The 121,896-nt window shown below is 39.1% G+C and overlaps 3 protein-coding genes across 7 annotated transcripts; all 3 read left to right on the top strand.

Annotated features, from left to right (window-relative positions):
- The first annotated feature begins 281 nt into the window (after positions 1 to 281).
- On the top strand, positions 282 to 19,503 carry MYSM1 (Myb like, SWIRM and MPN domains 1). 4 transcript variants are annotated; one of them, XM_067301315.1, is made up of 20 exons: positions 282 to 356; positions 1,902 to 1,977; positions 2,233 to 2,303; positions 3,814 to 3,891; positions 4,028 to 4,054; positions 4,579 to 4,657; positions 5,443 to 5,541; positions 6,254 to 7,020; positions 8,265 to 8,395; positions 9,608 to 9,711; positions 10,671 to 10,748; positions 12,371 to 12,459; positions 12,787 to 12,841; positions 12,930 to 12,980; positions 13,688 to 13,762; positions 14,041 to 14,229; positions 14,559 to 14,691; positions 16,628 to 16,733; positions 16,866 to 16,923; positions 17,974 to 19,503. In XM_067301315.1, the coding sequence occupies exons 1-20, from the start codon at positions 283 to 285 to the stop codon at positions 18,136 to 18,138; spliced, it is 2,505 nt and encodes an 834-aa protein (XP_067157416.1). In that variant the 5' UTR covers position 282; the 3' UTR covers positions 18,139 to 19,503. The 4 variants fall into 4 exon arrangements, with proteins under 4 accessions (XP_067157416.1, XP_067157415.1, XP_067157414.1 ...); XM_067301314.1 differs by having other exon boundaries at positions 2,233 to 2,363; positions 16,869 to 16,923; XM_067301313.1 differs by having other exon boundaries at positions 2,233 to 2,363.
- Positions 19,504 to 24,748: 5,245 nt separating this feature from the next.
- TACSTD2 (tumor associated calcium signal transducer 2) lies at positions 24,749 to 29,164 on the top strand. The gene has a single exon (XM_067301312.1). The coding sequence runs from the start codon at positions 25,216 to 25,218 to the stop codon at positions 26,149 to 26,151; it is 936 nt and encodes a 311-aa protein (XP_067157413.1). The 5' UTR covers positions 24,749 to 25,215; the 3' UTR covers positions 26,152 to 29,164.
- A 3,715-nt stretch (positions 29,165 to 32,879) lies between these two features.
- OMA1 (OMA1 zinc metallopeptidase) lies at positions 32,880 to 53,305 on the top strand. 2 transcript variants are annotated; one of them, XM_067301311.1, is made up of 9 exons: positions 32,880 to 33,003; positions 33,928 to 34,456; positions 35,819 to 36,047; positions 37,245 to 37,418; positions 37,518 to 37,625; positions 39,336 to 39,464; positions 42,707 to 42,781; positions 44,091 to 44,240; positions 50,846 to 51,676. In XM_067301311.1, exons 2-9 carry the CDS (start codon positions 33,936 to 33,938, stop codon positions 50,864 to 50,866), a joined length of 1,407 nt encoding a protein of 468 aa, XP_067157412.1. In that variant the 5' UTR covers positions 32,880 to 33,003; positions 33,928 to 33,935; the 3' UTR covers positions 50,867 to 51,676. The 2 variants fall into 2 exon arrangements, with proteins under 2 accessions (XP_067157412.1, XP_067157411.1); XM_067301310.1 differs by lacking the exon at positions 50,846 to 51,676 and adding an exon at positions 51,687 to 53,305 and having other exon boundaries at positions 32,882 to 33,003.
- The last annotated feature ends 68,591 nt before the right edge of the window (positions 53,306 to 121,896 follow it).

The following is a 121,896-nucleotide window of genomic DNA, read 5'->3' as shown; positions in this document are numbered from 1 at the left end:
CCCTCGCGCTGCCGGCTCCCCCTCAGCCCCCCGCTGCCCGAGATCCACCTCGTTTCCCCGCCGTTTTCCCCTGGAAACCGCCCGCCACCCCCGCTTGCCCTCGGCTGCCCCCTCCCCGCTCCTGCGCGCCCCGCCTACCCCAGCGCCATGTCTCCGCCTCCGCCCCGCGTCTCCTCAGGGCGCAGCGTCGGCCAGGCCGGCTGCGCATGCGCCGCGCCCCGCGCATGCCCAGCCGCGCGGGCGCCGCCGCCACTTCTCGCGAGAGCTGGTGGGAGCGGCGTCATGGCGGCCGCGGAGGAGCCGGAGGTGGACATCGAGGGGGACCCGGCGGCCGCGCCCGGCGAGGCGGCGCCCGGGTGAGTGAGGGCCGCTCCTCGCCGCGCGACCGGGTCCGCCCTGAGGGGAGCACGGCGGAGGGGGGGACGTCGCTGCGGCCGGGCCCCTCCGGGAGGAGCAGGCGGCGGGGCCGAAGCCTGGCGAGGGGAGAGAGCGGTTCCTCGGGGCCGGGGGAGGGGGAACGGGACAGGACTGAGGTCTGCGGAATCGTTGAGGTGAGGTGGGCTGGGGCCCGGCTTGGTCAGACTTCGAGGAGACTCTTATGGACACTCTCCCCCCTCTCCCCCCCCCCCAAAAAAAAAAAAAAGAAGTAGTGCCGTGTCCCCTAACAGCAAACATCCAGACCATAAAACCAACAGAAGCTGTGGTAGCAGACAGTCCCAGGCAGCTTCACAAAAAATGATTTGACAGATTCATGGATAGTAGATCCCTCAGGAGGTACTGAAGCGAATGGGTAGCAATGCGCTGATGTCCTTAATCTAGCGATTACGGATGCTGGGAGAAGGGGGGGGGAACGGAGTGGGGAAAATAGTCCGACTTGCATGTTCTCCTGCAGTAGCACATCCCCTTGCTGCTCCTGGAGACGAAACACTGAGCAAGGTGCACTATTGATCACACCCATTTTTTAATATGCTCCAAAAGAAGCAGGAATTCTTATTGATTTCTTGTTGTAGACAGGGATTTAATACTTACCTGTAAAGAGACATTTGAACTGGTGGGACAAAGCAGTTCAAAATAGTAGTTAAATTATTTTTAGTAGCATTGCAAGAGATGTAGCGCTAACTACTCTTTAGAAAAGGCTGAATGTTCTAGAAGCAAAGATCTTGAAAACAGGTAATTATGTGAAGTACTAAAGAGTTTTTATGCTGCATTAAGAGAGAGGAAAGTTGATCAATGACATTAATCAGTGCTGGATTTCTAAAAGTAATAAGTAGTTATTTACTGAAAAGATATCAAGCATAATCTGGATGAAGTCAGTAAGAACATTAATAATCCCATGTGAAGCCCTGTGTAAGTATCAGCCTTCATCTGGAGGTAACGGTCCTTTCTCTGTAAGGGGGTCTTCTGATCTTACAGAGGGGAAAATGCAGAGATGTTAAGTGGAGGTAGTACAAGTCATTGGCAGTTTTAAGATTAAAACTGTAGCGCTCTAATTATCCATGAAATTCTTGCATCTTTCATTTGTTCATGTTTTACAATGTCTTTACAATGAGATGGTTTCCTCCACTCTCGCCTCCTGCTTTCATTCTTCCTGAATGAGGATTTTTACCATTCAGGGTTTTACTGGTATCTGATACAGTCTGCAGTGAGATAAGTGAGGTGTTGCTACCAAGAGTCCTAATAAAGATCACTTACTGGTGGTATTTTATGCTGTGTCTCATGGAATATTATGAAAGAGTAACATTACATAATAATCTGCAATATACTACTTTAATTTTTAGAGTCTGTCATTGCTTCTGTTAACAGTAACGTTATTTAACTCCATATTTATTTTAATTCTGACAAAGCATCCAGTTTCTTTTAATATGTTTGTATTGTTTTGAACATTGGAATCTTTTCTTTAGAGATTATGAAAACTCAGCTTCAAGCTTGCTGCAGGATCACTACCTTGATTCATCTTGGAGAAATGATAACAATCTTGTAAGTAATTTTTAAATGAATGGTTCTTCTAGAAAGATGCTCATAATCTCTGCTCTCTCCCTTCTCTTCCCTCCACACGCATGCTCTTTTAGATTATTAATTGTGCTTTTCTACAGACGACTCAGGCTGTTATTGCCTTTGCTTTAAAATAAGTATCTATTGCTTACTTTTAGGAGCTATTATACATTAATTCTTGATGCTCATATAAAATCATGGCAGAAGTGAAATATTGAAAAATATTTGTATTGTTTGCAGCCATGGACATTGGACAGCAGCATTAGTGAAGAAAACAGGGCTGTTATCGAGAAAATGTTGCTAGAAGAAGAGTATCCTTTTGTTGGTTTGCTCGTATTAAGACAACGGACACCTTTCTGTTTAAAAAGGAAGTAGGTAACTCTTGTACTTGTGAATGTGACTGAAGCTTTGGTGTCTTGTAGGTAGTTTGCAGATGTCAGGGAGAACACCTGAATTAAATCATCTAGCTAACTGCAGCTTCCTCTGACCCTGATAAGTCTTTATCTTCTTTGTGGTGCATTGGCAGCAACCAGGTGTAGTCACAGATACATAATTTAGGCAGGGGAAGCCAAATCTTCTTAGGCAGTCAATGGAGAGAGAAAGAGACATTGAGAGGTGGAGGAATTCTGAGGGGAAGGGGCAGGTTAAACTACTGAGTTTTGATGCCTGATGTAGGCAGCATGAGTGCTCCTTTGTACTTTTTCTCCATCTTGGTTGTCTAATCTGAATTAATCATACAGAAGTTGTGAGGTTTGCTTAAAGGTTTTAAAGTGCATGTCAGTCTTCAAACAATAAAGTTAATTTAAAATCTTAGAATATTTTATATCGAGAACGTTTTATTCTATATTGTATTGTGTGATACTATTGCAACTACATTTACAAATATTACTATTTCAATTACTACAACTATTATTAGGAATAAAGATCAAGCTCTTCTCTTTATCTTTTTTTTCTTGCACTTAAATTTCACAGTATCTCTCTCTCTGGACAAAAACAGTTCTAAACTGTTCTAAAATTCATGGATGATTTTTAAGATTATTTCTGGGGAATGAAGAAGGCAAAGCTTGACGTGTTGTAGCTGGAACTGGCACCAAAAATAGCAATATTCATCCCCGCTCTAGCTGCTGCTTCTGTGCCACCTCCAGCACTGATGCTGATGCAGCCATTTGCGTAGCTCCATAGCGAACCTGATCAAAGAGCTGATCTGGCTAAAAATAACTAGGTTTTTTTGCTGCACTGTGCTTCAGCTGGACTAGTTTACTGCCTGATTCAGTCTGGCTATATACGTACTTCCGCCAGCACACAGGATGAGATGAGCAGAAGGGAAGAGGAAAGGAAGGAGCAGCTTTTTTTCAGCAGTGTTGATTTAAGTAGTCTTACCTTTAGTAGCATTGCTGACATAAATTAACCTCAGCAGACTAGTTAGGTGATGGTATTACTGATCATAGACTAATTTTATTTTTCTGTTCTTTTTGCAAGTGAGAGTAGTAATACATAGAGAAACAAGAAAATGAAGCAATTGTAGTTTTCCTAGTAGAATGAATTATTGAGGGTTAAATTGAAAAATGAGTAATGTAACAATATGATGAAAATTACTTTGGTATAGTTTCTAAGTCAAAAAAGAAAAATGCTGTTGTGGAGACAGAATAACTAGCTTGCTGAAAGTAAAGTGAGCATGTGGGTTCAGAAGTCAAATATCACTTTGGGTTAAACTAGCAGCAGTGTGTGAAATAGTGTCTATCTCAGTTAATTTACGTGATTATTAGAATTCTCACCTGTACAAATATTTTTGATGCTTCAAGAACTTAATAAAGATTTCAGATATTATCTATCTAATAAGGCACTTTCTGAAAAAATATGGCTCAATCAAAAGGAAGCGGAAAAAAGATCTGTGAGAAGGTAAGATCTATTCTGTAAAAAATGAACAATGAGATTAGAGGAAATGAAAAGTCCTTCCAAAATAAGGTTGGTTGCTTTGATATACAACAGCATCATGATTATTAATTTTTATTTTCATTTTGTTTTATATTTGCAGTCCACGTAAGAAAACTGGAAAAGTCATGTACGTACACTTTAATAATTGAGTTGCGTTTTTAAGTGCGGTTTCTGATTTATGTTAACTTACAGGAGACTTAGAAAAAAGTAGGTTATAGTTCTCTAGTTCTTTTGTTTGGTTGTACAAAATAACGTAAAGGACCTTTCAACATGAAAAAAACATTGTTTTGCTTGATAAGTAGCCTGTAGTAAACTAATTTCATTTTTGTAGCATGGTTGTCCACATCAAAAAAATTGCTAATTATAGTTGGCTTTCTTGCCTGAACTTTTATGTTTCCTTGCTCATTCTATGAATTTCTGCGTGATTAGTTACTAATAAATGTTGTGTTGCCTCGAATCTACCTTTGCGATGGAGAAACTGGCATGATTCTAGGTATTCTATTTATCAGCCATATTCATGTTTAAGACAGTATCCCAAGTTTTGCAGAAGATGGGTAGTAGTCATCATCCTAGATGTCACCTTTGGTTTCTGTGATCTGAGAAAATAGAGTTTTTAAGAAACTGCTAACTTCTGTTTCCTTCTCTTCCCAGGGCGTGTTCGCCTACAAAATCAGCTAGCTACTCATTGAAGTGGACATCACAAGAAAAAGAACTGTTTGAACAAGGACTGGTAAGTTTATTTAAGTGTATAATATTCTGAATATAAATCATTAGTTCATTTTAAATAAAAAGATAATCATTTGTAAAAATAAGCATACTACATATAGCTGCTTCTGTTTTTTGTACCTGTAATGCATTAAAAATATTTGCCATCTACAAAGAGTGTAATGATAAATCAGATTTATGCAGATGAATCCCCCAAAATGGCTTCATTTGTGTGCCAGATCCTGTTTGTGGGACTCATTACAATTTGAGACCACAAAATATATCAGGCTTCCAGTTTTATGAATTCTCATGGTACAATCATAATGCTGTAGTTAAAAATGTCAACTGTAGAGCCTGCTTAAAGCAGGCTATTAAAGTGAAATCCTTTACTGTCGTAAATTCTTTGGAGACTTTATACTTGGCACTGTACAACCATATAATAATAGGGCTTCAGGCTTTTTTGGGCACATGAAGTATGTGCTGCCTGTCCTGCCCACTATATGAGATATATGCTGCCCAGTCCTGCAAACAATTGATTTCACTGGGATTCCTTGGAGTAGTGAGCAGCCCAGTTCACAGCATGTCTGAATCAGTTAAAGAGCCTCTATTTAAGAACAATAACAATAACTCTTACTGTCTGATGTAATTTCTTTCTTGGTAGAATATGACTAGCAAGATTCTTTACCATGGGTTTAGCAGTATTATTTTTTGTTTGTAATGACTAATGAGTATGTAAACACTTTTCTCAGATAAAATGCAATGCCTAGAATGTCAGAGTTTAGATAACTTAAATGTGTTCTGTTACACTAGGTGAAATTTGGGCGCCGGTGGACAAAAATTGCCAAGTTGATTGGAAGTCGAACTGTTCTACAAGTAAAGAGCTATGCGAGGCAATACTTTAAGAACAAGGTAAACACAGCATCTTTCCAGTTAGCAAAAAGGCTGCTTGACAAGTATGCTGTTGTACCTGTAGTTTGTAGACACGTCTTTACCAGGGTACTGTCATTGAACTACCTACACTCTTTATTCTCATATTCAGAAAAGAAGTGAAATATGCTTATCTGCAGATTTAGGTATGAAATCAGACCCGATTTAAAATTCCTAGAATGATTTCGGTATTTTTATTCCTGGGATAAATAAATAATGTGTATAGTATAACTGGATTCTCTTATACCATGGGTTATCAGGCTGAAAATACTTGTCTTCTGCTGTAGAGACATTTCAGCTGTGCAGTATAGTTCCATTTTTGGCCCTGTTTGAAACTGCTAGGGATTTTAAAAAGAAATTACTACTGTCTGTTTCTTATTAATAATAAAGAGCAAATTTTTGTTGAACTGAAATACATGGCATTTTACACTTGCGCTAAAAGTATACCTATAATGCTGTGTAAAAGTCCATTGCAATTTTAGTGTTTTGTGAAGTAAAATAAACATGAGGAAGAAACACTTGAGAATGGTTCTCTTGATTTTTTTGAGAAGATATTATACATTACCTTTTGTCAGCCTGTCGGATACCTCCTCTCATGTCTGTTGTTTACGTAAAATAGTTCTGACTATTTGGAGGGTAGGTGTGGGGGGTTATTTTGCTTTTCCCTTCTAAAATTATGTTATACTTTCCTAAGGCAAAAAATGATGATTCTGAAAAAGAAGAGCAAAGTCGATGTGGTAGCAGCAGTCTTTCCGTTGAAGATGGAATTAGGGTAGAAGCATGGTCACCTGGAAACTTGAGAGGCCGTGCAGACCCCAATCTGAATGCAGTGAAAATTGAAAAATTGTCAGATGATGAAGAAGTAGACATAACTGATGACGTGGATGAACTACTTTCTCCTACGTTCCTGCAGGAAGCTGGAAAATCTGACTTACCTGTTCTTTCCCAAAGTCCAGTTCAAGAAATGAGAGGAAGGGAATGTGTTTTTTCATCTGTTGGACACAGTTCTACAATTTCTTTACCTAAAGAAGTTCCTCAACATACTGTGCAAGACACCGTGGAAGCATTAGTATTTCCAGATGTTGCAGCAACATGTTCTCAGCACATGAACGGTGATAGATCTATGAATGTAGATTATCAGCAATATAATAATTTTATTGAGAAAGCTGAACAAAGCAGAATAGTAACATCTCATGCTACTAGGCAGGTAACTAATCAGGAGCTCAAGGAGGAACAGAGGGACTTGGCTGAAAATGGATTGCTTTTCCCTTCTCCCTGCCAAGCAGATGAAGAGCATCAAGAAGAGGCAGAAGATCTTAAGCCACCTGATCAAGAAGTGGAGATTGATAGAAGTATCATTCTGGATGAAGAAAAGCAAGCTATTCCTGAATTTTTTGAAGGACGCCAGGCCAAAACACCAGAGCGTTACCTGAAAATCAGAAATTATATTTTGGATCAGTGGTAAGATGCATTAATTTCACTTACATAAGTGATTAAGATGATTTGTGCACTGCTTTGTTGTAGCTAAAACACTATGTAGTACCAACAGCTTGCCTACAAAAACAGTAAAAGTAATTTTATGGTAACATTCTGAAGATTGCAGATGAACAGCACAGACTAGGAATGTTTTTCTTCTCTTCCCAGTTTTCTTTATGCATTTTGGAAGCCAAGCAATTAAAATACCTTGAAGCATTATAGATATGAATGTGCTATGTCAGAACAAACTGCTACCATTTTGCTAGGGATGTTTTCTTCCAATTTTTTGTCATCCAAAATGTATAAGAATGAATGTATGGCTTTAATAAATAGTTCATCAAAATATCTGGTATTAAGTCCATAGTGATGTCTGTAATACTGTTATGTGTGTCCATTTTTGTCTGTGAAAGAGTGCCTTTACAGAGAGGCAGCTAGAAAGTATAGTCTATACTAGAAAATACAACGTTGACCAAAAAATACTTCAAATTGATTTTTGATTTGGAACAGTGCTTGTACATTCTAATATTTTCTATTCTACCTGCTAGGAATCAGTTTAAGGAACCTTAATGATCTGTGGTCGCAGCCTAAATATCTACACAGTTTGTTCTGGTATAGTTTGTTTTGTGTGCTTGTTGGGTGGTTGGGGGGGCAGTATGAGAGGGAGGGAGAGAGAAGAATTACTGCATTTAACTCATTCAGTTGTCTTGTGCAGCTTATACTAGTTGTAGGGAAACTAAAATCCCGTAGCAGGGAAGAAATGTTGAACTGAAACAATTCGGTATCAGCTTAAAAGCATGTAATAAGTGTATAGAAAATGAAAAAAGGCTCATTTATTATACCAGTGATGCCTATGGTTGCATAAGAATGCCTGCATTAAATTAATTTAAATAGCTTATCAGAGTTTAGCAAAATCATAGTACTCTTGAGTAATTCATTGCTTCCTGCCACCAGTCATTTTCAGGAAATTGTTTTAATGCACTGAATATATCTGTTTCACTCTGCATAAATGTGAATATATGTGCAGAACCCCATAATAAATTGTACATGTTTTGTGAAATTTATATTTTTGCTATGATTGCTCTGTATAGTGGTTCATATTCTGTGCATCGGGGGAAAAAAACACTTCAATGGCTCATCTTTACCTTAGCTTAAGTCGCACAATTTCCCCCACCCTTACTTTCTCCCCTGGTTTGTGTTACTGTTTGAAAATGTGCTATGCTTTATTTTAGGGAGAGATGTAAACCCAAATACCTGAATAAGACTTCAGTACGTCCAGGCCTTAAGAACTGCGGTGACGTTAACTGTATTGGACGGATACACACGTACTTGGAATTAATAGGAGCAATTAACTTTGGCTGTGGTAAGAACAATATTTTAATTGGAATCAATTCAGAACTCTAAATTCTAAAGAGTACATGCTGAGAACATCTATTATTGGTTGTCAGCTTTTTTGTTAAAATGAATAATTTTACCTGAAGGATAAACATGAGGGTTGGTAGTTGTCTTTTTAAAAAAAAAAAAGTCTTAAGTTCACTTCTCAGTGTAGCGTGAATGACTGCACTTAATCAGAACTAAACCTCTGTTTGGATAATCTTCTAACTTTTCTGTTCTTTTACTCCTGATCGCTTAAATAGTAATTGTTATTTCATTTAAGCGCTTTAGAAGAGAATCTCTGTGTGTTTGCATTATATTTAGTACAGTCACGTCCCCAACCTGTATGGCTTTAGCCATTTTGATACTAATGATGAAGGACTTCTTAATGTTAGTGTACTGCTCGCACAGGAGAATTCACATTAATCCTTACTAAGAAGGACCTTCTGAGCAGATTGGATCTATTATGGCATTTGGGAATCTAGAGGAGTTTGTAACCTGCTTATAGGATTATGGGCTTCTAATTTAATAAAAAAGACTTTTAAAAAAATTTTTCCCCCTATATTTGTGTGACCCTAGACACCAAGTGCTGTTCTTCATTATGCGGTGTTCTGCGTGTCCTGGGTTTTTGTTTGTTTTCCTGATACCTGCTGTATCTGAAATTCTGGTTCCCTTAGAGAAGCCAGAATTAAAGTTATTGTCTCTTTTCCCTGTTTTCCCAGACTCAATTTTAAGCATTTATGAAATAAAACAATATCTGCTTCCTCAGGCTCTTTTTCTTACAAGATTCAAATGTTAAACTTAGGTGATATGTTAAAATATATACCTATAAGTTAGTATCATTATCATTCATTTTAGAATCTCTGTAATGGATTGATTTTGGTCCAGCGCTGAGTGATAGTCGCCTTGGAAAGGAGAAATGTCCCGCAGTACTTATTATCTGAAATAGAGACTTTTAAAAATGAATTAACAAGAAAGAAGGAAGTTTTTCCATTTTAAAAATGCTATGGTGATGAGAGGACAATATAGTCAGTCAGTGGTATAACCATCAAGAGGTGCCTTTTAATGGGGAGGGTGGAGGGATTTAGAGGTTCTTTATGGCATTTTTCTTTACTGTTTATTTTTGTCATTCTTGGCTCTGTACCAGAAATAAGTGGCTTCATACTTAAGTACCCGTGTACATCTTCTCTGTGTCCCACAGAACAGGCTGTCTATAACAGACCGCAGCCGGCTGATAAAGCGCGGTCCAGGGAAGGCAAAGACACGGTGGAAGCCTACCAGCTTGCTCAGCGTTTGCAGTCAATGGTACGTTTAGGGGCAAAAAACATTCACCGCGGAGATGGTCTTTTCAGTTTTCTGCTGTCAAGCCAGGACATCTGAAGAATTTTTTTGTCATTCAGTTTGCCGTTTCCTCAGAATGCTTTGTAATTCAAGTGTCAGCCTAAGTGCTGGTTTTGCTATCTGACAGGTGCATCTGTCCTAATTTGTGTTACCTTGCGTGGTTGATTTATATTCAGGTGCTCAGCTAAGATAGTGTTTCAGTCTTTATTTGGAGCCCCAACCCCTTCCTCCCACCTCTTCATAATTTATTAGCCTGATTTAGCCAGAAAACAGTGGAGTGCATTGGCAGTATGTCATTAAGTTGCTTGCATTTTAATCATTAAATATACTGGATATCTGATGTAGCTTAGAGCTTTATGCGCACAATTAAGCCCGGTAGTAGGTCATTTATTACTACATAAATTACCAAGGCTTGCCTGATTAATTTTTATATTTACATTTAATGTAGGTTTTTTAGATACTTCATAAAATTAGTTAATGAAAGAAAACTAAATTAATCGTACTGTGAAGAAAGAATTTTACATATAAAAATTTTACTTATAAAGAACTGTAGCATACACTAGATGTAAACATACTAGTTTATAGATTTCTATGTTGTCTACACTGTAATTCACAGCTGGTTAATAGCGCACTGTTGCTGTCAATGTTGATGATCCATGGAGCATCATCCGGGATTTATGTTTTATAGCCTTAAAAAAAAAAAAAAAAAAAAATTGTAATTTTACTGGTGATATTTTGTGACAGATTGTGAACTACTTAATTCTACAGAACTCCAGGGATGTTTCCTTTTCGGAAATACATCATAGTTAGTAATATCCACGTGAAAGTAACCTTTTGGATGTTTTTCTTATGGCTGATTAAATTAAGTGAATTTAGTGTTTCAGGAGTATGATCCTTGACTCATGTTTATTTGCTTGTTGCAGCGTACAAGAAGACGACGAGTGCGAGACCCTTGGGGAAACTGGTGTGATGCTAAGGATTTGGAAGGACAGACATTTGAGGTACCCTTCTGTTTTTTAAACTCTGCTTACAGAACTAATTCTTGCTAATTGCTAGCAGGTGGTGTTGCATCAAGTATTTTAGGAAAATGGTTGTATAATAGGTGCTTAACCTCTCTTTGTGGAAGCAATAATTTGAAAATAATGTAGCATCTGTTACATCGTTATGCTCCTGACAAAGAAAAAACTGTACTTTGTCTTTACAAAGGTGTTCATGTCATGAGCACATATGGCCCTACACTGTTTTATGTCTGTAAAGCTCTTTGTGTTGTCGTATAGAAGATTTTATGACTCTTTGTTTTCAGTTACAGAAAACTTGTTTTCATTTCATGTTAGATAAAGCCTTTATATGGGGTGGGGATGGTTTAATGCAACATTAAGGTTAAAATATCAAGCCATGAAGGGTCAGGAAAAAATGCAATGAATTCCCCCACTGATTTCTTTTAGTTGTACCTTTAAAATTGGCCTTAGCATTTGTGCCTTTAGCACAAAATTCAGTTTTATTTAATTCAGATTTATCATGAATCTGGCAGAAAGATTGGTTCATCTTTCTTTTTTGAAAAGAAAAAAAAATTACCTGTTTCTTTTTTAGTGGATATCTGAAAGTCAAATTAGATGACTTTCTACCGTTGTTATAATAAAACAAAACATATGATTCAATTGTGTCATTTAACCTGTTCCTTTTACTCTAGATCTGTAGCTTTAAAACAGAGCACCCTTTATAGGTACATACATATGTATGATTAATAAAAAAAGTGCCAAACTTGTGACTCAGGTGTTCTTTAGTGCAAAAGGAATTGGCCTAGTATTCAGATTGAGTCTTGAGTATGATCTTTTCATCAGTTTACTTTAGCCTTACTAAAGCTAACATTAGGAAATAGGAGAATAAGACTTAAATTTTTTTTCAGTCCTGTAAGGTTCCTTTATGCTTGTAATGCAGATGGTTCCTAATGTAGTTTATTAAGCTCTTGTAAGAATTCTTACAAGTTTAAATATTTTATAGAAGACCTGACAACAAAATATTCACATGAGCATGCCCATTCCTACAATTTCAAATTAAAGACAAAGCAAAGAACTATAAACATCTTATTTCTCCTATGTGGAAAATTCACTTATATTTACAACCCTCAGTAGTAATTATCTGTGACAATTAGATTCCTGACTTTATAGTGATAGACCTAATTTCTGAATACGTGTTGTTAATGCTTCTGGTATTCTCCGCGGAATAACTACTTGTGGATTCAAAAAAGTCTGAGAATATTAATTCCCAAAGAGATGTTATGAAAAATTCTGGCCACAAATGATAATGGAAGATTTTCTCCTTTCTTAGTTATAACACTTGCATTTATGCATGGTTTGAGATATGGGCTGTGATTTTTATTGAATGTGGTTGACTTGGGGAAATGTAAGAATTCTGTCATCAGTCTTCTTGCAGACTGGATCTCTGATTGTTGTTATTTTCATACTGCTTGATTCTGCTCTGGCTATTTCCCTGTATCGTGAATAGTTCAGTAACAAAAAATTGATAACGTATCGAGAGGATGTTGATGTCAGGAAGTTATTCTGGGCAAGACTTGGAATTGCTATTGAAAGTGCACTTGAGACGATTTTTTCTTTTCCTTTAGCACCTGTCTGCTGAAGAATTAGCAAGAAGAAGAGAGGAAGAGAAACTTAAACCTGCAAAATCTTCTAAAGTTTCAAGACAAATAAAAAGGTACTTGATGTACATCATGTTCAAAAATAGATCTTTTGGAAATAAAACAGTTTGCATAGGGTTGGACTGGAACACTGCAAAACCTTAATGTATTACGTCTGGTCATAAGTTGTGTGTAGGCATTTCAAATGCTTCCTATTGAAGTTCATGAGTGTGGGTAGCAATGTTCCTGTATTTGGTGGAAGTTATCCTATTGTGGGATGAGAAGATCCAGTAAAGAAAAGATAAGGTTTTTCCTCCGATGTCAAGGAGGCAGTGGGAATCTTGAAACTTGAAAAGTTTTCTAACTGTCCTACATCTTTAGAGAAATTTTCTTTCATTTTATAGTTCCTTTGATCCCTTTCAGCTGATACCATGCTGTTTATTCACTGAAGAAAAACAGGTATGTACCTATGAGTGAATAATCAAGAACAATTATTTATTTGCTTATACTACTTCTCTTATATTAATTATTTTGTTTATCATTTCAGGAACCTTTTCAGGTTAAAGTGTCTTCAGAAGCACTTCTAATAATGGATTTGGTGAGTATTAAGTTTTATCTTTTTAAAAAGTTATGATATATATGTGCTTTTTTATGTGCAATGTTAGAAACTGAGAAATACAGTGTTTAAGTTGACTTCTTTCCATTCAGACCTAGAATCTATTATTAAATAAAACCCAAATAGCTTAAAATGCTTTTTTACATTGTGTTAGTTTTTCTAGGTGGTACATGGTTGTATACTGACAAGAGTGATAGTGTGTATTACCCTCAAGGTCATAGTTTAATGTAATTACTTGAAACTACACTCTAATATGCATTGTCATTTTGAAATCTTCAGGGTTCATTTCCTGCTAGTCCAGAAATTGATTTTGTGTTTACAAAACATTTTTTTAATATAGAACAGGTTGTACCAAAATGTTCAGTTGTTTCACAGCATTTCACAGGCTTCAGTTTCTGAAGCTAATATTATTTTGTATATAGAAGTGTTACACAAATGCACTATACATACATATGTGTGGGAACACACACACACACACACGCACACATGCAGAAAGTAATATTTTATGTTCATTTTAAATCGAAACATAAGGTACTTCAGAATCTTAATCTGTCCTAAGTTTTCCTTCTAAATGTCATTGAGAAGTAACTGAAATGGAATTGTGAAGCCAATGTATTTTATCATCTGCAAATCAAAATTAGGAGAAATCGTTCAATTTGATCTTTAACAATTGTTTAATATAATTTCAGCACTCTCATGTGTCTATGGCAGAAGTAATAGGGTTGCTAGGTGGAAGGTACTCTGAAGATGATAGAATTGTTGAAGTAAGTGTTTATCTTTTTACATTTTCTCTAAAACTTCTTATATAAAATTTGAATAGATGTAAATGTTATTTCCTAAGGAGCAACTACTTCAAGTATATTAAAGCTGAAATTAATTACTGTAATCTTGAAATTTTAGAATTATGCTTACCTTCAAGTTTTGGGCCCTCAGTTCTTTCATGAGGAAGATCTGGTATATGAATCATAAATAAAATTCATTTAAAGAATTTTAACAGATAAATGCAAGAAGCCTCAGTCAATCTGGAGACTTTTTTTAACAGGTTTGTGCAGCAGAACCATGCAATAGTCTCAGTACAGGACTGCAGTGTGAGATGGATCCGGTATCTCAAACGCAGGCCTCAGAAACATTGGCTGCCAGAGGATATAGTGTTATCGGATGGTATCATTCCCACCCAGCCTTTGATCCCAACCCCTCAATAAGAGATATTGACACTCAAGCTAAATATCAGGTACTTACTTGTCTGTACATTTAAAAACAATAACTCCAAAGCCAAAAAGTCTTGCTAGTGTTTACACTGTTAATGCACATTATTGCATTAATATATATTAAAATCAGTTTGCTCATAAATTGATTTGTAGCTCTACAGAGCACAGTAATACTAATTTAGTGGTAGCTGAGCAATGATAAACAATAACTCGCTCAAATGTGAATAAGTTTCCCACATTTTGAGTGTTTTATGACATACCTATTCGTTTTTTTATTTTCAAAATGCTGTTGTGGAAAAAAAAATGCATTCATAAAATATCAAGGTTTTTCTTGTGTTTTTGTTGTTTTTAGAGTTATTTCTCCAGGGGTGGTGCCATGTTCATTGGAATGATTATAAGTCCTTATAACCGAAATAATCCTCTTCCGTATTCTCAGATTACTTGTCTAGTAATCAGTGATGAGATCAGTTCCGATGGTTCTTACCGTAAGTACCAATCTTTGATTCATTGTTTTCATTCTTCTTTTCCTTTTGGGCGTTAAGGAGAAAAATGTTGCCTGCACTTGAACTGTGATTTGAGAAATAGGAGTGTGTGTGTGGAGGACTTGGTATACAAAACCAGGAATTTCACTTGAGCAGTAATCCTGCAAGTGGCCCGTGCTGTCATGGCAAGAATATACAAGTATAGATACAGGATTATTCTTCTGAGTTAGCACAGTGACATGATAGTTTTCCCCACAATCTGTGAAGTGGATAAAGGGGTTGAGGGAAGGGTCATCATTACTGCTTACATACAAAATACATCGAATAACCGAGAAACTGTTTCACATTATTACTTAAACTTTGCTGCTTTCTGAACAGAGACTCTGACAGAGGAGAGAGAAGTGTAATAGCAAAGACTTGGCCACTGTAGTAGCTCGGAGGTGGATGAAAGAATAGCAGCCAGAAATCCTTATTTGAGTAACTTAGCATTCAAATGGCCAAAGGATCAAACTTACCAGCTGTCCAGGAAAATGCAGATATGAAAGATGAATTATCAAGCATGTCTTAGAAATGCAGGCATGAATCCCAACCTAAGAGAATAAATTGTTGATATAAAATGTCACTAACATTTCATGAAAACAGAGTGTTGTTTTTTCTTTTATTGAATATCTTAAGAACACATCATACAAAATGTATGGGTTTTTAAGCATTAATGAAGTGTTCTGCTCATTGCCTGACATTAATTTGAGACAAATTCACAGGATAACAATATATGGTTATGTTCTCTGGCTCTTTTCTCTCCTCCCCCCTCCTCCCATATAAATCCTGCTATTCCTGTCCTTCTCCTGAAATCAATTTTTTCCAAAATGGTATCTCCACTAGGAATAACCAAAGATCTCTTTTATGGATTATTTACCAGTGGGTCACTTTTCAAGTCTGTGTGGATTGTTCATAGATCAGTTTTTAAAAAATAATTACTGCCTATATTTGTCAAAGTTTTTCATAAACCTTCTTGTGAGGGTTTATGAAGGTGGTGGTTAATTCTGCAGTGTCTGTGAAGTTAATTTATACTGTGGCAGTAGAGTTCTGCGCAAATGAACAAAAATTAATGTTTCATATGAAACAAATTTCTGTAGATGAATTTTCTTATTCTTCAAAACCCATTCTACACCGGTTAAACATTTTTTTTCGCAACTGAGATGTGTTCAACTAGCAGATTGTATTTACTGCTTTCTTTTCATTTACTTTAAGATTTAGTTTGAAAGCGTGTGATTCATCTCATTACATACGTATGATCTCGGAAAGGCTCTTTAATGACTTAGGGAAATGTACCACCCTTTTCTGTCCCGGCTGTTCAGTAACTGATTTGTGCTCTACCAGTAGCTTCTGGCATTCCCTTAGACCACTTCTGTGGTCTTTTTTTGTTTGTTTTTTCCTCACATACTCTCAATAAACCAGCTGAATTTCGTCCGTTAGCAACGTGATTCTTCTGAAGTTTAAAACACTAATCAGCTGCTTTGCCAGCTAGTTCACACATGAAAAAAGAAACATTTTTTTTTTCTTCTCAATAACTAGCCACATAGATCTTAGAGACTGGAAAAGGTGTAAGTGGTACAGAATTATAAAAACTCAATTAGCTTTGCCATTTTTCTGTTATGTTGCAGATTTTTTTTGTGTGCGTCTCCATGGTAGGAGTTATTCTGGGGGGAGAAAGAAGAGGTTTGCTCCCTACTGCTACCATCATTAAGTTTGGAGTCCAAAATACCTCATGCTTTTGCTTTTACCTGCTTAATATTGGCAATTAACAGGTCTGCAAGTTCCTGTAGTTAGTCAGTAATAAATTGTGAACAGTTACCAAGAAGGAGGGGATTGTACCACAATTAAGAAGGAATGTCAGATGTAATAGAAACACTGAATAATCATGTTCAACTGATTACAGGCCTGCCCTACAAGTTTGAAGTACAGCAGATGTTGGAAGAACCTCAGTGGGAATTAATATTTGAAAAAACAAGATGGATAATTGAAAAATACAGATTCTCTCATAGGTGTGTGTCTGCTTGTAATATGCTTACTTTAAGATAGCCAGTTTAGAAGCTTTGCATACTTATTATCAACTTTTCAATGAAGACTTATGTCTGCTTTCATCAATGCTGTTTTTCTTATTTTACTTTCAACAGTAGTGTCCCCATGGATAAAATTTTTCATCGGGATTCTGACTTGACTTGTTTGCAGAAAGTAAGTCTCTCTTAATTTTAGCTTTTTAAACTTTAAATATTTTCTTAAAATATTAGTCTGATATATCAGGAATCACCAGAATTTATAGCTTTACAAATCACAGATACAGACTAACCACCATAAATGACTTTTATGATGTGGCTTATTTACTTATGAACACAGTGAAAATAAGGATGGTTCACTTGAGAGAGTTGGGGACAACAGTTAAGGGCAGATACTAAGTTTTAACCTGAGTTTGGAGAAGAAAGAATAGGAAACTAATAGTGTGTCTTCTCAGCATGTTGTCTGCTTTTAACATCAGGGAGAACTGCATGCATGTTGAAAGAAGATTTAGACTTCCTAATCTTTGTTCTATCAATAAAGTAGTGCTGTGCCATGTCTGTCATGCATAAGTGAGAATTTTAGCTTTCTAGTCTGTGTAGTCTTTGCTATGAAGTTCTCAATAACTAAAGCTGTAACGTTAATTGCACAAACAAGACAGAAAATCTGCTCAAAGCGAAAGACTTAAACAGAAAAGACATACACAATAGTTATCCACATCTAATTTTTTCCTCCCAATGTGACTTTGCTGATAAACAGCCTAAATCTTATACTGAGGTGGTAGAATACTCTTTTGAATTTAGCTGTTGTGTAATTCGTTTTAAGGAACTTAATCTATAGAATAACATGCTTCCTCTGTAGAAGTGACTAATCCTGTGCTACGTAGCCAATTATTGAGCACTAACAGTTGGCAAAGAAAGATCAGCAAGGGTTGTCCCTCTTTGTACGACTGGTTATGATGCGTTGCCGCTATATTTGTACGTGACTTTTTACCAAAAGGATAACGCCAAAAAAAAAGGCTCAAACAGCCCACAGTAGAAAGACTTCCAATGTATTTCTGTTTGACTGTTTCTTTCCAAACTTTAAATTGTTCAGTTGAACATTTTCTATAAGATTAATTTAAAAAATTCCCTTTTAAGTATTTACTAGCTGGAAGGACAAAGAACGACCTTAGGAAAAAATGAGTGTGTGTGTGTTTTTGTTTTTTAATTTTCCTTTTCTTTTAACTAGCTTTTGGAATGCATGAGGAAGACTTTGGGCAAGGTAACAAACTGCTTCATTGCTGAAGAGTTCTTGACACAAATAGAAAACTTGTTCCTTTCCACCTACCAAAGTGAGAGAAAGAGTAATGCTGAAGAAAATGAGAATGAATGTTCGAATGAATTGCCAGTGTGATGGCTTTAACAACAATAACAAAAAGACTATGAAATTTTGAATTGTTTCATATTTCCTCCCCTCTCCTCCCATTATGTCAACTCTTTCAGAATTATTGTCCTTGTTAAAAATAACAGTTACAGCATCTAGTGTATTTGTATTGTTATGGTCTGAAGATGTGTTTAAAAAATTCCTCATGTGTCTTCTGACTACATGAGAAACTTTAACATTCTGTAAAAATGGGAGTATCAGAGTTAAGGTCTTGACTGACCAACAGTTTACCATTTGGGAAGAAGGACAAACTGTAAAGAACACAGTTTCCATCCTGAATGAGAGTTTGTCCTCCCTCAAGTCCTTCAGTTTGGGAATTTTCTCCTATTTTCTATCTACGGGTACACATCTGACTAGATCAATACCAGATATATGTACATAAGAAGAATTAATATGTTCTTTAATGCTTTAGGGATTATAAGTTTGAATGAATTCACTAAAGAGAAACTTACCACTTTACTGAAATGCGGGTTTTGTATTTCATTGGTTTTAAACTTTCCTGATACCTAATTTGAAATTTTCTTCTTTGGTTTAATACATTTGTTTTTGCTGATTTGCTTTTCTTTGATCCCTGTGGATAAGTACCTTTTGGGCATGTTCTTAGCCATCTTTCTACATACTTGGGGGAAAGGCTGGTGGTCTTTCATGACTTCTCATTTCTAGTTGTCCTTGTTTCCAGTGGAAATGATAACTCCTGTTTATTACAGGTTGTATTGTTTCTGATCTTCCATTCTACAGGGAGATACCTTGTTCTGTCACGTCATTGTGATTTGTAGCTTCTAATTGCCACTGTTTCCTGTGGAAACAAGAGCTCTTGATTTGATGTCATATGGCAGACTAAGTGCCATTTTGCAGCAAGCAGAAAAGTATTTGTCTAAAAAAGTTTGGAGTATATGCTGTTATATTCAGACCTTCTCTCTACAATGTGCAATTTAACAAGAGAATATATTATTTTGTATCAGTTCTTCAGTTATAATTTCATACAAGTATGTATTCAGATAAATTAGTCGTAAACAGGATTGACCCTGATTGAGATTTTCTTGATTGCAACTTGCAAATATCTCATGAGCTATATCACTGTGAATTTTTATAGAAAAATATGCTTTAAATTTTGCTTTATAAATCATGATAAAACTTGACTTGCATACACTTATTATATACACAATTATCTTCAGCAAAGTATTTCAAATAGGTCTTAACATATATTTGAAAACAAGAAGCAAGCAAGAACTTGAGTTTATACCTAGAGTGGTGACAGTTGACTTGATTGTTATTTAAAATATATATGTATATGTACCTGGTTCTATGTAACATAAATGGAATTTTAAGATTTTACATGTCTACATTTTTAACTTCATCTCTTCATTTGTGTAGAGATAAACAGAGTTTGAGAAGCTTTAATATTGTAAAGTTGCATCCTAATGAGGGAGCTTCTTGCAGGAAGTTGGAATTACTTTTTTTTATCATGCTTTCATAAATTGTTAGTCATCTCTTATTTCTAGGCGGAAGGTGCAGAACCTGATCATATAAAGATGTGAGCACTTCATACATGGCGATTCTCCTAATACAAATCGAGAGCTATGGATTTAGTACTAGGAAATGGTTTCTGTTCTCTTTCCTGTCCATATCTGCTGGTATATAGCTTTAGACTCCACTACTATGTATAATTTACAAACTTGGTGCACCAGTGTATATATAAGGCATGTTGACTTAGTCTGCATATATTCTAAAATGTCATCTCTGGAATTTCCTGACTTAAAAATATTGCATGGCTTTCTGTGTTTCTAGTTTAGACTACCCTCTTGCTGACAAAGCTTTCCTTCCCTAGTTAGTTTTGGAGTGTCCTGCAGTGTAAGTTATTCTGTTGTGGTTTTGCATAGATTATAGAAAAAAATCACACAGTATAAATATATGTACTAAAAGTTGTAATTAGTTCTGATTTGTAGAAAGAGAAATTTGAACCTCAAATGTAACAGCAATATGAAGTAGATAAAATGTTTTTTGTCCAGATATGTTATATTTCCAGCCATTTAAGAATGGATGTCAGTATCACCAAAGTAGTGGTAATAATGTGCTGGCTGCTTATGTTAATAATTAAAGTGAGTGAAAGTAATCCAGTTGTATTAATTGGATTTAACACAGTCATGTTAGGTAAGAGAAGTTTTGAGTAAAACGTGCTTTTGAAGCAATTAATGTCTCTTGAGAAGAGGCCATTGTGCGGTGTTGAGCCTTTGATATGCACTTGAAGACTCCAAATTTCCCAAGAGTGATCCTTGTATTTAAGGCTACCTGTTAACAAAATTTCTAAGCGGAGGTAGGTTTTATTAGCGGTGGGGGTGAGGGGAATCTAACTGCTACCATAATCCAGTATTATCGTAGGATATTTTATGTGAATCAGGAGGAAATACAACAATTGTGTTGCTGACTAATAATTTTGTTGGCAGGAGCCATGGTAAGAAAATAACTAGTCTGCTTTTCCTAGTTTATTTTGACTGTATTGTTAAAGAGTTGGGAAGTGGCATATTTTTAAGAAGATAAGTCTGTTTTACTAATACTGCCAATTCTGCTACTGAACATGTATAAGGCATTAAATCTCTTCATGAGAAGCTGATTTTTCTTTTCAGCCAGACATTCTTTTTAAGCTAGCTCCATTTTAATATAACCATTAAAGAGTAATATGCTATTTCTTGATGTAAGAAGACCCATTATGCCTAGCTAAGTTCCTCAGGAGAGAGGAAAAAAGGTGAGTAGCAAGTGGTAGGGTATAACTAAAACTGAAAGAGTCAGCAGTTGAAAAGAAAATGCCTAAGATATGTTACTTTTGGCAAATATCTTTTATCAGCAGTGCTTTTCCACAGGGATTTATGCCTTGTGCTTATGGGTGTTTTGTCCATTTATTTATTTTTATTTTTTAATGAGTAACTTTCCTAGGAGGATAGTTTTGTTGCAAAAAAAAGTTAACACTGTTGCCATGGATATTAACTCACTTTTCTCATTTTGCGCACTTTTTTGATATTCCGTACTGATAGTATCCAAGAGACTTTTAATGAAGACTGTTTGCTCAATAACTCAACAGCTGTCTTCCATATTTGTAATAGTTTCTCATCTCTTGAACCTAAGAGCTGATATTACATTATTCCAACTTAAGTTTAGTTGAATCATTTTTATTACTATTAATACCACTAGAGGGGGCTTTGTTATAACTGATATTGAAAAGTAAAACTTAATATAGAAAATATGACTGTGGTTTTGAACTAAGACTTAAAACTGTTCTAACCAGTGCATATAAACTTCTAGCTAATGATTAATTTTTATGGGCAAGCTGCGCACCTTGGTGTAGATCTGTCTTTTTTCATTTGTTCTCCCAAACCCGCTGCTTTAGTCCCCTTCAGAAAATTATCCAGCGATACCTCTTGGCAGCAATGCTGGAACGTTAGATCTGTTCTCTACGCTGTTTTCACAGAGATAATTCTGGCTGTAGGTAGGATCGCTAAAGTAAGTAATATGGTGTGCGTGTTCTCATGTATAATTCCAGTGAAGTCTGAAAGTAGTCATCAAATTATCTTTCGGACAACTTTCTTTATTACCCAAATTTGATTCAAGTATGTTGTTTCTAGATCTCCTTCTGCCAGTGGCAGAAGCCAGGTTAACCTATTCCTGCTGTGCTAACAGAAAATTCGGTCCCCTAGGAGCCGCTGAGCATTATGCCGCGCAGCGGAAAGGGAGACGCCGCAGAGGTAGCAAGCAGGCAGCACCGAGGTTAGCGCGCACCACACAAGGCTACGTGTGGCGTAGCAGGGCACCCCGAGCCCAAAAGGGAAGGAGACCCGCCGCGCTGCTGCGGCTGACCCTGCGGAGGCAGCACGGGAAGTAAGGACGTGCGTGGGGCCCTTCGTCTAGCCCCGCACATCCAGCACCTGGGAAGGAGCTGGCTGCTAACATCCCAGGGAACACGGTAGTCGTATCTGATACTGAACAACATATTTAATGGCCTAGATAAAAGCATTCTGGTTGTTTAATTGGAAATGTCTTGCTGTTTTACATAGACCTAGTGCCCTGTTTTTATGAGAGTTAGAATTATGCAGAGAAATTGTTTCCATGGAAGCAGAGATCAGCAAAGAAATAATGCACTCCACATTTCCTGCAAGATTCCTTTAACAGCCTGCTGTTCTAAATAATTAACTCTTGGAATGCCATTAAAATTTAATGTGGATTAAAGGAAATAATACTTTATTTTTTTAGTGTCTTAGAGGCATCTTTTATGTAAGTGTTTTTTTTGCCTTTAAAATAAGTGTGTTCCCCTCCTTATTTACAGAGGTAAAATCTACCAGTACAAAAAAGTAATTGTAAAAGTGCACTTTTATTTTGGCAAGTTATGCAACTCTGTCAGGGAATAATTTTAATAACTTAAAGAATTCTAATAACTTAAAATTATTCCATCTTTCTGCTTTTCTTGCCACTATTTTGCATTTCTTGCTTGGTGATGTTATGTTCTAAAACTGTTGGACTTCTGGCCACCTTTGAGGGAAGAGGCAGCGAATGCAGTTTATAATTAAAGTTAACAGCAGTGAGATCCTTCCAACAGCAGGGAAAACGGACCGTCTTTTTTCATTACCTGGGGTTATTCTCTCATATATTACTTTTTGACAAGCCACTTAATTTTTCCGTACTTCACTATAGCTGTCTGTAAAATGTGGAGACTCTCTACTGATGATATGAGGCTGAGGCCAAGTCTGAATCTTTGTAAACATGATACAGGCAAAATACTATTTACAAAAAAAAAAATCCTATTACTGTCCATTCATATGGTGCTTTCTAGGTACAAGAGCAGCTCAGCTCTCGTGTATAAACTGCCGTAGCTCCATTAAAGTTGGTTGTGAGCTATAACGATTTATAGCTGTTGAGGATCTGTTCTCCAGTAAAACCTTTTGGAGAGAAGAAAAACAATCTACTTTCTCTACCCATAAAGTTCATAATACGAAATAAAGACAAGATATGAGCATGTAGTTGATAATAGATTTTGACTCTGAAGGAGGGATGTGCAATTAAAAAAGTATTGCTTGTATTAAAGAGAGGTAATGAGTGACTTAAAAAATAATTATGGGAAAAGAACTAAGACATACTAAACTATTATTGAAGAATCCTGAATTTGAAACTTCTAACAGTACTTGTAACAATTTTAGCTGTAGATCTCCATTATTTTCTAAAATAGGTTACCTATGATTATTTTTATCTGAAGGAAGGATAAAATGCAGAGGTACAGTAATGTGCTCCAAGTCCTAAAAGGAGCCAGGAATAAATTAAGGAACTTGCTTCATCTTCATGGCCCCAAGTAGGGTGTCTTTCTGTGGCTTGTTTAGAAGTAAGAATAGGTCCAGCTGCAAAGCTGCGCTCCAGATTATGCCCTTTTCTAATGGTAGAGGGTATTTACATCCAGAGTTTTAATTTAAATATATGCTATGTCGTAAGTACTCAGTGGCAGCCAGTTTAACTCCCTACTGTTTACATAGACACAAGTCATAATTTACAAGTAGGTAATCTAAAGCAGGGTGGGCCCTCGGAAGGAAACCAGCACAGATCGAAGGAACTGAATGCAAGAAGGCAGTTTGTAAGCTGCGTGGATGGGAGAATGGCATATCAGTGTCTGTGGTCATTATTGGTCCCCAAACAATGATTTATAAAGTGCCTGACAGTGTTTGGCAGATCAGATGTTGTACTTGCTTAATGCAAACCAAAAAATATCTTTCAGTTGCTGTCAAAACATGCAAATGATGATTCATGGCTTGTAGATCATTAGGACGCTTGGGAGCTACTGGGATGCACTGTGAAAGGCATTACTCAACTTTCAGATTGAAAGATTTCTTCAGAAACTGCTAACAATTCTGTAGGGGTAATACAAGCATGAATATTGTTATTCATAATACTATCTTGGGATGAGTATGTGTCAAAGGAAAGGCAGAGAGACGAGCTTTCCATGTTGGAAGATGAGCATGCGCTCCTGTGCTCTGTAAGTAGGAGAGTAGTCAGCAAACTGAGGAGCAGTCACTCCACCCGTGACCTGAATTGGCAGCTACTGCAGCTTTTGGTTAGAGCATACATTAAAAAAAGATTTTGTTTTATAAATACATACATATGAAAGTAGTCAGGAGATGGTCTGTAATCAGTAAGAAACCAGACAGTGGAATGATACAGGAGGTGTGTGATGGAAGATGCAGGAAAAATCACGAAGGAGGTGGAGGAGTGGGAATGTCTCAGCTAAGGAGTGAGATTCAGCCCAGAGAAATGGGCATAGGCTTAACCACTCTATGGAGCAATCTTTCTAGAGACTGTTAGCCTGTCCTGCTACAACTCCTTGAGGAAGCTTAGTAACATCAATTCGTTCATGTCTGGCAGACTCCTTTCTCATCTCCATGTAGATATTAGAGTCAGAGTAACTGAACAATGTCTACCAGTCCCTTAGCACAAAAGTGCTACTGCATACTGACAGTACAGATTCCTTCATCCCGCTCTGGCTCACCGTGTTCTGACCCCACAACTGGAAGGACAGAGAGGCTTCTGGGAGAGGTTGGTACTCTCAGCTCTATCTCTGCTTGCTTTTTGCTTCCTCTCGTGATCTGTTCTCTAATGTATGCCTATGTGCAAATGCACGTTCCTTACAGATACGTTTATGTGCATACACCATAAGTCTAAAGAATGAAAATGGATAAGTGATGGTTTGTGCTGTAAGCTGTAGGGGAAGTCCACAGTAGGAACTATGCTTCACGTTGGGCTTGTCTCTTGCCTGTTGTTTCCTCATTAAGTAGGAGGGAAGACAGGCATCTGGGGAATCGGTGCCGCTCCCTGAAAAGTGATGAAGGTGCAGCTTCTCTGGGATTTGTGGATTATGAAGGGCCAGTTGTTTTGGAAGGAGAACCCGTCTGTCAGGTTTGATTTGAATTTTGAAAAAGGGAGCAGCACACCAACATGTAGAAACCAGTAGACTCTGTGGGTTTAAGCTTCAGATAGTGCCTGCTATCGCTTCGGACTTCTGCGCTTTCTACCTGTAATATGGAATTGCAGTTTGGAGTTTTGCTGATTTTGGTTTTGGTGGTAGCTTCATCAGGGCAGGAGAGTTGTACCTGTGCGACCAATAAGTGGACGGTATGCACACAGGATGTATCTGGGATCTGCAACTGCACGCTGGTGGGTTCAAATCACAGGGTAAATTGTTCAACGCTGACTTCAAAATGCTTGCTGATGAAGGCAGAAATGATCCCCCGCAAGGGCAAGCGCTTCCATGGACCTCGCAATGGGTTTGTAGATAACGATGGCATTTACAATCCGGACTGTGAGGACAGTGGTATCTTCAAAGCCAGGCAGTGCAATCAAACTGATACTTGCTGGTGCGTCAACACTGCCGGAATAAGAAGAACTGAAAAGGGGGACAAAAGCCTAAAGTGCAGTGAACTGGTTAGAACAAGCTGGATCTACATTGAACTGAAACACAAAAAAAAGTCCAGTGTCTTTGAAGATCTCGAAGTAGCAAATGCCCTGAAACATCTGTTTCAGAACCGATACAAACTGCATCCAAAGTACGTTGCAGACGTGAAGTATGATTCCCCTTTTATCCAAATCCGCTTAAGTCAAAATGACTTTGAGAAATCTGACAATGATGTAGATATAGCTGATGTAGCTTATTACTTTGAAAAGGATATAAAAGACAACTCCCTATTTCATTCTAACAATACCTTAAATGTCTCTGTTAATGGAGCAGCTCTGGATATTGAAAAAATACTGATTTACTATGTTGATGAAAAGCCACCAGAGTTTTCTGCGAGCCGTATGATTGCTGGCGTTAGTGCTGTGGTGACAGTGGTGACATTGACTATTGTCTTTGGGGTTAGCGCACTGGTTATCCTGAGGTGGCGGCGGACAAGAAAATACAAAAAAGTCGAGATTAAAGAAATGGGTGAAATGAGAAGACCAACTTTACAATTGCCTTAATGCAACTTTAACAAAAACAGCAGAAGTAAAAATTGCAAACTGATTCAGTGTGTGTGGGTGGGTTTGGAGAGCGTCTTCCCTTTTACTAGGGAATTGCTGGTGATTTCTAGAATTTCTAGTTACTGTTTTGAATGACTTTAGTTTAAGAATGACTAACTTTTAGGTATAAATTCATTTAGAAGTCGGTTATCAATCTTTTAAAGAAATGAGTCCCAGTTCAGAGGTTAAGAAGATTGTTATAACTGTCTATTTAGCATAATTTAGAATAGTTTCGCTGATACTGTGGGCCTGGTTGAGCTTGCTTAAAAACTTTGAGAGTCCTTTGGTATATCTAGCTACTGAAACTCGAATACTTGCTGTGTGACCCAAATAAGCTAAGGCAGGTTTTCTGTATTTAAAGAAGTTTTTGAAGAAACAGGTGTTTTCTAAAGTTACTGGAACTTTTTTCATAAACAATTAATTTCATAAATATTGCTAAATAAGTGAAATTGTGATAAGGTCCTTACTTTACAACATCAGAGGCTTTTATACGGTCATTTGTTAGGAAACATTAACACAGTTACTTCCAGGTGCACAGATGCCAAGTTTCTGACTTTGTATTCAGACAGCACAGTGAGCTATTCCCATTTGTGCTTTTCAACAAGGGTCTGACGCTTGTCGTCGGCAAAGATCCCGTGATATCGATGCAAGTGTAAGAAAGTTAACCTTGGTGTTCTGCCCAAATTCAAACCTGGGTGATTGTTTTCTGTCTAACTAAATTCCCCTTGCAACTTTAATGGTAGGAGATATTTTTCAGGGTTTAACAGCTTCACAGGAATGCTACACAACGCTCCAGGACCAGCTGAAAAGAGCTTTATTCTATCAGAGCTGCAGGGGGAATTTACAAGAACGTAGTAATTGAAGTTGGAATTTGGCCAAGACACTAGAACTGGACAACTTCGCTACCTGCTCATCTACTGAGTTCTTTGTTTCGTAGGTCATATACACCAAGAAGGACATTTTAGAACGAAAGTAGTGATAGTTATTAAAAAATTAAATATTGGCAGTTGTGTTCTCCACACTGTATATGGATGTCTGAAGTCTCATCAGCCTAATCTGGTTTTCATTCAAAAATCCAGTGGTTACATTCAAGACCACTACACACAGGCAGTCCAGAAGGGTCAGCTCTTTAGTTCTCTTAATTGGTCTCAATGGCACTAGTTTGTAATCCTAATAAAAATCCAGTAATGTGCAACTTCTAGAGTAAACTACTTATTACTGTAGTGTACAAAAAAATGCTCCCCTTCCTCCCACCCTCCCCATCCAAATACTTGTGTAGGTTAATGAATAGGATGCTGGGAAGAGAATGAAAAAGCTCAGATTCTGTTTGTACCTTTGTTTATAACAGAAAATGAAGAGACTTATTCTTTAGTATTTGTGGCTAGAACACAAGCATCTCTATTTAACCTAATTGTTGTTCACTTGCTTGCTGGAAAAACTTGAACTTTGGATATATGGAATGGGGCAGATGTATCACATTTCACAAAAATTAGATTTTATGCAATGACATCAGTGATAATATATTCAAAAAGTTTTGGAGCAGGGCCTGTAATTTACTGCATATCTTATGGCACCAAGTTCAAGCTGGTAGTTTTTTAGTCAAGTATGTACATTAGTACTGATAAAAGATGAGGTGGAAATCAAGTATCTAGGCTGAGTTCTCCCAAGTCATAGGGAAGTTCAGAACTTAGCCGAATTCCACGCACAGTTTTGCAAATAGCCTTCTTTTATAAAATGGTTTGAACTGAAAATCTGGAGCTGGGTACCTCTCAGGCTTGGAGAAATATGGGATCAGTATGAAAATTTTGTTTAACCCCTTTTGTTCTTGAATTAACATATGTGGAACTAATAAAAGCTGTCTGTTTGATATGTTAGTGGTGTCCTTCCCTCAGAGAAGATACAATCTGGATGATGCTTCCATTCCTTCCCTGTCATGGGATCTGTCCAGAGGACTGTCCTGTTTATCACTCACTCACATCTGGTGGTACACATCTCAGAAGGCGCCAAGAGAGCTATAATTGGTTAAACAATAGAGGCCAAATTCTGCTGTTCATTTTACTCATGTCTACTGCAACTGGGCAATTAGTTTAATTAGAATGCAAATTTCTAGAAAATAAGAGACAGGATTTACTAGTGTAGGCTGGAAAACATAAGACATGCAGTCTTTTCTGGGGGAGATACTGTGACTTTTAACAGTGTTCTAACCACTTCAGTTTTCTTATTTGTCTCATGAAAATACTTTGTTTTCCTAAGATGAAAGAGAAGATTTTATATTAAAACAGAATATAAACACATTAAGCAGAAAGCAGTATAAACATATTGGCAAAATTCTCATTAGGTGAGGCAAAAGAGACTAAATTGTTTTAAAAACACAAATCTTAACAGATAGGTGACAGTGTGTGAGTGTCTCTTTTGGGCTCCTGCTTTTCTTTTTAGAAACTGAGATTGAGAGGAGACCATAGTTATGGTGCTATTCATACTTTAAATAATCATGAAAGGACTGCCCCATGAAAAAGATGTGTTTTGGTCAGTTATTTCCTTGTTAGGCATCAAGAACTGGTAGACTGTGCGTGCTGCTATGGGGCTGGAAAAGCACTAGGGACGTTTAATGGCAGTAATAAGGTACATGCCTGCAGTTAATCAAAAGAAAAGGAAGATTAATTGCAGTACACAGGACAGAGAACATCTCTTTGGATTATGTCATTTACTTGAATAAAGCTATGTAAAACTATTATAAGATTTGGACTTTAATAAAATAAACATACTCTCCTATTGCTCCTGCTAAGTACTCATTTCTCTCCTGCTGTTTCAGTCATCATCTCTTGGGCTATACATTAATATCTCTTTCACATATGGCAGATCAAGTATTTCACTGTAGCGAACCATGATGTTCAGCTTGTTTGACATTCTGTCCACCACTGATGTTCTTACTCGAAATAATTTCTAAGGATAAAATGAACTCCTTGTCAGTTTTAAATTTTGCAAAATAAACATGTTTTTTGTTATTCATTCTAATTTCAAAAGTCTAACTCTTAAATTTCTGTTCGTCCTTTTGTTGATTATGTCATCCTCTTTTAATGTCATTTTTGTTTATTGGATTTAACTGGATAGGCTGTAAGCTCCTTGAAGTGGGATCTGTGGGCACAGCCAACACAGTGATAGCAATGGTGGTTTTGTGCTCTAGATGGCATGGGCTGACAGCTTTCGAGCAGTGTCCTGAGCAACGTTGACTAACATCAATCACACATTTATTTCTAAGTAAACCCAAAAGAAGCTAGTGTATTCAGTGCATTGTTTTGTTTTGGAAAGCTTTTATAAAACATTGTGTGTGTATTTTTGTATATATGCATATATACTTATGTATCTCTAAGTAGATGCAGGAATAAACACAAGAGCAATAGGAATGAGGAGCTCTGAGCTACTACCTATATATATTATATAACAGATATAAGGTATGCTCATTTTAATGAAGGCAGAGCTGTCTGGGACCTAACCTATATTCTGCAATTCCAACTAGTGAAGGGCTGCTTTAGTTACAGAGCCCAAAATAACTGCTGGCAGAGAAGGAGACCTTGGTTCTGTGCTATGGCTCTGAAGAGGCTAGCGGTGCCCTTTCCATACAGTGCTACAACCACTTTTGTGCAGCGGCATAAAGAAGCCTTTAGCCTTGTCTCCTATCTCACTTTGAATTTCTAGTTAAAAAAAAAACAACCAGAAAGCATTTTTCGAACTACTCAAGATCTGAGGACAGTGCCAGGAGCAATGCCAATGCTACAACAAGGAAATGAGAGATAAGGACTCATGGAGGGATTAAAATCCTCTTAAACTCTGTTCCGTCTGTTCCCCTGGTGAAATCCAGGCCTGTTTATATATGCAAGCTTCTGTTCTCATACATGTCTGCATTAGTTTACAAATGACTGGGGGGTAGGGTGCACGTGCATGCATGCATTCCTGCATCTATACTTAAAGATGCACACAGCACTTTGTTTATGTTGGAGCAGGCAAGCCCTACCAATTCTGCGGCCTTGGGCGAGCCCTAGGGGAAGCTTTATGGCAGCAGATCCTACTCCGTACCGAGCCAGCCTGAAGGCTGCTCTAGCTCTCATCAGTAGTAATGTAGCCCAAGCCCACTGCCGTCCTGGATGACAAAGACAATCCTTTTCTTGTCCCATTCCCCCTCACTGCACTGCGGGGACACAGTAGTGTGTAGGACACAGCACTATTTTCCACATTCTATTCCACAGGTCTATTGGGTTCTCCTTTTTCTTTCCCATCTTCATATGTTCTTTTCTGTTGTTGGAAATGTTAGCTTTGTAATTCTCTCAGTTTTTTCAGTCTCTCCAGATAAATTTTGTATTTTAGATGCCCCAATTTTGCCACTGAACAAGTTCCTCTGTTAATTGTGCTAAGAATTATTGTATAGTGGAGAGCAAAAGCATTGAGAAACTCATATCTAGTCAATCAAGGGTTTTTGATCCAAGGTGGTTTCCTCCACACTGACCTGTAGCAGGGATTTGGGGATGGGTAATGATAAGCCGCTCCTGTAAGTTCCATCCTACCACGTACACAGTTCATAAGTATGCATAATATGCATTTCATCTTAAAAAAAAATGACTGTGAAAATGGTTCATGATCTTAATAACCTTTACAGATCAATGAACAACAGTGAAATTCAGTGTCATCAGAAAACCTATACACCACTTATGATCTCTAAGTAGGTCTTACATAGTCTTAAGGCATGAGAATTTGCCTTCTGGTCGTCTTCAGAAATGCGAACTGCACTGTCTTTTTTGAAGAGACAAAGCTGGTGATCAAAATCTCAGTCTGCACAAGGAGTAAATCTTACCTACTTCTCTAAAGCTCTATGATTTCCTCAGAAAAAAAGGTGCTATGTAGATATATTCATTAAACTTCAACAGTAGCCATGGTATAAAATGGCTAGTTTGAATGTTTTTTTGAACTAGCTGTCTATGTATAGAAAAATACCACTTTATAACTATCCAGTGATCAACTATTTACCAGATTTTCACATAGAAAGACATTTAGAGTTGGTATCTGACAGAGATATCCTATAATTATCTGTGCTGTATTTGCTGCTTGTCTGCTTTTAAATTTTAATTATGAGCAATGCCGCTTTTGGAGATTTTAGAAGTGCAGAACGTAGAATACAAATTTTTAGCCCCATCTTGTATTCCTTGCACACTCAAAACATCCACTGAGTTTAATAGGAATTTAGGTGAGGAATGCAGAAATAGCTCCTATACCCTCTATGCAGACAGAGTTCAATAACACAATTGGAGAAACAAATAATAGCAGAAAGAAATATGCAAAGAAATAAACCCATTTTCAGCTTTGAGATTTGAAGGAAAATGGAGACTCAGTGAGGTGGAAGAATGAAATTTGTTCCACAGATGGTAGAAAGCTTTCATGCTCTGCTTAGGAATGGAGAATGCTAGATGAAGAGGACAAGAAAAGCAGGCAAATACAAAGGCTAAGAAATAAGGACGTAAGCATCAGGAGACAGTCATAAATGAGAGTTTGCATCCCAGTTCTTTATTTTTTGACAGCTGAGATGCACACAGGCCTTAGGTTAGACAGACTGCCTTTTGGCTGCTGCAGCTCAGCTGTTTTCATGACTGAAGCTCACAGTCACCAAAATTAATGCCACGCTAATTGACTGACAGCTTTTACCCTTCACATCCCTTATGTTAAAAGAGGCAGGGCAGGTCTTAAAAGGGAATTGCGACAACTGAAAAGAGAGTTTTTACCTATCACTACATAAGGTTTCTTCTTGGCCTGGACTCCGAAGTCCAGTCACTATGCATCTCCCAGGCTGCTGTCCCCAGTGGAAAGGACTGTGCCAGCAAAGAGGCTTGATGCCGATAGTAGAAAGGGATGGAATAAAGAGGAGTTCAGCGAACAGGGAGCAGTGCTGGACTGGGCTCACACAGTCTGTATGTGACCGCAAAGGGCAAAGGCCTGCGTTTCCTCACCTTTCCCAGCAAGGGGACCTTTGTTTACAGCAAAGGCCTGTGGCTTGTCTGAAGCGTGGGCTGCCCCGTCATTACCACCCGCACCTTCCAGCCGCACCTCTTCATCAAGTAACCTGTCAGTTCCTTTGTTCAATTCAGCATCTAGGTAGATGCGTGACTGTTAGGCCAGAGGGGCTGGCCAGAAGTTACACACTGGATTAGCAGCTGGCCATCATCTGGGGCCTGGGAAAAGCCAGCCATCCCCTCCCCACCCACCGCTCCCGGTGGCAGCGGCTCCCATGCAGTAGCGGCAAGCGCCTTGACGCCAGGCCACAGCGGCAACCCAGCGCGAGGGACGGAGCAGGGGCGGCTGAGAAGACAGAGAGCAGAAGGGGCCTGAAGGACAGGCTGCTGTACGGCCCTAGGGCTTCGTAACTGGGCCAGCACCAAGGATGCAGGAGTCGCCTGAAGCGCAGGCGCCCGCCTGGCCGCAGCCTCACGACAGCACGGCGGGCAGGGCAGGGGGAACGGCGGCGCCTCAGCAGCCCCTGAGGAGACACCGCGCGCGCGGATCCCGCGAAATGGCGGGTGCTGCCGCCTCGCGCCCCTCCCGCCTCGCCGCGGCCGTTGGGGAAGCCCCGCCCCGTCCCGCCCGCGCGCCGGGGCTCGAGGCCGCGGGGCGGAGCCTCCGCAACGGTCGCGGCGAGGCGGCGCGAGGCCGCCACCGCCTCAGAGCGGGGGGAGGGGGGCAGCGCCGGCCCCGTCCCGCCTCCGCGCTCCCGCCCTCCGCCTCCGCCTCGGCCCCGCACCGACGGCGGCTCCGCCTCCGCCTCCCGGGGCGGTGAGTAGGGGAGCCCGCGGAGGAGGTGTTCAACCGAGCCGGTCCCTAGGCCTCCCCTCCCCCCTCTGGCGCCTCAGTGCGACACGTCTCCTCTCCCCCCCCCTCCGCGCTCGCGCCTCCTCACGTCTAGCCCTATCGCGATAATCGCGCCCAGAGGTGGGGGTGGGGGGCTGCTGAGCGCGGCCTGCCTGGGCGCGGAGGGCCGAGGTCAGCCGCTCCGCGTCAGACCGTTTTTAGAGAGGGGCGAAAGGCAGAGCGGGGTGGAGCTGCCGCTGCGGTTCCTCTTCCTGAGGGGAGCAGCGCCGCCCGGCCGGCGGGGACCGGGGAGCGGGGCTGGGGGGGCGGCGCTGGAGCTAACGGTGAAAACGGCCGCCGGGGCCTGGGCGGGAGGGTGTTTCCGCGCTGGGTGAGTAAGAGGGCACCGGCCGCGAGGCGCGGGGTTTCGCCGGGCCGAGTCGTTTCTGTCGTAGGCCGGACACGGCACATGCGCACCGTGCGCTCCAGAGCAGAGGAAAGGTGTTAGCAAAATGCTAAATAACGTCTCCCTGCTCGTGCGTGTGTGTGAGTAACACCTGTGGCAAGGAGCTGAGCACGGAAAGGTGATGCTGTGTATAAGCCTTTTCCATAAGGGGCACCTGTTAGCATTCTAATATCTTGGTGATTAAAGAGGAAGAAAAGAGGGGAAAAAAAGATACTTTACTTTGTTCTCAGTTATAAAATGTAAAATATTTGCCTTTTTTTGCACTTTTAAACAGATTCCTATCTTAAATCTGCAACAGGATGCAGTTGCAACTGTGACTTTTTTGTACACCCCAACTGTTGGTAAACAGATACGTGGTATCTGTTCAGATGAAATGATGTTTCAGGGTTTCCTGTTTGGGTGCTTTTCCTTATTATGTCTATGCTATTTCTGTTTTGTTTCAGGGTAACCCATGAAAGGGGGTATGAGTATCGTCTGTGGTCTAAAGTTTCCCGGCAGGAACTGTATTTTCTTTCATTTGACTTCTTTGACCAAACAGGGGAAATGCAGTAGTTTCTATAGATCTTATGCAAGACATTGCCGAATTCAAGTCAGCCGTATACTAGATACATGTCAGAGGCTAGATTTGAGTAGAAATACTAGGAACTGCTTTTTGTCTGGAAGCCCTAACTACTATGGAAACTCAACTGGTAAAGGACAGAGGTGTCTTTTGAATGTTGTAAATACAGAAGTATGCAAGAATGCCCACCACAGTTCTGCAAGATCTTGCTTCCTGTCTTCTCAGCCACTGGTGGAGAAGATCACTTCCCTCCAAATCAGTTCCCTTGTGCAACTCCCAAATCGTTTTTCTGCTTGGAACATTCAAATCATCAGGTTTTTTCACATATCACCATCATTTCAGGCTGCTCCAGTTCCTCTTTTCTGGATTATCATTAAACCAGCTCAGAAATTACTTGCTATCATTCTTGGCAGGTAAAATACTACCTTCCCCTCTGACAGTAAGACCTCATTGTGCATAGGTTCACTGTTGTTCGTAGAAAATGATATGCGCACATGAAGTGTTTTCATTTGAGTATTTGTGTAAATCTTTGCAGGACTGGAGGCTCAACTTGTACATTTGATTTTATTCCAGTTTTAGGAACCAGTCTTTACCCACCTCCAGCTAAAATTGCTATGAGCTTATGGGAACTACCTTTGGTAGCTTTGTGTTAGAAAAATGTTTTCTTTATCCTTGAAGAAGACATTAAGAATCAGGCTTGAAAATTAACTTGGAATTTCAGAAATGCTGAGCACTCAACAGCAAAGCAGTATCCTGTGGGGTACCAGCCAGCCATAGCTGCACAAACAAAATATCCATTTGGTGTTGCTGCTTCCCAAGACTCTGTATGCGCTGCACGCTTTTGTGCTCCACAGCCTTCCGTGTATTCTAGATATATCAGGGCTGAGGTGGCTGTTCTGGGTTGGATAACCCTGTTCTCTTCTAACTCCTTGGTATGTGGACAGTGCTTTGGAAGTGGGGGAATGTGCTGCCCAGGACACTTGCTGTCTTTTGAATTCCAGGTGGTCCCTTGCCACCTGATGCTGGGAAGCAGGGGAAGTTTGATTCTTGGGTGTTTTTTTTTTTTTTTTGTTTTTTTGGTGAATAATCTGAGTTTTGGGCAGCAATGCCTTGAGTCTGTTGCAAGCATAGGTGCTCTGGCACTGCAAGGCTGGTTTAATTAGAGACTAAATTCGTGTTTGTCATCTTGTGTGTGCTCTGTGTGTTACAAAACTAGAATTCCAAGTGTTATCTGATAGTCAAATTGAGTGGTTTTGGAGTTCAAAAGAGCTCTGCATGGAAGCAGATAAAACTATAAGCCAAAAACCCAATCTTCCCTAATCTTGTACCAGTTGTAATGGCAACATCTTTAAAGCAAAACTTTTCAGATTTAAACTGAACTGCTGTCCTGAAAATTTAGAATTTAGAGTAATTTAGAAAAATGTTTTGCTAAAAGTGATTTGTTTTCCAAGAGAATGGAAAAAGAATGGAAATGACAGTTTGCTCAACAGTGTTAAGAAAGTTGTTTCCATTATCAGAGGTGTTAGATTTATCTTTTGTTCTTCTCATTCTCACTTACACATGGTAAAGGGCGATAGAGCAAGATACTAAGGGGTTTTGCTTCTCCTGCTTCCTGTGTGAGGGAGGAAAGGGAATGGAGTAGGGGGGGCAAGTAGAGTGTAACCTTTCACATGCTCTCACGTGAGGTGAGGATGTAATAGGGAGTAGAGCAAAGACAGACAATAACAACCCCCTTTTTAACTACAGCCTAGATTGACAATGTTTGTGTCTTACAGGAGCATAAGAAACTGGTGGAAGGCACTTCCTCCTAACAAACGGGAACTCTTCAAGGAAAGTGCAAGGAAAAATAAATGGAAGATACTTCTGAGTGTCAGTAGCTTAGGAGTTTTATTTATTGTGTTTTATTTTACTCACTTGGAAGAGACACCCATCACAGGGCGTGCTCGACTGTTGGTGTTTGGAAAAGAACATTTTAGGGAATTGTCACAGATGGAGTATGATATGGTAAGATTTTAAAGTAAATTCAAAATGCTCTAAAACTGTTACTGCTTTTTTAGTGATGATGTAGTCCAGTTACTGAAATGGCCAAACAAACCTAGTGGTGTCCTTAATAAGTCTTGAACTTGAAAGTAAAGGCTTCAGCTCTTTTCTCTGGCATACTTCCTGGCAATCAGATTCTCTTTTATCCCTCAACAGAAATGAGAATTTTACAGTACTTTGCTGCACTTCACACTCAAAACCTCCCAGAACACCCCCATTACTTACCTAAATTCTTTCTCAGAGTTCAAGAACACATGATGGTTAAAGAACACATTACATGAATGAAGCAAGTACTTCTAACACAGTTATTGCAATATAACAATCATGTAGAAGCAGTAAAAGCATAGCTAATAGGTACATGCTCAGACCTGTCTCATTTTCTTTGCTGGTTTGAGCACTTTGGCTCTTGTTTAAGGTCCTCTGTTTTCAGTTGTCATCTTGTAAGGTAATACTCTCCACCATTCAGAATGCCTTCTGTTCTACCCCTTTTTTTCTTTTGATCAGCTAATCTCTGTTTAGTTGCTTTCTTCTTTGATTTCTATAACTTTCTCTAAGTTCTGTAGCTTTCTGTTCTAATGTCAATGAGACTTGATAATCCAGCCATACACAGACATCACTGTATTACTGTATTACAGAGAATGTGAGATAAGTAAACAGAGCGGAAGAAGTATAAGGATATAGATGAATTGTCTTTTATATAATCTTTTCCAGATTATACATTACAAAATAAATGTACAGATATAGAAAAACTAAATTTAAATAGGATTTCAGAAGGAGTATATAGAAAGGTTCCCCAAATTGGTGCCCTGCCTAACTATGCATTAAGAATGCCTCAGAGGTAGGAGGATGTAGGGCCAAGTTTACAGGTCTTATTCTTGATCTGTGCTCAGTTTATTTCCTTTTAAGGTTTATTCCTTAACTTGTGTGTTTGAAAGTCTGAACTGTAGTATATTGGCTTTGGCTGTATGGATGAAGAACAGATGAAAACTGTATTATCACATGTGTCAAATAAAAGTATTTACTATCAATTTAGATCTTTACTAAGTTGTATGTAGTCACTAAATGAGTTTACCAGTTAGTCATTTACTCTATATTTATTCTGCCTGGTGATGAATTGAATTTTTGTTTCATCAAACATTCATCAATAAATTTTTGTTTCAGTGGATGGAGGAATTCAAAAATAAAATGTTACCTGCAACAGACGCACGCTATCAGGTTGTGGAAAGAGTTGTTGGTCACTTATCTGAAAGCAATAAGGACATCCCACAGGTCTCTGAGCAGAAGTGGGTTATCCATGTGGTTGAAGAACCAGGTGTAAATGCTTTTGTGCTTCCGGTAAGTTAAACACCAACACAAAAATTATTAGCAATATTAAAACAACATTTTATTTCTATATCTTTTATGTAAAATTGCACTTTTTCTTTTTGTTTACAGAATGGACAAGTATTTGTTTTCACAGGACTGCTAAATGCAGTTTCTGATATTCACCAGTTGTCTTTCATTTTGGGACATGAAATAGCTCATGCTGTGCTGGAACACGCAGTAAGTATTTATTTAAAGAAAGCTTTCTAAAATTCTTAAATTACTTCTAATTACTTCTTCTAATTAAGATTTTTCCTATCGCTGCCAAGCAGAGTTTCAGTGTGACTCTTCCTCATTAATGAAATACTGAGTTTGAAATGAGTGTTCTCATGCGGTATATCCTTAGAACTTTATGTAGTTCTTGATAACTGCTGGAAATCCTACAGCAGTGTTAGCACAATGTCTGTCAGTATTTTTTTTTCATAACTCTGCAGATGGATTATGGCTTACTATTAACAATCATTTAGAACTTGGTCTGGAGATGTCCCTCCTTCTATAGTGCAGATGTAAGGAACTGGAGGCGCTCAGCAACCCAGTTTGTTACTCCTAGATTTGTTAATACCCACAGAAGTGGATATACCTTAACATATTTTTTTAAAATACATGATATTTTTATTAGTGTAGCACACAGTTTTAGAATTATGAACTCCAGAATGCCTGGAACTTGATTCTGCTTTTGCAAATGATTGCTTTCACAAACTTAATTTTTCCATACTCTGACATGAATGCATTGAAATAGGGATTTCTTTGTCATTTGCACAGAATCAGTGCAATCATTTGGTTGTGCTTTGTAGGTGCACCTAAAAAAAAAAAGAGGATGGTACAGAAATCTGCCTTACACTGTTCTAGATTGGGATGATTTGCTAAAAAGTACTTCTTTGTCTGCCTCTGAAATAATTTCTGTCTGTCCATGTAGTTTAAAGAATTGTAGTCTTTACATACTCATTAGTTTCAGAAAAACCTAATGAGGAGCTTTTAAAAGTAAAGATCCTCATAAATTTGCAAAAGTAATCTGGAAATGGATAAATACATTTTAAAAGCGCATTGACAAACCAAGAGAATTGCTTACTGGAACTTGTATGCCTTTGGATGAGCAACAGTATTCACATTGTAATTCCTTGGGCTCAGTTAAGCCAGCTAAGACTTGTTAAACTTTTTACAAAACTTTTCTAATAATAAAAAGAACTTACTTTGTATGGAACCTATATCACCCAACTGGCATAGAGAGAAGTATTGTATGATTTGGCTAACCAGTTTTGTGGTGCACCTTGTCAATGCTCATATCAGTTTGTCACGTGTCAAATAGAAGTCCAAAAACCAGAAGAACTTTAATTCCTTTCTTCAGGATCTCTTAGATTCTGAAACTAAAACAACACAACAGAAAATAAAAAATGAATATGGTAGGTGGGACTGCATATTGTCCCCTTATTTTATTGGGATTCTTGTCTAAAAGTTGTCTATCTCCTCTCAGGTTAATGTAAAGAACAGTCTTCTAGATCTTTTGCGTAGACTAGTGTCTACCTGTTCCATATACATTTACATATACATGAACTATTTCATGGCATTTTTGCTGGAGAATTCTACCTGTATGTTGCTATCGTCTTATCCCAGGCTTTGAATCTCTCAATTTTGGAGACAGACAGGATATGTTTGCTCAAGTTGTATTTACATAGTTGATGTGGATTATAGACTGAAAGTATCCTGTATCCAACTGTTTTTGTTTGTTTTGTTTTGGCGTGAGCAGAGGAGCTTGTGTTAGCCCTGTATGTCTGGCTGCATACTTGCACTGAAAAAAAAGGGCGATTTTATAGTATTTCCAAATTATATTATATTATTAAAAAAAAAAAAAAACTTAGTAAGGAATGAAAACTGGACCATTTCTGTTTTCAGGCAGAGAAGGCCAGTCTGGTTCACTTCTTGGATTTCCTATCACTCATCTTTCTCACTATGATTTGGGCCATCTGTCCTCGTGATAGTTTGGCGGTTGTTGGCCAGTGGATTCAGAGCAAGTTGCAGGAGGTAAGACTGACTATAGAATAGTTCATACAACTTACTTGAATACATCGACTTGCATAATTGTTATATGCTGACATTCATTGCTAATGTGTTTAAGTATTTCATATGGTCATTCCTTAGTTGCATGGAAAAACATTCATTTATATTCTTTGGGAGATAGTACCAGTAACTAATCTGTTTCAGCAAAAAGATGAGAGAGAGATTACAAGCCGGCATAGCTGGGTTTATTTCTGAAGGGAGTATGTTTTTATAAATATACTTCTGCTTTAGTTGATATGTGTTGTCTTTTATCCTTTTGAAGAACTTTGGATCTTCTTAAATAATGATTGGGTTTTGGACTGGACAGGTCCTTCATATTTGCTTCCAAGTTAAGTTTGATGATTGTCTTTTTAAAATGTAGTTTACTTTCTAAAGCTCTAGATGTTGAAGTGCCAAGTTTCCGTCTTGAATAGCTGTTAAATTGTTTCTAAACAAACTAAAATATATGGAATGAGTATCTTTTAAATGCATTGTTAGTGGTAATAAAACATTTCCAAGATAAGAAAGTTGAGAATCTAAATGTTCTTTTAAAGTAGAAACCACACTATAATAAAACTTACTGAAATATAATCCTTTCACATAGCATAAATTCCAATAAAGTAAAATTTAGAGTTCTTATAGTGCCATCTTTCTTCTGCTGCCTAATTTACTGTCTGATTCTGGACAGTTATTGATCTATTTCTTACAATTTTTTTTTCTTTTTAAGAAAATTTGCTTACATTGTAAAACTTGTCTGCATTGTAATAAAAAACCTCCTTAGTTTCTTTGACTTCTTTTGCTGCTTTTCCTAGTATTTCCTCCTGGTTCTTCAAAACATAAAATTAAACATAACCAATCTGTTTGGCAGTTCTTATCCTAATGGGTAGATGTGTGGATTCTGAACATAAATTACCTCTAAAGAGCTTGGATGTTTGTACAAGTAGCTAAAAAAACAATACATTAATGAATGCTAGCTGGTATTTTGAAGAGCTGAATTAGGAAAAAAGCCAAGTGAGTCAATTCTGAGACTGCTCGTAATTTAGACAACAAGTTTTAGCTCCCTGTCAACATCTTTACTTCAAAACTTTTTTCCTTTTATAGTTTAACTGCAGCTGATATTTTAGCAAGTGGTGTCATAGTTTGGAATTGTGCTTTAGACTGCAAATGGAATCTGGATTTAAGCTCATAGTCCTACTGTGCTATAGAAAAGATCTTCTGTGATCTATTGTACGGTAATGTCCCATTTAAAAATTCTTATCAGGCTCACCTTCAATAAAATTAAATGTATCCGCATGTAATACAGAATAAAGTGATAAGAAATATTGGCAAAGCTTCATCCCATATTCTAAAGGTGCTGAATAGAGAGTTTTGTTTCTGTTGCTTACCCATGAATGCAACATATAATTGCTTCTGCCATTCAACATCTGCCTATCATGCTTACGTGAAAATGTTTCTTTCTGCACGCTTTCTCAGGACATTTTCTTTTCTTCCCTATTTTTCTTTTCTAATGTTCTGGCATCTCAGTTTGTCCTTATTATCCATGGTAGTGTCTTGCACCACTCTTTGGATTATTTAAGCCACGTTGCAGAACTCACTTCTGTTTCAGTCTCTGTTCTTCTTCTATGTCCTCAGAGACTACTTTTTTTCTTAATGACTATTGTTGATTTGTAGCTATTCACTGTAAGTAACTTCCAGTGACTCTTGTTAGGTCTTTTGGTATGTTAGCTTCAGTCCTGCTTTTCTCTCCAAAACTAGTGGGTTTGTCTTTGCCTTAGGAAATTTTTAAGTTCTCTTACGGTGTCTCATGGTAGTGGATGGTGTTTAGTCATATAATTCTGAACTGAAACACACTGACTTTGCTTTTATAGCAAAAGTTCTTTTGTAGGGAAACTAAATCACATGAGCCTAGGAACTTTCTTGGAATAGCCCAACATGTGACCCTGAGGTTTACTTACATCCCCCACACTAGTGTGTACAAATACAGTACTTCATATTCCCTCTGTCTTCCAGGTAATGCCATCAGATTTGTATTTCACGGGGAAACTGATTCCTGATTGTCAGCTTACCTGGAACTTCCTTTTCTTTAACATACACATGGTTCTGGCCAGTGACTTGAAAAATTAAATCTTTCTTTCTTATTGCATCTAATTTCTGACAGGAATTTTAGAGTTTCAAGATCTAATTTCTAACTCCCCCCCCCTCCCCCCGAATGCATAAGAAGGACATGTTTCTCTACCCAGATAAAGAGCTGGTAAAAGCGTTTTCTCTACACTTAACTTGCACGCTCTGACTCATCAGTTGGTATTTCCTAATCATGCCCAGACCAGAATGTTGTGACATATTCCTTATAATCTCTGCAGGAGTTTACACACTAGAACAAGCTGTTTTAACAAGTCCTAATTAGCCTTTACTGTAACCTGATGTACTAGGGCAGGGCTGTCCGAAACTATGTGAATTATATGTGCCAGAAAATCCTGGGTTATATAAATAAATATTTATTTGACAAAACTGCCTATGTCCTTTAGTGCCTATTAATACAGTATCATCCCCCAGAAAAAAAGAGGTAGAAGTTGGTCAGATTAATATCTTCTGATTAGATTTCTCAAGGACAATTTACAACTTCTGTTAGGAGTATAATCATGAAAGAGGAGTCGTTTCTGCATGGAAGTGTTTATGGTTATGTTTGATACTGGGGGCTATTTACCATGCATATGTAGGTCACATGAGGTTAAAAGACAGTTGTCATAAAAGTTTAAGGGAGCCATTGGATTTTTTTGCATATAGTTGCTACAATTAAAATTTTAAACAATGCCAGTTAGAGTGAAGTGAAAAATTTCCATTTTGTGCATAATCAACTTGTTTCTTCTAACTGTGAATCTTGCACGCAACCCTGATCAGTAATATGTCTTTGCTTTTAATGTTTTAAATCAACTAATTTAAAGTTGGCATTGTCCCTTTGAGTGCTGCAAAACGCCATGAAACTTGTTGATGGTAAAGGCTGTAAAAATATGTATAATTTTAATTATTTTCCACTGAATACAGAATCAATGAATGGCATAAAATGGAATTAAAGATTGGATTAAGAAAAATTAGGACTGACCAATTGCAATGTTAATATGATAGATAAATGCTTCTTCTTATGAGAAGATTAGAAAAATAACTGCAATGCTGCTTGCTTTGTATGTGTTCAAAGACAAGAAATATTGCTTTGTTGTGCTTCTTTCCAGTTTATTTTTGATAGACCATACAGCAGGACATTGGAAGCTGAAGCTGATAAAGTGGGACTTCAGTTTGCAGCAAAGGTAACTACAGATGGTTTGCTCTACTAGGAACTTACCATTTTTTCAGTTTCCATTAAAATTTGAGCGAGTTTCACACTTCATACAGAGGATCATTCATTTCAGGATCCCCTAAATCTTTAAGAAATGCAGGTTTATGAAGTAGCAGGAAAATAGAACAGTTTATAGGGGAAGACAAAGGCGTTCTGGCTAAACTGTATGTAATAAAATTAAAATTTGTAAGATGGAGCATTATTAACTGCAAAGGATACTTTCTACATGGCTTATTACTATTAGAAGAAAAAGCTACATATTTATAAAGAAGAGAAAGCCAAATAGTGAGCTTTCATAAAAAAAAACCATTAAATTTTATGCAATGATATAAAATGTACTTTAATTTTGTGTCTTTTGCCTAATTTCTATCTATTACAAGCACTTTGGAGGAATGCTTTAATATATTTTGGTGCACTTAAAGTATTCTGATCTATAATGTCTACTTGCATAACAGTACAGTTACATTTAAGAACTTTTCTGTATTGTGATTATATTTTCTGTGGTTGCTGATAATTACAAAGCATATAGCTACTTCTCTGATATTTTAATCTAAATACAGCCATGAAAATAATATGGCTTTGCTAAAGTAAGTGTAAAATTTGGTCAGAAACTACTCAGAACTTTTTTCACCTCTTTTTGTCCATGTGGATTTTAACTAAATTAAACAAAATAAAACAAATCTGCCAGCTCTAGCTAAGTGCAGTAGAGCTAGAAAAATGTTAGAGAGTTAGATAACTATGAGAGCAGCACCCTCTAGTGTTAATATTTCATAAGGAAGATTTCCTTTTATTAATAGGATTATTAATATTTCTTCAAGGCAGACTTTTTTTTTTTTTTTTAATGAATTTGATTCTGGGACTGAAACTGCGCTTGCTGTTTAAAATCATCTAGGGGAATAATACAATCCATGGGAAAACATAATTGCTCTTTAGCGATATTGCTCTTAATAATTCCTCTTTTGGTAATAAACGGTATTTCTAGCATAAATGCCAGAAATTGTGAGCCTGATCCTTTTTCCTCCTATTTCGTGTATAAAATTTTTAAGATCAGTGGAACTACACAGGTTTTAGAAGGAATAGATCCAGTGTCTCTGTGAAGGAGTTTTTACTTTATTATAGCATTTTAGAATAGCCTTTTTCTGTCTGATATAAGGGGGACCATCTGAAGAGGTTTTGCAGATCTACAATATAAGATGTCTGCTGTAATTCAATGTGCATTAGAATGTGTATTCTAGTACCTTAAAAACACAATGGCGTATACGTTTCCTCTCTGCTTGCAGGCTTGTGTGGATGTGAGAGCAAGCAGTGTATTTTGGCAACAGATGGAATTAGCAGAAACTATTCAAGGGCAGCCCAAGCTACCAGAGTGGCTCTCCACACACCCTTCTCATGAAAATAGAGCTGAACACTTAGACCGGCTTATCCCAGAGGTGAGCAGAATTGAGAGAAGCGTGGCTTTTTCTCCGAGAAAGGTTGCCAGAACTAGTTTGATGTTTGTTCACAAGCTACTTTTTTAGCATCATGCTTATCTTTATTTGTCATTACAGAAATTTTCTGTTATAAAACTCAACCTTCTTAAAGCTTTTATTAAATGAGGAAAAATTAAGACAGCATAGGTAAAATGTAATTATATTCTAGGATATTTTTCTGATTTCTGATTGAAGTGTAATACTTCTGCTTTTTAATATTTTTCTGATATAGATATGATAGTGACACAAGTCTCATCCATCCTTTTTCCATTTTGGAAGCTGGAATTTAAGCTGGGTCCTTAAACAGTCTTGTCTTCTCTTGCTTTGGTAGCTAGCCCTAGGCTATCAAGTAGAGAATGCTCCATCAATTCCTGTCTCTCTCATTGATGCAGGATTGAATATACCTTGAATAACAGTGCCTCAGAAGAATGTCAAATCCCCAGTAGAAGGTTTCTTAATAGCCCTAGTTATGATAGGTCTCTCTAGATTTTGCAGCCTCTTTTTTCCTCACATTTCTCTAACTCTTCCATCGCATTAGGGAGTAAATTTTACCCCACTCTAAGGAAAAGGAGCTAATTCATGCAATTGCCCATCAATCTGCAGTCTGTTCTTTCTTTCAGATTTCCTCTCAGAGGAATGCCAAGTGGATAACTGCTTGGGGATTCTCTTAATTTGCTGTGTTACTTGCTGGTAGCATAAGCAAAAATTCTGTTGTTAGCCAAATGTTAGTTTTGTAGTTGAAAACCGTGCCAAGCTTAGTACTCTTAATTTGTTTACTATTTTTTTTAAATAAAAAAAAAAAAAAACAGAACTGTTTAAAGATAGGGATTGTTAGACTTAACAACAGCAAAGCCTTGTTTTTAAATAGGCTGAACTGTATTTTGAAATTTCCTTCTTTCTTGAAACCGACTGGCAATTTCCTTTTTGAGGTGTTTTACTGTTTTCAGAGGAGAAAGAGAGATGATTTTCATGAATCCTTTGAGAGTTAATGCAGTAAATATTCTAAATGATGGCATGAGTCAAAATAGAGATTAGGGGTAGGAGGTCGGAGACTGGTTAGGCTGAATATATTAAATTAATTTGCACATACTGTACTTTGCAGAAATGACTTTCTGATATTTAAATAGATTGTGAGAATATTTTGATGCATTTTATAACATGTATATTAGAGCAGCAGAGTTGGAAAATGATGGTTCTTGTGGAGCCTCAATTATAGTTACATTGACTGTAAAGGGTTCAGGATCCTTTATTTTTATACAATTATTGACTGGCTTATAAAGTAGCAATGAAATGAATTCCAGGACTGAGCAAATAAGTTATGCATTGGTGTGTACCTGGCAATCATATTATTTCTGTCTTATCTCTTGTAGTTTGCCAGGTGGAACAATCTTTCTTTTTTGCATTACTGCTCTAACTTGCAGGAGGGGCAGAGGCTGGGAAACTTTCTTCCAAAGAACAACTGAGGAGGACTAGGGATATTTTTGTTTGCTTTTTACCTTAAACATTTTTTTGGAGAAGGATGGGAAAGCAGGGGCTGCAGGCTTTGTGTTGAACAGAAGTTCACTAGGTGAGTGAGGTTGATACAGTAGAAGTAGATAAAAATGAAAGGGGGTACGGAGAAGTGTTGTTGGAGACTTCTTGCCTAAAAATTTGACTCTCCTTCCTCTGACAGCTGGCTTCTTGAAGCTAAATCTCAGGCATGTGAAGAGAATCCATGGTCTTTGTTGTCATTTACTATCAGCAGCTTTTTGTTTTTCATTGACATACTTGCATTCTTTTAGAGCAGTGTATTTACCATGTGTTAATATCCATTAGATATTCAGAGCTCAGAGGGAGAAGCCAAATTTCTAAAAGGGCTGTTAATAATATCTCTATATAAAGAAACTGTACTTCTTAGTCTCAGTATTGGATCCTTCATGGGCAAGAAGCAAGGACTTAAATCCTAAAGGAATTCTGCTTTTCTTTACCTTTGTATTTGGTTTTGAATATTACTTCAGTTGAAGTGGTCTTTCCCCAACAAATAAGAATGAAATAAAATGGTTTGTGTTAAAGATATTGATACAAATGTAGTGTTTCATATACTGGTAGTGTTGAAGCTGAAATAGTTTTCAGGGCAAGGCAATATCTATTATTAGACCAGGTACCATACCTGGGGGAAACAGGGACAAGTTTTTGGGCTTCTCAGGCCCTTCAGATATTTCTCTACAAATTTCTGAGCAAGTTCACAATAAACTGTGATCTTATAAAACAAAGACTTTTCTTCAGGTGATGAAGTTGCATGTCTCAATGATGTGATTTAATAGTCTCAGGAAATGTAAATTAAAACGGGAATATCAAAGAGATTCTCTTTTCATATAGTTAAAAGCCAGGGAGAAAATCAAGTGAGTTTTAAAGATCTTAAATTCTGCTTTCTGAATAGGAAACAGGCCGTTGCAAGCTATGGCCAAACCAAGGAACTAGTAAATACATAATTATAAGCAGTTACTAAGTGACATTGTCCTGGAAAGGCTATGAAGAAAATTAAAAAGATTTACCATATTTTTGAAGAACTCCTCAGACTGGGAGAGGTTTGGATTGTAAACTAGGGAAATGGAGAAACTGAAGTCTACTAAAATTCCTACATGGAAGATGGTGAGATACTTAAAGAAGCCCTGTGCATGCATACAATTTTTTAAATACTTTCAGGAAAAGAAATCATAAAATAGTTCTGTACTAGTGGAATGATGCTTACCATTGTTCTGGAGAGAAAAATCATGGAAGTGCATTGTCAGAAAGAAGCTGAAGGATCTTCTGGTTCATCTCTGAACCTTTTATTTTAATGTTCTTTGACTGCCTACAGTTTGTCTACCTTTTTCTTAGTATGCTGTCCAAATAAAGCACTGTACATCAGTTGAAGCTTCAACTATGCTGAATAAAGCAGGAGACTATCTCCTGTGCCTTCTCGGTGATACAAAGATTCTTCTTGACGTGATATTTGCTTTTTGTGGCATCATGTAGTTGACTCAGATTCTGTTTTTGATTCACTGTAACTCTGTTTCCCAAATTTTCTTGGGAAATGCCACATTGTGTTGATTTCAGAAGTCTTATGAAGTTGGGATATGTCACCTCTACTGCTTCTCTTTTGCTTGCTAGGCCAATCAACTTGTCAAAAAAAAGAAAAAGTAAATTAATTCGCTTTGTCAAGATTTGTTCTTGTCAAATCCATATTGACTATCACTTTTATTTTCATTTGGGTAGTTATTGTTTATTTCTCAATCTGATGTCATTTCAGATATTGAAGGTAGTTTTATTTCTCTTTCTTTTCAAAGAGGAGATGGTATATTTGCTGTTTACTTTGAGACCTGCAGGTAATCACTACTGATTAGAAGGTTACTTCAGATAATTCTATAAGCACTTTCAGATTATATTGCTCAAGCCCTATCAATATGAAAACTTATTAAATAGGAAAATAAGAATTAAAAGTTCTGACCTGTGTTTGTATCCTGTTCATAGAGTTGTTATTTTGTCACAGCTTTCCTTACCTGTGCCAACTGAAGCAGTGGAAGATTTGGAGTATTAGCATTATATATCATTCTATTTTCTTCTCCATCAGTAGACCTATCCATTCTTTTATCATCTTTTTACTGCTATTTTACTTATAGAACCTGTTGCCTTCTATATCCCCTGCTAATTGTAATTCATTTTGCAACTCAACTTTTTTTTTTTTTAACCTACATTCTTGACTTTTCCTTTTGTTTTTGTCAGAATTGCAAGGTCAGAGCATAAGTCAGCCCTACCAAGGTAATCATAGTTAATACACAAGAGACTATAACCCTTGGCCTGGTTTGAGGACAAAAGAATGCTGTGACTTTTATCCTGAGAGAGCTGGCAGCCTGAATGTTAGGATGCACTCAGAAAGACTGTAAGGGTTTGAGATGCAGTTAGCCTGGATCTGTGACAGTGTTGAAGGAATAATAAGGAAAGCTAAAAATTTTCTTCCCTGTTTTTGTCTCTACTGGTAGGTTTTATATGAAAGCAATAGGATGAGGCAGAACTCCGTGATTCTTACTGCTCCCCACTTCCAGCACATTGCAGGAGGTGATTGCAATCATATTGATTAAGAAACTGCTTCACCTTTGCTGCTTACAAGCAAAAATTTTCCTGTTTTATAATTTGAGATCTTCTGAACCTGTAAGCGTGCAGGTGGTCTTTATTCTGAACAGCAGTACTTCTGTCTTAATGTTAACTTGAGAAGAACAGCATTAAAGTACTCTCATTTCCCAGGTGCAGTTGTGTACTCACTCTAGCTAGTTAACCTTGTCTCAGTTCTGTCCATCTTCTTTATTCGTAACACTCTTCAGTATATGCAGTCAGTGAAATGTTCTTATTTATAACATTGATATGCATGTGCTTCATTAAGAATGTTTTTACTTGTCCTCTTGCCCAAACTGTCAAGATTAAATACTGACGACCAAATTGCTCGAGCAATATTGAATTACTGAATTTGAAGTTGCTAGTGATTTTGAAAGTACCATATGGCTGACCATGTCGGGCTGTTTTATCTTTCAGGAAAAATATATTGTGAGCTCCTCAGTCAGTTACTGTCATCTTAATGATGCTACAGTGGTGCTGGCACAAAACAAAATGGCAGTAGCCAACTGAGCTAATGAAGAACGCCTTCTAAATAGGGTTGAATCTTTCATACCCTTCACAAACATACATACAAAGGCTACTTTGACTAGAGTGTGTAGTCATATTTATTTTTAACAGTGAGATGACATGTTAACATAGCTTTCCGTTCTCAGATTGTAGTATTTTTAATGGCATGTGAGTTGATGTGTTATCTTGGCATCTCCTTCCCTCTTGGACAGCTTTATGTGTAGCAAGAAAGCAAAGACATCCACAGGGTAAAAGTGTTAACTCTGAAGTATTGTTTTTGACCTTTGATGTTGTGACTTCAGTATTTTAGATAAATGAAAACATGGAAATAAGCCAGGCACTGTATAGCCAAGAAAATCAGAGATTTAAAATGGCTAAATTAGTTTAAAAGAGGATTACATTGCACTTTCCAGGATACAATCTAAATCTTTATATTTCCATTTGCCTTGAATAATGCTGCTTGACATTAATGCAGTCTTGCAGCAGCTTATGTTCTGGAGGAGAACAAGGGAAAACTTGATTTGTCATAAATGTCAGTTTAGAAATTAATTGGTCACTGAAGCAGAAGAGTGTTCAGAAGTATAGTTAACATTTGGTGACTACATGGACAATCACCTTTATAGGAAAAAAAATACTGAAAGCTTTATTCTTATTGTTTTTAAAAAGTTAGACAATTGCCTAATCTAGACTTGTGTGTCCAGTGATTTAAACATTGTATTTCAGCAATAAGCAGCTGAGAAAACTCTTGTTATGTTTCTGGAACGTGTCTTTTTCTAAAAAATAGTTGTTGCTTTTAAATTCTGTTTGTTTCTAGGCATTTACAGGAAATTCTTACCAGTTTACTACATGAAAGTTAGGGAGAGATAGGCATTGGTACTTCCTTATACAAAGAGATTAGTTAAGAAGCACTATTTTTCCATTTTAAAAACTGTTGCGGTAAGCTGCTCCCACTGTCTTTGGTGAAAGGGTACAAAATAACTTCAAAATGATGAGTAAATATTTCTGCATAGGTGTACTGGAAAGGTAGGACACCCTCCATATAGGGAGTTAGAGGCAAGCGACACTATCTGCGTAGACTCTACATTATTTAAATAGGTGTAGCCAAATCTAGTATATATAAAGCAAATAAAAAAAAAAAAAAAAAAGCAGAATTTTAAAGTGCAGTGATAGGAATGCTGTGAAAACGTGTTACCTTCCTCCTCTTTAATCCATCTAGAGCAAATAAACAGTCCCTAATACTTTTTGACAACAGTCCCCAATACTGTTCAGCAGGCATCTGTCTGCAACTCAGGACAGGTGTCACTGTTACCATTCACGAACACAATTATGAAGAAAAAAGGAGTAAAATATACATACAAACTTACTTTCCCATGAAAAAAAGAAAAATAAAATTGGATGTTCATCTGCCCACAGGTGTATATTTTTAACTGAGACTGAAATACAGTTAACATTACATGAAAGTGACCATGGCATTGATTAGCACTTAAATATCAGACTAGTTTTTGACTACTCTTGTGCTGTTTCATTTAAACCAATGGATTTTGGTATTTCATCTTGCAAATCTTGAAAAATAGTTCTCAGCGGAAATGTAGAACCTTCCAAAATCCTGCAAGTAATAGTTTTCTATGTAATGTATAGAAATTTGCTTCTCTTTGGTAGCTTATGTGGATTTGTGGGAAAATTCATGGCTACTAGTAAGTCTGTGGACAACTGGTTGGAAAGTACTACATCAAACTGAGTTCTGTGGTAACTGTTTTTAGCTATAAAGCATGCTGCCTGTTTGTGTCGGCTAGTGAAAGTATGTTTAATTTCATTAAAATGAACACCAGCTTTAGTGTCCTTCAAAACAGCTGTTTATACTATTTTATATCAATTTCTTCACAATGCTTTTGGGAGATGAAATTCATCTGTTTTCATACCTTTCTCAGATTGCCTACAAGGCAGGATGATCTGTGAACCAGAATACAAAGCTGGAGGAAGTACAAGAAGACTGTGCTCAGGGATTTTGATACTCCAGGAAATCCTTTAACTCCTTTGTGCCTCCACTTTCTAATCTGTAAAATGGAAATAATGATGCTTTAATTCTTTTGTAAGCAGAAGTAATTAAAATTTGATTTCTTAGTGCTAATCTCTTAATCCAGGTACATTTTTCTATTCTAGGAACATTGTTTTCTGAGAACACTTGGGAGTTGTGTGTTCAAATGTTTTTTGGAGATGAGATCACTTGTGCAACTGGACCTTGACTATATTGATTGACTCTCTGGATCTCTGTGCTGAACAGTTAAATGTCCATTATGTTATTGATGATTTTTCCCTCCTCTTTTGAGTCAGATACGTATATACAGTTATTTCAGTAATGAAACATATCTGATGAAGTAGATTACTCACAATTCTTTTTTCTTGATGCAGTCATTTTAATTTACATGTGAATATGGGAGAAAGGTACTGCTGTGAACAAATGGCACAAGAAATAGTTCAAAAACTTCATATTTACCTATGTGGTACCTCTTAGAGTATCCATTCTTCAGGAGACTGGCTGAGAAAACATTTTTTCATTCATCTTCTTTCATTCTTTTCATTGTTCTACCACATTAAATGTTACCTTTCTTCCCAAGAATTCTTGGTTTCTCTTGAAAAATTGTTCACTAACAACTCTATTGACATTATAGTCACTAAACTTTATGTAGCAAATGCAGACGTTACTGGGAAGCCAAACAGCTGACTGAAGTTTTTTGAGTGAGCTTGACTTATTTTCCTATGTATTCACAGGCTCTTAAAATAAGAGAGAGCTGCAATTGCCCATCTCTTTCTGGACCAGATCCTCGCCTCATTTTCAGACTTAACATGCAACATCTTCTGGAATCATCTAAAGATCAACAATCCCAAAATTCTGCAAAGCAAGATCTTGCAAAACCAAAACTGGATTTGCCTCACACTCAAAAAGTGGAAGATATGCCAGTAACTTTTGCAGTTAAACCTACAAACTCTTGATGATAATGTTACCAAAAGGTGACAATAATATTCAATTTTTATGAAACTCGCTGTCCTGAAGGTCTATCTTTTAAGGCAAATTTGTCTTTGAACCATAAAGAACATCTAGCCATTCATATTCTATGTTTCTTTCTTGTGATCTCCCACTCAAAGCAATAAGGAGCTCTGCCCACACAAGAAGAGCAGTATGTTGGAGTAAAAAGTTTCTTATTATTCATCAAGGGTTACTAAAAATAAAACGCTTCTCAGGGGAAAGATAATCTTGTACAATCCAGTCACACAGTGTAATTTTCAGCTTTATCAGGCTCACCTTGATCACAGGACAGATGAGCCAGAAGCATCCCTAAAGCAGAGAGGAAAGTAGTTTTCATCACTTAAGTTGTCTGGTTTATCTTCCTGTAATTTGGATTAGATCTGTTCAACTTCATTTGAGAAATAATGATGAGAACATATTGCCTGTTCCACATATAAAATGTTTAAAAATATTAAGCTGAGATGCAGTAAAATAGCCTATGGCCTGGATATGCCCCCACTTAATTATGTGGGTTTACTGCTGGGATTTTTCTTCTTGCTAAGGCATTTTAGAATATATATTGATTCAACATTTCTCTTCAAAGCAACCTAAAAGTGTTGCACAAAGTTCAATTTAAAAGAGGAATTAAATAATTTTCCAATGAAGTCTTTCTTCTAAAAATGCTGTAGAAGAACCAGTTTGTAGCGCTACAGTGCTTTGCAAGGATGATTGTGGTATCCTTTTTAAATGCTCGGGATGCCTCATCAGAGGCCAGATTTATTTTGGTAGCAGTTGATCTGGACATATCAGTCTGGATACAAGTAATTGCTGCTATGGAAATATATTAGATAGTAGACACAAGTAATGATTTTTTTTTTACCTGTACAGCTTTAGCAGTTGTACCCTATGCTAAAAGGGGACTTCTCAGGAAACCGGCATCTAATCCTGGGCATAAAAAAAAAAAAAAAGCAACAAAACACACCCTGCTGCCCCCCAACATGACTTTTACTATGGAGATCAATATGCGCAAGATAGGTAATGCTGATGGACCAGCCAGCATAGTCAGCATGTTATCTTTTTATTTGCCACTGGTTGACAGATCCTTGCTCTCCTGTTGATGAAAATATTCTATGTTGATCTTACAGGAAGAAATAGAAAGAGGCAGGAGCAAGTAAAAATGAAAAATGAAATCCTTTTCTTTTATCTGTTCAGATGTACTTGCTTTTTTTTTTTTTTTTTTGTTACTCACTTTGTATTAAAATAAAGTTTATCTATAGGAAGAAAAATCTGCTTCATGTATGGTAGTATTTTACAGTAAAGGGGCATTCAAAAGGTTTGGCAATGTATGATATTTTAAAATGTTCTTTTTTTATATATGGAGGGGGCAGACCTTATCATATTTCTTCAATTTAATCAGAATGCAAAGTTTAAAAAGGGGGGAAAAAAAGTTTTCAGTGCTGTCAGTGAATCTGTAGTTTGAAAAACAGTTTGTGAAACCAGTAATTTTACTGACTTCAGTCAAAGAACCAGGGTCCTCTGAGAAATGCTAGCAACTACCCAGCTTACCTCTATTTGGAGGTAAGTCATTGTATTTGCGGTATTGACTGTGTTGATGATTCTAGGCCTGATTATATAGGTCTAGATTGGCTGCATATTGCTTGCAAGCTGTTTTAAAATCTCTCCTCGATACTACTGGCAAGAGGCAGAAAGTCCAGCCTGACCATTATTCATCCATCTATTTTTATTCTTAGTGACAGGAGTTTTTGTAACAGACGTTCAGTGATGTGTTAAAGTATTTGGACGCTGTCACCTGAAGGTAAACAGAAAAATACACCATCTAGATTTCCCTGTGGCCTTTATAGTTTATACTGCAACACCAGGACTGCAATGCTGCTGCCTCTCTCTCGCTCCAGTGTCAAAGCTTGTTTTGTTATCCGGGGTTCCTGGTTGACATGCAACTTGATGTTTATGTCGGTTAAGACTAGGGAGAACATAGAAGAGTTTTAATAGCGTTCAAGGTTAAGAATGAAACTACGCAAGTTTCATATTTCTACTGTCTATTTTAAGCGGCCTAAGTATTAGAGTGGAATATTGGTGGTGCAAATTTAAAGTTCAACAGAGAAGATTTTTTTAATTTGTGTGTAAGTGCTCTTGTAGCCATGATAGTCTAATGATGTAAGAGACGTGAGAAAAGTTTTAAAGGGAGAGTAATAGTTTATATTAGACCAACTAAAGGGCTTATGTGCTTTTTCCAACTGTATTGGTCTAATAAAAGATACTTCTCTCCTTATAAACCTTATACACACATGCGCACACATGTATGTGTGTATATATGTACGTATATATATAGAGAGAGAGATAAAACACATAGAGATTTAAGCTTCTAACCTAAAACACTATATTTTACAGTCTGTAATGGGATGTTGAAAATTTCATTTTTTACTTTGCATCTTGAATTATCTCTAATACTTTGTCAAGTGCTTTAGAAAGGAGTTCTCTTTTCTCTCTGCTTCTCTTGACTGTCCAACACAGAAAATGCCGGGTGCTTGTCTGCCTCTCGGTAGGCTCTTGTGCCTTAAATTCTTACTAAATACTGTACTTTGCATTTGCCTACATTGTTGAAGTATTTTCAAATACTTTCTTGAACAGATAAAAGTTAACAAAAATATTCTTGCTTTCCAAAGATTTGAGAAACCTCAGCAAAGGCTACACTATTTTAATTAAAGAAAATATAATTATTTTAAGTCCATTTTAAATTCATTTCAAATATTTTAAATTCATTTCAAATTATGTCCCTTAGGAAAATATTGTGATTGCAAGCTTCTGACAAGCTGCAGAAACTTTGCATTGCAGTTGTATAACTTAGTATGTTACAGGAAAGATAGAGCTAGAAATCTAGTTGAAGGAATTCAGTACTTGAAAAATGCATATCATCACAAGAGGGAGAATAGTGAGTAAAAGGGAATAAGGTAAGATGGATTGATAAAAATGTTTCTACATTTCTACTGCCAGTACTGCGTTCTGTGCTTCACAGCTTCTTATAGAAAGATTAAGTATATAGTACAGGTTGCACTAAATCTCTCCTATGCATTTACTGTACTGGCAGTGTTAGGAGATTTGACAAGCAGGGCAGGTGTGTACAAGGCATTTCTGTAATAAAAATGACTCTCTGCAACTTTTGGTCTTTCATGTTGACATATATATATTTTTTTGAAATAATGCTCTTTCTGAGGTGCCTGATTTGAAATACATAAGTGCCAAGAAAGCAAAGAGCTGTTAGAATGCTCTTCGTTTTTGAATTCTGTTTGTAGTCATTAAAAGAGAAACAAACTTGCAAGCTTGATGCCTTTTGCATGTGTTATCTAGACTGCCAGTTTTTTTCCTCGTGTAGTATTGGTATTTCAGTATCTCAAGTTCAGAAAGTACTTCCAGTATAATACTGTGTTGTAAGCTATTTTACTGCCATCAAAATTCTCCCTGCTAAAATTCCTTGTGCTTTTTTCAGCTCTTGGAGTTTTTGGAGTGTAAATGGGATGACAAGGATGTGGTTGGTAATAGAGGTACTAGAATAAAACTTTTCTGTCAGCAATACATTGTGACTTCTTTACATTCTAATCCATAGTGCATAGTATGGGTGTAGTCACCCTCAGTAGGGACTAATAGCACTAACTTGCATTTCTAGCTAGCTTGAAGCACCTCATAAATACTAGTTAAGTTTTCCGTAATGCCTGCATAGGTGAACTTCCTGGCTGTTTAATTGGAAATACTGAAGTGCAGTTAAGCTGGTGACTTTACCAAAGCTTCACTGAAGATCAGTGAAAAAGCTGGGACTAGAACTCTGGTGTTCTGAATCACCCTCTTGTTCAATACATCACACTGTGTAAAGCTTCTGTGTCTAAAATTACAGTTTTCTAATAGGAAATTAAAGTGATAGGCTTTGGAAAATTCTGTTATGCAGTTTGTTGTCTTTTCATATCTGTCTACAGAGGCTGGATGTACCTCTTTATGCATATTTGAGTAAGATATGGTTATTCTTGCCTGAGCTATTTCTTAACTACTTTATATCTTATATGTAACCCGAGAGTTATTTGTTTACTGTCCATCATCACCTAGGAGCTGATTCCTAAATCTGTTGGTATTGTTGTAATTTAATCTCAAAAAAGTTGAGACTTTCAAATTCATGATTCCTCCGCAAAGTCTGGGTTTGCTGTGTATTTGCTCTCATATTAGCTGTAAGGTGACTCTGTGTAGAAGTTCGCTACATTTCTTCCCCCTCCGTCTTTTTCTGGTGCTCTTGCAGGTGCCTCTGCTAGAAGCAGCAAGAGCTGCAGGATCAGAATCAGGATAAGCAGAACGAACTTTTACATAGGTTGAATAAAAGAGATTGAGTTGCATATTCTGCCTGTGATAACTTTATTGTTGGGGTTGGTAATTGTTGGCAGATGTGTAGAGGGAAGATCCTGAAGCAACTGATTGAGTGTCTCTGGTGTTCCTTGTTGCTGCCAAGACATATTGCAGACATCCGCTAAATGTGTTATTTGATCTCGTGGAGACCCCATACCAAGCACAGGCCTGGCATAATATTCCTGGCTGTGCTGGTTAAAGGCTGCTGTTCTTGGTACACGAGTCAGGAGTTCTTACTCTGATTTATGAATGGAGGCAGAGAATTGTTATCTCCAGCACATAAATTCCTTATAACTATTAAACTAAGCTGATATTGAACCTGTTGACCTGGAAGTGAATGACTCCATAGCCTTTCATTAATCCTTTGAGATGTTTAATTTCTGGTAATTTGATATTTCAGACATGATCTTCTCTACAGATATAATGGCTTAATTAGTATACATTATATGATATCTCTTCACACTACAGTGTGTACAGTATTTATCCACTAGAAAAGTAATTCAGTAGAGCTCAATTATAATACATTGACTAGAGCATAAATGTTGAAAAGGATATGTGCAATATGTACTATATTTTAAGCATCAGCATTTTTCAAGCAGTGTTTTAGCATCTGTTGATGTCTATCGCCCTCTAAAAATGTGTTTCTAAATCTTTTGTCGTAGCTTACTAAAATATTTAAATTTAAAAGGGGATTCTGACAATACTGGAATAATTAACAAATCATAGCCAACAAAGTATTTTAGTAGGACAAGCTGATAAAAACCTAATGTGTAACATAGTCACCTGTATAATATTCTCAGTGAAGTCTTTTTATTGTCATAGATGAGCAATACTCAAACAGATGTGAAAATATATGTTGAAAAAGTAACTTCCTATTTGGTATGGTCTCCCTCTGCATTTTAATTTGGTAAAGGTAGTACTGGCTGGTGGTACTTTTTAGTGATAGATCCTAAAATCTGTGCTAAACAAAAATTTATTTTGTGGCATTCAGCTCACAAGTCTTTTAGCTGAAGACACCTGTTTCAGAGCATGCAACAACTCTACGTGTCAGTTCCAGACAGCACTTCCAGTAGGAACCACAGAGAACAGGTAAAGAGAAAGGTCGTAATGCTTCTGAATCTAGTCATTTTGCTGCTGCCTTCCTGTGAAAAAACAGTGGAGGCACAGGTACTAAGAATCTCTGATGTCACATCTTAAAAATAGTTCATTTAGCTAGTGGAAGTAAAATTTTTGTTTGTGATATATGCTTTGCGATCTGACTTGCCTACTTTTTCCTGAAGCTTTCACTGGCATACAGGTTTTCACAGGAAAGATGCATTTGTTATAACTATATTTGTACATATCGCAGACAGCATTTTGGTCTTACTATTTGTTGTTTCCAAAGGAAGATACAAAGACCATTTCCCAAGGTGAGTTCTGTCAAAATGATAAAAGATTTTTTTTTCTGTTCCTGTTCATGAGTGACATTGTTGTCAAGGCCTTCCTATTTCTCTCAAGTTCTTATCGTTCTAACCTTTCCTCTATACAATCCAATGTAGAACATTCATCAGGTGCCAGAGAGGTAGGGTGAGCAAGCCAATGTTTCGGCATCTTCAAGTCAATGTGAAAAAGGGTGTAAGGTACATGCATCAGCAACAAAAGCTACTAGAAGTGCTAAATGGACTTAAAATTTGATAAACTTAAAAGAAGCTCCAAAAATCCTGTGTGAATTTCATTGCAGATGCTTTATAGCTTCAGCTATCACTCTTGATCTTTTTTCAAATGTTTTTTAAGGTGAACCCAAGGGAACACGTAGGATGCAAGAATCTACTGGAGAAGTGGTATTTTGTAATTCCCTTGTTGAGTAACTTATAGAATTGCATAGAGGAATGGGGATTTGATCCAATTGTCAAATGAAATATCTTTCCCAAACTGTAAGAATTTTCTTGTGTGTATATACTGAAGTTGGTCTCCTTTGTCAGATCAGCTTTTACAGAATAGTACTAGAATTTAGATGACCCCTGCCCCAGCCCAGATGCTTTCCCTCCCACCACTCTCTGCAATCTAAGGCTTGAGGTAATTAAATCTATCTCTTTTTCCCCTCTAGCAACATTGATCTGTATTGTATATTTGGACTCTAGAGAATCAAAGCTCTTTATTCCTGCCTGGTATATGTTGTCTTCAGATTTATTCCATACGTGTATGGAATAAATAACGAAGGAGTAAATGATGAAGGAATAGTGTAGCAAAGTCACAGCAGTGTGGTTTGTTAGCCACAAGATGGCAGTTGGGCTGCTTGAGCTGTTTTGAAATTGATGCAGTGTAACACCTTCAATTTTAGTCTGGCTTTAGTAAATTATCAAGGTGGTTTTCCCTTTCAGTGTTAACTGCAATGACTCTTCCCTGGAGTAAACTTGAAACTTCACCTCTGTGAGCTAGTGAATCCTGTGTGGTTCTGTCTAAGGCTTTCAGCCCTTCTTTACCTGGATACTAGGTATCTTTATGGAAAGCTGCTGTCTGGCAAGCCTTTCTTTCCTTTATTAGAAATGATCGGAAGGGAGTGACGGACCGAGTGAAAAATTGTACATGAAAAAATTAAGTATGCGCCATTGGATTTACATTTATAATAGCCAGGCTTGAGCCCCTGTTGCAAATCTAGTCTGCTTTCTTCCTGCTGTAGGGTAGCAAATGAAGACAGAACATTTTATTTTGGTGCTGACAGCATGCTTGTCTCTGTCTAATGATTAGAGCAGGATCTGTGCTCTAGGGAGATAAGAAATGTTTCCACTTGTGTTTCTGATGTCCCAGGGCTTTGGGTTTTTTACCCCCACAGTCTGTCAGGGAGCAGTAAGTAAGGCTGCTCTGTGAGGGAAAACGAGCCGGGAGCTAGTCACCTTACACGGCACCCAGGCAGAGTGAGCAGTGCAGGGTCGGTGACAGTCGTGGCTCCCATTGACAGTCCAGTGATCTTCAGACAAGTTTAAGGTGATGGGTGAGGTCCAAGGTGAACCCGGGAAGCCCAGCAGCCCGTCAGCATCAGCAGGGGCAGGGCTGGGTGCGGGCCTCCCTCCAGCGTAGCTCTGCAAGGACGGGGGCCGGAGCTGAAACAGCTCCCCGGGAGCCCTGGGTGGCGGGTGCCTGGGGAGGCCCCGGTGAGGCTGGTCAGGGCAGTGAAGGCCTGCTGGTGCCCTCGGCCCTGACACAGCTGTCTTGGGATAGAGGAGTCTGTTTGACTATATAATGTAAAAATGGCCTAGTGGTGAATCTCCTGGCTGAGGAATTGGGGCTCCGGATTTCAATTTCCTATATAATCTTGCAAGGTTCACTTAGCTGCTTAGTGTGCAAGTTTCTCTTCTGTAAAACAGGAATGTGAGAGAACAAATTCATTCATAGTTATGAGGTGACTAGAGCTTAACAGGGTGGATATGAATCTGAGGTGAGGAGAAAATGAAAATTTTTATTTTCTTATCTAGTGTCCTCTTTCTAGAATATGAAGGATAAACTGGGAGAGGGGAAGGGTGAGAGGTTCCTTAAAATCAGCTCAACCTACTTGTTCAGGACAGGGTGATATGAGAGTACTTTGTTTTTGTTCTGTAATCTTTATACTTTTATGCTTGGTGTTTTCCCTCTCCTTTTTTCTTTTTTTTAATTCCGTATGAAGTATTTCATTAACTGAAATGGTGAAGGGAAAGAATTGGTCTCAATATTTGGAGAAGCTGTGAATGTAGGTTAGCTGGATTTCGGAGACTACCAGGGAGAAGACTGACTTCAAATTGTGAGCCTGGAGAAGGTTTCTACATCATATTTAAGCACTTTAACAAAGTTGCAAATGTTTCTTAAAGCCATCAGAACCTCAGTTAGTAGGTTCTTTGTTTTTCACTTCTTTGCTATGTATCAGCATCCTATGACTTTGCTAATACAAATGAGGCTACACTGGTCTGTATTTAACCAGTATTTCAGCCAATGAGCTAGAAAGAAACAATATCCTTGAGAAGCAACAGGGTCCAATTTTCACTGTCAACAATGAGGCCTCTATTCTGTTCTCACTGAAATCCTTGGCAAAGGTCCCAGTAGTTAGATCTGGATTTCTCCCTCCTTAAAACAATATTCTTCCTTTTGTGCTTTATCCTCTGCTTGTCAGAATCAGCTGATTATGAGCTCCTGCACAGATGACATTTTAGCTTCAGTAAGCAGGAAGGAGGCATGAATTAGGGCTTAGAAAAATGTTCAATAATTAGCCACAGAGGAAGGAAAACATCCAAAAAAAGTACACTGAAGGAATAGACTTGCTTCATTTGACTGGGCTGGAAAGTTCAGCTGTAATGATAGTGGTTATATTAATTATGATGATTTGGTAAGAAGGAAGCTTGCTTGTCCCCAAATGCTGTGCATTATTTTCTAACCCAAATGAAGTATCTTTGCACATTGCTACTGCTGTGTGTTGGAATAACAGAAATCAGATACTCCCTGAGACCTGTATACTGCACATTCATTTGGGTTGCGATGCATGGTGGCACAATCTGATCACATGCTAACTCTCAGGCCAGGGTTCAAACAAATCTATGGAAAGTTTTAGTGCTTTCTCTATTTTCATCATCCTCAATAACTGTGGTGGATTCAGTCTTGGACAACATGGTGGGTTGTGACATCTGAGGTTAAAAGGACGAGCTCTTGCATTTTAGCTGGAGCCAGGGGAAGTATATCCCAGGCCTTTGCTGAGTGTACCACCCTATCTTTAGCAGTGACCACTGTCATGAATGCTATTAATCATGCATCTACTCTCACATCTCAATTACAGCGCCATCCTGCCCTGCCTACAGTTGTAATGATGTGAACTGTTTGTGGGCATAGCTACTGTAACATACATATTATACATGTTCTTGTATGATACTGAAGAACTTCTTACTGCTGTCTCAGGGTGCTATATTTAGATGTGCCCCTGCTTCAGTTTCTCACAGCTGTTTGGTCTCTCTTTTCATATTGGCAAAAACTTTATCTTTAATAAGAATTTACTTTTGCCATGCTGACTCTGCTTATCTTTGTTGTCCTTATCTTTTGTTGTATTGCAAAAGAGACGGTCCACTGAAATGGTTCTTCTGTGTGGCTATGAAAGCCATTCAGACCTATGGACATCTTGATTTTCTCTGTGAGCAGGTCCCATTCTATGAGGCTATCTCTGAAGAAATCTCTGTCTCTTAACTTTGGACTTTCGCTTTTGGAGTTTTAGTGTTCTAAAGCTCCTGTGGGAGATGCATGTCAGAGGCAACGCATCTTGGAGAAGGTTTCTTAATGGCTGTCGTGAGCCGGTACGTCTAGGGCTTTAAAGATAAGAAGGATGACCTTGAATTTGATGGGAATACTAAGGACAGCTAATAAAATAAGCATAGCATTAGCAAAGAGAATTGTTCAGAAAGTACTCATTCACTGATATTCATGACCAGTTTCCCAAGCGATAGCAAATTTGGTGGTTTTTAAACAACTTTGCTTTTTAGTACCACTGATTAGGAGTCAGACTCTAAGTTACTGCCAGTGTGTTCCAGCATAGTTGTCAGGCATGGATGTGAAGGGATGTGGCTGCTAATGGTCAGAGTGGTCACAGCAAGATCTCCTAATAAAAGCATAGTTATTTTAGGAAAAAAAAAATTATACCAATATAGCTTGTTTTGCCTTGAGGGACTGTTTTAGGTATACTAATAAAAATACTTCTTTGTCATGTATAACTTTGTCTGCATAGGAATGCTTTGCCATTATAGTTTACAAGTTTCTCTATATCAATAAAATGTTCCTAACAATCATTTGGACTTGGAGTCATTTGTATAAAATGTATACACCGTTCTGCTTCATGGAACAGTGCAACAAATCATATGCATGCAAGCTTCTCCTGCAGAAGCCATAAGCAAAGCTCTCTCACTCTAACACTAGGCAGCGCTGCTTTGTGATTTCTGTCTTCCTCCAAGGGTTCACAAAAGCTTCTTCCTTCTAACCTTTTTATTTCCTACTCGCTGATTTTCTCTTTTAAACTTGATTGCTCCTGAAAAAAGCAGTTTGTAGGGATAAATCCAGATACCTACTACTCTTCTCTGCCTCTGCTTTAAAATACCAAAAAAACTTTGACAGCTAAGAGCCTAGGTGAGATGAAGTGGCTTAACCCATGCAGTATGGCTGTGGCTGCAAGTACTGCATGGTATCTTGAACTCTTCCTACAGAGACTTTCACCCCAGGTGCTGATACATCAATGACTCTTAATGTGCAATCTATTAGCATGTTTCACTGTAACAGTCTAATGAGTTGCAGTAATCCAGCCTGGAGGTCAGAGATGAAAGGCTTGCTGTTGAAGCTGCTTATTGAACTTGATCCCCCATCTTTAGCAGGGCAGGAAACTCATCCACCAAGAGAATGACCTTTGCCAGGTCATGGAGACTGATGGGCATGTTGGATAGTGCAAATCTGAATTCTCAAACCAGTCTTGGAAGCAGATAGAAAGGATGTTAAATTTTCGGTAAGACAAAGCTCCTCTGTATCTTTTTTATTTTAAAGTGCCAACATAGAAAACCCTATATCTTTTCAAATAAAATTGAATATAAAATAGAATGTTTTCAGATTACTATGTTGCTAACGCTACTATACCTCATTCGGTTCGATGAGATCATGTTTTTATATGTCTGTTCCCCTCTATAAGACTGACCTACTAAAAAAGGATCACAAAAACCATCACAAAGAAGCTATTGACACTGTGAAAAATTCATTAGCATTTTTTGATGCTAAAGAAAAATCACCTAATAGCATACAGCAAACTCTATGGACTGGCCAAACTACAGACTGCTCAGGCTTCCTGAGACTTTAGGTGCCTCATAATGATGTGTGTGATTTGTAGACAGGAGAGAGTTTAGAAATTCATCCGTACCTCACCACAGGTGGGCTTCAAAGACCCAAAATATTCACCTAGGAAGCTTAAAATCTTGTTGAATTCTCTCCTTTGATACAAATAATTTTCTAAAACCCCAGTTTTGTGATTAATTTTGACAATAAAACGTGTGGATTTGCACACTCTGTGTGGAGCATAAAGCTAATGTGTCTGAAGTCCCTACAAGTGGGAGATTTGAGCTTTTTGCTCTTTCAAAGCCAATTATCTTTTGGCCAAAGCTTTGTGGAAGAAGCTGAACAACCTTCTACACCCCTCTTCTCATTTCATAGATGCCAGGTGGTGGGTTTGTTCCCTCTACTTGCTTTGATTTACACCATCATGTAGAGAAATCAAAGCCTATTCGTTATTTATTGCAGATAGAAAGTGTGCTACAGACTTAATTCAGGACACGGACTCAGTCCTTCCCTGAAGCAGAGTATGGTATTTGTCGTTTGCAAGCACTTGGAAGCACAGTGCTTCAGAGTTCCTGTAAGCAGGAATAAATTCAAGGAAATTTTTGAATTACGTGTGTAGTTTGAATACATTGGAATCAGAGTAGCGCAGAGCAAGACGAATCTATCCATCATAGGCATTTAGTGTAAAGCCTATATTTGCTTTTCTTTACTATCCACATAGATTCGATCAACATAGCAGTTCTGTCATTTGCTAAATACATGGGCTCTGCTCTCCAGGACACCAGCTCATCAGTTACCAAGTGAGCAGCCTGTCATAGGGCCTGCACAGATCATTTGTAACTGTCACGTACCCTGCGATCAGAATCTTCCTAAAGTCCAATCCTTTGATGGCTTGGAAATAGGCTAGCTGTACCTGATAACAGGCCTTGCCAATTAGAAGGGAAGATGCTGGACCCCAAACCCGGGCACTGAATTGGAAAGTTTGAGCCTGTTAAGTTAGGCACCAGCCTGCAACACAGTTGCTTTAAGTATTACTATTCATGTTGCATTGATCTTCGAGAACATGGGCGATCACTTCAAATCTGTGTTTTTGAAATTGGCTCTCTTGAATCAGGGTCTGCTGTGTTTCTCTACAAGAGATGCAGGAAAGGCATGGAAATCACATTACAGAATGTGGCTCAAGTGCTGATAAAATCTAGGCGCAAAAATAAATGCTAAGGAAACTACATTACCTAACCCACCCCAGTACCCTAGAATGTTTTGTCAGGCTCTTTTAGATGCAAAACAACTGTGTAAGTCTTACAGGTTTGGGGTTTTTTTTCCCCTTCTTTTTCTTTTCCTACCTTCTGGAAAGCTAAGAATTTACATCTTGTTCTTGAGCCTGTTTATACATTCAGTTACATTGTTTTCTAGTCTTTTACACACCTGTACCTATGTAGGTTCCTTAAATATGGCCAGGATGATAATTTGTAACCATAAGGTAACTATTTTGGATCTTAAAGGGCAGCACAATTCAATATTTTCAGCTCATGCTGTGTTCCCTTGTACTTTTCTTCATAGCTCTCTGCAGAGAGTTAAGGTGTTTCATAATGATGACAGCACACAGTGAACACCCAGTTTTAATGCTATTTTATTCTCCTGTCTCCTAAAAACTGCTCCAACATTGTACACTTACTTTGGTCTTTGATCCTTAATCTGGATTAGTTGTGTTCTGCTTTGTTCTGTTTTTAAAAAATTGTTTTTATTAAATGAGTAGCTGACACATTTGACTTTAAAAAAGAAGCAGTGGCTCCAAGTAGTTCTAAGCCAAAATTTCCTGGGGATTTTGCAGTAAGACTTGTTTTCACAGATTAAGTGCTCTTAAAGAATATATTGATACACTCTCAGTTGTTAAGATTACAAATTCCCTAAATACTGTTCATATTATAGGCCTTGTGTACTATAACACTTCCTTGGGAGCTTCTGTATACTGTCAACTGCAGCAATGCATGACAATGTGAATGGAAGAACCAGGGAAATCTAGGTAATTTCAATCATGCATCTTTCCATCCCTTCCTTAGAACATCGTTTTGTCACTAGCAAGTAGATGAGGAAATGTAGTGTCCCTTCTTGTTCCTGTGGGACTTCTGATAAACCTCAGGTTCCTCCTCAAAAAATGAGAATAAAATATTTTTGTCTATTGTAGACCTGTTGTGCATTACTTCATTTAGGGTTTGTGAACATCTTGGAAGATGTTATCTACTTGCATTCTTATTATTAAATATATGGAAAAGGGTAGCTATGGATAATCTGCACTGGGAGCATGACCGTGTCTGCAGGCTCATCTGGTTATGCCCTTTCTCAACCTGGAAATTTTGCCTAGGATGACCTTGAGACTTCCAGATGCCTGGTGAGCTGTCTATAACAACACCTGCAGCAGAGCTGTCAAACAGGCAAGATTTTATTTTATTTCCATTGCTATTGCTTAGGTCAACTGTAGCATGTGCTCCATGAGTATGTTGCTACTGTTCTGCTATATGGTGCATGAACATGTTTCTATACTAAGAATGCCAGGCATAGCTAGTATAGAAACCCCAGGCATAGCTAGTATAGACCCAGCCGAAACTTCCTGTCTCTAAGGCAGACCCTGTCAGAGCCCAGCAGATCTCGCTATTGTAAACCTGTTTGTTTCTGATATTTGGCTTGATAGTTCTTATTCTCAATTTTGCGCTGTTACACCTAGATGGATCCCCTAAGGACTAAAACTAGCTTTTTGCTCTTTCGCAGCCTTCAAATACTTGATGATGATACTGCATTCTCACATCCCTCTCCCCACCCAAGGAACTTCTCTTCAGACTAGATCCCTGCACTCCTTTACCATTTATGTTTTCTCATTTTGATTTCTGATGAGTTTGTCAATATCCCTCTGTGACAATGCTAGAATATTCATAAGTGTGTGATTCTGTATCACTGAGCTGTTTCAGTAATGTTGCCCACTTAGGAATGAAATGCCACACTTCCCTTCCAGTGTCTTTGCTTTTCACAGCTTAGGTCAAACCCTGCCTGAACGCTAACGTACTTTCCCGCATGTTAATTTTAGTTAATAGCTATTCAGTAAAACAATGCATCCGGCTCAAGATATATGGCACAAATTAAGCTCAACACCCAAACAAATTCAGCAGCAGACCCTGGCCTCAGCGGGCTCTTTAAGTCCAGTGTAACATGCATTTACATTGTTTTATTTCTCTGTCATACTGTAACTTGCTCCCTGTGGGGTTACATTGAGTTAGTTTCATTTTCACATTGTACTAGTGCCACTATAGTCTTGCATTTAAATAGTCTCATTTCATTTTGATATCATGATGTCATCTCCACAGTGGCGCATTGAGACTGTCTGGAGAATTTAGTGATAATGCCAAGGCAGAGTCAAGAGGCACTTTCCAAGCAAGGCAGTTGGCTAGACACATTGCTATGCTCTACTGTAAGCTCAGCTTCAATTTCTGAGCCCAGTCTCATTCTCTGGACTGATAATACAGCGTATTTTTATATCCTTTGATATCCCAGTTCACTCTGCCACTGGCAGGAAGCATGTGTGTATGGCAAGGGAGAAGGTCTTTGGGAAAGCTGATAGTGCTGGTCGTGTGCTGGTCAGCAGTAGCTGGGCAAGGGGTTCGGATAGGGCTAGTTCTCTGTCTCAGTGTTTGCCCAAGGCTGCAGCCAGCAGAGACTTTTCTCAGTGGCTAGGGATGGTTAAAGCTGCCTGCTGGAAAATCCCATGAGAGGGCAAGGACGGGTGAATCCATCTCTCGGGTGCTGTGGAATATGGATTACTCTAACCTACCAAGTGGCTGCTCTGGAGCCAAAAACAGCTAGACATGAATGAGCAGATGCCCTCAGAGTCCTCTGACAAACATGTACACACAGCTACTGCAGTGCCCTGAGTACCTTGAATACCATGGTAACGCAAAGCACTTCCAAACGGTAAATGTCAGCATCTTAATGGCAATCTGTGCACATCTGTCTGCAGTCTGCGCTTCATAAACAATTCGTAAGTTGTGTCCTGATGCATGAGAATTTGTGGTAGACCTCCCTCTCCCAGCTCAACAGGAGCCACTTGGGGAAGGAGGGATCCAAGCCTCAACTGTTAATAGCATGTCTCCCAGTCAGGGACACAGCTCTGGGGCTTTGCCCTGCACCTTTAGCTCTCTTGGGTTCATGGGAACAGCAGAGCTGGTACTTCAGTACAGTTTTTCTTATTTATAGAACTGCCGTTAAATCAGTCTAACCTAGTCATACAGTATTTATGGTAAGATTAGATACCTGACTGCATCCAAAGCAAATAAAGAGATTCCTGCTTCTTGGTGGAACATTCACTTGGAAGGGAAACTCTAGTTTTGATGTCTGTTTTCCCCCTACTGCTATAAAATTTCCAGGGACAAATTCAGTCAGGCTGTTTGACTCTAAAGATGAAATCTTGGTGGTTAGTATTTTAGTTATTTTGTTTAACAATGAATGAGCTCTGGCTTTGAGCTTGAGGGTCGGTGGGATATTTTTAATTCTTCTTCTCCCTGAAAGCAGTGAGACTACTTTGTGCAAACATACAAAAGCAATTCTGTGAAGCTGTTGGTTTTAGGCATTTCTAGAGTGATGCAAGAATAAAACCATTTGTTAAAGCTTCCTCTGGGATCCCGTGTCTATATACGTTTGTCAAAGGACACAATACTGAATGCTGCATTTTCCAAACACTAGACCAAGAGGAATTCTATCTGGATGCTGAGCCTTCCTTATATAAATCAGTGGCATATCAATAATAGGGTTCATCTTCCCCCTGAAGTTTTACAGTAGATATGGTAGCATCCATATGGGAAATGATAAGTTTAGTTTCACGGACTGCTGAAAAGGGTGTTGCCAGTGGGACCTGCTTTTTAATCTAGTCAATAGACTGATGGGAAAGGAAGTGAAATAAAGACACAAATTAGAGGGGTTTGGGATGTTGCTTTGGAACAGGTCTTTGTGATTGATAAACTGGGGAGGGCATTCAGAAGCCCATGCAGAACTGATGTCAGTTCTTCAAGGTTATCGACAAGGAAAGGAATGCTGTTTAAAGCTCGGATGGGATTTGAACTGAGTGGTGGAGGAAGACAAAGGATATATGGAACTGAATGTTTATTGTACTAGTCTCACTTCAGAGGCTTTGGGCCAAATCTTCTCCTAAGTCTTAAGTAACAATTATTTTGGTGATTTCATTCTAATCTTCATTTTTCACATGAGGCACAAGTGCAGTCCTGAAATCTGTTTGTTATGATTGACATTTTGTATTGATTTTAAAAGTTCTTTTGCTCATTTATAAGGCCCTCAGAAATGCATTCATGGACTACCTTTCAAGGCTGACTTTTCACTTATGCTTTCCAAAAACAATCCACTAATTTACTGTGATGTTCACATTTGTTGCAACCTGGAAACAGTTAGGGCTTGAACATTATGTCCTATGGCTGTGGAATTTTCATCCTCCTTGTAGACAGGATGCTAAATCTGCTCATTTTGCTAACCGTTCTGTGGTGACTGGGATTCTCTCAGGACTGTAAACCCAGGTACACGAGTACTACATAGCTAGCTGAGATAGCCAAAGTCCTTATTTATCCCTAACTCAGGTACCTCAGATGCAAAAAAAAGGCTCTTATCCTCTGTGTATTCTACCCATCAGCAGCAGGCACACAGTTCCTGCACTTGGAAAGAGGAAAGGGAAGAAAAGAAGATGTATCCCAGAAGGCTGAGGTGGTGAGAATAGGTGCTAATGGAGAAACAAGCAAATGGAAACCTAAAAGAAATGGAGAATTTGAACGGAGATGAAAAACGCGACAAATTAAGATGTATGCTGCAGCGTGGATAAGCACATTGTAACAGAGAAGAATGACCAAATGCCTCGTGAACCTGTGTAATGGATTCCCCTTCTGTCCTTCAAAAGAGGCTGTATCAGAGAAGAAGATCTGCTTTCCTGTCTTGAACCAGAAAAAGTGGAAGAATAAATAATTCAGAGGCGAGGGTCTCTAACTAGAGTCCTGGGTTAATCTCACTGCTTTGTCCCTGACTCCCTGTATAACCCACAAAAATCAGTTCCTTCAGTTGTGCTCCTGTCCAGCAGTTGTAAAATGGGTTTAATTCCTTCTTATGTCAGAGGAATTGTATGAAGATACATATGTTACAAACTGTAGAGCTGATTGATGTGGAGCAGGACTGAAGCATGTTTGGTGATATCATGATACTGGTCCCTTGCTGTTTGCTTGTAACTTTTGTTCTTGTTGACCAAAACATGAAAAGACGGTAGGAAGATTTTCGCAGGAAGATGCTGAGATATTTCATAAGCAAATATAGTAACTGCCACCACAGGACCTCCTTTCTTAAATCAAACTTGAAGAGGGCTTTCTTCATCAGTCCTATGCAGATATTCACAGTTTAGGCCCACCAATTTCCAAAGGCTCTGTTTCACTGTAGGTTAATATTTTACCTGTGCCTATTTGCCATATAATGTGAATGAATGCTAGCTCTCATACTGACTCTGTTAATACTCTCCAGGGTTTAGTGACTTGTAGGATTATAGAGTAAAAAGTAATTAAGAAATAAAGAAAAGGAGAGTGAGACATCAACAAAACACTTTTACTGATACTGAGAAATGCTTATACAGCTGCGTATTTCTACTTGTCTTCTACAGTAAACACTGTTTTATTCATGATTTTATTATAATATCATTTCCTAGGTAATAATTCATACAATACACTGCAACTTCTTTCTCTTTTGCTTTTAATTATATTTGCTTATATTATTATTTGTTTACTGATTGCAAATACTTTCATAGATGAAAGTAGATGAAAGGAATAGATGAATCAATCATATGTGATAGGAAAAATGCATATTAGCTGTGATCTGCTGTTTTCAAAAAATTGGGGCAAGCAAGAACTTGTAATGTTTCCTGGCTATGTTTACCGCTGTTACTGTACAAGAATATAATGTAGCAAAGGGAACTTTTGTTTCTAAAGCTTTTTGTAGGTAATAGAAAGAACAGATGTATTAGTTTAGTTGAAAGGAGGTCAGACTGGGAAAGGACAGGCTCCATTGCCCTCTACAGAGGAGTCACTCACAGTCAAAAACACAATCTGTAATACCAGGATAGTCAAATATTCTTGGCTTAAGTGATTCATACAGTCAACACCAATGACTTCCTAACAAGTATGAGCTATAGTGTTTATATATTAAGAAAAAAAGTTAATTTTCCTTTGCAGTTTTTGAAAGTCCTGGCCATTGCAGTTTCTCTTTAATACATTGACCTATTAAATCTAATTGTTAGGCTTCATGAAAATGTTACATGGGGCTCAATCTCACAGCACCTGCCCTTCTTTGTATTATTTCCAGGTCCTTAATACTGACTTCCGTTGTGTTTTCACAGATAAGTGTTTGCTTTGCAGCTGTAAAGGCTGGAATACCTGTCTTGTTTTTATGGAATATTAAATTAGGGAGAAATTTATTGTGTCAGTAAAGAATCATTGCCACAGAATATTAGCCATTACTCCAAATACTTTAAAGAGTTGCAGCAAAGAGCCTGGAAGTTGAGGTGCCAGTAATACCTATGCGAGTTCATCCACCAGTCAGGTGTGGTCGTCAAAGGGACCAGATGTAGCATTTGTTTAGTCAGATACAGTATGCTATGGTTATAAAGCAACATAAAGAAACTAGTCAGTGAAAGTAAATCCAGAATATTCACTGTGACGATAACTAGTCCATACCACATATGGTATGGTATCGTTAGCTATCATTTAATATTTTGTTGTTAAGGTTCCCATAGTCAGCCCCTAGCGGAGGCATGTTCCCATATAGGAAGCAGCACATTAGTTAGTCTTTCTTTGATTTCTCCTTCCCCCCAGTATTACTGTTATTGATTGGTCCTTACTGGTGAATAATGACTTTTTTAAAGTGGAAACAGATTATAAAGTCAAATCCAAGAGCATTCCGGCCAAATTCTGCTTTCATTGACACCAATATAAATCCAGGGGCACTCAAATGGATTACAGATTTACGCTGGTGTAACTGAAAGCAGAATTTTGCCCTTAGTCTTTAACAACTCATTAGGGATAAATAGCCTTTTAGCTAATGAAAATGTAGCATTTTTGTTAACAGCTTCATAATGATATACACCAAGTGCTGCATTGCCGTGATAATTGGAAAATTTACTTGCCTTTTTCCTTTGGTAAAACATGGACACTATTGTAGTTGTTCCATAGTAAAATAATTAATTAGGCCATAAAATCCAGATACTCAGAATGTGCTTGTAGCATTTGAGGGTAAAGAAAATGCAACTGTAAGCAACTAAGCTCTGCTCAAAACTGGCTTAAAAAATAAATGTGAAAAATATATGACAGTGTCAAGTTCCCCAGTGACAAGAAGAGACGTGCTTTTGTATATGTGAATTTTCAAGAACTCTTTCTCTGTCCCCCAACTGGAAATTTTTGTTCACAGTTTCAGAAAATAGGTAATGGATCTTGAAAAAGATCCACTGAATGAACCACCATGCCAAGATCCAATGAATCACCGTGCCAAGAATGTGAATGCCTAGTTGGATTCTGCTTGGAAAGTTTTTTTAGTTGGTTTTATTGGGTGGTTAATTTAGTGTTCAGGCCTGTCAGCTCTTTCCAAGCGGTGAGATTACAGTTGGGACTGGAACCCTCCCTAGGAAATTTTAGCATTGCCTGTGGGCCGGGTGGGCGATTAGTTGGTTGTCCTGCTTTGTGGAATATGGCAGCTATTCAGACACGCTCAGAATGGATGCCTCCATCCTTCCGACCTCTACCACAGGTGGAGAGAAAAAGCACAGCTGTTCAGAACAAGTCCATTCCCTCCTGTTCCTCAGCTCATAACCCTGCAACAGCAAAGACAATGGAGTTAAGATCTACTGGAGCTGTTGCTGATCTAGAAGTTTGACCAAGTTTCAGTTGCCTTGTGGCCTGGGAATAAGGAATAAAAATCTCCAGGAGGAGAGGTGAGCCAAAGGGGAAGCAACGGGTGTGAGCTGAGGCTTCAGGTCAGTATTGATGGGAGCATGGACAAATAGAGGGTTTGCGGACAGACTGGATGAGGAAAGGCAGAACAGTTGCTTTGGCTGGGGAAATAAAACTGCCTCTGAAAGTGAGGGAGTTAATGAGAAAGGATGAGGACCAATATGAGAACTACTGAACTATTAAAATCACTTCCTAATTAGATTTAGCAACATTGACTGTCTCGCACCCAGGTATAGGCTGCAGGTCTGCCACAGTTTTACCACCAATCTGCTATATTCTTTGAGCTTAGTTCCAGGGTTTGGGAGCTGCCCATGTTCTTTCTCCTCCAGCCAATGACTTTGATTTTGAATCCTGGTGTCTCTTTTTGCTCCTGATCAATTTGCTTTGGTCTTGACAGGTTCCATAGAGGAACAACACCCTTTCCCTTTCCACATATGATAGGAAGCTTTTCAGGTGTGGCCTCGAACACCTCCTATTTGGCTCAGTGATTCTCTTTGAATACCTATGAGGTTTTAAAATGGTAATGCCAACAATGAGGGGAGGTTGGTATTTTGTTTGTTTGCTTGGCTGGGTTTGAAATTTTACATTTTCAAAGCTCCTCTTGCCTGTAAGGATATTAACAAAAATTGCTTTTCTTAGCTTCTGCCAACCTGTTATCAGAAAAAGTTTCCACTTAAATATACATGATCATTAATATCTCATACCCACTCTGGTAGATATATGATAAGGTCTCTACCAGGTAGTGTTAGATTCCACCAGCAAATGGTAAATCTGTACATTGTGGCATACCATGGTTCAGTAAATTTGCAGTAGTTCTAAACTGTCAAATGTTCAGAAGTTGTACTTTGATTCCCCAAGTTGTCACAAACTGAGCACAGAACTGGCATGTTGATCTGCTGCTGCTAGGGCAAATCACATCACCTTATCTGTAGCTTTGATTCCCCACTGTTGTCTTCCTTTCAGCTTAGAAGTTCTTTGGTTCAGGGGCTGAGTCTCGCTATGTATTTGGAGTGTTTAGTCAAAAATCTTATCCAGAAATGCTACATGCTTTGGTACTATAAATCATAATTTGATAGTAGTTTGGAGAAAACTTGACAAATATGTTTCTGTAGGGAAAAAGGAGAGATTCTGTTGCTTTGATTTATTGGCTATTCTGATTAACTTTTCCTCTATGTTTATTTATATCTAAGTAATTGAGCTACAGTATTCACACTGGAGTTAAAACCTATGTGTTTGGCCTTTAGACCAAATACAATTCATAGGACACACCACTGTGGAACACTTTCTTCCAACTATTTAAGGAACGTAGCCGTTCAAATGAAATACATACATCTTTGTGTATGTCTGTATGATTAGGTGAGTGTGTGTTAAATTAGCTACCTTAAGAGAGTTTCTAAACAAACATTTAATACTCATCTATAGCAGTAGAACTGCTGTTAAAACATTGAGTACACTTTGCTTACGTTTCCATGGGTTTCTGTCTTTGTGAGTTTTGCTTTGCCTTTGCTGCTGTGTCATTAGGCATGGAGGCAGATAATTCGAGAAAGAGAATGGTGATTTTGCTGTCCATTTCTCAAAATCTGCTTATTAGTTTAAAGTCAAACATATCTGCTTTCTGCTATACATATTTACAAAAGCAGAAGTAATAAATGTTGACAATGCTAAGCAGCCTCTGGAAAGGAGCAGCTTAGAATTGCTGTGCAAATGTGCTTTAAAAATTACCTACAGACAATATTGCTGTATTAAAATAATAATCCAAATGAGAGCAATTGCTTCAATACTACTTGTTTTGCTTCCTTTACATCAAGGAATAGTGATGAATCATCTGCTAGTTTTGAATGAAAATATCAGTTGGGGAGTGGATTTACATAATAAAATGAATAGAGCATGGAAAGCTTTCAGCATTACTTTCTGATTTTCCTCTGTGTGTCACAGAAGTTATATTTAAAAAGCAGATGATTGTAAGTTTGTTTTAGGAAAACAAATCCTCTAGGCTGGTTTGTATGAGACCTTTACATAAGACAGCTAGCCTAACTCACAAAACGCTCAGATTCCTCCTTTTCTGTTCTTATAAAGAAAACCTGTGAATGTGCAGAGTGCCACTTATGTGGCAAAATGTCATAATTTGCCCACTTTTCCATATTCACTAGCCTTGTTCTCTCCTTGTGGGGAAGCTCATCTTAGTTATACTCTCTGTAGTGCACCCGCCAAAGAGGAAATGGGATCTGCCATCTGTTACCCTGTGCAACACACAATTTAAAGTCCTTGTGCTCACAAAGGGAAGATTTTGCAGGTACATAAATTACCATCAGACCTGATTAATCATCTCATGGTTATCTGTGTCTGGCCTTCGAGTTACAGCAGAGTAAACCTAGCAGTGTCTTTTTTCAGCTGTGCATGCCAAGGGATCTTCTTCCAGAGTCTGATGGGAAACGGACTAATGTCAGAGGTGAAGGACTCAGGTCTGGAAATCCTGCTGTCTCCTGGATCATTTGGGATAATGTCACTAAGCTCCAGATCCAGATCCTCTCAGAGTTGCAACCATCCATCCTTATAGTGAGGAATAATTGTTGATTTTTTTACTAGTTTTGAAAGTTTTCATATCCAGAAATCTCTAGCTCTCCATAAAATGGAAAGGAGATCTGTTTTGTTGGGCCAACCAGCTGAACAGTGAACTACCTAAGCCTCAGAAGAGGAAGGCCAAGAGGAAAGTAAGAGTGGCTTTGACATCGAAGCAGCTGGTCTGTTACACACAGACCCCTTTTTTCATTCGTCCCTTAGTCGCAATCCTCCTTCTGGAGAGAGCTGTAAAAGCGGTGTCTGGTCCAGTAGCCAAAATCTGTTTTGTATTCTTGCCTGATGCCTGTTTTACACTCTTCGATCACCCTGTAATGCTGCTGGGTTTGGATAGGTGTTGAGTTGTTGTCTGTGGCCTGCTTCTGGCTCTCCAGCTGGGGATGCTAGGTGAGCTTCGTGCACTCCTTTGAGACGGAGCCCCTCTAGTCAACAGGCTTTTTCACTGTCTGCTTTAGGAATTCTGATTCGAGGCTTCTGAGAGTTCAACTCTGGCTAAGAATAAAGAGCAGTTTACTAACCTTGGGGCAGGGACACAAGTTTGCAAATAGCTGCTAGTGGAAACTTTATGGTTCCTTACGGGTGATGAATCAAGGAAGGTTTAAGCTAGAAAAAATTTGGTTTCAGGGTCTGTGGTAGAGTGAAAAGGTGGTTTCCTAGATTCCTCTGTCTTTCATGACAAACCAGACAGGCAGGTTCTGGTTGGCTTCCATTGTTTCCAGTCATATCAATAAGCACCTATTTAATACTCAAATCTAACTGATATGTTATTTTTACATATAAATTCCATTTCATAACAACAGTAATACTTCCCAAGCATCTCATTTGAGGATGATTACTCTACTTCATAGGTAGTAAAACTCACTTGGTTTCATTATACAATTCAAGGTGTGTGAAGCAGACAGTTGCCTGTAAGCATGCTGCCTGAAGTGTGCTACTGCTTCATTATACTTACTGTTTCCTTTTCATGGCTTCAGGTAGCATGACCAGCTTTTGCCTGGGATGTGATTTGGAAAATCTTTCCCATTTTTCTGGCAGAGTATCCTAGTCTGGCAGTTAATGGGCCTCAGATATTCTCTAGAAAATTGAAAAGATTATTCTCACCTTCACACTTTGGCTAGAAGTTTTACAGTTTAAAAAAATTAAAGTCTGATTTGTTGTGTATGTGAGAGAGAGTATCTTTACAGAAATGCAGAATTTGTGCCAAAGTGTTTTTAACTTGCATGCTTAAATTAGGCACCTAACTCTGTTTAATTTCCCAAATAATGTCCCAGTTTACATTAGCACTTAAGCATGTGCTGAAGTGTTTTCTTGAAAGGAGAATCTATTTTGCAGTTGTTCATAAACAAGGTGATTATCAGAGTTCTTGAGTAGAATAGCCCCTTAGGAGCCAAAGTTGCTTAACTAAAACACGAGTCCCCTGCTCATCTGTCTGAATTTAAATTTAGATGCCTGGATTAAGACATCTATGGCTGAATGTTTTGGCCACAGTGTTTTCTGTGCTTGCCAGTGACAGTTCTAATTATAATAATTATTAATACAAAAAAATGAATGCTTGACTGCTTCTTCACCACTCCGCAGTCCTTATCAAGAGATTCAGTGTGTCTGTACTTACTTGAAAATGGAAAGGTTAGCCTAGTACAAAGACCTCATAGTCTTTACTCCTGTTTAGAGGGTCCACCTCAGCCTGTCTGACCGTTGTGAAAACATGAGTAGTGAAGTAGTACTCAAATAATTAGAATACCAATATTGCTGGCCAGATGTGCTGACCTTCTGCAACAGAGAACATTTACAATGGGGACCTAAACTAACTGAGGTATACTGTTATATGAGAGGTTCATATAATGATAGACACCCGGTGGTTTTAGCATTTTATGGTCGGGGCCTACTGCCTCACAGATTCTGGCCAGGATGCATGTACTGTCACACAGAACATTGCGTTACCCCTAGATATCATATGTTAATTTTTACAGGTAGGAATCTTCTTATGCTTTTATATCACTGACTGAAATAATAGGAATATGGTGATTAGTTTTCACGGAGTGCTCTGTTCCTTGGGAAAACAGAGCTAGGAGAGATTTCTTGAGTCACTGAGTACTATCTGTTGCTAGCTTTGGCAAACACGTGCTATAATCCCATTCATAAATAGGCGGTTTTGCCTCCACTGGAAGCCTTCTAAAATCTTGCAACTCTCATGGCCAGAAACCTTCTAACTGGTTTCATAATTTTGTTGGTGACTGATTTATACCAGTATGGGGGCTGATAATGCCCTTTCGTTTCATCTTGCTGTTAATGCCCCTTTGTTTCATGCTTGCTCTTTGAGGTGTTCTGTCTTCCTGAGGTATTTAGAAAAAGCATTGGTATCCACTTGACTATTTTGATAAAGCTCTTTTGGATCTATCCCATTAGTGGATCTATCCAACTTTCCTGCCTCTTCTCTTCAGCTACGATCTGTAGTCACCTGAGCCACCTCTTACCCCTTCTTTTCACCTGCTCCCTTCTGGCAGAACTTTTTTGGAGGAGGATCATATAATCTAAACCTCATCTGGTCACTTTCTCCTGAGGCTTAAATAATTGAAATGTCAATAACATACCATTTAAAATCTATTCTACTTAATCTCCCAGAGTGGTGTGCTGGCAGATTGTGAATGTCACACTACTGATGAGCAAAGGACTTGGATATGAGCTCCTAATCAAGGAATTCATCTAAAATTATATATCTGCATAAGAAATGCTGGCACAGAAGGGTGAAGTACTCACTAAAAGCTGTTGGGGCTAAAGTGATTACTAAAGCAATTCAGGGCATCAGGGACTTCACAGAATATAGGTCCCTGCAATGATTCAGCCTTCATAACTCTTTCTTATTCTTCCCTGCTGCAGCGCTCTCTGAGAAGCAGCGTTGCAGCACTGTCCTCTAGTTTCCTGCTAAGTGACTTGATTTTGAGAGCAGCAGAGAGACCCCAAACTTACTCCACTAGCTGAAGATTGTCCATCTGGCCTGGGCTCACCGCACTCTTCTCATTGTGCTCTCCCACGTGTGTGCTAGTCCCCTTGATGAACCCTTGAAGTAACAAGTCTTGAAGCTGTGCATGTGCTAACACATCTCTGAATTATTGTCTCAAGGTATCTGCAAATTCAGGTGGTCACCACCGTATCAGTTGCATTTAGAATATATTTCAGGTTTTTATTTTCAATTGTAAAAGATGTTAGAGTCCAGCCAGACACTCAGTAATATTATACTAGCATTTTACAGTTTACTCTAGAGATTTGAATACTGATTAAAATACAGTTTATTCTAGCCATTTGAACTGCACGTCAGCATGGTAACTGAGGAACTATTAATATGCTTAGAGCTTATCCTTTGCATTTCAGAGAGACATGCAAACAGTAGGTAATTAATAGTCTAATGCCACTGATCTGTCTATAAACTTCAGTTCCTGTCACACACCTTATTTCTCGCAAAGTGCAGTTATGATGGCTAAGATCTAGGGCACAGCTTTGCAGATCTCAAATGTTTCTGTGGATAAATAGAAAACTTTCATCCAGTCGTGTTAGCCCCTCTCTCTCCTGGCCAGCAAGCAAAAGGAATGCTTCAGGGAACTTAGTAGTTTTCTGTCATTGCGTGATACCAGTCATAAGCAGTTAGGATAACGCTTACAGGGGTATCAAGGACTGGATCCAGAAATGGGATTAGCAGCTCTGCCACATCCCAGAATCCGGCAGGCAGGCTAATTCCCTGCTGCCTGGACAGGGCCAGGCTCCTACTGGAGAAACCCACAAAACCCAGTATGGGACAGTGGAATTGCCACAGTAGCTGAGAGTGAAAAGGGTTTGAAGACTTGGATTCTAACCCTTCCCTCTGTCCAAGTGGTTTTCAGCGCAGACCTTTCCGCACCCTGAAAAGTGCCTGAAAACTAGCCTGGTGGCTCTTCTGCCGCAGGACTTGCTCAGGGCAAAGGTGTGCTTGCCACAGAGCAGGCGAAGCCCTGAGCAGCCCCGTGTTCCTGCTCCAGAGCTGGACTCAGCATCGCAACCAGACCTGCTGAGAGGTGGGGGGCCAGAAGGCAGCGTGGCACACGTGGGTAGTGATAGGAAGGTGACCTCATACTCCTGCAGTGAGAATCTTTCAGGATTTTTCAGTGAAAAGGGAATAGGCTCAGCCAAATGTGAATGAGAGATCCCTCCTGATGCACATGTGTTACTAGCATCAGTAGTTTGCAGTCAGAGACTCAGAGATGCAGGCCGAATGTTTTACTGCAGATTGTTTTCCTAATTGTTTCAAGAGCCACCTCTCAGAGGCAAAATCCTAGCAGTGTAGTTCACAGGCTTTCTGATGACCTTGTCACCTAAATGTGGGTTATCCTCTCCCCCCTTAAAAACTACTTTGGTGGTCTGGGCATTCCCCTTATATATATACTAGTGAATTAATTTTCATACACCCTGTACAGTTGCTTAGTATAAATATTCATGTTTCAAGATAGGCTAAGTGATCCACCAAAGGTCACGCAGGAAAACTGTGGAAGAGTCAGGAATGGTAACCTGGAGTCCTGTTTTCCCAGTTCTTTGCTTAGCAGCGAGACTGACTTTACCCTATTCCCCAAATTATTATGAATCAGTAAACCATATCAACTTACTTGCTATTAAAGAAAAAGCATTCTAAATCACAAGTTAAATTTGTAGTTTGGAGATACCTTTGACTATCATAAATGGGATAAAAAACATCTCTTTTAAAAATGGTAGGAAATAGCTTTGCGCACTTGATTTCTTAAGTGCAGAAGGAAATGTCATTCGTGCAGGCTCATGCTTTTTCATCTGATTATCGCTAATGCAAATTGCCAGTAGGGAATGCATAAATCTGCACTGCAGTTTCTGAAGTTGGTGCAAACAGCAAATTTTTTTGCAAATACGTCTACCCATTTCAGTCTCCTAATGCAGTATTCTACTTTCTTACTGAAAGACTTGGTAGATATCGAGTTGTCACAGATGGAAGATCAAAATGTTATTTCTTAAACCTTGTGCAACAATTTTTCATTTTGCTTGGTTCTCCCTGAGTATGTAGGACAACAGAACTTAACCTCTGTAGTTTGTTTGGGAAGATGGAAGTTGTACTTAGGAGGAAGTTTCGCTCCTGATCAAAGAGAATAAAGACAAAGCACTCAGCAAAGAACATTTAATAATGAATCATTTTGCACCTCTCCTATAGCAGGAGACAATCAGAAGAGAACATAAAGTGGGGGAAGGGAAAAGAAAACAACACTATAGAATTACTGAGCTGAGCAACAATATCCTCTCCTGCATTTCAGAGGAAGGATTGGAGAGAAGTTGACATTTTAATATTTTCTAAATTACTCTGCAACATGTTTTCTGATGAATGTAATCTGGCGCCTCTTCCAAATTGATATTTCATCCAAGAATGTTTGGGCAAATACGTTATTAAACTGGTAATTTAGATTTAGCAAGTTTTATATTTCAGTTCATTAAAGAAAAACCCACAGCCTAATTTCCAGACTTAAAGGAATAGGGCTCATTATTTCCCATGCATAATGTTAAATTATTTTACTAGCAAAACTCTATACTGATTTTCATCTTACATCTCAATATTGAATGTTGTTTACACTAAAAAATGCAAGAGGGAGAGTAGGTGCTCAGGAGGCAGGCAGTATAAGAAAAGAGCTTTTTGACTGCGGTTGACTGGTAGTGACTCATAGTTTTTTGTGCTGACTATTTGAAAGCCAATAACAAAATAAATAAAATGGTTTGTCTCAACTATTCTTGGTAATTCTCAGTAATTAATGAAATCATCAGCTCTTCAGGTTCTATCTGGAGCTTTTATGTTTTGGTATGTGAACATTGTTTTCTGGTCTGCTTTGAGAAAACTCCTGAAAGAACAAAGGTGAATTGCATAAATCCTTCCCCTCCCTAGACTTCAGATAACTTTGAGGAAAAATGAATCTTTCCTCAAAATTAACTCAACTGTCAACATTCATGCGGTCATTCTTTACAATAAGCTGTCAGGTGACCTTCAACAAATCATCCATCCTGTGGTCTGTAGGCCAGGAGTGTTTTTCCCAATTTCTCCAAGTAGTAGCATGTTTTGTAATTTTGAGGAGCTTATTGCAACCTGTGAGCAATCTTCGTGTGGCTGCTGAAAAGTGTAAGGAAATGGGTGATTACTTCTGTTCTTGCTGATAATTTTGAAGTGTTGATGAATACTACTTCATGCCATAATGAATGCTGGAGTTTGCTGCTTCTGACTGAAATTTAAAGTAAGCTGTGTCTGCCTTACTTTTTTATAAGTTGCAAGTTTAACGTTCGTTTCTAAACATCCCTGTGCATATGCTGAGAAAATTTGCTTCTAACAACAGATACAATTCATCACCATTATAATCTCACCAGCTTTATTTTAATTTATGTTTTAAATCTAAGCTTAAACTTGATCAAACAGCTTTTCCGCAGAAACCATCCTGGCCTCTGCTACTTACAGTTAGCAAGCAACACTGCCTTTCAAGTGCTGACACTGATGCAAAAAGTAGAAATTTTAGATCATCTTTTCTGTGTCTTGCAACACATTCTGTTACTTGGCACTTGGCAAACCGCTGTGATTCGATTCTTCAGGACAGCTGCTGAAGTGGTCAGGTCAGAGGGGAGGTGCGCATTGTGTTTTGGATACGTAGAGGTGTTTTTCTTATATCAGTGGTTGGTAGCTGAATCTAAGCAATCAAAAGGGATAGCTTATATAATATGTGATTTAGAGTTATCAATATGCTGGCTCTGCAGAGCCTTTCGTGGCATTTGCTCATCAAGGGGGATTTGAAACTCATCGGCTGACAGGAAGGAAAACTTATTAAAAAATGCTGAAAGACTTAAAATCAATCTTCTTTGCACCAACTTAGCTTGTTGGTAGAAGAGCTGTCCTTGTTTGGTTACAGAGCAAGCTAAATTTTTCAAAGACCCATTCAGTGTTCACTTGACTTGTCTACATTTGATGGAATAAAAGTAGGAATTTATTAGCCATTGGCAAATAGAGTGAGCGGTGGGATTTAGTCTTAACAGTGGACTGAGCTCAGCACCATGTAACATCCAGTTTTGTGTATCCAGAGTCAAATACATTTACTGTTACAAAGCAATCAGTCATTTAATTACAGAGAAACAAAACAGAAAGCTCTTAAATGTATCCATAGCATATTAATCTTTTCTTCTGTCTGTTCACTCTTTTGTCTTTGAGCCAGACACACTGTATGTCTTCTTTGTCTAGTGCATACCCTTTATTTATATTGTAGTCCTAACACTGTTAATCTGTTCAATAATTTATAAGACAGCTGACCTCAACATTAGGTGAGCTATTGAACAAACATCAGGGAGTGTTAAATTCAGTTTAGGCACTGTAGTCTGAAAACGCCTCAGAGTCCACAGACCCATGAAATGCACAAAAGGCATGGAGTGAATAAGCATACCTGCGCTTCTGCATATCCTTGTCTGCTGTGATTACCCAGCCGATAAATATTGAAATCACAGACCTAGGTAGGTAGACCACTTTTTGTCCTATTGTCTCCTCTTTCACTTCTGTGGCTAAAGGTATAATCTTTGCACACAGACCCTGTTTAAGTACTCCGTTACTAAGGAAACAAACTTGTCAAGCATGGACCATGTGGGAATAATGGTGATTTATTTAGAAAAGGAAAGGTTTGTCATTTTAAGCTCACTACTACAAAATTGCTTTTTGATTACCTTCAAGCTTATTGCATTGTCTTGTCACAATAAACTATGGGAACAAGTGGAAAGGTTAATAATTGTGGGCTTTGTTCTTGTCAGTTATTCTGCAAAAGATCATATGAGAGACCTGCACCCTTAGCTCAACAGCAACAAATTTCAGCAGAATTGGTGCAGGATCCGAGACTCTACTTTTTTTCACTGTTATTATCTATTTATTTCCTAGCTGCCTCCAAAGGCAGCATGGTTGAGATAGGAAGGTTTGCAGGCTGGCTCCAAGGATGGGCTCTGTTATACACCACTAAGGGTAGGAGAGGTTGATTAGACATATTTTTCATATTGGGGGAAGGAGAAGGATCTGAAGAGGACAGGGGAAGGACCAGTAGATTTGAAAGTGCTTCATATGGCCTAAACTGTAATGCATTTTCTGACCCCCATCACTGAAGGCTCCTTGCTTTTTGGAAAACAGCAGTTGGCGTATATTTATTCAGGAAGTCCATGGAGATCTTGATAAACTCAGGTAGAAAAAACTTATCTAATTAACATCAGTGTGCTTTCAGTTAGGTCCAAGTAATGTGCTTTGTATCAGGATAAATTAATATTAGGTGAAAAACAATCTCCTGTAGAAAGTGGATCTCTTTCTTGCCCAGGTGTGATTCACCAGGAAATACTATTCTGCTCTGAGCTGCCTAAAGGTTAGAGGCTTAAGACAGTTGAGGAAGAATAGAAGTGGAGGATAAAATTGTTGTTCACTCTGGGAATTTTTGTGCTTTCAGAATATGACAAAAATTTAACAGACTGGAAAGGTTTTGAAGGGGCAGTTTATTGCAGGTTTATTTTTATTTCAGTGAATTTCCCATTTGAGGAAAAAATCAAAACTTAATATAGAATACTTTTGAAACTGAAAATTTTTTTGATGTGCAATGACTCTTTTAGAAATTTTTCTTTGAAGTAACTTTAAAAATATTTGAAATCTAAATAAAATGTTTCACAGAGCGGAAAGGGAGTTTATTTTCATATGTAATTCACACTTTCACTTTTTATTCTTATTTGGAATGTCAAAATTTAAAAATCTTGAAATATTTGTCAGTAGAGCAAAAATATTTCCTATATACTTCTTGGAGATCTTCCCACCGTCTCTCAGTAACAACAGTCTTCTTTTCGGCATTCCAGAGAGCCCTGCAGGCTGACTGGAAAAGGAAAAAATCCTTCCTAATATCTGTGCATAGTCTTTTCCCATGGGAGAATACTTGACTCACATTTTGCTGGAAAATGAATAATACAGTAGTAAAGGATGCGACATAAACTATTTATGGGAAATTAAAACTCATCTCTAGGACAACTTAGATAATAAGGACATGGGCCACGCCTGTTATATTCTTCAGTGGAGTGAACTTTTGGGAAATTATTTATCACTGTAAGTAATTTTCATTAACTACAAATATGAATAAAGAATAAATTAATCACAACATAATAAGCATTTAATGTTGAAATTATGACCAATTTGGTATTATTTGCTGTATTAGAGTCAGGTTGGATAGTACTTATCATTAATGAGTGCGTTCATGCCATTGTATTGCTGAGTTATTATTAGAGCTATGCAGTTGAATGCATTGAGATTTGGTCAGTAGTTGTTATGCAGTAGTTAAACCAATGTTAGATGCTAGTATGTCTTCATTTGTATTTTAAGAATGAGTTAGAGTATTCTAGGGTGTTCTGTAATATATCAGCCAACCTATTCTGCAACACTTCTTTACCTACTAAACATGCTATTCAGGATACAGATTTCTAAAACAGGGGCTTCAAAAATATGATAATTCAATTCAAGCTTTTGAAATTTTGTATGCTTCTGTTCCAATACCAAATGCCAGATTAAAGCTCCTGGGTGATCGGCTTTTTTGCCACTTGGTGGGAACTACTGGTTTGAAAGCTAGAATTAGATGAATAATTGATTTTTCAGGCTTCCCCTAAATAGAAAAGAGGAAAAAAAGAGTTGAAAACAATTGCTTTAGGTTAGACAAATGATTTGCATTTTTGCCTTAAACATAGATAAATTTATCCTTGAAAATGCAATTTTAAAATGAAAGACCAAAAAGGTCATTTTAAAAATGTTGAAATGGTGTGTTTCAATTTCTCTTAGTTCACCACCACTGTTGCTATTTTTAGTTGAAATGTTTGCCAAATGCAACGTACAATTGCAAGTAACTGTGTTTACCCCAAGACATTTTTTACAGAGAATAAACTTCACATCTAAAAAGTTTATTCTGAGTTTAACACTGTCCCATTTTCCGAAGTGGTGTTGGGATCCCCATCACAGAGATATCTAAAATAAAACCCTGGCAAACGCACATAATTTATGATTTGGTCCTGGATCTTGGTGGTTGTGATCTCTCTACCACTTTTTTCTGTAGCCCTTCCAGCAGTCCTGCATTATGAGGAGAAGGACAGAGGCAGAAAGGACATGGGAACTCTGCAGAGTGAGCCAGTGCCTCCTTTTGCCTGGCAGTGTAGCGGACTACTGATAAATTTCTTATTTCCCTGTTTTGTAAAGTATGGTTGATAGCTGATCACAAGTAGGAGACTGTCATGCAATCGAAGCTCTTCCAAGCGCTGCAGCTTTTATCTGCAGAAGTATACTTCCGATGCTAGCGTGAATCGGCTTCTTAGCTCTTGCACACCCACTTTTCCATAGGTACCTTTTCTATATATAAAGGGAGAAAATGCATTGTCTTCCCTCAAGAGGGGGTTAAAATGATCCTCTTGGGACTGGGAAGCTGTCTTAAGAAATGATGCTGTTACAAGAAGTTCTCTATGTGGTACTTCTCTTTTCCTTTCCTTCAGGAGATAACACCTTTTTCCCGTTGTTTCCTATTCCCAAGCATGGATGTCTGGCTCTTCTTTATATCCATGGGCAAACAAGGAAATCACTCCCCTTTGTAGTAAAAGGGAAGAAACTGAGTTCAGTTTACTTCCAATCTACAAAAAGCAGGGAATTTGGATTCCTCAGAGAAACTGCACAGTATCCTGTTGAAATATGCGGAAAGACTTCCAACGAGCAGTGGAGAAAACCTGCAGTCAGACAACAGATAACATGACATAATCCCTTCACATCTAGATGAACAGCAGGGCAAACATTTATTCCATCTGTTTTTCAGACTTCTGGTCTGGCCTGGGTGTTTGAATGTGTAGACTATTCTATTCTAAGCAAAGGGTTTTATGTGGAAGCCTTAGAAAACAGTCTTCAGCTCTCAAATCAGGGAGAATATCCTTGGTTTGTTGGCCCCAGTTCTGGATAGTGGTGACTACAGCTTCCGGGGAGAAGTCTCTTCAGTCTTTGGCCATGCTTCCACAGCCTACATAGAACTGCTCAGCTGTGATGTGGGCTTTCATTTAAGATTAATTTCTAAGCAAAAGGCACCATAAGTTTGTTAGATGGAGACCAATGAATGGTTTAAATGATGAGTAACTTGAAATTTTCTTCAGGGTTTTCTTTAGTCTAAATGTTTTTGAATATCTGTATTTTGATTATCACATAGAGATGTTAAAATGTAGTTGTGGCAATCAGATGCTAAATCTTGTAACTTTGCTTTGAAATGCATTGACAGAGGTGATAAGGAATAAAGATTTCACTGTCAAGGTTATGAGCCATACTTTAAAAAGCAGTCTTGCTGCTGTGGCCAACCACCAGTCTGCCTTCCCTTCGGTTTGCTCAATCAATACACATATAAATATCTCTTTCCAAGAGTTGGACACAAGGCACTGCTTTGTTCACTGCTGGAAGTAGTGCCAGTGAGCCATGACAGCAGAGAGAGGATGGTGGCCTTTGGAGAAAATCACCCATGCAGAGGTTCTTGAATCTTCACCAAAAAAATTATTATTGTGCCCTTCCTTAAGTCCCTTGTAACAATGGTAGCATCTACAAGCAGGAAAAACCAGAGTACATGTCAGTAAAAGCCAGAACACAATAAAAAGGATTAAAATTATTCACTGTAATGAAGGAAGTGACCCCTATTTCTAATCTTTATTTTGTGTCAGTGTGATTGATTTTTTCACTCTGCGGTATGGGACTGGCACTGCTCCTGTATTCATCTGTATTGCCTACAGCTCCCACTGCTCTGATCTTTTCAGGTTACTTTGCATCTTGATTAGGTCCTGCTGTGTGTGGGTTATACCTCCTCAGCAGAGCTGTCACCTGTACATTTGATCACAGTTGAATTCCAACCGTAAGAAACACCCAACAAAGTCATGTCATGTAGGGAATAGAGTTGTTTGGGTTCCCATTGTTATAGCCACAAAGTCTAAAAAGCCTTGAGAAACCCTAGATAGAGTTTAGTAGGATGTGACATTGCTTAACAGATACTTCACTGCAAGGACAAAAGCAGATCTGTGAACCCCCAGCAATCCCAGTTGTCCATCAGCCTTAGTCTGAGACCCACTACTGAAGGTGGCAGGTGTCCATATCTGAAAATCCTATAAGTTTCCAGTATTTTATTTTAATTTTTACATGGAATACATTTTGCAGTGAAGAGTACAAGAAAAGGGTGATATTTTCATCTTATCTTCAATAACCGCTTTTTAATATGGGACCAAGGACACAGGCTGTTTTCAAAATTGTCTTTAAGGTCTTCATTCACCTTTTTGAATTCCCTCTAGAGTCAGTGGAAAGAAATAGGCAACTATGTAGAATAATTCATCCCACTCATTTTAAGACGAGTGAAGTGCTTTAGGGAAGAGCCTTCCCTCTCTTCACTGAGTATAGTGAGAGCCTAGATAACTAATTTAGATTTGATGCCTTGTTGAAATTAGACTAAAAATATTAAGTGGGATAAATCCCACTCGAAGTGTCCATGCTAGCCTGCACTGTCAGCAGTTTCATCTACAGGGCCCAAATCCTGCCCCATGCTGTTCGCGGGGTGTCTTGCTCAGAGGGGCATTGTGTGGCTTTGGCAGCCTGCTTTTTAGTTTCATCTCTGACAGCAGTAATGCCGTTTGCACTTGATCAGTTTAGCTTACAAAGTCAAGGATTAATTTTTCTTCTGTAATTGGAAATTGAAGTTCTTTGTTCACAAAGTACAACTCTGTGCTTGAACCTTTTATTTTTTTTTAGAAGCTGATGTAACATTACACTGCACATATAAAATTACTGGAAATATAGCTGGAAGGAACCACGAAAGTCCTTTTTCCTGCCCCAAGAAAAGACCAACTGTACCTAGAATTATACAGATGCTATCAGGCAAGTTAGAATAATATCACCCCTCAGGGTGCTGCACACTGCAATCATTCAAAGGCATTGCGACTGAATACCCATGGCAGCTGGCTGGAAGCTGAGATGAGTTTGCTTTGTAGGACTATAGCTCACCTTCTTTACAAACTTGTTCTTTTCAAGTTTCTCTGATTTCCAGAACTTTTCAGGCCTTTCTACCATTAAAATTGTTACCTGAAGACTAGAAATCATTTACTGAGAAATAAAAAAGTGAGCTTCTGTAAATATCTTATCTGTAATTTCATAAAGGTGGATGGCATCATTTCAATTTTTCTTTGCTCAAGTGGCAGTAGGCCCAGCAGAGGGAATAAAAGGTAGGAAATAGAATGTCTTACAAATAAATCTAATTAAATTTCTATAGGTGAATTGATTGTGTTTACTTGTACATAAACCAGATTCTAGATAATCAAAGTTTTGGCTTGCTGCGCTATATTCTGCTATTCTCAACAAGCTGTTGTGTGGGAGGCACAGTGTAAACAAGCTTATTTTGTGACCCATTTTGTTTTCCTCCCAAGCCAACCTAGACTAAATGAAAAAAGGTTGATGAAGGCGAAAGGATTTCTGCCAGGACTGCTTGTCCTACAAAGCGCCCTTGTGACTGCCATTCAGGGAACAGCAGGGTACTTCAGAAACACAAACCACAAGGTTCATGTTAGGAAATCTCCATTAGGTTTGAATGTTCAGTAGCTCAGATGTCTAATTTTTTTAAGTGGAGTAACTGGGTCTAACAAAAGTTCTCTGGGTGGCAGGCAAGGTTGGGGAGGAAACACCAAGATGAAGTTCTGGGTTTTGTTGTTGCTTTTTCTTTCTAATTAGTTTAATACTTTGCATAAAGAACCTTTGTTTTTAAGAACCGTAATTGTGTCTTCCCTCTTAAGGTACAAATTCAAATCTACTTAAATTAGAGTATGACACAGGAGCTGAAATCAGAACCTTTTTTGGTTCTAAAATAATGTGTGCAGTGGATGGAGGGGAGAAGGGCATGGGCTAGGAGATTTGGCAAGGTTGGAAATGGAGCAAATCCAGTATTCAGTTCTAAATCATATATGATGGTCTGAATGGACAGATCAGAAAGATCTTAATTTCCACATGGGTTCATATGATGTCTTTTATGATGACTCAGCTGATTAACTGGATCACAACTACTTTGAACTGCTGTTTCATGAATAATTCTCCTGATGTTTTTGACCTTACTGCTGCTGAAGGTCAGTCTTGATTTGAATGCAACTTTTTGTTTGCAAAAGTCTTGAAAGGGCTGTATCTACGTCATAAGCCTCAGGTTTCTCCTGTCCCCTCTGCTTCTGCTTGCCTACAATGATATTGTCTTATTTAAAGTGGTACTATTTTTCTTGAAAAATACATGGGGCTTTCTCATTTGGAAATCAACCCTTCTTATGTTATTTTAATGTCTTCCCTTTATTTCTCCTCTTCGAGCACCTAGAAAAGCCCTTCACCATTTTGTGACAAAGCAGTGAGCACTTCCGATATTGTAAGTGGTGTCAGCACATAAATAAACAGAACAGTCTCATTAGTGCTTATTGTCAACTGCCAGTAATGGCTGACAGTTGCAGCTTTGGATATTATAACCTACTTTATTCAGCAAGGGTAAGTTAGGATGCAAGAGCTATTCCCTGTGCTGTTTGCAAAGTGCCAGGACATCTTTAGCTTCCAGCTGGAAGAACCACCAGAGACTAGCAGGAGGAATCTTAGTTTAAACACCTCATTTGAAGGTCAGAACCTCTAACAGTGTAGCAGAAGTACGTTGCAGTGTCAGCATTGATTATGAGCCCAGAGCCTAATGTAGGGCTCAAAACCATGACCTTCTACACCAGAGGCAAGAATGTTACCAACTGAGCCAATCTGACATTAATTAAACCCTCATTAAAAATGAGGGCTTTTTTCCTGGTTAGAAATATGATTTCCTGTGCAAGGTTTTATGCATATTTTATTGCAGATTTTAGTATGTGGACTTCAGACCCTTTTCTGATCTTTTGGAATCACTGTACATGGCATATGTTTCATGCAGATGGGAAATAGAAAAGAGAGGAAAATATACATATTCATCTGTTGCAGTTTGTAAGATAGGTGGCTATGTTATGACATTCAGGAGCAGCTTAAAGGGTGAAGTTCATTGTCTATTACCACATACCAATATGGAGAAGTATTCCATGTAGAGCTAACAGAGCATGAACATACCAGCTCTGCGAGATTTAAGTTACTCTACACTTGAATCCTCAGGATTATCTAGAGTTTGAATATAAATTGGCAATAGCATCTGGGAAAACTCCTGTTCCATTTCTGCTTACTCTCATGTTCTCCTTTGGGAAGCATATTTACGCATGAGCCTGTTTTACCTGCAATATAACAATATTTTCCTTTAAAATAACCCAGGCTTACAATAAGTAAGGGAAAGTGGCAAGGCAGAGTTCCATATTAACAGCATATTCTTTTTTAACAATATCCAAATGATTTATCAGTATTATTAAAATTCTTTCCAACCTGGTGCTGCAGGGATTGGTTGTGTCTGGGTATTTGGGTAGTGTCTAGGAACTTGGATTTCAGGGATCTAGCCTTAGCTTTGCCATTTATTCTGTGTTTAAACTCAAAACTTCACCCAGTTTCCCTCTCAGTAAGAAAGAGGGGAGGTTTTTGAAACAACTTCCCAACCATGTACTGTTTCACATCACTCAGAGTGAGTACACAGCGGCTGTTCGGAACTAACAGCAGAGCCTCCTTCCCTTCTGCTTTGGCACCAAGTTACAGGTCACTGAGTTACAGGACTTTCTCTTTTGAACATTGAATCAGGGACTCTGGCACAGCTGTATCACATGAATTCCTTCCAGCAGTGGACAGCGCTTCTTCCAGCTGTGCTCACCAGTTTGCTACCTAGCTGAACTTGGGGCGTGAAGAAAACCTGTATGCCTGTGATGCTTTGGAGTTCACAGAATGCACCTACCTTAACTAAAAAAGCCATGAATAAATGCAAAACTGATTTTCACTGTGTCGAATATAACTCATTTTAACAACACTGATCTCTTCTATCAGTCTTTGCTTTGCTTAGGTACTTCTACATTTTCCTCCCTCTTAATCACACCTTTTCAGTTTCAGATGCTTCTACATTTTCCTCCCTTTTAATGACACATTTTCAGTTCTTCCCTTCTAGCAGGCAACTTAGAGCCAAACCTCTGCTCCTGTCTCTTTTATTTTTGAGAAGACAGGATTCATCACCCAGGATTTGTTGACCCTCTGAGGAAAGAAGCTAATCTTTCATCCCAGCTCTGTGGGAATCCCTAATGCCAAGACACACTTCACTGGGAAATCAATATAAATAAAAAGCAGTGAAATGTCTTTGTTGTGAAGCAACCTCTTTGCATTGCTTGTGAGCTCATGCAGAGGGCACATCCCAATCGCCAGCCTAACTGAGCAAGTAGCAACACCATTGATTCAGAGTCCATCTTACTTCACATCCTCTCCTGCACATCGATTCAGCCTTATTCCCCTTCTCAGCTTGTCCCCTTTGGTCAATTGATTAATCATCAATATTACTCACCAAAGGCAGCTACAATTAAACAGACATTAGATGACTTCCCCTTGCATTTAATAACACTGAGCTCAATCAGATACCTAACACTTTCCCTTCCTCACACAATTTTAACCACTATCCAGCTGAAATAAAATGCTGTAAATTCAGTAGTACAATTGATCATTGGAAGGAAGAAATACACAAAGATTCAGACTACTTAATCTCCAGAACATGAGGCTGCAGCTTAGGTCTCTGTCCTGAGCAGTACTTTAGTTCTTGCAACCTTTTTTTATTACACAGTGTAGTGTTATGTAGCGCAGCATTGTATAATACAATCACGATATTGATCATATCATTCACAGCCTCTGTAATTGTCAATCATCTTGTCAGCACACATGACAGTGTGTATTTTAATGTCAAAATTCTACGCAGCAGTAACTTCAGCTCATAAAGACATACTTGAGCTAGCTTCAAACTAACTAGTCCATTCCAATTAGCAAATGCACTAGTGGGAAAGTCAGCACCTGCTATAAAACCCTGCTGAGAAGTGGGATGGTTGGGCATTTGTTAAACACTGGCTTTCATCATCTTGCACCTTCTTGCTATTGGCAGTTCATCTGTGTGAGCTGCCATGATTGAGATGTGAAAGTATCTGGAACAGTTCAAAGGAGAAGGCTCATGATGTAAAGGAGTAAATTCTTATAGGGACGGATAATCTCAGAAGTGTGTTTTATGGAACAGAGAGAGGAGAATATCCACATGACGGCTTAAAATCATTCAGAAGGTGGCTGTAAGCCAGTGGCATCAGCCCTACAGCTGCTTTATCCTGAGCAGGGCAGCATTAGCTGACACAGGCTCCCCAGTCAACCAAGTTTCATTTTGTGGGCTTCCCTTGGACCTATCTCAGGGTTGTTCTCGTGTCTGATGAAGACATAGTTGCCTCTGTTTCTTCCCCACAAGGATGGCAACCACATGAATTTCTCCAGCGGATGGTACTGACCTGTTCAGCCATAGGTTGAGGTAGCACTCTGCAAAGGGAGGCGCCTTCCTTACGTTTGCATAGTACAATATCCCAAGCCTTGACTTTGCACTTATTCATGTGTAAATCATAAAATGTTGTAGAACTTCTAGCCTCTCCTTACTGTCAGATGGAGGTATTTCATGTCAGGTTTGCCTAGGTGCAAATAGCTATGTAAGGCAAGTTCTGTGCAAGGTGAGACCTATTTTGTTCTCACAGTGTATTTTGAACCCTTTGATGCTTCCACAGACTATTGCAGTTAAATGGCTCAATGCAAAACAGTAGAATAACAAATCCTCTGTAGATGCTGAAATTGTGCCTGTTTTGCTGATGGGAGCTTAGGATTTATTTGTTAAACTTTGTAGTCAATTGATACTAAAATACTAAAATAGAGAAAAAAAGAAATATTTATAGATTTGGAGCAATAGAGGAACTTGTCATTATCATAATCTGGTGAAAGTTTCTTTCCCTGTATACATTCATCATCCAAAGACTCAATGTTTTTACAAATTTCCTGCCTGGCAAGTTTTCCATCCGTAGATTTCTAAGAGGGTAGAAGCCCTAAAACATATATTTAGTGCCTGTCGACAGGTCCCTAATTATGGCTTGATTAATCACAGCAGTGCCTGCACCTGTCTGTGCAAAACATCTTCATTTTTGCTTTGTGACCCGTGTGGGATCTGGAAACACACGTAACAGCGGCTGTGGAAGCACCCAGCTTTGTTTTCCTCCCTGCTGTTAGTTCTGCCGCTGCTTTGACGAGAACAAATGATTTCTATTTTGGGGGGTTGGAGGGTTTCTTCCTTGGCTGATGTTTCTAGAGAGCCTCAAATGCACTTGGAAGCTTTCCCTGGGAACTGAAAAGGGTTAAAAACTGGCTGCATTAAAAGTTAATTTTTATGTGCCATTCCTTCCACAGAAATGGGTTCCCATCAGCTCCAGTAACACTGATGGGAAGGATTTCCCCTAGATATGGACAAAATGCCTTTGTCTTTTGAAAGCCATTAAATACACCAGGAAACCTCATAAGTCCTGAATTGCTGCAGGCTTCTAGGGATATGCAGAACTGTGGCTTTGATTGGTTTTCCTTTTTGAGCAAATGCAATAGATTTTTTCTTTTTGCTCTATTTTGAAAAAGTCTTAAGGAGTTGTTACAGAGCAAAGCAGGCCCTTTCCCAGGGTGTAGGGTATTTGCACAGGACCCAGCTCAATGCCCTGAATCAGGGGAAGGAATTCATAGGGTACTTGAAGGGAATGTGAGACCCCAAGCCATTTCCTACTGGGAAATACAAAGAACGTAGAGAATCCAGTGAACTGGCTGTGCTAGGAAGGACTCAAAGGAAAGGTTAGAGAATAGTTTTATGTAGAGGGGTCCTTTTTTATTTTTCAGAGAAAGACTGAAAAATAAGAGGCACTTGGAAGAGATCCAGAGAGAACTGAGGAAAAAGTCTTTTTATACTGTTGAGATGAAAAGGCCCAGCTGAACTACTCTTAGTGAGGAATGGGAGCAAAACACATCAGATTTGATCTAATGGGCTAAATGAATAATTGCTTTTTAATTTGGCAACCAAAGAGTAAACCTGGAGGAAATAAATTTGTTGTGGATCAAAACAAAGTAGATCTAATGTTTTTCTCTATGAAATGAAAAACAGGAAGTTGATTAGTTCAGTACGAAACATTCTCTTCGACTTGGAATGAAATGGTTTCTTTTCAGGATCTTGTAATAATAGCCAAAGACATGAAAGGTTTGATTGACCAAACAGGAGGAGCTATGGCACGTCCCTTTTATCCTACGTCTTTGTATCCCAATCCCTTGTCTGCCTGCTCCAAGGAATCAAGGGATTATAATTCTGCATACCTTGCCTCATGCTAGCAAGTTATTCTTGGAAGGGATGCTTTCTGTCTCTTTTTTTGATGCTAATATTCCCAGTGATGGGGCTGGAGCCCTTCTGTTGACTCGGCTAAGCCTTAAATGTTCCCCCTTCCCTTTTTCACCCAAGAATGCCATGGCTGAATACTCATGTTTAAACACAAATTGGAGTATACATGGAATCACACCGAGCAGCTCTACAGCTAGAAAAATCTCAGCGCATTGTTATCTTCATTTTGTAGGAAGAACAATTCTTGCAATAAAACTTACCCATTAGCAGTACGTTTGCTCCCAAACAATATGGACTACAGCACTTCAGGAAAGGATTTCTGTACATAGCAAATAGTTCCATACATCACAACACACTCATCAAAAACAAAACAAAATTTCTTTTGTTGTGGCTTTTCTATTTTGAACAGACAAAGGCACATTGTTATTTAGAATTTGTCAAGCACAGAGATTTGCTCTGTATAGCATGCGATGTGGATGCCAGGGCTGTCCCAGCTGGCAAACCAAAGGAACAAAAAGGAATATAAGAGAAGGGAGGCTCTATATGTAGACTGGGACAGAGCAGTAGACACAGGTGAGGACTAAAAATTTTAAGTTTTTAAAGTAGAAGCCATTGAAGCAATACACAGAAGAAGCACCAGCTTCTGACTTATGGGCAAAGGGAGCCTGGAGGGGACACATCATGGATCTTAAACAGGCTGGAGGGGAGGGGGCTATGGTTGTAAAGTTGTAAGATGACAAGGGCATAGGCAAAGTTTGAGTTGATGTGACTGAAACAAAGGGTCAAATATTATGGAGAAAAGAGTTCACTAAATCTTGTCAGCTTGCATGTGAGAAGGAGGTGGCAGAAGAATAAAAGGTAGTGCTGACATTGCCAGCCTGGGAGAAGGGGAGGGAAAGAGGGAGGGAGGAGAAATGAAGAAAATAATGGAGAAAGGCAGGAAGGGGGAGGGTAGAGGGTGTAAGAAATAAGGTGCTCAATTTTGTCCAAGTTGCCCTTGAGCTGTTGGGGGGGTTATCCTGGATGATGTGCTGGAGAGATTTATGTATATGGGGTAGGGTTGGAAAGGCAGATTTGTGAGTTGTCAGCACGGGTGATAGTGGAACAGCAACAGAGAACCACGGACCGAGCACAGGAGGGGAAGAGGAATGAGCCCAGGCCAGACCCAGGGAGACTTCCAAAGAGGAGGAAGGAGCAACATCACCAGAAAAGTCACGAAGGTGGGAGATGTTCATGAGGAAGCAATTAGCAGGAAGGACTCAGAATCTAGCTAAGAAATAGCTGGAGAGTTTGGTGTGTGGAGGGAGCATGAGCATTTAGAAGTGAATTTGGGGAGAATGAATCAGTGTTGCAACTATAACTAACTGATTTTATAACTCCCACTCAGGGTTTGAGAGAAGGATTGACTTTGGGTAGCAGGTGGAGTTCAGGGGCTGTTGTTTAGGGTTGGAGTGTCCCAGAGAAAGCCTTGAGATGAAGGTCAAAAGAGAGAGGGTAGAGGCAGCATGAACAAAAAGCCAGAAGAGGACAGACTATGGCCTCCGATGGCAGGTCTCCTCCATTTCTAATGACGGTGACATTTAGCCATCACAGCAATAACATGTCTGTGAGGTATTTGCAGTGAGTTGTGGGGTTAGAGACCTTGTCATCTCCTAGGTCTTCCACATTTTCACAGGAACTGAACCTTGGGGACCTGAACTGTTGGGGAATTTGGTTCACAAGTCCTCGTTTTAAGAGTTGTTGCATGATGTAACCCCTTCACATGCAGTCAGAATGTGTAATATTTCTGGAAATCACTTATTTAAGTGGGAACTAGATGTCTATGAAGAGTGGAAAATCCCAGTAGGCACTTCTCCGCATCTTTAGGTACCTAAATACCTTTATCCGTATGGCCTTCGCTAATAAGGTCTAATAAAATGTTAGACAGACATAGTAGGTAGGTAATTTGATTTCAACTAGTAGACAGACAGTGTGATTTCACATCATGTGTTTTTTAGCTATTTTCAATCTTATTTTTTATTTGACTTTTATTTTGAAGCTCCAGATTTTAGGCTGTTATTTTAAACCTCTCTCAGCTGGTGATTCTGATTGCTTTTCAAACCTTCTATTTTATAACCTTTGTACTCTTATGCATGAATCTAGGCCAAGTTACCGCCTTCTGTTCGCTTTCCAGTGTCTTTGAGCTCTAAAGTAAGCAAAATGCAATTTCGGACTGGCTGGGGCTGGGAACCTTGGGAGACGCCATTGTTCTTTTTTTTAATTGGCTTGTACACATTTGGATGAGTCACAGTCCATGTGAATTGTTCCCTACAACCATATCTTGTTTAGCCAAGCACAATTAAAATAAAATATGTATACTTTCTTTGCCTGGCTTGGAGCAAGGCTTGCTCAGTGGAAAGCAGAGGTGGATGCTGTCACATAGCAAGAAGAAATTAAGAAGGGAACAAATTTTACAGCTCTCCTGTGATTGCTGTTCAAGGGAGAAGTCAGGGAGAATTCTCTTGAAATGAGAATGAAAATCTATTTGATGGCCTGATTCTCCATGGCTGTGCAGCCATCCTTTCCTTCTGTGATTCTAATAAATGTCCTCTGAGTTCACCCCCACATATGCAAGAAAATCCACGTGACCAGATAGGGAGACCTTTAAGAAAAGACCAATATTTGCATATCCATTATGGCTATACTCAGTGTTATACTTGTCTCATTAAAATTTCTATTTGGATAATATGTAAGCTCAATACTATCACTGTTCTGGAAAATTCATTTATTTTAAAATTAAAGCTAAATGCATCAAGTCTGATTCTCCCCATGCTTCCACCTGTATAAATCCACTAAGCCTGACAGAGTCACACTGCTGTAAGTGAAAGCAGAACTGGGTCCAATGTGTTTAGAGATGGGTTTCTGCTGTGTGGGAAAAAAGCATGCTAATTACATGAATACTAATTTTCAAGGTAAATCGCTTGTTATATGTTCTGAATTCCTGCTTTTTTATATTCAAGGGATGATTATTATTTCAGCTGGGTGCCTACTGAGGTCCATTAGCTTTTACACCCCAGCTAAGGTTGTCAATTGCTGGGATTAAAATATATGAAGGAATACTTAGGATTACTTAAAAGTCTGTGCTTCACTAAGGTTATCAGCTTTCACCCCTGCCCCCGGCTGTTGCAGTGACGTTGGTGTCCTTTGCTTGTAACTCTGTGTATTCATTTCTATAGCTAAAATCCAGACCTCCAGCAGCTGCCTTTTTCAAACAAACTTGCCTGTTGAGAAGGCTGAAGACAGGAGTTCTCATGCCAAAAAAGAGGAAAGGGATAACTGATTTCAAACTCAGGAGTTAGTGGGTTTTCTGATCTGTTTTTGGCCCATTAGCATCTTTTAGGGACTGTGCCTGGTCTGGTCTAAATCTTTCCAGAGTCTGGGGTCCTTTGTGTTGTGTGTGTTGGTTTACAAGTGGTCTGTAACAATCCTTAAAATGGCATCTGCTTGGATTCTCATAAATCAGGAAAGACGAAGAAATGATCCAGGACAGCTACTATGGAAGTCACCTTTAAAGTCTTACAAAAATATATTAAAAGCTATTTTCAACATGCACCAAGGGAAAATATCTATTAAGGTGGAACTCTTTTAATATTTTTGGTGAAAAATCAGTGTTTTAAAGATTTTGTTTTGCATGTAGGACACTTACATGTATCTGTTTTCAGTGCTCCTGAAATTACAAATCTGTTTGTTGAACAAAAGTGACTTAACTGGTTACACTAGCTGTCTCCCTTAAGGCACCTGGTTTGAAAGCAGCCAGACGGCGTCTGTTACCATTTTCCAAGTGCTAGTGGTCTCCTATACGTGAAATGAACTCCGTGGCTTTAATCCCAGTCGCAGATGTTCACGCCACAGAGGGCAGGATCTCAAGTAGTAATCTTTTTGGCTTTCTCAACAGACAGAGCCAGGACTCTATTAACTCAGGGGAGCAAGTAGCTTTCTCATCAACAAAGTCTTCCTCCAGCAGAAAGGAAGGAAAACTTGCACTGGTGCCCAGAGTGCTTGGTCCTTTCTCCAGTGCTATTTCTGAACATTAGATTAATTTCTTTCTGTGAGAGTAAATAAATCTATGAATTTATGAGACTAATGAGACTAATTTCCCTTCAGAGACTCAGAGAAATACCTAAAGTTAGGCCAAGTGAATGCCACTGTGTCTGACTTGGTCTTTAGCAAAGCAAAGACTGAAACTCAAGAATCCCAAGTTGCAGCTTCAGTTGCTGGACCATCATTCCTTACCTAAATTCCTGTTCTATTAATGAAACAAAGATGCACAAAAAACCTTCCTGCATGCTATTAGGCTGTGCGCCTGGGAATGAAGATGGTGTTAGGCTGGGTAACCCGCAATGGTTCTAGCTGCCACATGCAGGAAAGCCAGCAGGGCAGTTCACAGCTCCCTGTGTATGTCCTGCAACCTGAAAGGAGCCCAAGGCAGCAGCAACTTGCACCCTGCCAGCTTTTCTTTACTGTATGGCCCAGCAGGGACTGGTCTTCTTTACGTGAGATTCTGCTGCAGATGAGCTTGAGCTCTCATTCGGGGGGTGGAGGCTTCCGATCTTTGGAAAATTCAGATCTCTGTTCTTGTAACTTGAACTCAGCAGTTGTGAAACACAATGCCAGAAATGACTGTTTCAAATATATTTTAAAAGTGTTGTTAAATGGTGGCTGAATGAAACTAACAAAAAAAATTTCATAAAAACCCAGACACAAATATTTGCTACTGAGTTGAAATCAGGCAAGGTTTATATTAGGGATGTGGAAATTCTCCCTTTCCCTTTAAAGATTTTGGGTTATTTGTATTAGCAAAAAGTTTACATTTGATAACATTTCAATAAAGTGTTTATTAATCTCGTGAAAATAAATGGATTTTACATCCACATGTGTGGATATGTATTTATCATCTAGTTAGAACTGATCAAAGTGGTTTTTGTTTAGCTTAGTAAGCGCCAAGGTCTAAAAGCGGCCTGAATGATGATGAAATTATATCATCACTTTAACATCAGTGAGCAGTAGTTGTTAAAATGATCATTTCTTGTCAGTGCTGCATCCATGAGTTCAGAAATTCAATCTTATCCTTGTGGCTACCAGTATTAGCACAGGGGAATAGAAAGGAACACCTGGAGGCAGAAAATCCATGGCACTGACCTGGGAGGTCAAACTGTGACACTGGCCAGGACTGGGGGAGATTGGGGAGTGAGGTTAAAGGTCAGATTTGAATCCTGATAGATTAGATGAAACTCAGAGAGGGACTCTTTGAGCGTAATGAGGGATTGCTAACCTTGCAAGTGAAGGTTTCTTTAAGCCTGCAGCTTGATCGTTCTTCTGGGCTCCAAGATGAAGACTTTGCTGATTAGCATGCAAATGCAACAGCACTGTAAGAAGTTCCAGATGATTTTATGACTAAGTCTTGCTGTAGGGGAAAACGTGTTTGACAATATGTATTAGAAACAGAGACATGAATGAAATTAGGTGTCAGTCTACAATCAGTGTGGTGGGAAGGTCCACAGCAAGAGGTGCAGATACATGGGAGGTGACAAAGAGAATCCCACAAGCAGAATCTCAGACTGGGAAGGGAAAGCCCCTGCTGTTTCAAAAAACGAATATACAGTCTAATAAATGTGACTTTGGCACTAATGAAGCAGATTAATAAGACTATTGGAGCCCATATGGCCATGGAGATTTCCTTAGACTAAACATTGCTAATGAATGTTTCCAGAAAATAGTGTTTATACTCAGACATATTTTGCCCCTGGAGTGGCCTGGTACAAGAGGTAACTACAGTGTTTATCTTCATGCATCAGACATCTCTGTGAAATATTTCACATTCTGCAGATGGGAAAACTGAACCAGAATGGCAAAGACCAGCATTTGCAAAAGCCACCTCTTCCTTCAGGTCTTGATTTTTCAGGGGCTGGAACTGAAACACCACTGTCTGGATTTCTGGATGTCTGAGACTGATCTCCTGTTCACAAGTAGAATTGTTAATGCATGATACAACCTGATATTGAGGATGGGGTAAATACATCTGGATACCCAGAAATTTTAGAGATCTAATCTCAGAGATTATTAACCTCCCCCCTACACACACCCAAAGTTTTAACTAGTAGAATAAGGCCATGAAGAAGGTCAATAGTAGACCACAGTTAGTATGCAGGGGTGTCCTGTTGTCAGTTCTGTCCATGACTATGCACACTGTGAGGGAGGTTATTTTGAATACTGCATATAAGAGCCAGCTCTGCTGCAGGCACCCAACTGCCTGACAGCTGGTGGCAGTCCCCCAGCAGCAGAGGCCTTCCCCATAAGCAGACACACTTCTTCCCCTACAAATAAATAACTCAGACCTTACCAAAAATGGCTTCAGTGACGGTACTCCAGCACAGGTTGTCTAAGGCTCGCATCTGTTTCACTCTGTGAGCTTTATGGGTTTGGCCTCCTGACACATTGGCTATCTTTCTTTCCCAGCACTTCTCAAATCCTAAAGGGAGGCCAGTCACATTTACATTCATAATTATGGCCTGGGTGCTTGGATTCAGGCAGACAGATGTGAAAACCCACTGATTTTATTCTTGAATGGAGATTTCGTTGGCTGCTAATTTGTTGAGTAAACATTAAGGCAAAAACAATTGGAATAGCAGCTTCAGAGCCCCCGTCCCACTCTTTCCTCTCATAGGTCTCTCTGCTTTCCTTCCTCTGCGTGCTGCCCTCTCATTTTGATCCCTGCATCCCTACACAGTCCTGACCAGTTGTGATGGATGGCTTTTCTTTCGCGCTCTCTAGAAACAGGGAACGTTGAGCCCTAAATCTCCCTGAGAATTTATTTGTAATCTTTCCTTGACAATTTCTAAAAGTTCTTGCTCCTGACTGTGCAATTTAGATTGCTAGGGTTGTGTGATGCATGCCCAGACTCTATTTTATTTTAGCTGACTCCATGTGCACTACTACTTTGTGAGATTTGCCATACATAGTGAAATACTGACTGAACCCAATTCCCTGCCACAGTGTTAGTGTCTGGTCAAGTGACTATAAACATGAATACTACTATTTTGTGCTTAACTGTTTGTGAATGCAAATGTGTGTGTTTAAAGGGTGTTATTTTTGAAAATCTGACTCAGAGTACGCACTTGCTCTGAAAAATTAAGGAAAATTCAGGTCAACAGCAGAGCATATAGATGTGTGTTTGTGTGTGTGCGTGTGTGTGTGTGCGTGTGTGTGTGTGGCTTTTCCTGAGATATCTCCAGAAATACACCTAAAACCGCATGCCATTTAGGTGAAGGACGAGGTAAGAGCAAAGCAGATGCATCAGCTGTCTCCAGGGCAGTTACTCTGAGGACGGAGGCAGACCAACACAGCAGGCAGCAAACATTTTTTTCCAGAGCTTGGAAGTGAGTGGTGTGTAGGCAGGCATGAAGAAGAAATCCTGCATTGCTTTTATTGTCAGTCTGCCTGTCAAACTGCCTTGTTAAGTAGGAACAGTAAGATGGAAAATAGACCAATATTTGGCTTCTTTTTGTGTGTATGTGTGAAGGCAACAATTCTTAGGAGGGGCTTATTATAAAAATGTACTTGCTAGTGCCAAATATTAAATGCACAGGATTAAGATATGGATGCACAAGCACGCGCATAGCAAGACAAAGAGGAGACAGCTAGCTTGTTAGCTAGTTAGACCTCTTCTTAACCCAGAGCTGCTAGTCCTGAGAGATTTGTCCTTTCCGTTTTCAACTTTGCATGAGCCCTTCCAGAAGAGAGCCTTATTTATTCCTGGAAGTAATGATGTCGCCTGTGCTCGATTCCTTGTTCCACTCCGTGCAGGACAGCTGACAGTCAGTAGTGGGCTTGCTGAATGTGAAAGAAAGGTGAAGTAACAGGTATCCCAGTGAGTGAGAGCTATATGATAGGAATTTGATGACTCCTGTTGTATGATTTGAGTTGCTCATTGTTGCAAAGGTTCTTTCGAGTGTCTGTGAAACAACTGAGGTTGAGCATTAGTGGTTGCAGTTGCCAGAAGTGTTTGCATAGCAGGCTTTAATATTTCAAATATTTCACACTTATGGCAGCTGTTGTACCTTCTGTGCTTTTGGTCTGATACAGTGAATACATCCTTTTTAGCAATTCTTTTCTTAAAGATGAACAGCAAAGCTGAAAAGCAGCCTTTCACATTAATTATACACAGTGGATAAAGCATTTCTGCAAGTTTTGAAAAAGGTTGATGTTTTTCCAGTTTTTGACATTCAAAAGAGTAAGTCTTGGTTTGGGTTTTTGCTGAATCAGTGGCTCAGGCAGTCACTACATGGCAGCAGGCTGAAATGAAAGCAACGAGAGGTTAAAAAAATGGTCATTCTTAGTGAGTGTTTTTAGTGTTCTAAATTCTGTTAGTGTTCAATACCCACTTGCCTACCTAAGCATTTCAGTACTGCTAATCACCATGATAGCTGGGGGCTTCCCAGACGTTAATAAGTGTATCCTTGTCTTATCATTCTCAGATAGTGTATCGCCGTTCTCCTGGTGGGAGACTTTAGTCACAGAGAGATCAAAGAGCTGATTTTTCAAGTGTCAAGGCGGGAACACTGATAACTTAACACCCCTGTCCAAAACTGTACATCCTGAGCCACATGAGATTGTTGTGTCTTAGGCAGGAATGAACCCTGTATCCTGCAAGCCCTCCTTCAGCTCCCAAAGCACGTGGTCGGCCCCTTTTCTTCCTGCTGATGTGTTAGAGAGCATTATCTCTGTGAAACATTATATATATATTATATATCCCCTTCCCTGACATCAGTCTTCTATTCCAGTTCTGCTGGTGAGCTGCCAGTGAAAATGTGACTGAAGTGAAAATATGTCTAGGGCAAACACAGGAAATGTCTTTTAGCAATTTTACCTGTATTTTAGGGAGAATTAATATCAATTTGTCTCTTTCAGGCAAGATTGCATGAAAAGCGGGTTTATTTGCATTTAGCATTTCACTGTCGTTAAGAAGTTTTTTTTGCATTATGCGTTTGACTGCTGGTAGCCAGCAGATTTTGCCATCATTTAAAAGGAGGTGAACACCATTAAAAAAACCTCCCAGGTCAAAATGGACAATAAATATAGGTAAAAATTTGCATGGAGGAAACAGGCTGCTGGGTGCACGTGTACGCGGTTCCCCGGTGTGCTGTGGAATTTGAATTCTTCCCTTCACACAGCACGGACAAGCTCTCACACTCATTTTACTTCAGGCTCTTTTGCAAAGGCAAATGGCACTGCTGGAATCTAATCAACGTAATTTTTTACTCTTCACAGAGGTCTATTAGCAATCATTGGTGCAATCCTGGGCTGTAAATGGGGACAGCCTATTGCTAAATTCAAACCCAGAAATGTTTTGTATTTTCTGTAAAATATTATTGTCTTGGCCTGTCTCTGTCCTGCCTATTTGGGGGCTTTTTGTGCTTATATTTTCCCTTTTCCCCCAGATGCTGGAGCAGGCTGTCAGGCAGGGAGATGCTACTGAGGATGCTGAAAAAGCTCAAATGATAAGGAATAGGGAAGAGCTAACTCCTACATTACACTGTTGTAGAAGCCTTGCACAACCTTTTCCTATACACATGCACAGGAATAAAGTACAAATAGTAGTTTTCTTAAACAAGACGCAGACACTTATTTTTTGTCCTTTCTGCTGAAGGTGAAAAAAAAAATCTTCATTTTCACCACACAGAGACAGACACAGCTTTCTTCATGTAAAATCCCAATGGAGACAAAACGCTGCACGTTTATCATGGCTCAGCTAAGCACAGCTGTCCTTAGGGTAGACTTCACCTAGTTGTGTTTCTGTAGAAATTTTATTGGCCCAACTTTTACAGCCAAATAACTAGTTTGGGTTAGTTAAAGACAAACAAGCAACTTGTGTGAGAATGCCACCAAAGTGAGCTGCCAAGTGCCATGAAGGAAATCAGTACAGCAGGGATGCGTGGTGTTAGAGTCTCGGGTGACTACAGTAACCACTGAACCGTATCTGCTTTTCCTATTGAGCATATACATTGAGAATGGTTAACTTCATTGATAAACGCAGGTTTGGTTAAAAAGGGAAACCATCTGAATGCCACCCCTTGCCCTGGCTTCTCTGAGTGCCTGGTGATGAAGGCGGTGGCTGCTTTTACACATCCAGCCAACCTGGTTCACTGTGCTCATTTGGAGGGATTTAAGCCTCGAATGAGTGTGAAAGCTGAAGTTCTCATGTAATCCAAGGGCTTGCACATTTATCAGAATAGAAATTATAAGGATCATTAATTTGTGCATATGTAAATTAGGAACTGGAGAGGGTTTCCTGATAACCAGCAGTAACGTGATGTACTCCATCCCAGTCATGCCAAGGCTGAAACGTGTTGATTGCCTCCAGGGTTAACCCTGCAGCTTTCATGCGGCGCAAAAGCAGCTTGTTCTGCTCACCATGTGGCACTGGAGCACAGGCGGGAAAGGTCACACGAGCAATCAAGATCAGCATATCCCTACTCAGGTGGGGACCCCCTGTGGCTGCAGGATTAGCAGCAGAATCTGAGCTGACTTTGAATACATATTTACTTCTAAATGTCCTGACTCTGTTCCAGACATTTTTTGATTCATTAATCTGTGTACATATTTGCCAGGAGCTTGGACACACAATGGAACGATACTCACTGTTTCTTGCTGTTTGTCTGCTTTCTTTCCTTGCTGCGTTTTTGAAAAATGAAAACAGGAGGAATTAAAAGGTTAGATTATTTTCTTAATATGTCTCCCTGCAGGAGTGAGCAGTACCTGGAAGGCTGCTTTGAGACTTTTGCTGATGGCGCCACTTTAACAAGGATTCTACAAGAAAACGAACAGTAAGAATCTGCAATTATCAGATAATGTTTTTTAAAATATGACTGAAATTTTCTAAAATAGTTGGGTTTTTAGAGGCATGATTTTGGCTGCGTTTAACAGGAGCTGTACATCTAAACCCCTTGCATCACGTCTAGAATCTGTGTACATGAGTTTCAAACAGAAACTTAAAGGCAGACAAATTTAGTCTTGCCTTTTCTCTCTACTGTTCCTACAACATTCGGGAAAGCTCTAGAAGCCCATTTGCTTTGGCCAAATCTCTCTGCACTCCCCTCATCCCCTCGGCACCTGCGCTGCCAGAGAACAGCGGGACAAGGGGCAGCAGTGCATGCATGTAGTGCTGTCTGCCTGGCAGATACTTGTCAGGGAGAAGCCACTGACCTCCTTGTTTCCTCAGCCCTGGAGATCCTTGCTCCATCGTTGCCGAGTCTCCCAAAGGGGGTGGGGGTGCTGATATCTACCCTTGGAGGAAGGTAGCATTTAATCTTATCGTCTGTCTCGGCTGACATCCCCGCTGATGCTGTAGAGCAGCTCTGGGGGCAATCCGCCAGACGACAGCAGTGCAAGAGATGTCCATTCCTGAGGATCCTCTAAACGAATCCTCAACATTTTCATTAAAAAGAGACACTCCTGCTGGGCAATTATGGATTGCGACTCTCCCATTTTTCCACAGGCAGAGAGCTTATGTAAAAACTGACTGACATTTAAAAATGCCAGCAATCTTATTAGTTCTTCGGTTCAAGACGTGTTTCTTGGGGCTTTGTATATGGAATGCCACTCAGATGACAGAAGGGTGATGCAGCCACACTGACAGAATCAAGCTCTTTGCACAAATATTGGACTCTCTTAAGTATTACTTCTTTAAATTGTGTGTTTACAATGTAATTTCTGACTAACTGGGAAATGCACTTGTGAAGGTTAAGGCACCTGGCGCCCCTGAGAGTTACAGCTATGTGGATACAAGCTCTTTGTGCTCTGTCCCATGATTGACCTCCTTCTGACTTGAGAAGCGTCCCCTCTGCAGGGATTAAAGGCTGTTCTGTTTTACTGCTAGCTCAGAGATGTGCTGCTGCCTTTCTCCTAGGCAGAGTGCACTAATGCGGATTACTGTCCACCAGTAATTCAAACGGCATTGCTAAGTGTATTGCACTTATTCCAGGATCACAAGCTAAGTTCAAACCAAAGGACAGAATGTGTCATGGCTTTTCTTCTCCGTCCCCTGAAGGACTGAAAAGCCACGCACATTAACATGTCTGCTTCCTCTTCTCACTTCCCAGTTTGTGGTAACTGGCACTCCAGAAAAGCTGCACCACTTGTCTGAGGAAACTTGGGTTCAGCTAAGGATCTGCCAGAAAAAAAATACAATCTGTTTTCCCACTTTATTATTAGCTATGTGCTGAGTTGCAGTTAACGTCTCTGCAGCGGAGGCAAAGGGACGTGGTTTCCAGTGGATGAATTCTCCTGTGAAATGCCTTTGCACAGCTTCCAGTGCATTTGCTGAGAGCTGCTGGGCAGAATTTGGTCCCAGGCTGGTCGGATAATGCAGTTCAAAGCACAAAGCACATTCCCCTTCTGATGGCTGGTTTAACAGATAGCTCTGGCGTACTGCTGCCAGCTTGTTGTTACTCCTTTATCTCAGGGAGGAGAGCTTGGTGCTGGGGCGATGCCTCACACACTCCTGGTTTCCCATGCCAGTTAAAGTGACTAGGATCATGCGTGTTTACTGTATGCCAGATGTATGTATATTTTTACATCGGATGTGTTATTCTGTATTGAAAGTCATTCTCACTGGCCGGTAAGTATATTGTTTTGTTGGGTGTAAATCTATCCATGTGCTGAACATACAAGATTAGAGCCAAGCTTGCTTCACTTCTGAATCTCCAGTGACCATCCAGTAAATAGCAGCTCTTGAACTCCTGGCTGAGTCTGTTGGCAGAGAAATACAGCTGTAGATCACTCTTAAAGGAATGACTCATTGCAGCAAGGTTAGGGGAGAAGAGACAGAGAAAGGTTTCTTTGGTTGCTTGGTTGTTTTTTTATACAATGGCTGCTACAACATTAGCGATTACATTTAGTGTTTATCAGGTGAAGAAATCAGATGCCTTCCAATTCCTGCCATTGGTAAGGAGCTGCTTTTTGTTGAAAATGGGACGGATATGAGAAATCATCTCAGAGCAAGAGGTTGTGCCTGCATTAAGGTGACGGTCAGCCTAATATGGGCTGAACCATGTGTAAGCCATAGGTGTTGGCCACAAATTGTGAAGACACTGTCAGTGGGTCAGAGCAAGGTCTTAAATCTTGCTTTTGAGAGCTTTCATTCTTTGACCTGATTCACTGCAGGGGAATGAGTTTCAATTTGGAATAAATTTTGACCCAAATAATTGAAAGTTAATCTCACTTTATTTTACATAATGCTTTATGATAGTGCAAATGTAACGTGTTTAGTCTGGTTCACAGAGGCCAACAATCTATGGAAGCTGACACTTTGCATAAAAGCAACCTAGAAAAGGTCCCGAGTTTATCTGCTCAAACTGATAGCAGCACTTTAGAAGATTGACCCTTCAACCTTTTTAATAATGACTTCCCCTCCTTTATTTATTTTTTGGGGGTCTCTTGCAGATATTAATTTTTGACACTTAATAACTACATTATGCACAGTATTGTACATGTGAACTGAGTATTTCACTAGGTCAGGCAAATGCAGAAAAGATTGAACCAGAGTGAAAAAACTGAACTATAATAAAATAAGTGTATTGCAAGTCAAGTGCTGCTTGAATGAAGCAATGTATTGGTAGCAGTTAGTAGACACAATATAGTTTCCTTCTTGGGGAGTTATCAGAAAATATGCAGTCACTGAACCAGAAAACTGCAAAACTGTTTAATAAAATTAATCCTCAAATGTGAATAGCAAAAATGTCAGGCTTATTTTGCATCTAGATTTTCACCCTAGCAAATGTAAATTTATCATTACGTTCTGTTGTCTGCTTCGAACACTTGCTCTGTTGTACTGAATATAGTTTTATACCAGTACATATTCTGTTAATAAGTGGCAAGGTAGCATAAAGAAATCAGGAAGCATATTTTCAAATAGGGTTTAAAACCACATTTGTGTTTAGATATATTTTCAGTTGTAAATCAAATAATTTCATTTCATATCCTTGCAAAACTGTTATTTTCTTTCTTTTACTTGTCTGCATAGCCTTGTGTCTTCCACTGGGCTACTTGTATTGTGGAGGGGTCACCTGTGTGGATAAGGAATACTCACAGGAGGAAGGGATGCAGCTTGCTGGTCAGTGAATGATACTTGTGCTCTGCGCCCAGACTGTATAATGTATGAGTCTTTTCAAGCCATGAAGACTAAAATCTTTCACCCCTGGAGAGCAGGCCACCTAAGGCTTTGGTGAAGACAATAGTTATTAGAAAGCTTGCTGCTGATCCTCTGGGATCCGTGGGCCTTCTCTGTAGTGGTAACTCTGGGATTTCTACATTATGCTCCTCTCTGACTTGCTTAGAAAGTGTATTGCTTACCCTCTGCCTCCTTCCTTTGGGACATGGGCCTGTTCCAGCTCCCCATGCCCTGGTGCATGGCAGAACTTCTGTCCACAGGCTATTTTGGTTACTATCATAGCTTTGGAACTGCACCTGAATCTTACAAGGGAGGCATATATGTATTCGACCTTATAAGCTGCAGAAAACTAGACAATGCAAATACCAACATAAGTCTGCAAAGAAAATGATAAGTAATTCTTGGAATCTTTGAAATCATTTTTAGCTATATTCATTTGATTCATTTGATCCTCTACAGCTATGCCCTTTCTTTGACCCAGAAGATAAACACATTAGCTTCTTACTCCCCTACCATGGTGTCGTAAGTTTAAATTGTATTGGAAGTTGGAATTTTTCAAACAAGTCAATGCCACTTTGCCCAACTCTGTCTTTGACAGTTAGTCTCCATCTTCTGTTTCTCCATTAGCCATGACCTCTTTACTCTTGACACAGACTAGCAAAGCAGCCTACCCTTGAGCAGAGTGAACGAGGCGATTAACTGATCTGTTTTCACCCTTATGCCCACATCCCATTGCCTCGGCCTCCCTGGGGTGCCGCCTTTAAGAAAGCAGTTTCTTCTGAAGGTTTCCTCACTGGGACTCTGAACTAATTCCAGCCACATACTCAGCTACAGTGCCCAGGTGAAAATGCAGAGCTAATGAGATTGACAGTAGCACCTCCCTTGGTGCTCCACTGTCTTTACATGAATCAAGCGATTTCTGTCTTGGGTTTTCTTTGGCAGCATGGACATGTCTAAAGTGTAAGGTAATTTATACTTAGCTGGGGCTTGTTCTTCTGCAGTATTTTCCTTATAAGTAGCCAGAGCAATTGCAATAACTAGCACATGACGGGACCTTGTTTCCCCGTTGATGGAGAGTGGCACTTCTGATAGCTTGCCCCTTTTCTGGATCAGAGTGCATTTTTCCTATTAAACAGTGGTCGCCCACTTAACTGAACTGCATGCAGCCTGCTTGACTTCTCTTTCAGTGCTTGTGCGCACTGGATCCAAAGGGGTACTCTTGCATTCGGTGGTAGTGGGATTGAAGGACTGGCAGCTGCCAGCCCCACTAACTGCTCTCACAGCTCTGTGCTGAATTGAGGTGACCTGTGTGTGTGCCTGGATGCAGAACTCCAACAGCAGGAGCTGCAGTTGTCAGCACTGCCTCTGTTCAGATGCTGGAGCATCCAGTGTTAATGCTCATATTCCCCATCCCAGCTTGAACGGCCCCCGTTTAAAATTCTCCTTTGAACTCCCCTCTGCCTCATCTCTGCGTTTCAGTCAATGTCAAAACTCCCCTTGAATGAGCAGAATTAGGACAGAATGGGGATGCAATTATTTCCCTGCCTTCATGGGAGTGGTTTGGGACTGAAAGCATCAGTGCTCTTTGAAAGCTGAGATCATTCCATGAGGATGCCTTAGGAGTGAAAAATGTTATTAGAATATACATTATTATTTTGATTTTCACCTGTCAGTACTGACATCAGTGACAGGAAAGGGCACAATACTGGAAATACGATCCTCTCTTTTCCCGACATGATGCAGCACCAAGACAGGTGATTGTTACGCTCTGCTTTTACTTGGTAGCTCATTCCCAAAGGGTTTGGTATTGCTGGATGACATTGTGCTTGAATCTCTGTACTTGATTTTATTTTGTGTAAGTCATACCTCTTTATACATAGATAATGAACCCACTGTGCACCTGGTACAGGCTGCACAGTGTTATTTAAAACATGACTGTCTGAGCATGCCTGAAAGTGAAGTTCTCTCATAAGTATAAGCTGCAAACCCTTATTCAACATTAAATCAAATCAATGTTAATTTGCGAACTAATTAGCATTTCAGGCTTTTTTTCAGCAGTGTGGTGATTTTGTATATAATGCTATGTGATTGTACCGAAGTACATAATTATGGAGCTGAATACATTGTCTCCTGCTGACATGTTGCAAAAGGAGTTTCTTTCAGTGGAGGATGCTCAGTACGTCTGAATTAAAATAAAGATACACATCTGAGTCCCATACATCTGACCCATAGCTGAATTAAATTGAAATAATGTCAGAATCTAGGAGCCTTGTTGAACGAATGGGCTGCTTGTATATTAACTGAATTTACTCGTTCACATTTCTAAGTTATTTTAATGAGGAATTCATAGGATATCATTTGGTGTGAGACATGGTGAGATAGGTATTCTAAGTGGGGAATATGCGTCAAGGAAAACCAAGTAGCTTTAAAGATAAGATTTTTTTAAAACTCTGTGCAGTACAGGAACTGTCACTACTTGCTCAGATTAGTGCTCATTCTAGCCCAGAACCCTTTCCTTGGCAGAGGCCAGCACCAGATAGCTGTAACGGGTGTAAGAAATTCATCAGTCCTGTTATAGCTCTCTCTGTTACAGTATAACTGATAAAGGTGTCCGCTACGTATTTACCTAGCAACAATCATTTTCATTTAGATGCTACTATGCACACTCAATTTTCTTAAAAAAATTATTTTTAATAGTATTTATGTCCTTCATTGTCTATCTGTCGTCTGTGAAGACACACTGATTTTTCATAAGTAACTTGGTTAAGAGAAAAACTTCTTTCTGTACCGTAACGCAGAATGCACAACATGCACTGACAGGTTGAATATTACATGCATCTAATATATATGTATAGATAGTAATGCAGCCTCACTAATGTGTACAGTCAGTAACCCTGCTTAAAAAAGATCCATACAAATGGTAAAAGATTTCTGCAAAACTGAAGGTGAGTATGTGCATATAGTTTCCTATAAGATCCTTGAGTCAAATTTTCAGGAAAATGTCACGTCCCCAGATAACCTTTGCCCAGGTGAGTTACTGGTCAGCTGCCCACGGGGGATAAAATATGATTGTTTGTTGTGCTGGAGACTCACTGGTCTCCTCCTGACTCTACCTTGATGCGGGTGAGGGTGGGACTGTTGGAAACTGTCTTGGGTGTTGGTCCTTTTGCCCTGACATCTTCTCCTTGCACTAGACTGACGCAGACTGACCTGTGCAGAACCATGATTCACTCTCTTCTTCATCACTCAAGATATTAAACACTTGACAGTGTTGAAATTTAAATGATCATCTCTAGCTGTCTGGGTTGGACTCTGGATGTGTTAACTGTGACAAGTCACATTGCTGAGCTATTGTTCTGGCTCTTTTTGCAGACTTATTTTCCTGGGTTCTACTTTCTTCCTAGGTCTGTGGCTGACTGCAAACAGCAGAGACTGTTTTTTAGTCTAGTGTTCTAATAAAATGAGGTATGTTGGATCACTCTACCCATTTGCATGATCTGTCAGTCTTTCTTCAAAAACTTTTGAAGCCCTTGACTAATTTCAGCCAAATTTGACAGGCCATTAAGTTCTCTCAGATTTCATGAAAACAGATTGTCTCCGAGAAAAACACAGTGCTTGTGGGGGCTCATGGCTTTGTTAGATATCCAAGAGACAGATCCGTAGGTAACCAGACTACATCATTGATTCGCCAGCCCTGAGAACTGTAGTTTTAGAGATAGAGATTCCAAAGGTCTTGAATGACTCTTCTGAGAGGTGCTGAAAATCGTGCTGCTGGGTATTAGCTTGCTCCAAGTCTTGCCTGCGAAATTCAGTTGCCTACAGAAGTTGCCTACAAAGCAATCATTGCAGTACAGCCACCTTGTTTTCTTTTGTGTGTCTCTCCAGCAACTCATGTAGCTTCACATGATTCAGCTATATTCATGAAATATAGTACCATTGGCCCTATAGCAGTATGAAGACCAAACCCCATTTCCTTATTAAACATGCCCCTCCCCTAAAGCACGCAGTGAATAATCTCCATTTAAATGTAATGAAATCAAATTATTGATTTTTACTTAAAAGGGGCAGGAGATCTAGCAAAGGGCTAAAAATATGAGCTTTGATTTTGTGTGCATTAGGTCCTTTGTGAATCTCAGCCCACCTAATATACAACTCTCATGCTAGTTTTGGAGATCTGCATTATTAGATACATACAAAGTGAGAGGAGAATTGGCCTTTATTTTCAGCTTTTACCATGGCCTGCTTTCTTACATTTGTAGGTTTAAGGCATTTAAAAGGTCTAACATATCTTCCAGTTACATTTTATGGTTGATTTTACACAGGGCTACTTTTGTGCAAATACTCTGATATGTCAGTATTTTCAATGCAAACAGCAGAAAGTTGAACGATTTAGAAAAATAGAATTCAGCCACAGAACCAAGCTAATTATATCTGTGGTTATTTTCACAGAGAAATATTTCAATCTACGCTCTGTGTTTATATGCTAAAGATGTTTTTCTTGTCTGAACTAGCAAATATACCTCAGGGAGCTTTATTTTTGGTTACGCATTTACTGCAGAATGTTATTTGCATCACAGGAAGATCACACCTTCCCCTTGCCCATCTCAGCTTTCCCATACCAAACCTCAGGCTTTCCTATTATTTGTAAAATTGCTTTTGTTTCCAGTTGGGATCAGATTTAGAAATGGAAAGATCAGGGCATATTATAGTTTGTAGCTATGGGAGAATTCTGCTCCAAATACAGACTGCGAAACCCCAGGAGGGTGGAGGAAGATGCATAAGAGAAAGCGAAGGGCTTAGAATAGGTGTTTTGGATATCTGGTTGCTATTACCCTGCAAAAGAGCAAGATGTGAGGACAGGAGGGAAGTGTAAAAGCAGGGAAAGAGAAGCGTATTCTTAAGTGGTATAGATAACAATTTCACACTTCTTAAATTTTGAGGTAAGTGATCTGGCCTATTTGGGAAGGAAGCTGGTATTGGTTTATTAATCAATTAAAAACCCTCAGGACATGTTTCAGGGAGAAGGTGCAGAGAAAATGCTCATTTTTAGACATTTATGGAGAATTTGTAAGAATGTTCCAGTTTTGTGAGGCCAGCACTGATCTGCCTAACCATTTCCCAGTCATCTTCCTGTTTGCAATGAATTTGCAAATGAATTTTTGATTGGATTCTACTGTTATTAGCAGTCTTTTTTTGTTCATTTCCAGGCAAATATCACAAAATGACTGGCAACTCCAGATATAAAGTCTGCTCTACTTTTTAGCAGCAGCTGTAATATCAAAGGGGTTAATTTAGATCATAAAGGTTTCATCTTCTTGCCCTTTAAGGTCTGATTCATAAAGCTGAAGAGATGAATTCAGAAATTTCCAGAGAGAAATGGGGGAGAAAATCAAGATATATGAAAAAGGGGGGTGGGAAATTAAGTTTTTTCTCAGTGTATGTGGTTACCAAGCAGGGCTTGAAATTCACTTATGTTCTTGTGCAGATAAGGTGTTGAGATGTTTCCCCCAGCAAAAGGGCAGTCTTCATATCCTGGGCCAATTTTCAATACTGAAACAGATCAATGATCCATTTAGTCTCCATCACTGGCTAATGCTGAAGAGAAAGGCAGAAATCCTAGATGATGCATTTAACAGTTTAAAAGTACATAGCAGAGATGAGATTGCTTCCAGCCAGTGTTTGTCTTGTGCCCCTAAAATATGAATACTGATCAGCCACTCTTGTAATGCTGTTCTAGCTTGTGTATTTGTATGTTAAATTCATCTTAAATATCTAGCTGATCTTTTCTAAGTGCCATTCTCTGCTCTCAACGTCCTGCAGTTTCAATTCTGCAGGTTAATTAAACACTGTTTAACACTTTAACTACCACTGTCTTTAACTAAACACCATTTTTCTATCGACCTATATTTAATGTTGTTCTAAATAAGCTTCTGAACCTTTGTGCAAAAACAGCCAAAACCATGCTGGTCATAAAATGAAAGATGTAACCGACAGTTCCTCTTTAATCTTTCTGAAGGCAAATAGAGGCAAAGTTCTTACCGTCTCCACTGGGACAATTATATTGACTTGCTTTCAGGCAAGTTTTGCTTTCCAAATTCTGGACAGAAGGTTTCCGGGTCACCTTGCTAAAAGCCTGAGATATTAGAAATAGTCTTAAAAGCCTCAGTGGTAAGCTGGTGCTTCCTATACTCGGGCAGATCTGCTCTGTTGTGGAGACCACTGGATATAACCAGACACCCTAGTGCTGTAGAGAGCCAAGGACCCTATTATGCTATTTTTAAAACAGCAGTTTTAAAGAGAGCCATGATAAACCACTGCTGCAGAGAGGAAGAAAATCATCTGTTCTGTGTCTCTGGTGAGAAGGACATGGTGAATGTCCTTTAAATTCCAGCAGTAAAGACCAAGATCTCATATAAAGGAGACTTTTTAAGTGTAAGGATAGTGCAGCACTGGAAGAGGTTGTATGGGAGGCTTTGGAATCTTCATGTTTGTTAGGACACATCTGGCAGGAGGATAGACGATGCTCTCTTGGGGCTCATTGAAGATGTTTTGACAATACTAGATTTTGGGTGGATGAATGTGAAGTGAGACATATGTAAGATGTGACCCAGATCTCCACGTGATTAGAGAAACAAACAAAACAGATCTCATGGATTACCGCAAGGATCATCTTGTGTTGATTAAAAAATAAGCGAAAGTATGATTATTTTTCTTACAGAAAGTTAACATTTTCAAGACTTTGTCCAAAAAAGCATAGTTAATTATTTATGCCAACAGTTTATTGATAGAAAAAGGGTTTTCCATCTTCCTCCTCACCCCAAATTTTTCTGCTTACTTAGTATTTTTTCTATTTCAAAAGCGGAATAATTTCAGCTGGCTAGCAAATTGTTTTCATTTTTTGGCTAAAAGTAAGTTTTGACTTCTGATAAAACATATTAAAGTTAAATGAAGACAGTTAGAAATATCCCATTGCCTTTTTCACCAGAAGAACATTTTCTCACCTGCTCTCCTCGTAACTCTCTGTTGGTGGAACTACTTGTGCTTAACAGAGATCCTGATACGATCCAGGTCGGGTAGGCACGGTGAGGTGTTTGCTGCCACTGTTCGTGGACTGAGAAATTCTGTTCCTTCTTGTGAGCCGAAGTCATAGCACTGAGCTTGCTGCGTGGAAATAAGTTAAAAGCGATATGATGTATAGCTTGATTGATTATGAATAGGGGGAGACACTGTACAGTTCCTTGCAAATTTGGATGAAGATGGGGCATTCTCTGACTGCAGGGATCTGAGCTTATAAAACAGCAATTGGAAACTTAGACTTGCTGTGTCGATATAAATTGCAAGACATGGCGATCGCCAGCTGTGGGGGTCACAGCGAAGTGCTGGATTGTTATTCCAACCAGAGCAAGACAAATCTAGTACAGTTCCACTGAAATTTTTTCGAACTGAGATAAAAATTCTGTCTCAACAGAGCTGGACTGCTGGGAAACCCAGGATATTTTGTGCTGGCAGATTCCTGCTCTGGTGGTTGGTGCTTCATGTGCTCTGCCTCCTGCCCCCAGGAAACAGCAAAGGTAAAGCCAGGACTGCAAAATAGGGAGCACGAGCAGGAAGGCTGGATTAGAGAGGCACTGAAAGGCACAAGGGTGTTGGGGAAAAACACAAGTCTTGGACTTGGTTATTTCTACCACAAATCCTTCTAACCGTTGTCCATTTGATTGTTTAGATTAGATGCAGATCTCCTGCCTGCTCACTGCAAGCGTGGGGGTGCTTTGATAGTGACAGAAGCTGCACTGGTTACTCTAATACATCTTGATGATCCTAAGTAATAAACACAAAATCAAGGTAAACCAAGATTCAGCAGGAACTTCTGGGCCTTGTCTTTAGGGGTGGTCAGAGGAGAAGAAAGGGGGTGGGCTTGCATTGAGGGCTCAGATGTCCTCACAGTGACATTCTTTGATGTGTTTGTGCTTGAAACTTGACAGAGAGAGAAAAAAAAGACAGTCTTTTTGATTTGAATCAGGTATGGGAAAAGACCAAGCCCTTGCATGCCATCCTCACGCACCCTGTTTCAGGGTTCACAGCCTTAAAAATGTCATATGCTCTGAGAAAGGACAGATTTGCAGAGCAAACAGTGAGTCTTCTTTAAATGCAAAATAGCTTCTTAATTGAACAGCCAAATCCTGACTACATTTTCTCTGGATTAATTTTGCAGTGTTACAGCCAGTCAAATAACCCTCTCCTTTCCTTTACAAAAAGCAGACAGACTATCAGCAATCTGGGGCTGACAGTTCATATTGCAAGAGCCTCACAGGGAGCAGCAAAAAATGAGAGCCCTACATTTCATCTTTTTCCCTTTTCTTTTTTAAATGCTGATTTCAGTCCTCTCCAGGATATAGAACAGTTTAAAGTTTAGACACAAAAAAGGAAAATGGCAGTGCTTTTCTTATTTTTTGATTATGCAGAGAGAAAGTCCAAGCGGTTTCTTCCTGCTTGCTTTTTACAACACAAAGGACAGAAACTACCTGAATTTCTGCCTAGACAATTCTTAGTAGGGGTGTGAAGGCTGAGTGATAAATTCCCTGAGCAGTTGAGAGGGGAGCAATTGTTAATCAGTTTAAAACTTGGGGGCTTGTTAATTCTTACATGACTCTGATGCCTAACGCACTTTGTTTATATTGGTAAAAAGAAATTCTCTCTGCCATTCTTCTCTTTAAATTACACATGTCAGCAAACTGTAAGCATATCATAGAGATGGCTGGATCTCTCCCTAAAGAGCTAATGAATAGGAATAGTAAACTGCAGCAATGCATCTGGAAAAGCTTCTTCACTTCGGCTCTACCCGTGACAACTATCTTCGACAGTCAGGAGTGTCTGGTCTACTGTAGTGTGTAGTTTCTGTGTGACAGCATGGCTGAGTTATAGAAAAGTGGTATGGACTCAAGCTGATGCCTAGGGAAATGATGGTCTACAATTATGTTTCTTTCCAGGTTAACAGATAACTTTTTAGCATAGGGATGCTCCTAATTCTACCAGGCACCTGTGCAGGGACCTCCAGTGTAGAGGGATTTAAGTGACCTTTTTCCCATCCCATTTCTCCGGTCTAGAAGACGTAATATCGTAACAGTGGTCTGTAATGTACTGAGGGAGGAATGTAGGCACATCAGATGCAGGATTAAGTTCTGACAGCATCTGAGTCTCTCTTCTTTTCTGCATTTGCTTTTTATTGTGCGTATGTGAATCCACAGGCTTTTGTAAATTCTCCCTTCCTGTTGCATATCTCTTGTTCTTTAAGAAAAAACAACGGAGAATGTATGTATAGTTGAATTGACCTAGTCAAATTCAGTCCATAGCCTTTAAGAAGTTAAAACATAAAGTCGTGGAACACCTGCACAGCTTCTTGTTTACTTAACAGAGCCTTAAAGCTTTAATAATGAATGTTGTTCTGGTTTATTTCTGAGCTTTCTGAAACCATCCTTGCGGAGAGAAGACTGTTCAATGAACTACATTTTGAATTAACAAGTTAATCTATAGCTTCTTGCTGAAAGTGAGGGAAAGCAATTACTAGTATGCATTAGATCACTTTAATTTGAGGTATATGTTCAGATATATCTTCATTGGCCCAAAGAAGGACTGGGCTTTGGACAGACAGAGAACAGTGACTCGCCAAAGCAGCCAATGTTCCTTTTTGCCATGAAGTTTAATCAGTCACTCGCTTACATGACATTTTGCAAAAGCTGTTCATTACTCTTAGAAGTTGCTCTATTCCTTGATAGTGCTGGCTGTGTTATCTATCGTTGCTGCTTTCCCAGGCAGGGTGGTACTCATTTATGTGTGATATCCAAGAAGATGCCATTAATGGGAGACCCAGATTCGGAAGTTTGATGCCAACATGAAAATGACTGATGTTTACCAAAGTAAATGATGCAAATCAATTAGCAAAAGCCTTGCAGTCATTCAGTAGCAGGTGACCTGCCTCCTGCCTCCTACTTCTATCCTTCTTTTGTCTCCGAGGGTGAGTGAGGAGGAAGGGAAGTTAATGGAGATGAAGCTCACTTCAAAAAAATCAGGAACCACTAATGTATGCCATTGAATAGCGCAGTGTAAATTCCTAGGTAATGCAAACAGGGAGGATGATTTGTTTCATATTGTTCTACTCTTTTTGCATAGCCATGGGCTACTTTGGGTGCAAGGTGTTTCCCATGGTTACTTAGTGCCCTATTAGCACATGCTCCACTCCTTGGACTTCATCATAAGACATAATTTAGCTCACCATGCTATGCCATACTGAAACCCACTTACTTGAGGCTGACGTTAGCCATTAGTCTATAAATGCCAGCGTTTTTTTCTGGCTGGGTGAGGAGTCTATCATAAAAAATACGAATTATTTAAAAATAACATTTAGAAAGGGAGCAAGTATAAAGCACATACGACTGTGAGAAAACAAGAGCATTCTCCAGCTGCATTGTTTCGATTAGCATCTTAAACTTTTCCAGCACATGGGAATCATTGGTTGCACTTATAGTGCAAAGCCATTTTGAGGCAGGCAGCAGAACGGAGGTGTTGTGTCGTGCCTGGGGAGGTGCCTCGAGAGGGCGGAGGGGAGTGCAGCATGTTAGGCTTCTGGTGGAAATACGAAGACTGGGTCCTAGTGGGTTCTTGGAACACGTAGCCTCCTTTTCCTGCAAATTCAGTATTTACTATTGCAGTTGACTTGCAGAAATGAAGCTACAGCTGTGGTAAACTGGATAATAGAGGAGTTGCTTGACAGGCAGTCACTGGAAATTCCTGGAGGAAACAAAACTAGGAAGAGAAGCAATAAGCTAATGGGGAACACTGTGCCTGCTAATGAAAGGGAGAATAGTGATGAGGGAGTGTGGAGGGGGATTATTACTGAAGCATACACACTTCTTTGCAGAGCTCCTGCTTTTATATTCAGATTACTTGATGATGTGCTGACTAATGGAGTTTGCTGGAGTTACTCTTTCCATCGTATGGAACTAGCAGGTGATTTTTTTCTTTCTTTTTTTTTTTAAACCAAGAGTTTCCAAAGGCTGTCTCTCTTTGCCTATACTAAATGTCCTAGTTTTGAATTCGGTACTGTAAGGCATCTGTCTCCATCTTTTGCCCCTGCCTGCATTGAACTGTGTGCTTTTTTGATGTTGAAAAAGATGTCTCACACAGATTGCAGTTCGCAGTTGGTAATGAGGAGGAGTTATCGTCACCGAGCTATTCTAACATCTCAGTATGCTTTCTGTAATGTGAGAGGATTATTACTGATGCTCTGCTGGCTCCATTCATTGTTGCGAATGAATTATGCTTTTAAGCTGGGCATTAGCCTAAAAATACCTCCAGTAACTTTAATAAGGATTATTATTACTAATCATGTTATGGTAGTTCTTAAGAGCCCACCAAGAATGGAGCCCCATTGTGCCAACCACTGTATGATGAGAGACGCTCTGTGCCCCCGAGAGCGTCTATCTAAAAAGATGAGATATGTTTAGGGTAGGGTCAGGGAAAAAACATACAAACAGGGTGATTTCACACAGCAGATAGTTTTCTGCCAAAAAGAATATAAGAAAGACAGACTTCTTTTTCCTCCTAATACTCTGATGTCTGGGGAAAGGAAAAATGATTTCTCCCCTCTACAGTTCTGGGATCCTGTGGTGTGGGGTAGAGTCCTCCCCTCCAGATATCTTAACGCTTGCCTTGGCTTTTTCTGCTCCTGCTGGCTGGAGGTTTGTCTGGCTGCTCTCTGCAGACTGCCCTCAGGTGCCACAGGATTGTGGGGTGGGGTGCGGAAAGAAAGGCAGTGAGTGGTACCATGCAAGTCCAGCTCTGTCTGTATTTTTCTCTTCAAGATTGTACTGTTTGTTTTTTTTTTTCTTAATGCTGAATTCTTGAGCATAATTTGTATCTGGACATGCATTTCACCTTAAATAGAGCATTTGAGAGAAGAAAGTGAGGTATTAGGTCCACTGAATGCATTGCTATTGGGCAGCTTATGTGGAAAGATGCTGAGAAGAATCAGCACAGACTAGTTCATGTGCTTTCTCATTTGCAAAGATTCAGGTGCTGGCTTATTTCTTCCATCATAAAATCGTCTCTCTGAATTTTCCAGGTGGATGCATCACAGGGGTAGGAATGTAGCCTGACAGGTAAAAATCAAAAGCAGCATGTCTTAGTGATGCTTTGTCAGCTGTGAATAACAAGAAATGTTTGGGGGGTTGTTCTGAAATGCAGATGCCATCCGTTATCAGCTCTTGCTTCTGCTGCTCTGGGCAGACCTGAAAATGTGTCACTTGCAGAACATTTGCTGTGCCATGTATTTTGCTCCCATAGACAATTGCCTAATTTGCCCGTATGGCAACTCTAAATCCGGTGTCACAGCCACTTCTTTCTGGAGAGGAATCTTTATTACCTTGTAATCAGAAATCCAGAGGACAATATTGAGCATTTTCTGTGGCTACCAGGATAATTTGTGCTTAATTCTTAAAAACTTAAGTGACTAATTGCATAAAGTTAAAAAGCAAACACAAACTCTCTAGAGCATTATGTCTTTGCATACTAATACTGATTAATACTGATAAATAAACCAACAGTGGAGCAGATGAGACCTGTAGCAGTTAGTCAGAGCTTGGCAGTTATCTTCTCACCCCCAGTGGCAGTGACGCCTTTGTGCAAATAATGGATAGCATGTCCTTTTTCTGGCCAAGAGTCATTTCCAGTACAGTCTGAGAGCAGTGGTCTAAATGTATGTTACTCTGGAGTAACCTCAAGCGGTTATACAGGATGGAGGACACCTGGCAATACCTCCTCTCCTCTCGGTTGCCCCATGTTGCCATTCATGTGCTCTCTCATCTGCAGAGCTCCTCACTCCTCCTTTGATTTCTTTGTTTCTTTCTCCCTTCAGTTGTTCTTGGGAAATTGCAGTGTTTGTGTGTTGATTACTATCTTCAGCTATAATTTGGTGATTTCCTTGAGGATTTTTTTCAGCCTTGTTCCATTAGAAGAGGTCAGATCTTTTCTGTAAGATGCCTTATAGAAAAGCGGCTGAAGGAGGGGCACTGTTCTAGTTGTAGTAACAGCTATTAGTTGTTAAGTCGTGCATCTGTGGCGAACAGAGTACCAAGGTTTAGAAATATGTTCTTGAGCTTCCTCAGACTCTGCTTAGAGTCCTTAAAGGCTGGCCTTGTGGATTCCTTAAGTTCTGGCGTTACTGAAGACTCCACAAAGTGAGTGAGACTGTATATATACCTGCAGTGTAAATGTGTGTGTAGGCTGCACATCTGCAGTGTCTCTGGTAGCCTCATGTTTGCCGCAACAAAGCCTGAGATGTCTCAGCCATGGCAGCTTGCAAAAGGAATCCTCCAGCAATTCAGGTCAATTCTTATGTGCTCTGGAATTACTTAGCTTGAATATTTTTAGCGTATTTGTTTGATACAGTGATATATATGTGATTGTGATATATATATATGACAATATCTAAATCTATATATTGACACAATATCTATAGGCTTATATAAGTGTATTGCATGCTGCAATACACCTATGCTGTATTACTCAGTATTAAAAA

This window comes from Apteryx mantelli, chromosome 8 (genome assembly GCF_036417845.1).
Source record: "Apteryx mantelli isolate bAptMan1 chromosome 8, bAptMan1.hap1, whole genome shotgun sequence".
In the NCBI taxonomy this organism is placed as follows: domain Eukaryota; kingdom Metazoa; phylum Chordata; class Aves; order Apterygiformes; family Apterygidae; genus Apteryx; species Apteryx mantelli.
This window is presented reverse-complemented; position numbering and strand designations above follow the sequence as displayed.

Bases quoted from the DNA above. Each gene is read 5' to 3' on its own strand.
- MYSM1 (XM_067301313.1), top strand. From the start codon at position 283: ATGGCGGCCGCGGAGGAGCCGGAGGTGGACATCGAGGGGGACCCGGCG. The intron at 4,055-4,578 runs GTACGTACACTT...TTCTCTTCCCAG, and splicing joins AAGAAAACTGGAAAAGTCAT to GGCGTGTTCGCCTACAAAAT. The intron at 16,924-17,973 runs GTAAGTCTCTCT...TCTTTTAACTAG, and splicing joins ACTTGACTTGTTTGCAGAAA to CTTTTGGAATGCATGAGGAA.
- TACSTD2 (XM_067301312.1), top strand. From the start codon at position 25,216: ATGGAATTGCAGTTTGGAGTTTTGCTGATTTTGGTTTTGGTGGTAGCT.
- OMA1 (XM_067301310.1), top strand. From the start codon at position 33,936: ATGAAAGGGGGTATGAGTATCGTCTGTGGTCTAAAGTTTCCCGGCAGG. The intron at 34,457-35,818 runs GTAAAATACTAC...TGTGTCTTACAG, and splicing joins CTTGCTATCATTCTTGGCAG to GAGCATAAGAAACTGGTGGA. The intron at 42,782-44,090 runs GTAACTACAGAT...CTCTGCTTGCAG, and splicing joins GACTTCAGTTTGCAGCAAAG to GCTTGTGTGGATGTGAGAGC.